General features: G+C 47.0%; 3 protein-coding genes across 12 annotated transcripts; all 3 read left to right on the forward strand.

The window, feature by feature from the left end:
- The first annotated feature begins 5,642 nt into the window (after positions 1-5,642).
- On the forward strand, positions 5,643-17,780 carry LOC123352228 (cathepsin K-like). 2 transcript variants are annotated; one of them, XM_044992076.1, is made up of 8 exons: positions 5,643-5,727; positions 6,597-6,731; positions 7,972-8,094; positions 8,724-8,882; positions 10,191-10,415; positions 12,446-12,611; positions 14,762-14,867; positions 16,097-17,780. In XM_044992076.1, the coding sequence occupies exons 2-8, from the start codon at positions 6,603-6,605 to the stop codon at positions 16,194-16,196; spliced, it is 1,008 nt and encodes a 335-aa protein (XP_044848011.1). In that variant the 5' UTR covers positions 5,643-5,727; positions 6,597-6,602; the 3' UTR covers positions 16,197-17,780. The 2 variants fall into 2 exon arrangements, with proteins under 2 accessions (XP_044848011.1, XP_044848012.1); XM_044992077.1 differs by lacking the exon at positions 5,643-5,727 and adding an exon at positions 6,378-6,394.
- Positions 17,781-19,420: 1,640 nt separating this feature from the next.
- HORMAD1 (HORMA domain containing 1) lies at positions 19,421-39,686 on the forward strand. Of its 8 annotated transcripts, none has more exons than XM_044992057.1 (15): positions 19,421-19,442; positions 21,204-21,255; positions 21,859-22,003; positions 22,193-22,256; positions 24,747-24,783; positions 25,288-25,308; positions 25,416-25,442; positions 26,754-26,821; positions 30,947-31,098; positions 31,841-32,097; positions 33,301-33,367; positions 34,896-34,972; positions 36,162-36,245; positions 37,399-37,497; positions 38,356-39,686. In XM_044992057.1, exons 2-15 carry the CDS (start codon positions 21,223-21,225, stop codon positions 38,434-38,436), a joined length of 1,212 nt encoding a protein of 403 aa, XP_044847992.1. In that variant the 5' UTR covers positions 19,421-19,442; positions 21,204-21,222; the 3' UTR covers positions 38,437-39,686. The 8 variants fall into 8 exon arrangements, with proteins under 8 accessions (XP_044847992.1, XP_044847991.1, XP_044847993.1 ...); XM_044992056.1 differs by lacking the exon at positions 19,421-19,442 and adding an exon at positions 19,453-19,520; XM_044992050.1 differs by lacking the exon at positions 19,421-19,442 and adding an exon at positions 19,471-19,555.
- A 4,383-nt stretch (positions 39,687-44,069) lies between these two features.
- On the forward strand, positions 44,070-68,513 carry GOLPH3L (golgi phosphoprotein 3 like). Of its 2 annotated transcripts, none has more exons than XM_044991788.1 (5): positions 44,070-44,428; positions 45,556-45,817; positions 59,128-59,259; positions 61,498-61,612; positions 63,523-68,513. In XM_044991788.1, exons 2-5 carry the CDS (start codon positions 45,635-45,637, stop codon positions 63,948-63,950), a joined length of 858 nt encoding a protein of 285 aa, XP_044847723.1. In that variant the 5' UTR covers positions 44,070-44,428; positions 45,556-45,634; the 3' UTR covers positions 63,951-68,513. The 2 variants fall into 2 exon arrangements, with proteins under 2 accessions (XP_044847723.1, XP_044847722.1); XM_044991787.1 differs by having other exon boundaries at positions 45,616-45,817.
- The last annotated feature ends 46,913 nt before the right edge of the window (positions 68,514-115,426 follow it).

Here is a 115,426-nt window from a genome sequence, read left to right on the forward strand (position 1 = left end):
CACGGAGGGAGGGAGGGAGGTTGTGATTGACGGTTCAATGACGACACTTACCCAAAACCACCCTCGACACATTTCTCCCCCCAGCAGGCATTGGGGGCTCTACCCAGCATTCCAATGGGCAGCGGGGACTGCGGGAACTGTGGGATAGCTTCCCACAGTGCACCGCTTCCAAAGTCGACGCTGGCCCCGTGAATGTGGACTCAGAAATTCGAATTAGTGTATTTAGTATGGATACACAAATTCGACTTCATAAGGTCGAATCCACAAATTCGAACTAAGTTGATTCGAAATAGTCTTGTAGTGTAGACAAGGCCTTAGCCTCTAAGGATAGAACAAGTTTTCTTTCACCTCCTTATGACACCCTTTAGATACCCGAAAACTGCTATCATGTCCCCTCTCAGTCTTCTCTTTTCCAAACTAAACAAACCCAATTCTTTCAGCCTTCTTCATAGTTTCCTCATCTCTAAAATGATGACAATGCTATCAACTCAATTTTGTAAAGTGTTTTGAAGTATTTGGATGGATGGCACTATATAAATACTATGCATTATTAGTATACTACATATTATTACTATTGTACTGGGTATTATGACTTATTACTGAAGTTGGTAGGTAAGTGGCCTCATGCCTACTAGGCCTTTTCTGAGTAAAGTAATTGGGGAATACTAATAATTCCTAGCTCTCATTTATTGCTTTTCATCAGTAGATCTCAAAGCACTTTGCAAAGGTCAGTATCATTAACCCTATTTTATAGCTGGGGGAACTGAGGCACAGAACAGGGAAGTGACTTGCCCAGGCTCACCCAGCAGGCTACCGTCAGAGGTGGGAATAGAGCCCAAAGATCCTGACACCTACTTTGGCAGTCTATCCGCTACAGAACCAGGTGAGGTAAGCCAAAGTCGGATAGTAGTGGGGCCATGACTGGAAAGTAATAAGCAAAATGCAAGTTTGGACAGAGCATTGTTTTGTCTTAATCATTGCTAAATCTGAAGGAAACAATATGCTTAAAAATAACTTACAGAGATGAGAACTGAAAAATTTAATAATCATGCTCTCATCTAGTTAAATTTACTGTAGCCTAGACCAAAATTATATGGAATAACAGAACTTCTTTCCTCTTGTCTGACAATGAAACAACAGTAGGGATGACAGGAATACATTTTGGGAAAGTTGGGGCCAATCTGAAAGTCATACGTGCTGAATTTTCATAATTATCCAATGGATAGGCCTTATTTTTGATGTGTCTGTTGCCGGCCCAAAGGGCCCGAGGAGGAGCAACAGCGGGGGTTCGTTGCCCGGTGTGCGTCGCACTAATTAACACACCAGGGTGGAGAAGCAAACCAAGTTTATTTGAGCTCAAAAAAGGTGCCAGGGAGAAAAAAGCATTCTCAAATCCTGCACACCCGTGCGCAGGCGGGGTCCCAGCATTTATACCCCCCTTGTTTTTCCCCCTTTTTCCCTCCCCCTTGCAACAGTTACACTTAACACTATAATGTAGCTTGTCAGAACTGTTCTCATTCGCATATTTATCTATGCCCTTCACAGCACAGACGCATGCAGATTTTCCTCCCCCTTCTCCCCCGCCTCCCCGCCGCTTTTTGCTGTTTCAAACTGTCCTGCAGCTGCAAGCTAAGAAAGCTGACATTTACAAATTTTGCTTGCTGTTTATTAGCATCTTAGGCTGGTTAAAGTTCACAGCATGGAAGAACTTTGGTTCACTCAGGCCCAAAGTCACAACTTTGGTTTACTTAGGCCTAGGGACACCAACAGGTCCTTATGATGCCCTGTCATTTGCAGGCAGTTTGAGTCACTAGTGTCCTTTTGGCATCATGATGTGATGTTATGCCATGAGACAGCAGCCACCCACCAGCTTGTGTGATTTCCATACAGGGTACCGAGGTGCCAAAATGCAACCCTCCATTGTGAAAGTGAAAATGCTGCAACATTTGGTGAAATCACATGAAGGCATCATCACAATGGGATTAGTTTGTGCCAAAATGCAACTCTCCATTACAACGCAACACCCCCACCAACCCATCAGTGCAACTGGGGAGTGAAAACGTTGCAACGTTCGGTGAAATCACATGAAGGCATCGTCACAATGGGATTAGTTTATCCTGCAGGACAGATAGGAAAATGTAGTACCCCTAAATCAGCGATAAAGTCAGTGGAGCAGGCAGACTTGGATAATAATGTCTGCACCTTCACCTGCTTGTGCTAGCAGAGAGTCGTGAGCAAGAGCTGAAGCAGTGCCGAAGGGTATGTCTACACTGTGATAAAAGACACACTGCACCGAGACTCAGAGCCTGGGCTCCAACCTGAGTCTGAATGTTACACTGCAATTTTATAGCCCCGCAGCCCAAGCCCCACGAGCCTGAGTCAGACAACTCAGGCCAGCCCTGGCCTCGCTGTGGGTCTTCTCTCAACTAAACAAACCCAGTTTTTCCAATCTTTCCTCATAGGCCATGTTTTCTAGATCTTTAATCATTTTTGTTGCTCGACTTTCTCCAATTTGCCCACATCTTTCCCAAAGTCTGGTGCCTAAAACTGTGCACAATCCTTCAGTTGAGGGTTTAGTGCTGAATAGAATGGAAGAATTACTTCTTGTGCTTTTGCTTACAACACTGCTGCTAATACGTCCCAGAATTATGCTTGCTTTTTTTGCAAGAGTGTTGCATTGTTGACTCATATTTAGTTTGTGATCCACGATAATGCCCAAATCCTTTTCTGCAGAACTCCTTCCTATGCATTCATTTCCCATTTTTATTTGTGCAATTGATTATTCCTTCCTAAGTATAGCACTTTGCATTTGTCCTTTTTGAATTTCATCCTATTTAGTTCAAACCATTTCTCCTGTTTGTCAAGAGCATTTTCTTTTATGATCAGACAACAAAAGACCATGGGTCTAATTCTCAGTTTTGCTAAGCCCCTTTTGCACCACTTTGGCAGCTGAAGGAAGGTTCACTGTAGATATAAATTACATTTGTACCCACTTTAAGGCACTTTAGGCTGCCAGAGCAACGTAAGTGAGCCTTAATGTAACTACAAAAAAGGCCCTAAAATCTCATTCAAGGTTGTGCTCTTCAGAGTAAGGACAGGTCTATGCTAAAAATGCTGCATCAGTGCACTGCTATAGTGCTTAAGTGAAGAGCTGTCTCCTGTTGGCATCGTTAATCCACCTCCATGAAAGGCGGTAGCTATGTTGACCAGAGAAGCTCTCCCACTGACATAGTGCTGTCTGCTTGGGGAGGTTAAGGTTGGTATAACTATGTTGCTCAGGGGGATGGATTTTTCACACCCTGAGCAATGTAGTTATACCAACGTAGGTCTGTGGTGTATACCTGGCCTCAGGGAGTACTGGCCTGCAAGAAATTTGAGATTGATTTTCTTTCACTGTGGAGGCCTATGTCGCGCAGTTAGCCTTCTTTGTGCCCATGCATAGCCTCCATTCAGACTTGCAGTGGAATATGACAACCTTGGTTGCAGGATTAAGGGCTTGAAGTGTGGCTGATAAGTCATGGTAAAAATGGCGTTGTGCCTCTCCATGTTAACTACAGAGCAAATCTGATCAGTTTACAAATAAACAGATTTTTTTTCCCCTAGCTACCACTGCACACTGGACTTGGGATCTGAAATTCAAGCTGGGTACTTCTTGATTGCATCATCACCAGGAATAAAGAACTTGTTCACCAAACTCTGCCCTTGCCCACACCTCTGCAACCTCATTGTCTTAAAATTATGCCCCAGCTACCCCAGTCTGACTCTGTGTCTCTGATGGAATTGCACAGACGTAACTTACCGTAGTTCCTGTGACTGGAACTTAGTTAACAGTTCTGTTGATACAAACCGGAACAGAATCCAGCTCACTTAGCTGTGTTTGATCTTCAGGGCCAATAGGAGCATAAAGCACTTTCATTTTGTCACTAAAATCAGCACATCTAACTCCGGATACTGACAGAAAGCAGATCCATTGACTCAAGGTGCCCTCACACACTAGTCATTACTGGTAATTTTTTCTGTATTCTCTTCTCTTTTTTTCTTTCTTTCTTTTTTAAGTAGACTTTGGAGGAAGTAGCTTCTATGATCATCAGACTCAAAATCTCTGACTCAGAAATGAATAACCTTAGTCCATTGATCTGAAGAAACTATTCAGTACCCAGCTTGGAACAAAAGAGGAAAGGTCATGTAACCAAAGTAAAATACATGCTGTGAATGCAAAGTTGGAAATTAAAGCAGGTGGAAAATAAAAACTGAAATGACCATGTTTACTGAGCTATGCAAATCTCCTACCCTTGTCCTTGCATTGTTAAGGATCGTCTGCCCACTCCAGTAAAAAGCTTGCAAATGGAAATCCATGAAATTATCATCTTATCTGCATTAATCACCTCAAAATATAGAGTAGTTGATTTCATTTAAAAATGCCTCTTCACCAGGAATTCTTTTATTTAATGTGTTTTTCAGCAAATCTAGTGATAATGTAGTTGAAAAGTGTCAGATGCATAACTTGGAGGGTGAAGTTCTTGGTTTAGTGCAGAAAAACTGAAGTATAGAATTAGAGAGACAAAGTGGGTGAGGTAGTATCTTTTATTGGACCAACTTCTGTTGGTGAGAGCGACAAAGCAGTGGCACTGTAAGCATCTCCCACTGTGGCCCCAAGCAAAGAGCTTCAATCCTGATGTGAGAGGTTGAGTTTAGTCCCCATGGCACATTATAGCTTTGGCTTCTTGAGGCTGCCAGGAAAGTTACAAATTTGCACCAAGCACAGACACAGTTTTGTGATGTGGACACAGGTCCATTAGGAAATACATGGAGACCGCCAAACTCAATTCACATCGAACACTGAATAGCCATTGCAAAGTAACGATTTCGCCATGGGCTGGATTTGAATGGTCACTGAGGCCTGGTCTACACTGGGGGGGGAGAGGGGGTTCGATCTAAGGTACGCAACTTCAGCTACGTGAATAGCATAGCTGAAGTCGAAGTACCTTAGTTCAAAGTACTTACCCGTCCTCACGGCGCGGGATCGAAGTCCGCGGCTCCCCCGTCGACTCCGCCACCGCCGTTTGCGGTGGTGGAGTTCCGGAGTCGACGGGAGCGCGTTCGGAGTTCGATATATCGCGTCTAGATGAGACGCGATATATCGAACTCTGAGAAATCGATTGCTACCCGCCGATATGGCGGGTAGTGAAGACATACCCTGAGAGTTGAAGGGCTTCAGATCCCATTTCCATTAAGCAGTCAGTCCTCTTGGAAACTTTGTTTTTAGGTTTATCTTTCAATTATATAGACTGAGAATATGTCCCGTTCATATAACTGCATGCGTCAAGCTAGCCAAATGTTACAAAACCTTTTTATGGAAGCAAGTTATACCATCTGACTAGTGCTTTCACCTATGTTGTATGCAAAAGATGCAACAAGATATTTGCCCTCAGTTCCAGAGTTCTGCTTTTGTTCCCTTCTGCTTGGGTTTTGTGCCTGCTTAATCATTACAAAACAAGTCTTGAGCAAGAAATAGTCTATTCTCATGATAGAAAGCATATTTTTTAAAAAATGAAACCTCTGCATAGGGAATTTCTCCAGCTGACTGCTGGATTCCTGACTTTATAAAGCACCCAGGAACCTTTGCTACATCCAGACTTGGTAAGCCTTGTCTGTGCTCTGTTGTCCTCAGCCTGTTCCTTAAGTGCAAAGAAGGAGTACTGTCTCAGGATCACAGCAATTTAACAGGTAAATTGCATATATGCTACGTGTATTGACTTATCATCTTACTTTCTCTGTTTTTCTCTATTTCTGCCCCCTCGTACATTTAGGACAGTGAAGGGTGCAGTGTCAACAGTCCCAAAAACAGAAGTGACATCTCCTGTCCATAACAAAATAGACACAATGGCTCAGTGAGCTTCCTTCATATTGCCCTGTTAAATGGGACTCCACGCTATCCCAGAGGGAGCACCTCATGGGATAAGCGGGAGGTTAAATTTCTATGGCTTATTCTGTTCTTGGTCCCAACCAATAAGGGGGTCCAGTGGTGAGTATGATAGCTGCTCTTCTCTTTTAAAGATCTAGGACTAAAAGTGGGAAATGATTGGAAAGCAGATTCACAAATACTGGGCAAACTTCACTGCTTTTCCTAGGGTAATATTATTTGTGACTATTTGGAGGAATATTTCAAATATTGATGAAAATATTTGTGTAGTGAGGCGGTGTAGCCTCCCTCCTGCTCAGCTGGGGCTGAGACACCAGAGGAGGCAGATGGACCCAGCTTGCTCCTGGCCACCGACCCTGCTGTTAAGCCCAGTGACGCCCTGCCCTCCAGGGAACTTACTACTGCCACGGACCTGCCAGGACTGCCGTGGGCCACTTATTCAGAGGAGGCAGACAACACCCGCTACTCTAGGTACACCCCAATGGGAGGAAGTGGACAGCCAACCTTAGTCTGGCTACAGCTCTACCTGAGGCACAGTCAGCGTGTTGCGGTTGGGATCCCCGCACCTGCTGTGTGTCTGTGCCATTCCCTTGAGCTCTTCAAAGATCCTGGACTGTGATGGGAAGGAATTAATACATTGTGTTATATAACATCCCTTTTACATCTTTTGCAGTTTAAGATGCTGACAGTGGGCAGCATTTTACTGCTTATGGTAGCAGCATCTGTTGCCAACATAGGCAAGGATCCTACCCTTGATTTAGATTGGGAACGCTGGAAGACAATCTACCAAAAGCAGTACAGCAGTGAGGTAATTATCTTTGCATTCTAAATATTTATTTTTATGGTGTATTGCACTAAACATTCATAGGCAGAACCATACCCACTACTACCTGGTTGATTCTTTTTACTGGTTAATCATTTAGTGGCCAAGACAAACAGAAGAACTGAATAGAGTTCTGGAGACTGAAATGTTCAACATCATGGTATATCTGGATTAAATATTATCATGAGCAGCACAACTATTTATTAGTGATATCTGAACTGTGGTAAGGGTCACTTACACTTCCAGCTGAAGGTTGCTTCAATGTGCCTATAAAGTGCAGCTCAAGAGTTTGTGTTTCTAATAAGCTAATTTACATTCTTGGACTATACCACAAGTGGAGAGAAACATTCTTAATATTTTTCATCCAAAGCAATTATGTTTTGATCTGGGGATTTCCTCAAATTCCTGAAAGGAAAAGAATAACTTTGCTCACTCTCAATCTGGTGTATATCTCTGACCCATGGAAATTACCAGAAAGAAGCAGAGTGCTCCTCAATATTTAAAAATTGTAATTACATTGTCCATGCTCGACAATTTAATGAGAACTGGTTGAAAAACCCATTTTTTGCCTCATGAAAATTTTTCATTAAAAATTATTCATTTGAAATTTTTCAATTTGTCACCTGAAAATTTTGAAACAAAAAATGTTCATTGTTTCAGATTCATTTTGAGATATTTGTTGTGGTTTTAAAAATATGAAAATTAGTTAAACTTTTTAAACGTCTGATTTTAGTTTTTTCCCTTTTCTCTCACTGGTTTTTTTGTTTTTGTTTTATAATGAGACATCTTTTTTCTTTCCACTTTTTACTCTTTCATTTTTTCCTTTCTCTACTCTGTAACTTGGCAAAACTTCTCCAACTTTGAAAAAGCTAGAGTGGCATATTTCATTTTTCCTTTTGCCATTATGTAAGTCTTGCAAAATGGAAGATGTTTAAAAAGTTAGAGTAGAAAAGGGAAAAAGAAAAAAAAATGAAAATTTGGGAGTCCTCTTCCCCCCAAACTATATATTATTCATCTTATTATGGCAATAAGGGGAAAAAAGTGAAAATTTTAGAAAAAAAACAAAATTAAATTTCAATTTAAAATGAAACAAAAAAAGTAGTTTCATTGGGAAATTTCCCATTGGAAAATAATCACAAAAACCACCTTATCCCGCCCCAAAAAAAATTTTTTATTAACCCAATTTTTGTGGCCAAAAATGTTCTCATTTCTTTCATTATTTCAGGAGGAAGAGCTTTCCAGGCGCTTGATCTGGGAAAAAACCCTGAAAATCGTTACAGTTCATAACTTGGAAGAGTCAATGGGAAAGCATTCATACACAATGGCCATGAATGGCTTTGCAGACATGGTAAATTTCCTCATGCTACTTTGTTTTCAAATTATGTAGTGACATTTTAAAATAGGCATTATTGTTTCAAGCTCCTTTTTTTAAAAGAAGTAATAATAACTATAAAAAGATTTTCCCTCACCTTGGTCAGGATTGCTAGTGTAATTAATTACACTAACTAGTTACCTGTATTCCAATTACTTTTAAAAGTAAATGATCAAAAGTAATATGATCCTGAGGAGGTGCATGGGAGCAGAGGGTAGTTAACATAGTTCAAAGGCTAGGACACTGGATTGGGAATCAAGAGCTCTAGATTCTGTTAACAATCCTGCCACTGAATAGCTGTGTAGCCTTAGACATCTGTAAAATGAGGATAATACTTACATTCATTTGAACTGTGCTTTGAGATCCTCAAGTAAAAGGAGCAGAGAATTATTAAAGGAGTGGGCTTTGGATCAAGCCCCATTGAAGAAGGTGCCATTTTACACAGCCACTTTTTATAGTAAATCTACAGTTTAAATCTTAGCCATTTTCTGCCCTGTATTTGCCAACTGCTACAAAGTTGGCCAATTAGGGCACTTGCCTAACAGCAGTATGACCAGTTACTGATTTAATATACTCTATTCCTTTTTTAATTTTTATTTTAACAGACATCTGAGGAAGTAACGGCTACAATGACAGGGCTCAGGGTATCCGACTCAGAAATGGATAACCTTACAGTTGATTGGCCTCAAGAAAGTTTTCAGGATCAGGCCCTAGGCTGCATAGATTGGAGGAAGAGCGGTTATGTCACCAATGTAAAGAACCAGGTGCGAACTCAGAGGTGGAAATTACAGTAGGTGGAGAATGAATACTGCAAGCCACATACTTACAGAATAGTGCAAATCTCCCATCCCCTTCCTCACATTGCTGAGGAAGAACTGCATGGTCACACCAATACAATGTTTGTAAACGACATTCTATGAAAATATCTATATATCTGCATTATCCATGTCAACATGTAATTTATTTTATGCAAAAAACATGCCTCTTCCTTTGATGTTGTTCATTCAATTTAATTTATTTTTAAAACAATTTTAGCATTAATGTAGGTGAAAAGTGTCATTAACAAAAGCAGAGAATTAAATTCTTTGCTCTTATGCAGAGAAGGCAGAGTACTGCATAGGCAGTGGCAATGCAAGCTTCTCCCCCACTGACCTACTACCAACATGCATCAACCCTGATCTGAAAGGAGAGGGGATGGTTGATCTTAGTATCGAACATGGAAGTGTTTTTTGTGATGTGGATACCTATCAGCTAGGAACTGGACCAAGGACACTAAACTCAATGGCACCGATTTGCACTACACCCGAGCAGTGCTTGAATGTAATGAAGAGTGGTGGCTGCAGGGAGATAGTAGTGCCACCTTGAATCAGGACTGCCGGATCCTACTCTAATTTCTGTTGTGGTGTAAAGGATGGCACAGAAGGAATAGACCCTTTATGCTAGCATAGGATCGACAGTCATACTGGAGCTCAGCTCCACTACGCTGCCTCTTGCCACCTTTCATGGGGTTGGGAAGGCAGCTATACCATCTCCACCAGCTCTGCATCAGCAGACATTACTCCTACACAAGGAGAATTCTTTGTTGAAAATCTCTGGCTGATTTAAGGCCACTTTGTGCTGCAAAAGAACCCGGGGAATCTGGCCCAATTCACATAAGACACTCAATAGCCATTGCACAGATTTTAACTGTCATTGGATTTTAACTGTCACCGGAAAGACTGCATAACCCATTTTCAATTAAGACTTATTGTTCCACTACTTAATGTATCCAATTCATACAGCTTCATGGGTTGGGTTAGCAAAAATTGTTATCAAACTCATTTTATGGAAGCTATATGTCTCCAAGAATTGCAGGTAGACTAGCTATATTTACTTCTCGGATAGTTAAAGATACCTGTCTCACAACTGCATTGTGTCCCTCACTCTTCTCTCACTTATGCTGCTGTAAATCAGGAATAATGCCAGTGGCTTTACACTAGTGTTGCTATCTTAAATGTATAATTAAGCAATTAATGACACCTGCCATAACATCTCTCCTTTCTGTTGTTGTTGAACCTTGCAATGTGCCACAGGGATCTTGTGGTTCTTGTTGGGCTTTCAGTTCCGTGGGGGCCTTGGAAGGACAACTGAAGAAGAAAACAGGGCGTTTGGTGTCACTTAGTCCCCAGAACCTAGTAGACTGCTCCGGGAAATATGGCAACCATGGTTGCAATGGAGGCTCTATGACTAGCGCTTTCAGATATGTTATAAACAACCATGGCATTGACTCAGAAAAGTCGTACCCATATGAAGGTCGGGTGAGTATCACCTGGTCCAGAGGTATTTCTTTGGGGAGGAAAAACATTGGAAAAGTCTATATTTTACCACAAAGTGTTTTATCTAAAAGACAAATCAGGGGGAAGACTCAAACCTCTACTTTATACTATGGTTATATTAACATTTTAATAGATTTGGGGTTTTTTTCTTCTTGATTGCTGCATATTTTAACTCAAATCCTATATGTTTATGAAAACCTTCCAAACGTGACCCAAGTGTAATCCTAATACCATATTGTCTTCCTGAGTCTGCAGAGTGCCTGAAAGAACAGCTCTCAGAGAAGTGTGAACCACTCCATTCATAATTATGACAATTTAAATAAATATTAACTATTTCACTGTTGATTATTTTAGCAAACATATGTAGCTAATATGCTTTTCTCACAATCTTCAACTGCCTCCCACAACTTTTGGAGTGTCCAAAGACCCAAGATGTTCACTAGCCAGCTGCCAACACCTCCAGCTTCCTATTGACAACTTCTGCTGTGCAGTTGTGTTATTAATTAAAAAAAACAACTGTTGCACACTGAAAACTGAAAATGCAGTGGGGGAGCCAAATAAACTGAACCTCATTTTCCACTGCTTTGCACCTTGCGTAGTCATTGAACAGTTGCAAAAGTCAGTGCAAACTTGGTGTACAATGATGTGCTTTTGATCTGGTAGAATTTTATGCCAACTTAATACTGACTTTGCACAGGTATAGATGACTACAGAAGACAGGCATGATACTGCTCTATGTTGCCCTGGTGTAAATAAACAGTAAATTCACTGAAGTCAGGAAAGTTACTCTTGTTTAAAACTCATGTGAGAGCAGAAACAAGCTTGGTGCAAAGCACTGGAAAATCAGTAAGATTGAATTTGGTATTTAAAAAAACACCAGGGATATTGTACTATTGTATAGTATATTTTCATATTTAAAGGAGCACCATCTACTTGAATTCTATTCAATTTAATATGATAAGATCAGATAAGCTAGTTGCATGAGGCCACCTGTCAATTTTTGTGGTTTTGCAACCATTTTCTTATTTTTTAAAAATGCTTTTCTCAGTCTTGTTGCTCTATGAAAGATTCACTCAAACAACAGGAGTAACTGACTATACAGGGGAAACTGTGAAACAGATTATACATAAAGAGCTGACAAATGTGCAAAGCAAACAAACTGCAAAATAGAGAAAAATCTTTTTTCTTGCAATCTTTTTCAGTTATAGTAATTTTAGGTGTTACCTTCTGTAACAATAGGTTTAAAACAATTCAGACAAAAGAGTGATTGTTTTGAAGTTGACATTGTTCATTTAATTAAATTGAATCAAACCTCACATTTTGACTTTTATTTGTGGCAACATTTTCAGTGTAAGTGTCACAGAAAGTAGGAAACCATGCCACTGAATCAGAATTTATATCCATCTTGCTGTACATGGGGCCCTGAAAATAATGGTGCCATTTCATATACCAGCATACCACAGAGTCAGATAATACTGTACTATATTGGCTAATACATATATGGTATACTGTACTGGCATTTATTGGATGGAATGTGTCATGCTAGTACATGTGTATACAGTGAACAAGTTGTTTGCAGTGTTGTTGTAGCTGTGTTGGTCCCACAATAAATTGTTAATTGCCCACTTCATCTTCATGTGTTAACTCCCTATCCTTAACAATCTCTTGCACTGTGCATTTAGCTGTGATACTCTAATTACCTTTCCCAGACCTGGAGAAGAGCTCTGTGAGGCTCAAAAGTTTGTTTCTTTCACCAACAGAAGTTGGTCCAATAAAGGATATTATTACCTCACTCACCTTGTACAGTGAAAGAGTAAGTTCTATTTTCAGGGATGAGCTAAGTTACTGGAAAGGAACTAAAACACATAAACAGACCTGAATAAACCAGTATGTTATATACCTCTGGACTGTTACAGGATTCTGTTAATTAATTAAGATGATGAGAAAACTTAGCACTAACCTTCTTGCCATACTTATTGTGCCCTTATATCTCTGTCTGCCATCTTCTACAGGACAATAATTGCCGTTATAAAACTTCTGGACGGGCTGCCACCTGTGTCAGCTATAAACAAATACCTAAAGGAAGTGAAACTTATCTTGAAAGAGCAGTGGCTTCAGTGGGACCAATATCTATTGCTATAGATGCAAGTTTGAAATCCTTCCAACATTACCACCGTGGTAAGCAGTTTTTTGTTTCCCTGTATCTTCTGAGACCTAAATAGTTCTTAACAAAAGTAGAGACAAAGGCCCTGAATCAACAAAACACAAACCTGACTTCAAGCATGTGAGTAGCTCCACTGAAATCAACAGAACTACTTGTCACAATTCAGGGCAACTGCACCTGTATTTTTCCTCAATGGTCCAACAAGGGCACCGTTCTCAGGCTTCCAGCTTCCCAGCCATTGCCTCTCTTAGGTGCAGACACATGTCTCTCTCCCTTCTTACTGGGTTATTTCCAGGGTGCACAGTTCCCTGCCTTCACTTCATTATTCCCAGAAGAAATAGGCTCCCCAATCACACCTGCTTGCTTTCTCTTCAGAGACTGATAACAGAGTGATTGTCAAAAGTTATAAGTATCACACTGTCTTCTTATTTTATTCTTACAGCAAAAAGCATTACAAGAAAACATATAAAAACAATAAAAGAACCTACATGTATATTAATAAGCTCACCAGAATTCATCCCAACAATCCTAACATAGATTCTGACAGAAGCCGTCATTCAGATTCTGACCTAAGGGAATTCCTTCTGGTTACAAGTTCATCACAGCTTCAGCTCAGAACAAGCGCTCTCGTAATGTGTTTAGTCCACTTTTTATAAGGTGCAGCGTCCTTCATCTGGAGTTTCCAAGAGTAGGTAACTGGTCTCTCCCCAGGGTGTAGCTTCAATAGGCAAGCTCAGGAGGGGATACTTTGCATTTCCCTCCTCTCAAGTACTGTCTAGGAAATTCACTTTACAAGTAGTGTTCCATAAAGCATTTTGAAGTTCCATACAATCCCACAATAGTGCATACATATTTGCCTTTTTAATACAATGAACTCCAAAGATGTTAAACATAATTCAGTAAGGTTTAACTTAATTTGATAAAGTTTGTACATGTCAGTCTGTCACACTGCTCACATGCCTAAAGTGAAGTACATTCTAGTAAGTGGTTTGTTGATTCAGGATTGAAGAGTAGCCCTGGAAATTTTAAGGGATGAGTTGATTACATTCTGTAAATATCTACATGGGGAACAAACATTTAATAATGGGCTATTCAAACTAGCAGAAAAAAGATATAACAAGATCCAGTGGCTCGAAGATGAAGCTAGACAGATTCAAACTGGAAAGAAGACATGCGTTTTTAAGTGAGTGTAATTAACCATTGGAACAACTTACCAAGGGTCATGGTGGGTTCTCCATCATGGACCATTTTAAAATCAAGATTGGAATTTTTGTTTAAAAGATATGCCCTAGGAATTATTCTTAGGAAGTTCTATGGCCTGTGTTATACAAGAAGTCAGACTAGATGATCACAACGATTCCTTCTGGCATTGGAATCTATGACTCTATTAAATTATTGGGGGGGTAGAGAAACATCCTATTTAGAAATAATTCTGCTAATATACTAGGGCCTCTCTGACTTTAGGAAAAGATGGAAGGAAACCAATCGTCTTGCTGTGTGTGCTCCAAAAGTGAGAGAAGCTTGGGAACTTAAAAAAATTTATCTTAACATCTGGTCCTGCAAAGCTGATTTAGAAGTAGATCCATCAACTTCACATAAGAAAGGGCTACAGGGTCAGATTCCCAAATTGTTTTTGATTAGAGTAAGCGATGAGGCTACCTTCATTTACAGTACTGGCAAAACAGTATATCCTGTACCTGAGAGGTTCAGGTTTCCAAAACAACCCATTGACCTATCTGTTTTAGGAAAACGGTTTCAAAATCAAATGCAGATTTGCCAATTGTATCTTTATTCTGTGTTATATCATTTTTACATCTCTCTCTCTTTTAAATGATTTAGAAACCTTAAGTGGTATATATAGTTAACTATGCAACCATAGGTTTTTTTGTATTGTCACCCTTGTCCTCCCCTCCCCACTTCTGTCCTACAGTTATATACTCACTCATTAGCTCTTGTCTTAAATTAGGCCCCAGTCCTGCAATGAGCTCCACATGGGCATACCTTTGTATTTGTGTGGAACTCATTGCAGAATTGGGGCTTTAGACTGTAACTCTTTGGGATAGAGACTTTGTCTTAATACAATGCCTATCACAGGAGCACGATGCTCCTGATTGGGGCTTCTGGGCACTGTTGTTTCATAAATAAATAAATAAAACATTTTCAGGTGTGTACTATGACTCAAAATGCAGTTCTTCAAATATAAACCACGCTGTTCTTGTTGTGGGATATTGTGTGGACAAAGGTGTGCCATACTGGCTCGTCAAAAACAGGTAAGGATGAGTTTTCTTTAATTAAAATATCTTTCCTAAAAAATCTTTAAAATATAATTTCATCATAAAGAACTGGTTTAATACTTTACAAGGACAGCATCAAAATAAATAAAATATGTTTTAAAAGTCTTTAACTGTTCTGTTAGCCATATCTCTCTTAAAAATGAAAGAATATTTTAAAATATTCTAATTTACTTTTCACTATTAATTCTGTTTAGGTTTTGCACATGACAGGCAGCTAGACACAAACTAGTTTAGTTAATTTAATTTTCTTTTTCTAGCCAATTTTGCTTTCTGATTCTCATGGTCCTACACAAGGTTAAAGACTTTGAGTTTCAAAAACAGAGAGGAATAGTTCATTTCAGAAGACAAGTGTACACATTCATTTGAACCTGCAATTTCACTGAACTTTTTTCAATTACAGAAACATGTATTCATATGATTTACTATAGACCTAGATTTTGGCCCTGAACTCTGACGTGTTTTTAAATGATTTCCAATGTGTAATAATTTGATATCTAACTGGACTAGTGGCCTGCAAAGAGGAAATAAATACATTGTGTGTATCTGAAGTAAAATATTAGATTAATTCTCCAAAATTCTCAAATGCAAAACAAACAGATAATAAATATGAAACTCATGGGCATGCCCAGTACTCTCTTTTCAATAAGTTTGTAGACGTCTTTTTCCCCATTTTTAGCCTTTCTTTGATTGTGGATGTGAACTTATTACAATTACCCAACCAACTATTGAGCTTTAACAGGGTATCTGTGTTCTGACAAAGAAAACAATTATGTGTTTATTGATACATCCCTGTCTGCAAAGTGGAATTCTGGGTATGGTTATTTGTATTTATAATGCACTTCCAGTGTGCAATCGTTTCAGAGAAGTGCTGCATTCTGAGCTCTAGGAGCACACTTTTTTTTTTTTTTTTTGCTAAGGCTTATGCTTAATTTAAAATCTTGTTTTTCATGGAGACCTATCCTTTTATAAAACATTCAGACTCTGATCTGTAAAAGTGCTCTGCATCTCTACCTCCCAATTAGCCACAACTGAAAAGGAACTGTAACAATTAAATTTTGTGTCAGCCACATCAGTAACAAGTTTGGTCCTGCTAAGATTTTCATACTATAAAAAGTCGATAGCAACCCAGGGAACCTGCATTAAGATTTAACATTATATATATATTATATATAAAAACAAATATATTGTTTGTTTCTCTTCTGCAGCTGGGGAACCAGATGGGGTGATCACGGTTATATCCGGATGGCAAAAAACAGAGGCAACCTTTGTGGAATAGCTTCATTTGCCAGCTACCCACTGATGTGAAAAATCAACTTAATCCTGGTGGGCAGGAATGAAGAGTCAAACGTGCTTTAAATTAATTTTGTTCTGAGTTCCCCAAAAACCTGTAGCCTTCAATAAGTCCTGTCTTGAATCATACAAATTTGATGGACCCCAAGGATCTGTTAAATGCAAGAACAAAAAAACTACTGTAAGAATCACTGTTTGCTATAAAATTTCATGAGTGCTAGCCCTCTTGGCATATTGCTTTCATGTTCCCTAACCAGCCTGGAGCAGCATAAAGAAAATCATCTACACCAACTACTTCAACCAACTAGTCGCATGATATTGGTTCTCCTTGTTTCATTAAAAGAAGTTAAAAACATATTAGGAAAGCATCTAATATTACTTTCCTATGTGGGCAATTGCTATTAGTGTCACAAACAGGAGTGGAGGTGGTGCATGTGTTTACAAATTTAAGGAGATGTGTCCTCAAAACAATCTCTTTATGTTATGGTCCACTCTATGAATAGATGCTAATTTTTGTAATGATGGAGGCCATATAACTACCTAGATTGTTCAGAAAGTTTGAGAAGCTTTCTATAATCAAGTTTCTCAATGGTTTTGCAGGTGAAACCGTTGCTTTTTAATTTGCCAAAAATGGCCTTTTTTAATGCTCAGGTTTTTAAGAACCTCAAAACACATCTGAAAACAGTTGAACATCATGTATGATAAGTAGGGTTGGACGAATTCCTGGAGATTTCGCCACACGACATAATCTTTAATTAAAGATCAATCTTTAATTCCTGCAGACTCCAGTATAGTCCTGGAGGGTTGGCAATTCTAATGATACAATGTACTATGGCACCAAAGTCAATATTAAATGCAAGATTTACTGACAGTAAATCATCTCAAAATTTTATCCCACGTATCACAATAGTTGGTGTTTTTTCTCAAAGATCTTGGATTTTTGTGATTATGTGAGAATCTCAGCCTTTTTTTTATTTTTTAAAATGTGTTTCTAGTGATGGTTGTGGATAAAAGGTTAAAAATGTGATCCAAGTGAACCCTACAGGCTCAAAGACCAGAAGGCAAATAAAAAGCACCCTAAATGTATTTTTAATTTAATGATTATTAAACCACTCTCATGATTTTGGGGGCGAGGGGGCAGGACTCATAATTTTTTAATGCTTGGGGTTGGCAATACTCATGTTATAATGTATAATGTATTACAGAAAGCTGCATGCATGATAATTCAGAACCTATGTTAGCTGTTCTACTGCCCTTGTCCTGCTTCCTGGGTTTCTTGGTAATTAATGTCTTAGTATGCTAATTTCCCAATAATTGTACTGGGATAATAGCCAATATAATCTTTCAGTACGCAGTTTTTATTAATTTTAAATTATGTATTGTTAAATGACAATCAAAGATGTTTTCTCAAAACTTGCTGATTGTAAGATTTTGCATGCATTACTTCCCACAGAAGCTTTAGTATGTGGTGATCAGTGTCGGTACAGTATTTTGTAGATAGCACCAGGACAGTAAAGGACACTTAATTAGAGTGCTTATTAGCTGAAACGTTTGATATTCTTGTCCTTTTTATTAAATAAAAGCAAAACCTGAAAGATACAGCTTGATATTTGGCTAGTCTAATTTTTAACTTAGATGTTTTTAAATATTGCACAATACACCTTTTTCAAAATACAGTTAACAAAAATAGTTTTAAAACACCCAATTCCATTTCTGGCAAAGAAATGAAGAATGATGAAAAAGTAAGAGGGACTATATTTCTCTCTTAATACTTTCCCTCAGAAATTGCCATATATATTAGATTATATTTGTATCATGTATACGCCCTATTCCCCTCTATGAGATGGACTATCCAATATGAGTTAATGTTTTTATGATCCTCCTACAGTCTGTGACTATTACAGAATACGAGTCTAACACGGACACAACTGTGGGTGTTTCAAATGGCTCTGTGCTTTACACAAGTCCCCATGAGTGGGCTCAGAGTCCTCCTCTTCCAATGAACTGCAACCTCCGTTTTCCTTCCCCAGGTGAGCCCCTGTGACGTCTAGGCTAACAGCGGGCAGGGGAAAGGTGTGGAGTCTTTGGACATGGCCCTGGGAGCGGTGCGGGAGGCCATGAGTAGAGAGGGGGTAAGAGTGTTTGCAAGTGGCGCTGGGTGGGAGGCAATAGGGCATGAGGAAGAGCCATTGCATGTGGTGTGACGGGGCAGACGGAGGCGATAGTGGGAGAAGAAAAAGAATGAAGAGCCTTTGGCTCTGTCTACACCACTGCAGTGCCCCGGAGCGCCATAGCACTGGCACTTCCAACATGGGGGTGTTGGTGTCACTAGGCCTAAGTAAACCAAAGTTGTGACTGTAGGCCTAAGTGAACCAAAGTTCTTCCATGCTGTAAACTTTAACCAGCCTAAAATGCTAATAAACAGCAAGCAAAATGTGTAACTGTCAGCTTTCTTAGCTTGCAGCTGCAGAAAAGCTCAAAACAGCAAAAAGCGGCAGTAAAACAAACAAACAAAAAGTCTGCATGCGTCTGTGCTGTAAAGGCCCTAAATAAACATGCAAATAAAAACAGTTCTAACAAGCTACATTATAGGGTTAAGTGTAACTGTTGCAAGGAAAAAAGGGAAAAAAACAAGGGGGGGTATAAATGCTAAAACCCCGCCTGCATGCGGGTGTGCAGAATTTAAAATTGTAATTTCTCCCTTGCACCTTTTTTTAAGCTCAAATAAACTTGGTTTGCTTCTCCACCCTGGTGTGTTAATTAGTGCAACGCACACCGGGCAACAAACCCCCACTGTTGCTGTCCTCGGGCCCTCTGGGCCGGCAACAGGTGGAAGGGCTTCTCCCACTGCTGTGGTTAATCTGGCTGCACCAGAGAGTTAGGGCAACCTTATAGCAGAGCACAGGGTGCAAAATTTTTCACTGCCGGGAGCCATGCAGCTAGGGCAATCTAATTTTTCAGTGTAGACCAGGCCTTCGTAAGGGACTGGAGGGGGGAGGCAAAAGTGTGAGGGGAAGAAGGTGCGAAGGGCCTTTGCACGTGGCCCCACGCAAGGCGGAGGTGGAGGAACAAGGGTACCACAGGGAAAGGCAGCCTCGCCCCAGGGCGGGCTGCGAAGGAAGCCCTGGGAGAGGCTGTGGTAGGCAGCGCGGGCTCTTTGCACGCGGCCCTTCGTGGAGGGCTCAGCGGCGCTAACGTCAGTTGGGATGTAAGGCGAAAAGGCGGGAAAGCCTTTGCACACGGCCCCCTGATGGGAGCAAGGCAAGAGGGGGGAGAACGGCGGTTACGCTGCACACGGTCCCCGTTCCGGGGAAGGCGCGCACGTTAACAGCGCGAGAGGAAAGGGCGGGAAAGCTGTTGGCGCGCGGGCAAAGGGGAGGCGCCGGGCGGGGGATCGTTGCTGCGCGCGCGGCGCGAGGAGACCCGGGGAGCGGGGGGTGGCGGCGGCCGGCCAGCACTAGGGCGGGCCAGGCAAGCGGGGGGGCTTTTCCGTGGCCAGCGCACGCGGTGGGTTGCGCCCCGTGAGGCGACTGGGATTATCCCCCCTCCTCCAACGAGTTGCGACCCCTGTTTCTCCGGCCCCCCCTGCACCCATGGGTCTCAGTTTCCCCACTGGCCCCAACTCCCCTGGTTTCAGGCTCCCCACCCCAGCTGCTTGGGTGCCGCAGAGGCCCAGCTGGGGTGGTGGGGGGGAGGGAAGCTGTACTGCCTTTGCCCACTGAGTCTCTTGCCCAGCTGCACATCCCCTCTCCATTTTGTCTAGGGCAGCATCTGATGCCAAAGGAGCCCTTTAAAGCAGACTCCCAGGTCGGAAAGGCACATCCGCCCTAGGGCAGCACAGTCACGGGTAGCACCATAGTGTGGCCATGCCCTGTGTTTGGGAATGGGCTCTCTATCGGTGTGGGTAATCTACCTCCCTGAGGGGCGGTAACTAGGTCAGCGGAAGAATTCAGCCAACCGGCCCGGGGCTGGGCACGGATGGTTCTGTTGATCTAACTAGAGCGCTTCGGATGTGGAATGTTTCCCGGGCCTCAGCGACGTTGCTAGGCTGATCTAATTTTTAAGGGTAGACCAGACCTAAGTCCACAACTACACTAGGAGCCTGGTTATTGGCTTACTATGCTGGCAAAGCAATTCTAGGGCTGGGCCACACTTGAAACATTACAGCGTAGATCAGTGGTTCTCAACCTGTTTATCGTTGTGGGCCATATATGCAGCTGTCTGTGTGTTATATGGGTTGCATCCACACTATATACTACCTGTGTGGCCCTGAGGATGTCGCATGGTCCGCAGGTTTGTGCTGATTGGGCTGCAAGCAAGATATGGGTTGAGAAACACTGGCATAGATGCTACTTATGCTGATGGATGGGGTTCTCCTGTTGGCATAGGTAATGTGCCCCTCTGAGAAACAATAGCTAAGTCCACTGAAGAATTCTTCCATCAAGCTAGTACTATCTACACAGAGACCTAGATTGGGTTAATTATATCGCTCAGGTATGGATTTTTCAAACTCCAGAGTGATGTAGCTGAGTTGATCTAATTTTGTAGTGTAGACAGCACCTGGTGTGGATGCAGCTATACTGGCACAGCTGTGTTTTGTACCGTTAGTAAAATCATCTCCCTTGAGCAAAACAAGCTATATTAGGAAAAGTGCGTTTTCCCAGTATAGCTGCATCTATGGTAGGGAATTCTGCCTGCATTCATTGCACTCCTGGCTGACGTAGTTGTGTCAGCAGAATTGTGTACTGTAAACCAGGCTAAAGACTGTAGATCTTTACTCCCATGAGTGATCCTCATTCACATAGGTAGTCACACGGGATTACATACGTGAATAAAAATTGTTCATGTGAGTAAAGGTTTGCATTTAGGTTTCTGACTTGCATTGGTTTCCATAGAACCTAGGAGCCTAAATACCTTGGCAGATCTGGGCCTGTGTTCTGAAAACTGAATGGACAGGATCTACATGTGTATATTTCATCAGAGTGCAAACTAAGCATGCTAACATCCCAATTTTATTAACAGATAGGAAAAGACTGACAATATGGCAACTGCCCAGATGCAAAGAAATTCTATGGTATGGTTCCATTTATTTCAGTGTATTTTTGGCACACTTGATTGCAGCAGTCAGGTGTACAAAGTAATTATTTTTAGGACTGTTTTATTGCCCAAAATTACCCCTGCAGCTAATTACACTTGAAAAGAGTATTTCAAATTCATATAATTTGTTCCTGTATAAACAGAAGATGTTACTCAGGAGTTCTTATTGCCATAAGTAGTCTCATTGAACTATGCACAGTTGTAAAAGATCACAGGGTTCAGTTAAACAGTAAGGTCCTGATACTGCAAAGAGTTAAGCATGTGCTTTATGCACAGTAAATCTTCACATTCAAGTCAGTAGAATTATTTACAGTGCAAAAAGTTAGTGTTACTGTTTACATGATTGGAGGCTATCATAACATGATAGTGATGATCTTCAACAAGAGAAGGATGGAGATTATTTGTTGAAAAATGCTTCGTTAGTTCCTTTAACATTAAAATAAAATTGGTAGACCTGTGTACATTTGGCTAGTAAGATGAGGCATTTTATTTGTTTTCAGTATTTGAAAGGCAAGTGAATGAAAATAAACCCCCCTGTATACTGGAGATTAATTTCTCTCTCTTTCTCTTTTAATTTTAGAGTGCAGTAATATTTCCTAATAAAATATGTACTGAACAGCAGTCTTTGATATTGGTGAAGAGACTCCTAGCAGTATCAGTATCCTGCATTACTTACCTAAGAGGAATTTTTCCAGAATGTGCCTATGGAACAAGATATCTAGATGGTAACATGCTGTTTCTGAGATTCCTTTGATATAAAATATTTCTCTGTTCTCGTGACAAAGAATTTTAGAGAGTTTATTTGAGTTAACTTAATTTAGTGTTGTATCTGTACTTTAGTGTTGTAATTTAGTAATTTGTAATTTAGTATTGTAGCTGTACTTTTCTAACTAAAATGTATTTGTTTGTTTCAGACCTCTGTGTCAAAATTTTGAGGGAAGACAAAAACTGTCCTGGGTCCACTCAGTTGGTGAAATGGTATGTTGATTCTATAGCATTCATAACATTATTATAACATGTCAAGTCTGAAAATTAGCTATCTAGAAAAAGAAAAATTGTTCACTCACTGTTAGTGTGTACTGGTCATTTGATGTATTTAATGCTTAGTATTTACTGTTTTGGTATACAGACTTTGCACATTGAAAAATCAGAATTTATACATTTCAGTACCATGTGATGGGCTTAACTTTCACATTTGGTTTTATGGAAAGATTTATGATCTTGGGACTCATATTAGCAAGGTATTTAAGCATGTTTGTGACCTGAAACATGTGAGTAGTCTTTTTGAAGCCAATGGGATGACTAACATTTTAAGTTATGCACATCCTGACTCATCCTGCTGAACTGGGGTAAAACAAATTGTTGCAAAAATTATTTTCATGCCAAGAATGTGTGTCCCTATATCCACAGTTGCCTGTTCTCACGGTTCTCTCAGGACCTGATTCTTTGTTGCTCTGTGTTGTAGTCATTTTCGCCAGTACAATGTGGATGTAAAATGCTACCAAATCAGAATAGTAGTGCTTTATGCTCACTCTTCACTGTTATAAATGACTGCCCAAAGTGTCCTCATTCTTTCGTGGTCGAGATTGGGACACAATATTTTCATTAACATTACATCTGTTGTATTTCTGTAACTTTTAAACTTGAGGATTATGTTCTCAAGCTTGTCAAAAAAGAAGAGTTTAGTTTTTAAAAATCTGTAGCTGAATATGTATTAGTAAGTATCTTGTATATATTGCGTAAGACTGGTTCTTAGTCTTTTTTTCTAATGTTCCATTGGGTTATGGTAAATTGTTGATGAGTTCTTGGCTAATTATATATTTTGGTATCTCTTTTTTGCATATTTTTTACGTAAAATGCAATTAAAGCTTTTAAATAACCATACCAAGACTAAAAATTATATTGTTTTTTGTTCTTAAAAGATGCATAGACTTAAGTGAAATAGTTAAACTCATCAACTGATCTATGAAAACATGTTAGAAAGTGTTTGATAATGGCAGGCATACAATTTAATTAAATTTGTACTTGTTCTGTAAAGAGCCTGCTATGTTTTTGGATGTTGCAAACATTATAGTTAATTGTGTCTATTAATATAAATAAAAAGACAAAACTAATGGAATAAGCATTGTTTATTACTTCTGTATTTCGTTATATAAAATTGTATAAAATTAAGAAGTATAAACACAAGAATTTCATTTTCATAGAATCATAGAGAGGTCATCTAGTCCAGTCCCGTGCACTCATGGCAGGACTAATTATCTAGACCATCCCTGACAGGTGTCAGGGATGGTCTAGATACCTGCTTTTAAAAATCTCCAATGACAGAGATTCCACAACCTCCCTAGGCAATTTATTCCAGTGTTTAACCACCCTTCCATTTAGGAAGTTTTTCCTAATGTCCAACCTAAACCTCCTTTGCTGCAATTTAAGCCCATTGTTTCATGTCCTATCCTCAGAGGTTAAGAAAAACAATTTTTCTTCCTCTTCCTTGTAACAACTTGTTTTTTACATACTTGAAAACTGTAATCATGTCCCCTCTCAGTCTTCTCTTTTCCAGACTAAACAAACCCAATTTTTTCAATCTTCCCTCATAGCTCATGCAATGACCTTTAATCATTTTTGTTGCTCTTCTCTGGACTCTCTCCAATTTGCCCACATCCTTCCTGAAATGTGGTGCCCAGAACTGGACACAGTACTCCAGTTGAGGCCTAATCAGAGCGGAGTAGAGCAGAAGAATTACTTCTCGTGTCTTGCTTACAACACTACTGCTAATACATCCCAGAGTGATGTTCACTTTTTTTGCAACAGCGTTACACTGTTGACCCATATTTAGTTTGTGATCCATTATGACCCCCAGATCCCTTTCTGCATTATTCCTTCCGAGGCAGTCATTTCCCATTTTGTATGTGTGCAACTGTTTGTTCCTTCTAAGTGGAGTACTTTGCATTTGTCCTTATTGAATTTCGTCCTATTTACTTCAGACCATTTCTCCAGTTTGTCCAGATCATTTTGAATTTTAAGCCTATCCTCCAAAGCACTTGCAACCCCTCTCAGCTTGGTATCGTCCACAAACTTTGTAAGTGTACTTTGTATGCCATTATCTAAATCATTGATGTAGATATTGAACAGAACTGGACCCAAACTGATCCCTGTGAGACCCCACTCGTTATGGCCTTCCAGCCTGACTGTGAACCACTGATAACTACTCTCTGGGAACAGTTTTCCAACCAGTTTTTCACCCACCATATAGTACCTCCATCTAGGTTGTATTTCCCTAGTTTATGAGAAGGTCAAGATATACCACGTCCGCTGCTTTCCCTCATTCACAAGGCTTATTACCCTGTCAGAGAAAGCTACCAGGTTGGTTTGACATGATTTTTTTTTGTTTTGTTTTGTAGGAATTTTTATGTAATCAGAAGCAAATCAAAATGGTAATTAGTAATAAACAATATTATTTTATTTTTACAGGATGATAGGATGCTATGATGCTTTGCAGAAAAAATATGTAAGTCTTCCAGCATAATTGTTATATTTTAATATACTGTAACATTGTGCATTTGTATACTGCTGATAGCTGCCTCTTGTGGTTTTGGGGCTACTGTTTCCAAAATAATTGCAGTTTAGCCAGATGTGAAAATTAATGGCAATTCCAGGTGCTCAGCATCTCACAGAATATGCCACATAAGTCTTGATGGTAAAGACTTCTGCCCTGTTTATACCATCTGAGGATTTGGCACTAGATGTCTGAGATATGACTTTGGAAAAATTCCTGATGCCCTGATTCAGCAAAGCACTGAAATCAATGGTACTTTAAGCATTTGCTTAAAGTTAAGCACATGCATATATCCTTTGTTACATAGAGATGGATGTAAACATGCTTTCCTAAACCAGGGCCCTAATTTCCACTTGTTTTGTTTTTTTGAATCTGCACTTTAAATTGGTATGCAGGATTATTTTATAGGTTACATTTAATTTATTGTTTTTTTTTCCTTAATTACATTTTAAACAGCTAAGAATGGTTGTCCTAGCAGTAAGTATCTTTAAAATGTTTACACAGCTTTCAAAATAAATACAGTGTATATAAATACACTTATTTTATTTATTCTCATATTTATATTATTTATTTTTAAAATATAGGTGTACACTCATGCAGAAGACCCCCAGGTAAATTTAATATATTATTTAAGGTTGACTGCTGATAGTAATATTCACATTGAAATTTGCATATACAGGCATATAGAATATTTCAGATTTGGTCCAAATTCACACTATTATTTATCTAAATAAGTTATATCGTAACACAAGAATTGCCATACCTGGTATTTAGTCCAGTATCTTGTCTCTGACAGTAACCAGCACCAGACACTTCAAAGGAAAGTGCAAAAAATCTCATAGGGAACAAATTATGTAATTAACTGCCCATAAGAGGAGTTTCTTTCTAATTCTATATAGTAAATTCCATGAATTCTTTCAAGCCAAACATAATTTTACTAGCCACTAGGTGTCACCCTAGCTCTGTATGCTGTATATGAATTTTTTGGACCATGACTAATTTGAACTGAAAATTTTCTTTAAAAAACTTCAACTCAGACTTGTGTTTTTTCTTATAATATATGGCGGCTGGAAGAGACTACTGACTTTGATTTTATTTGGTGGCGGCAACAATTGTATAAATAAGCCGTACATAAAAAAAAGTCAGAATGAATCATTATGACATTAGAAAGCTATAATCCAGTGGTATTCAACCTGTGTGCTGCATGTGGCCCTGTTAGCACACAGCTGTGGCCCAGCTGTGTGCTAAAGGCTGCTTGGCCTGTGGTGTCGGGGGTGCAGGCTGCCCCATTGCCTGGTGCTGTGGGGTACAGGGCCAAGGCTGCCCGGCCAAGCCTGGGGTCCCGGCCCCCCTGCCTGGGGGGCCTGGCTGCTCTGCCCTGCATAGTGGGGTCCAGGGTTGGGGCTGCCTTGCCTCCCATAGCTGGGTCCGGTTTCAGAGCTGGCCCGCCCTGCTGCCCGGCCCCGTGTGGCAGGATTCAGGCTTGGAGCTGTCCTGCTGCCCAGCAGGGTCTGGGCTCCGGGCTGCCGGGTGGTGGTGTTGGGGAGTAGGGACTGGGGTCTGCTGGGGTCTGCCTGGGGTCTGCTGCTGGTCCCATTCTGTAGAGGGGTCTGTAGGCAGGCCGGAGTGTTGAGTATAGGGGTCTGCTGGGTGGGTTTGGAGGGGAGGGGGGCCTGTGGTTCTCAACCTGTGGCCCAGGTAACACTGCGGCCCACAATGATAAATAAATTGAGAACCACTGCTATAATCCATGGAAATGTCATTGTAATGATGGACCATAACTTTGTCTTGACATGTAGACATCAGTTTAAAAAGCATGCAAGGCTAGTATATTTCCGAAAATAGGAAACAATATCGTATTTCACTTGTTAACAATTGATACTGTATGTGTTAGATCCATAATTACTGTGTTTTGTGTTTAGACAGTTACAGAATGTTATCAGTTCAAATTCAAATACACCAACAATGGGCCGGTAATGGATTTCACCAGGTATTGTCCTCCTGGTTTCTCTCTGCTATGCAATTAAGAATATCTTTCTATAATAGGTTGAGCTAACATATTGGTGTAATTTCTTATCTGTTGTTTGATTTTGGAAGCTGAATCTTAAGATGAAGTTCAGTAAGGAAACATACTTTCCAGCTGTACCAATCTTGAAGGTACATTATCATTTTAGCAGGATATATTACTTAGTACTCTAGTTAATGTACAGATTTCACAGTGCCCTCTGCCCTTTCTGGTTTCCCCTGCACAAGTATGCACACACAGAGATGGTTTGGGATTAGTACTTTTTAAAAAGTGCTATCTAGATTTAGGAATTTGCATATATTAAGACAAATAATTAAAAATGTAGAAAGTAGGGCTGTCAATTGCAGTTAACTCCAAAAAATTAATTGCGATTTAAAAAAAAATTAATCGCGATTAATCGCAGTTTTAATCACACTATTAAACAATAGAATACCAATTTAAATTTATTAAATGTTTTGGATGTTTTTCTACATTTTCATATATATTGTATTCTGTGTTGTAACTGAAATCAAAAAGTGTACAAAAACAAAACAATGTAAAACGTCAGAGCCTACAGGTCCACTCAGTCCTCCTCCTTGTTCAGCCAATCGCTAAGATAAATAAGTTTGTTTACATTTACAGGAGATAATGCTGCCTTCTTCTTAGAATCACAGAAGATTGGGGCTGGAAGAGATCTCAAGAGGTCATCTAGTCCAGCTCCCTGCTGAAAGCAGGACCAACCCCAACTAAATCATCCCAGCCAGGGCTTTGTCAAACCGGGCCTTAAACTTTTCTAGTAAAAAAGTTTTTCCTAATATCCAACCTAAACCTCCTCCACTGCAATTTGAGACCTTTGCTCCTTGTTCTGTCATCTGCCACCACTGAGAACACTCGAGCTCCATCCTCTTTGGAACCCCCACTTTAGGTAGCTGAAGGCTGCTATCAAATTCCCCCTCACTCTTCTCTTCTGAAGACTAAATAAGCCCAGTTCCTTCAGCCTCTCCTCATAAGTCATGTGCCCCAGGCCCCTAATAATTTTTGTTGCCCTCTGCTGGACTCTTCAATTTGTCCACATCCTTTCTGTAGTGGGGAGCCCAAAACTAGACACAATACTCCAGATGTGGCCTCACCAGTGCCCATATATTTCATGTTATAGCAGTCTTGGATGATGACCCAGCACATGTGGTTCATTTTAAGAACACTTTGACTGCAGATTTGACAAAACGCAAAGAAGGTACCAAAGTGATATCTAAAGATAGCTACAACACTCAACCTAAGATTTAAGAATTTCAAGTGCCTTCCAAAATCTGATTGGGACGGGTTGTGGAGCATGCTTTCAGAAGTTTTAAAACTTCAGGTAGAAACTACAGAACCCGAGCCACCAAAAAAAGAAATCAACCATCTGCTTGTGGCATCTGACTCAGATAATAAAAATGAACATGCGTCGGTCCACACTGCTTTGGATTGTTATTGAGTAGAACCCGTTGTCAGCATGGACGCATGTGCCCTGGAATGGTGGTTGAAGCATGAAGGGACATATGAATCTTTAGAACATCTGGCACATAAATATCTTGTGATGCCAGCTATGACAGTGCCATGAGAATGCCTGGTCTCACTTTCAGGTGACATTGTAAACAAGAAACGGGCAGCATTATCTCCTGCAAATGTAAACAAACTTGTTTGTCTGAGCGATTGGCTTACCAAGAAGTAGGACTGAATGGACTTTGTTTTATTTTTGAATGCAGTTTATTTTGTACATAATTTTACATATGTAAGTTCACGAGATTACACTACTTGTATTAGGTGAATTGCAAAATACTATTTCTTTTGTTTTTCACAGTGCAAATACTTGTAATCAGAGATAAATATTAAGTGAGCACTGTACACTTTGTATTCTGTTGTAATTGAAATCAAATATTTGAAAATGTAGAAAAAAATCCAAAAATATTTAAATGAATTGTATTCTATTATTGTTTAACAGTGTGATTAATCACGTGATTAATCACGATTAATTTTTTCAATCGCTTGACAGCCCTAGTCAGATATAGAGTGAGTGGACAGGGAACAGGGGTGGTTGGATGGGGCAGGAGTCCCGGGGGGGCAGATAGGAGGTGGGGGCTGGGCCATGATCCTCTCCCCTAATCAGCCCTCCATACAACTTACGAAACCTGATGCAGCCCTCAGGCAAAAAAATTTGCCCGCCCCTGGTTTAATGGATGGGTGGTGGTTTCTGGAGCTGTGGTGGAGTTTAAGCCATCTAACCAGAGGATGAAAATATCATTGATCCATCTTAGGTATATCATTGGTTTTGTGGTGCATCTGTCCAGAAATAATTCTTCAGGATGGCCCATGAAGAAACTGGAATTTTGAGAAGCCATCCTAGTACCCATGGTTGTGCCCAGTTTGAGGATGGTTTCTATGGGTCCCTGATATGGTCGGCCTGGAGTCCCTTGTGTGTGTATCTTGGGAAGCATGCAGAAGGTCCCTGGACTGGGTTTGTGGGGAATGAGTTTCTCATTTGATTCAATTATATCCTTAAGTTCCTGGGTAAATTGTAGTGTAAGGTCCTCTCTGATTTCTTCATAGTAGATGGTATTGGAGAGTTGTCGGCTGGCCTCGTTAATGTATTCATCATGGTTGAGGACTATGATGGGGGGGCCCCCTTTGTCTGTTGGCTTGATCAGTATCTGGTTGTTAGATTTCAGGGACTCTATAGTTGTCCTTTTGGCTGTGGAGAGATTGTGGTGGATGAGATATTTGTTAAAGATTGCATAGTCAATTTTTTTCCTAAAGTAATCAGTTTAATGATCAAGAGTGTGATTTCATCTGCTGTATCGTATCTAGTCATATGATTGATTGTCAGTGGGGGCATGGTAATTGTGACTGGTGTCATCACTGTTGTGAAAGAATTCTTTGAGACGATGGTGGAAGAATTCTTCTAGTTCTCCACATGTTAGTATTGTATCAGGTGCTATGGTGGGGCAGATGTTCAGTCCCCTGGAGAGTACAGCAAATTCAGCTCCAGTGAGGGGTGGTCTTGGTAAACTGATGAAGTCCAGGTGTTATGTAGTACTGTCCAGGTTTCTCCAGAGCTCTCTGTGGCTCGATGTCTCTTTCATCCACAGAAGTTGGTCCAATAAAAGATATTACCTCACCCATCTTATCACTCTCATAACCTGGGACCGACATGGCTACAATTACACTCATACTGTACTATACACATTATTTGAAAAACTCTTACCCCGTAATATTAAAGAGAAAGAAACTGGTACATTTCAAGATTCCATTCCTGCAGATATGTACACACGTACGGTACTTAACCTTATGCACTGTGAATAGTGCTAATGACTTGAATGGGACTACTCACAGTTCGTAAAGTTGAGCATATGTGAAGTCTTTGGAGGACCAGGGACCAAGTATGTTAAATGAGTGAGCAGCTTGTGTCCTGGGGGGAGAGCACTGGAAGATTTGTGTTAAATAAATGCTTTCTGACCTATCTGTCCTAATCCTCAAAGGAAACCTGCACAACTGTTTCAAAAGATGAGCCTGGGAGCTTAAATTCATAACTCTGCTGAAAATTATGGACTGAACAGACACACTGGATTTATGACTTATTACAACAGTCTGTAACCCACTTACATCTCCATTTTTGTCCTATGACTGTAGAGGTGTGAACAGGTCACTCCACTTTGGTCCCTTAGAATATGTGCTAACTACTCATGCTAAGCAATTTGTTCCACCTTGCATTTTGCTGTGACACTGATTCAGAGTACCTTTCCCTGAACTGAAGAAGAGCTCTGTGTGGCTCGAAAGCTTGTCTCTTCAACAGAAGTTGGTCCAATAAAAGATATTCTTTCACCTGCCTTTTCTCTCTAATAAAGCACAGTAGTTGGTTTCATAACTAGTTGAAGGCCCTGATTTAGGACTTGATCCTAAAATGTGCTGAGAATGCACAAGTCTAATTTACTTTACGAGGATTTACATAGCTAATAGTGTGATAGTCACTTGACTGAAATATTTATAGTAACTTATAAATATACCGTTAATTACTTATAACATTAGAAGCAATTTCGTTCCCATAAAAGAGCTGAATACTTTGTTCATCCCTAGTAAGAACAAAGGAAATGATTCCAACATCACATGTACAGACACCAAGAAAGCAAGTATCCTCCTCATTCGTAAGATTTATGTTCTGATGCAGAATCTGGGCCCGTTACCTAATGATATCTGCTTGACTATGAAGCTTTTTTATTATGATGAAGGTACTGTTTCCACATTATCTTGATTTATCTAGTGTATAAATACTTTTAAATGATTGAAACAGCATTTTATATAATTTTTATGAATGTTAAAGCTAAACAGATGTTAGCTTTCTGATGTGTGTTTACCTCTGCATAGTCCTGAATTTTCAGAGTTCTTGAGGTAAAATCCTGGCCATATTGAAATCATTGGGAGATTTGCCAATGACTTTAGTGGTGTCAAGATTTCACCTTAGATATTTAAAAGCTGCAACTCGGTATGTTCATTTGGAATTAAAACTGTGAGAAATTTGACTGCATGCAATTTTCAGAAGCATTCTGAACATGATGCATTTTTATTAAGGAAAATGCAGGAGTGTATTTCAAAGGATTAAACAAGGACCAAACTCTTGATGGGAAAGTTAGACCTAGTTTTGTATACCACTTAAATGGCTTTTGTAACTTAATTTTTAAAAAATATATCACAGTTTTCTACCAGTCATTTTTTCAAGGTTATATTTTTGTGCATATTAAATGTTCTAATCAGATTATGTTCTATTGTGTAGAAAAATAGGTTTTATTTAGTACAAACTGAATATGGAATATAAAAAATGGAACAAAAATAAATAAAAAGACTGTGGTTTGGACTGACACTTTGTTCAAAGGAAAAATATCTGTTTCATTCAGATACGTATAAAACTTTTTTCCCCCAAGAGTAAGAACACACAAACATATAACAGCATATTTCATGAATTATTTTTCGCAGTTACACCACCTGATTACCAGCCTCCTGGTTTTAAAGAGGGTGATTCTGACGCAATGATATTTGAGGGGGAGCCTATTTACCTAAATGTGGGTGAGGTGCCAACCCCTTTTCATATGCTGAAAGTTAAAGTGACAACTGAGAGAGAACGAATGGAAAATCTTGATAAAAACATGCTAAAACAAGGAGACTGTAAGGTGCCTACGCAATTAATCAGACTGGACAAAGATGATCCAGAAGAACAGGACCAGCAAATAAATGTAAGGGCTCAGATGTTGCTACATGCTATTTATATTCAAAATGTTTACAATTTGAACCTTCTTGAAAAGAGTCAGTAACCATTTATATTATCCACTACTGCAAAGTTTTAATAAAAAAGATATTCAAATAAAATTACATATAGTCATTTAGATCTTTTCTCTTCTCTTCTTAATTTTACTGCTCAAATTGGAGCAATCAGTTCATTTTTAGTTTCGTAACAGACATCTACATTGAACTAGTGAGACATGATGGTGCTGATGGGCTGCAGTATCTTTAGTATGAAATCCCATGCAGTGTTTCATAAAATGGAAGGGAGTACATGATAGTCATGGCGTCCTGAATAAATTCCAACTCAGTTATATTATGTCTATAACTCATCTCCCAGTTATTTTAATTGAACAGTTATTCTTCATTTTATATCCTAAACTGATATATAGTGTTAGTAACACTGGTAAATTTTGTGCAGCATCGTAGTAGTAGGTGGGAGATTAAGTGTCTAACTTTGGATTTCCTTGCTATATAGGGCATTCATCCTGCAAACTCTTATGCATATGATTAACATAAGTGAACTTAATAGAGTAGTCACATTAATAATGTTACTCGCATGCATAACCATTTGCAAGATTGGGGCCTAAATGTGAGGAATTATTATTTGTAATCCTGAGCACAGACTAAACTATTTTTTGTGGGAAAATAGTTGTGCCATATTTAAAGTTGCAGCAAAGTTTTTATTTGACACAATCTTGGCAAAAACCAAGGCAGATTAACTTCCCACAGACATGGAATGTATGACAGTCACATGTGCCCAACTGTTGATACTTGAGTGTAAGAGGTTGCCATTAAAGTTTTAAGCTGAGTACAGATTGGTATTTGGTATCAGTTGGAGATGAAAGTGAATATCTCATGGAGTGTTGGAGTGTGTTATTGGTAGTTTTGTAGGCAATATAAAAGTGGCAAGGAATATAAGAAAATGTCCCTTAACTTCCTATTTACATGTTTTTAAGATTTTGGGTGGATGGTGGGTGTCCTGATCACTAAGCTAAGGTTTAATAATTAATGCCATGATTGAAGACCTGGGCCCTCCTCCTAGCAGTTTAAACTGAACTAATTAGATTTGTCCCTAATGTTTTTATATGATTATTCCATTGAGAATACAATATAAAATTTAAAAGTATCATCTTTATTTTTCTTTTTTTATATAGGAAGATTTTGTGGCAGAAAATAAAATGGAAGTTCAGAAAAATGCAAATACATCTGTAAACGCTGGAGGTAATAAGTATACAGTTCAGGACAGCTCAGCTCTTGCCACCTGGTTCCCTATGCTGCTGAAATGAGAAGTAGACTATGTAACATATAGTACTATACTGTTTTACACACACTGTTATCCCTTTTGATCCACAGGATAGCCAAAGTTCAGAGCCCTATATGTTGTTTCCATTAGGAGAAGAAATTGATTATAGAGCTCCAGATTTTCTTGATACAATCTCGTTTATTTACAAACATTATACATAAAGTCCTGTTTCCCTGAACTCAGTAGGAATTAAACAGCAGGAGACAATTCCTTTGCTTTCTATTCAAAACTTGCCTTTCCAGCCAGCACTCTGTGCCAAAAGATTTTTCTCATAGCTTTCTCTTAGGGCCACATTACCAGCACTTCTGTACTGTCTGCTTGGCTTTCTTGCTACTTCTGGGTGTCTGTCTCAAGGAAAGACAGTTCCACCAATCAAAACCTGAGTCCTTACATTTGAAACTCCTTAGGCCACGAGATTCAGCTTCTACTCAATTTTTTTCCATTTGCCTGTGTTTTGGGTGCTACTGCTGTTGTTTCAGCCACCTGGATGAAAGTTGGTGGTTATGCCCTGATTATAAGAAGGTTTAGCTCAACCCACAACAATACTAGTAATATATTTGCTATGCCTTTCTTTTATGTCACTGGTTTATGTTACAAAGTTTTTGCATGCTGTTGTCAAATGCACTTTTCATTTTTCAGTTCTGAATTTTTGCAGGGCTCTATTTATATCTTATCAGTTAAAATAGGTTTAATATTTAGAATAGAAAAGTACTACATCACTTGAGAGTTTATCTAAAAAAATACTTTCCCCCCTGAAACATTACAGAAGTAAAACAGACAACTACCCGTTATTACAAATTTGTGGTGCAGAATTCTTGGCACAGAGCATAAGGGCCAAATCCTGCTTCCATTTCAGTCGATAGGAGCAAGGTTTAGCTCTAACATTTTAATCATAAAATCAGTTCAGCAGAAATTTGTCAGCTCTGGTCATGAGTTTTCAACAGTCTGACTGCAACAAGACCCAGGGCCTGATCTATAATGCATAATCTCTCAGTTAGTCCTTATTAATGTGAGTGAATTAATTGGGACTGTTAGTAAGGACTACTTACATGTTTGCAGAATCAAGCCCACAGATTCTAAGCACATTTTATATAAATCTGTGTTACATAGACATAAATATGTCTCTTTACTTTCCTGTTTGCAATAGGATATAGTGGGTCTGATTCTCATTTATACTAATGCCCCTTTACTGTCAGTGTAAAGGGGCTTTCATGTACATGAGAATGAGGCCCAGTGAGCTAAAGACAGAAGGCACAGGAATTTCCACTAATGTTAATAGTTATTTCCATGCACAGATGGGAGAACAGAGCCTTTTCCAAGTGTCTGGCTATCCTGTCTGTCTGGCTGTCACATTTATTAGATGCATATCACCCTGATGTCTGAAAATGAAAATGTAAAAATGCTGTTAATTTAATACCATAACTTGTTTTAACAAACCTTTCACAGAATTAAGTTTAACTTGTGAAGAAAATGAACTTATGAGGTCTGAAGAAAGCCAGAATAAACCTGTTTCTAATTCTCAGGTATAAAAGCTATATTCTCTTCCAGTCTTACTCTTAAAATACTTTTCCTAGGGGTTTGTGAAATTTATTTATTATTCAAACTAACATATTGAATGTTGAGACCTTTTGAGCAATTAATTAATGTACAAGGGACTCTATACATAAAGTTATTGTATGGTATAGCTATAATTATTAACAATAAAATGCATGTATATTTTGTCCTGAACAAGATGTTTAACAATAAAATGACTCAAATATTCAAAATTGTAAAAAAAAAAAAAAGCAATAGCAAACAGCTGTTTCTTCATTTTTAATATTTCTGACTGCATGGGCGATACGAGCAGAAAAGGAATAGAGTTCCATCGTCATAATGCATCATTAATAAAGACTCTTCCCTCTAGAAATGTCTTTTTTTTAAACACTGACAAACCTATGTACTGGTTACATTTGCAATAAAGAATTGCAGTAGTCAGATCTTTAAATATGAAAGTATTTGTGACTGATTTGAAGTCTCTCTTGCTAAGCAAAAGGTCCAGCCTGGCAACATTCCAAAGATGGTATAATATATTTTAATTATAAAACATATACAAATCGATTGATATTCTGCTATCAATATAACACCCTCCAACTCTTTATACTAGGAGATGGACTCAAGGAAACACTATCAAAAGGAACCACCAGGCTGGGAACTCCCATCAACAACCACTTAGAACCATCTGGCAAAATTTCCATTTTATTTGGCTTTAATTTAATAAAATTATGTGACATCCATTATAGTCATTTAGCTTTGGTAAAAATCTCTGCTTTTAAATGTTGATGGAAGCTTAAGGTAAATCTGGGTATTGTAATAATGACAATTCTTATTGTACTCTCTGAAAACGGCACTGAGAGAAGTAACATGTAAATACAGAACAGGAGTACGTCTATTACAGATCCTTGAGGCTCAAGTGCAAATCGACCCCTTGGTAATAGCCAGTGACTGACTATAACTGAAAACAATTGAAGCACTGATTCAGGCACTGGTACTTACTTACGCGCATGCCTTCAGTAGGACTACTTGTGCTTAAAGTTAAGCATGTGCTCAAGTACTGTGATGGATTGGGGCAAACAGGCACTTGGCATCTTGCAGGATTGAGCCCTTTGTGTCCTAATTTGCCTCTTAATCCTAAAAGAATTCTTATTTTGAAATAATGCTAATTTTCCATTTTAGGTTGATCAGTTAGCAATTAAGACATCTGAACTTGATGTGTCAGAGGGCAGGACAAGAAGTGGAAAAATATTTCAGATCAACAGAGTCAGTATCCTTTTTTTTAAAAAAACAAACAAAAAACCTCTCTATTCCAAATACAGAATGAAATCATATGCTTAAATACAATTTACAGTCCAGGATTGAAATTCTGGTCCCATTGACTTCTTTGGAACCAGGATTCACTTCAGAGTTTGTTTGGGTTTATTTAGCTCTTTTTATGTTAGGAATATGAACAACACTTTTGTATTCCTAATGGCAAAAAGTTAATGCCTATTTCTAAAAATTACTTCAGTGTTTGGTTTTTAATTGTATAGTTTCAGAGGGATTCGTGAGGATTTATTTGTATTCTTTGCTTGGCCATGTTCTCTGTCAGCCTAATTCCATGTACTGCGGTGGACCTATGGTAGACGAGAACTTAATCCAGTGTATTGTTTCATATCTCTTTTAAAATACTGGACCAGAATTCTAATCACAGATGTGTGATTTGTACATATCTTGAAAAATCCACTATTACTTGCTTATTCATGCTTATATTGGTAGCTAAATTTTTGAAATCTACTCTACCTACATGGCACCTGAGAATTTGGGCTTTACAGAAATGGAACAGGAGGAGTTTTGAGGGTGAAAACCTCAAGCCAGCCTCAGCCCAGGGCAGTACAGGCCTGCTCTGTAGTCCGTGTGCCCTTCTTCTCTCAGTGGCTATGAGCCTATGGGCTGAAATAGTATCCTTAGCCCCCTGCACCAGTTTGTAAAGTTTAGGGGGACACTTGATCCATGTAAACATGGATTCTTTGGCCCCTTTACTGGCCAGAGTCCCTTGCAGCCTTCTGCTCGGGCCTTATGGGGCTGGTATAGAAACGCTTTCCACAGTGGACGGGGTACATACATATGCCTGCATGGCCACTTCACCCTTGGTCCGCTGTATAGCTCTTGTATATGGATTACTTTTCCTCGTAAGAGTTCTGGGACAAATGCTGCCAGTCTCAGTAGATAAAGAAATAGCCTTCATCATTTACAGTCAAGAGAGGAAATTACATGTCAAGGCAAAGAAAAATTATGCCTTCCCTGTCCCAAGTCTGAAAAGCTCTTCATTAATTTTTAACACAGGTTAGGGAACAGCAATAGCATCCACAGTGTGCTGCTTTATAGCTGTCTGCAGTCTTCTTCTAACACTAATAGTTAATTTCTTTCTGTAAAGGTTGGTGAAAATCAGGCTCAGGAACATTGCAAAAATCGTTTAGTAGCTAAGTGTTCTAGAGAAACCCAGAAGAGAAATTGGTCTGAGTCTGAAAAACTTGTAAGTTTTAAAATTGCATGCAGAAAGCAAATGTATTTTGTACATTTGGTGACAAGCACTGAATATCTCTAAATGGAAAATAAAATACATAATATAAAACAAAAAGATCTGGTGATTTTTCAAGATGCTGTTTATCACTATACCAGTTTTAAATGAGCATTCTCTAATCCCACCCCAAAACCTCATTCAGTATTTTTGTTATTGGGTATACAGAATAATAAAGGGAAATAAGTACATAGTTACTACTTCTGTATTTGTCTGTGAAAATCTTTCATTATTGTTACTATTTAAGGTTAAAGATATACAAACATAATTACTTTAGATAAGAAAGAACACAACAAGTTAAATAAAGACTGAGGGCCAAATTCTGGTCTTATTTTATACTTCAATGGAGTTATTTCTTGTTTATTTAAGTCAGTGGAGTTAAATGAGTGAAAACTAATGTAAGTGTAATCAGAATCAAACCCTGTGTCTTGACAGGTTGATAATGTGCACTACCTACTTAACATTAGCTTTAGATGTTAAAGTGGAACTTCTGAGAAAATTTTACTTGCATTTGAAGCAGTGTCACAAAGGAGCCTTTGCCCTTAGATCATAAATAATTTTTAACTTCCTTTCAATAGTGCATGAGAAAGTTCTTGTATTTTAACTGATAACTATCAAAATATCTCAAGCTTTACAATTGTGAGCACAAATGTCATTGTAAGGATTGGATATTCTTTGCACCACTTTACGTTTCATATAGTTGATTCTTGTTATGAAGTTCTTTTTCCATGTTAAGATACCTAACACAACTGAAAGAGCCATGGTTTGTGAAATGCAGGGAACTGAAATGCAGTCTGTATTTTCTCTTGGTAGGTTCATCAGTACGAACTCTCCTCTAGTCAAGATGCACTGCCGAAAAGGAGAAAATTTAGTGAACCAAAGGAGCGGTTTTAGATATCACCTCCCTGCTGTTTATTTGTAGAATTCTTCTCAATATAGCTTTCATTTGGTGTTTAGTATGAATATTGTTAATATTAGAGATAATTTAAGGTTCTTTTTTTGTTTTTATATGCAATCAAACACAGAATATATGCACAGGAAAAATTCTGTCAAGATGCCCCAATTTTTGCAAATTGAAAGTTATTTTTTAAAGGGGGTTGTATTCCAGTCTAGAAGGATAGAGAGGGCATAACTATTCATCTGATCTGAGAAAAACTTTTTAAGCAAGATTTTTAGTGAAGCCTTCAGTAACACCTTTTCTTTAGAGATTTTGCTGAAATCCTATTGGTGTACAGTGTATACTCTTGGAAGTGAAACTATGCAAAGTTTCCACTGGTGTCTTTTCCTGGACCATACTCAGAAGCTTAAGAATTTTTTGTTAAGAACATGCCTTATGGACTGAACATGAAAACTAAAATCTTAACTGGAATTTTCAGCTTTGGTAGAATTACGTCAGGAAATTTTGTTAAGAAAATTGTGTAGTCATTCTATAATAATACTGTCGCTTCTCTTTTTTTATTATCTCTAAGAAGCAAACTTCAGGTGGCCTGATTGTGTTCATTTCTCCCATTGGTACCTCACCCAAGCTTAAAAAAGAAAAAACAGCATTCACATCTTTAGTTCCTAATTTTCAACTGAAATGTAAGAATCCATATGCAGCTCTGATGCCAGATATATATATAAAAAAAACAGCTAAGTGTTATCATATTGTGTGTGCTAGGCAGCTATGCCAACTACATTAGTACCAATTATAACAGGCTGTAACTAAATATCTGAAATATAGACAGCTCAGATTTTATGTATGTGAAATGATTAATTGCAGCTGTTAGAAACAGTGCCATTGCATGTTTTTTCAAAAAATAAATGTGGTTTGCTCTTTATAACTTTAAATCCACTGGAATAATGCTCTTTATAAATACAGGTAACAACTACTGCTGTATTTGGATTAGATATGAATAGCTAAACATTCCTGTCCTTGAATTTTAACTTTTAAACTAAGAATATCTTTTTATCCTATTTCCTAATTAAAACAATGTTATTTAATAATTTGTGACTATATTTGTTAAATATAATGACCCATACATTTGATTTGAGTAGATGATTGACTTTTTTAATGAAAAGTTCATAAAGGCTGAGGACTTTCACTTGGTGTGTCTTGCTTATTTTAGAGTCTGCCAGTTTTACAGCCCAAATAAAATATGTACTGTTGAAGAAAAATTGCCTCTCTACATAGTTCTGTTTGTTTTTATTTTAAGAGGAAAAATCACAGGATCTGAAGGTATTTGAGAACAATTTAACGGAGAACATTAGTAAAAATATTGTTTTATAGATTTTGCATAATAATGTGGAATGATGCAATATGATTCCTACAATTATTTGCATTCTGAAAAAACCAAAACCAAACAGGTGCACCCTGTCTCCTTTCCTATTCTCCCATTTCCCCCGTGTAATACTTCCTGGTTCAGACTTTACCTGTCACACCTCAGGAATTCTGCTGTCCTCCACTCTGGAGGTCAGACCTATGCTGCAGTTTTAAAGGAGAACTCCTGCTTACCCATCTTCAGTTTAGATTTGTGCTTTAATATTAGGGCATAACTAGTACCTGCTAAGCCTTGTTTGTTTCAACCAGAGTAATTTGTATGCACAGATGAACACACTCTATTCATAATATATCAGGAGTTGCAATAGAGTTCCTTGTTTAGGGTTGAATTAAGAAGGTTCCTAAATGCAAAATGCCATTTTGCATGCCATTTGTGTGCTGGATAGAGAGAGACAGGTTCATCTGTGCAGGTGATGGCTGGAGGCATTGTCTGTGAAAAGCCTGCACATGATCCTGGTTGCCATTGGGTGTATTCTGTGCTGTCTTCTCCCCCCAGCCTCTCAGTGGTGTCCACCGTGCAGAAGTTATGTGGCGGCAGCCAAAATCTGGAGCTCACATCAGGAAATTCAGACTTTCCAAGGCTCCTTTAGAGGGAATGGGAAAAGCTTCCCAGCCATAATCCTCAGGAGGAACAAAGAGTTCAAACTTCACAGCAAGTATCAAATTAATCCCCCTGCAATACGGAAACTAATTAACCTAAGTAACCTTGAACAGAGGAATAAAGTTAGCTGGAAGAGCTGACCATAATTCCTCCTAAGGTACAGAACAGACACCTCTAAAACTGTTTAATATAAAGTACATTGACAGTAACAAACCCGATCCTTTAGATCTGTTCTGTTTAATTCTGAAATGTAACTAACAGGCTCCTGACAGGTTGCAAAGATGTGTGGATACTGGTTCCATTTCCTATAGTGTTGATGACCTGTTGAATCTGCAACTTGCTTTGATTCCCAGGGCAGTCAGATGTTCACTACTTACTCCTGAGGGCATTCTGTACCGAAAAATTAAAAATTCTGTGCACAGTTTTTTAAAACTCTGCACATTTTATTTGTCAAATAAACGTGGAGGCTCCAGCATGGCACTGGGGAACACAGGCCACTGTGTTAGCCAAAACATACCCAATACCATGTGCTTCTTATAAGCATAACAACTGTGCAGCTCTCCCCCCCAACCCCCAGGTCACGGAGTCAGTGGTAAAGCTGAACCCAACCCATAAAGCCCAAGGACAGGGCCTGCCCCAGGAACACCCCAGGGCCTTGCCCCTCCATGCCAGGTGCGGGCAGGCAGGCTCAACAAGGCAGGATCCATTTGGGGGTTGAGAGGGTTCTGTGTGGGGCAATCTGGGTGTGGGTGGCTCAGTGGGGGATCCAGGTGTGGAAAGGATCTGGATGCACTGTTTGGGGGAATCTGGGTGCAACAGTAATGGCACTCTGCAGGGGGGTCCGGGTGAAGGTTGTGGGGCTCAGCAAGGGGGTCTGGGTAGGAGAGTGCTCAGGTGGGGGGGGGGGTCCAGATGCTGGGGAAGTGGGACTCAGTGGGATGGGGATCCAGGTGCAGCTGGTTGGGGCTCAGAACTGGGTGTGGGTGGCTCTTCAGGGTGGTCCAGGTGCAGGGGGAGTGGGGCTCATCGGGGAGATGGTCAGGGCATGAGGGGGTCTGGATGCATTGGGGTTGGGTAGATGGGGAAGCAGCTCCCTCTATAGGGATCCCTCCCACTGCAGCTGAGGAGCAATGGGTGCAGGATGGGGTGGGGAGGGAGTTTGCAGAGCTTCCTACAGCTGGAGGAGAAATCTGGGGGTGGGTCTGACCCTGCACTGGATTCCATGCAGGGGAAGAGACAGTCCCGTCCTCCCTAGCCTAGCTGGGACTAGCAGCTGAACCCAGCACAGGGTAGGAGCCACCAGCCAGGTCTTCCCCAGTCCTGCCCCCTGCCTCACAGTGATTTACCTCTCTGCCGGATGCCCTGGGCACCCAAAACATATTGCTGGGGAGAGGCGCATGACCACTCTTGTGGCTTCCCTTTGCTTCTCTGTCAGAAAGTCATTTTTCTGCGGGGAAGCAAAGAAATCTGCAGGGGACATAAATTCTGCACGTGTGCAGTGGTGCAGATTTCCCCCAGGAGTATTTACTGCAGGTAGACATCCAGCCAGCACTGCATGTATTATGGTAGCACCCAAGATCAGGATGCCACTCTGCTAGGCACCGTACAAACAGAGTAAGAGTCCATGCCCCAAAGAGCTTACCATCTAAACTGACAAGAGAGACAGAGGGTTGGGGGAATAGGACAATCTCATACAAGCAGAGTGAATAATGTGATGGTCACAAATGTGCCATAATTTTTTTGTTGGCTTCTCTTTTTTGAAAGGTGGAAGAGGGTTGTTGAGAGGGAATTAGAGAGGAAGAGGGGGGCAAGAGGGTGAGGGTCAAAGGAAAGGAAGGGGAGCAGGGGCAGTGAAACTGAAGTGCGGAGACCAAAGGGGTAGATAGGAGAGAGTGGGTCATTCCTAGGTACTGCTGGTCTCTGCTCCAGCCAGCTGAGCTTCTGGGTGGTCCCTCAGTTTCTTTTGTACCCAAGCGCATGCGGGGAAAGAGCTGATGCCCCTGAAACAGGACTCTTCCCTGCACACTTCTGTGTCTGGGGGTAACCCTAGTTGGGTCTCAGCTCCCCTCTACCCCCCTGTGGTATGCCATCACGGGGTTTCTTCACATGGTCCTATTCCCAAAGCTCTTCTGTGTTCAAGAATTAAAAGAGCGAGAGAGTGACAAGACAGTGCAACATTCAATCTTTAATCCTTCCTCCCCATATACTGTTCTCGGTCATCAAACAGGCCCTGAAAGTGGAGTTGTCCAAGTTCCTACACATAATCACACTTTAGTGCCCATATTTACGGTAACAAAAACTATTCCCAGGCCTCAAGGGAAAAACTATTCCCAGGCCTCAATTTTTCCGCTGCCTCCCACCAACTTTCTATCTGAGTGCCTTCCACATATAATTGATAGGAAGAGCGAAGTTCCTAGTGGACTTCATACAGCCTCTTGTGCTTCACTCAAACAATTTTTTCGCAAGAGTTCCTACAGAAGGGGGTTTTTCTTCTTCCCTCTGAATATGCTTATGAATAAGATATGGGATGAAAAAAGGAAAATACTTTAAAACACATTTTAAATAGCCAACATGTTGTAATTTACCATACAGCAGAACTTTGCTTCAATTTTCTATATTCCTGTGGACAGGGATTTGTCAATCGTTTGCAGAGGGATTTGTACATTTGTGACAGCACATTCATTCATAGTTCAGTGGAGCGAGCTAGATGACTGGGATTTAATTGACAAACAACTATTGTTGCATAACCTCAGACTTTGCTAATTTTGTAGACAGCTTTAACAAGATTTATCTCCCAAACATTTTTTACAGCCAAGACTCCCCTTTCTGTCTCTCCTTCTGCTGTCCACATGATCTCAAAACAGCAGCTTTCCATTGAATACTGCACGGCTGAAATGTAATGAAATGCAGATAAACGCTATAATCAAAATGCTGGATGACAAATGCAATACATCACTGCAGAGCATACTACATCTTGTTCAATATACAATATGCTTAAATATTGCACAGCATGCACTATGATACAGTATTGCACAGCTGCCTAGCAGATGCTGGCATGAGATACTGTGTAATATTGCATGGCTGTACGGTGACCACATGTCCCGATTTTATAGGAACAGTCCCATTTTGGGGGCTTTTTCTTATATAGGTACCTATTGCCCTCCACCCCGTCCCGATTTTTACACTTGCTGTCTGGTCACCCTACATGGCTGTGACATGATATGATGCAATACCATAGCACACCTACACAACAGAACTGTTACAAAATAATGCATGACTGCCTCGCTGGTATCTATACTGTCCAACACAATGCTACACTGCATGGCTGGGAAAACTATGTGATAACAATTCGGTGCTGCATAACTTGCACCCTGTAACGTTGCATGGCTGAACAACAGGCAAAGCTGCTGCATATCAGATACCATGCAAAATTCTTCTGTTGCACAGTACAGAATACGAGGCAATACTGCACCATTTCACCACACACGATGCCAGGTAACATAGCACAGGTGCCGTACACACAATACAACACAATCCTACCAAGCTTCACAACAATACACCTTTATGACTCCAGTCTTCAAGGTGGTGATTTCTGCATCTGCCATTGGTCGGTGGCGTTGGGGGCTGAACAAGCTACCCCCATCCTCCCATCTTCTTATTGGTTTCTTCAGCTGTCAACAAAGAAAAAGAAGCAAACCAGTGCCACCCTACAAGTTTGTCTGTACCAGCAGAGACCCACCCCTCTGCAATCCCTATTGGAGGGACAGCCTCTGAGTTGGGTATTAACAAACACTAGGATAGGTTACCCAGGGATACGGAAGCTGATGTGTTTCCCCCCCCTTGCTCCAGCTCAACCAGGAAGTAAAGTTTCTATTTTTCTCTGGGCTCAGAAGTTTAATACCAGGCAAAGCAGAGGGGAAGGGGGGGTGGACGAGGCCTCCCAGAAGAGGAGATCAGAGTCACAGGTAAGGCTGGGGAAAATCTCCAGCAAGGGTTAAATTCTTAGGCACTAACATTAAATAAATGGGAAGTCACTTGTAAATTTCACAGTTGTCTCGTTTAATTTGTAAATTTCAGCGGGGAGGATTTTCCCCCCCTCTTAAATTATTTTTTATTCCTGCTGGAATTTAAGTTTTCCTGGCAGAGGTAGTGGGAAGTATGGGGGGGGGGTGCCTGTGTCTCTTCCCTAGACCCCCCCAAGCATGGACAGTGTCTGCTGGGAACATCTCCTCCTTTGCCTCTTAGGTTCAGTGCCTGAGCCCAGTTCTATAGCTCCCTCCTACCCTAACTCGCCTATGAAACTGAGCCATACAATCCCATCAGCCATGGGAAGCAAAAGCCCCTTTTATGTGAAATGGAGGTGGGTGGGGGACAGAGTGAGCACGTTCCCTTGTGGCCCTAGAGCCTGTAGAGGTGAGAGCTGGGGTCTGGGGATACTTGCAGGATTAGGCCAGAGTGAGCAGCCCCTCTGCTGTACCTCCATTTTCCCTTCTCCTGCAGAGATTAGGGAAGGGATAAATGTAATGAGTAAAGAAGTGGGGGACTCCAGCGAAAGCCATAAGCAGCGAAGCCACAACAGCCTGGCTCCATGAGACTAGGAAGGATGAAAACCTATGTCTCCAGATGGGTCCAAGTTCTGTGCAGATACCAGGCCATTAGTGGGTGTAGAAGGGGGAGCCCCGAGCCTCTTCCCATTTGAGGTGGGACAGACCTTGTCTGCTTGCCAAATGTCCTGCTCCCTGCTCGGAGATTTTGTTCCTGCATAATCTGGGATGATCTGGCCTTTTAAACACACAGCACCAGTGCAATGCAGCCACTCCTATGTTGTAAATGCTGCCCAGCAGTGTTGGACTAAGAATATTTGCCTTCGGTTCCCTGTAATTTAGTGCCTTTAAGACAAGGGGGGAGGGATAGCTCAGTGGTTTGAGCATTGGCCTGCTAAACCCAGGGTTGTGAGTTCAATCCTTGAGGGGGCCACTTAGGGATCTGGGGCAAAAATTGGTCCTGCTAGTGAAGGCAGGGGGCTGGACTCGATGACCTTTCAAGGTCCCTTCCAGTTCTAGGAGATTGGTATATCTCCTATCTTACTTAGCTTACCATCCTTTCTGGAACCGGTGCACCCATCAATACTTCCTTTGGTCACCCTTGCTAGCTCCTAGTTGTGGGCGAGGATGACGACGCTCATTCACAGAGGGCGGCGTGCTGACGTGGGCAAGAACGCCGACAAGAGGCTGGAGGGCGAGGACGATGACTCGAAAGACAGAAACCTGGACGAGGAGGAGTCTGGTGACTCCAAAGATATCCGCCTGACCCTCATGGAGGAGGTGCTGCTCCTGGGACTGAAGGATAAGGAGGTAACGGGTCTTTGGCTGCCAGCATTGTTGTTACATGGGCAGTGCCATTGATGGAAGCGACCGCGCCTGGCTTTGCTTGTGGGAAAGTGCTGTAGGGGGCAATGCCTGCCCCCTCTGTAGATCCAGAGGCCCCTCTTGCAGCAGAACCAGTGCAGTTCCTCTGTGCATAAGCACCCTCTGAGTGGCATCAAGCCCAGCGCCACAACAAGGCACGGCTGTGCCAGGGGGTGTGGTGACGAGGCTGGTGGATCCCCAGCTTTTCCCTCCTGCCCCAGAGGCTGGATGGGTGATCTTCCACGGGGCAGGTCTGTTGCTGCTGCGGTACTGCCTGGCAGTGGGAGGATCTTGTGGCATTTTGCCATTGTGATTGGTTCTTTGCCTGCTTCCTGCCTGACCCTGTTGGATCGGGGCTCTGTTTAGGAAGTAAATGTGTTGTGGCATAAAGAAGCAAAGTGCCTCTCAGCCTTTTTTGCACAAGGCCCTTGTGACAGGGTCCATAGGCAAGAAAGCTGTGAGCCTTTTGGGAAGAGTGGGGCTGGGCCGTGCTCCCAGTACAGGGGGCGGATTCATCCACGGGCAGAGGAGAGGCCATTTACACCTCACCTATTAAGGGGCCCGTGAAGGCTAGGGCTGCCCTAAATGGCACACGGATTTGCCAACCTACCAGTCCACCCTAGCCAGGCCCCTTCCTTTCTCTGGTCCGCCCACACCCTACAGCAGAACAACCCGCCTTGTACGCTGGGCTGCTTCAGAGGCACATCTGGCTCTGTGCCAGGTGCAGCGGCTACCGGCACCAGGGTTGTTGGTTAATACCGGCTTTGCGGACCCTCTGTGCCAGTCTCGTTTGTACAAGGGGCCCTTGGGCAATAGGAAATTGGACCCAGAATTCTTGGCTTCCCCTAATGGTCTCTGAAAAGTGAATTCATTGCCCCAGTGCACAGGAGTTCTTCTTTCCACCTGCATTATAACGCCTCATATCTATGCCAAGCAGGATCCCAACAGCTGTTGAACACTCCATAGTACTTATAAAGAACAGACACGCGCGTCAGTTGTGACAGAAGCAAAATCGAATCTATATTGCAGGTGACAATGTGCAAATCTGCACAGTACAGGGTTTTCTTGGCCTGGGGGGCTATTTTCATTTAACAGGAAAGACTCCTTAAATATAGGACACTAACAAAGCCTGACCCTGATGGGAGAAAAGGTTGCAAGTTCTGGCCCTACAGCAGGATTAAAATGTCCATATAACTGCAGGAAATAAATATTTCCATTATCTGATCGAAAAGCCCCTTTGGGACGTAACTCAGTAGCTGTTTAGCAGCACACAGCAACCGTGGTCAGAGGTTGTTGGTGGTGTATTTTTAGCACATAAGTGAAGAAAAAAACCCAACAACTTTGAAACTGTGGGGGGGGGGAGGGTGCTGTTTGTTTGTGTGGAATCGGGTAGCTCTGTCTTCCTGAAAGTTTCCTTCCATCATTTTGTCTGTAATCTTTGCAATACCAGAGCAAAGTCAGAAAGGAAATTTGGTCTTGGGGTTAAGCCACTGGGCTGGGACTTGGGAGCTCTGGCTCTGCCACAGATTCCCTGTGTGACCTTGGGCAAATCACTTAATCTCTCTGTGCTGCAGTTTCCCATCTGTAAAATAGGGATAATAGCATTTTCTCCCACCCTTTGCCTGTCTTGTACACCAGGCTCTGGCCTCTAAGTGCTATCACATACAAATTATTAAATATTGTTAGATTATAAGCTTTTCTGGGGCAGGGACCGTCTCTCACTGTGATTCTGTACAGTGCCTGTGCAATGGGATGGTCTAGACAGTATTTGGTCCTGCCATGAGGCAGGGGACTGGACTCGATGTCCTCTCGAGGTCCCTTCCAGTCCTAGAATCTATGAATGAGGCCTCTAGCTGCTACTGTAATATAACCAAGGTCCTACTTAATTTGCGATATTGCAGATCCTGCCATATTAGACTTCCACAGCAGTTTTGATTTTAATTAGCTTACTTTGCAAAGTCCCACGAGTTTGCACACAGTTTGAGGTTTGCAACGCACTTTTTCCCCGCATTAGTACAGTAGAACGCCATGTATAGCGGCTGGGGCTCGGGCTGTCAGCCCCGCCCATTAATGACTGTAATATAGCTGCAGCAAAATGTCTGGTTAGCAGGCATAACATAATACTTGAGAGTTCATATTGTTCCAGCAAATTTTTCTTAAATAAATAGGGCTTCTCTGGTTTATCCAAATCTCCTCAATTAATAAAGGTCCATTATTACTTTCCCTGATTTTTTTCCATGTCTTGTCCGCAACTCCGCCACAATTATTTGACAATCATCCCGCGATTCAAGTAGGGCCTTAATATAACGAAATAATGACGATGAAAGCCCGCTGCTAGACCGCTTCCTCTCCGCTGTGAGATCTACTGGTCAGGGTGACCCTTGTGCACTCCTTAACCTGGATCCGTAGCGATTATAGCACAAGTACTTTAATAGTTGCTATTAGTTCATCTCACTGAAGCAACAGATCTCTTCTGTCTGCCTGCAGTCAGGTGCCATTTAAAAGAATTAGACTGTACCCTTTTTGTTCAGCGTAGCCGGGAGCGGCTTCTTGCTATGGAATGGGGCGGTGCAGTGTCTTTGTAAGGAATGCCTTGGCACCTCTGGCTGCAATGCTCCTGAGAAGGGCTGTCTGTGTTTGTGGCTGCTAACATGGTAACTAGATGTCTGAGATTGTTCAAACCAGCGACGGTGGTTGGCTCTCGGTTTGCACAGGGGATAGAGCAAGAGTGTGGGGGTCAGGACTCCTGGGTTCTGTATCCAGCTCTGCCAATCAAAATCAGGTCCCCGTTGTGCTTGATGCTGCACAGAATTCTAGTTAGATACAGTCCCCGCCCCGTGGGGCTTAGACTCTAAGGCCAAGATCCTGTACTTGTGCCTAAATTTGCATTTGAAATCAGTGGGATTGCTCGTGCGGGTAAGGTTGAGTATGTGCAATGTTGCCAGCCTTAAGTGTGCAAAAATCATGAGTCAGGCCCACCCAAAATCAAGATCGTCTTAAAAATCTTCCGGTGTAGCCTTTAGAAGGCACGTTTTCAGGCATCTCTCTGCAGCCCCAAGGGCTGGAAATATATTTTTCCCCATTACTTGAAAGGAAGCTTGAAAAAAAGCACCAGCTACATGAGACTCGTTATAAAATCACTGCTGAGTGAGATGCATGCATCTTTGCTCAATTTGAGACACAGGACTGGAAGGGACTTCCTAGTCATTGTCATCCCTTCTATCACAGGCAGCCACATCGTGTGTTCCCACTCATAAACCTATCAAGCTCCGTTAGGGTGACCAGATGAGAGACGTGAAATATCGGGAAGCGGGAGGGGGGTGCCAGTGGAGCAAAAAAAAAAACACCCCAAGAGCTGGTGGCAGAGGAAAAAACAAAAACAAAAGCAAAAAAAAAAAGCCGCCGGAGCATAGGAAAAATTGATGGGGGCTGAGCACCCACCGGCAGCTCCACACCCCCGCACCAGCTTGCCTCTGTTGCGCCTCCACCTCCCCTGAGTTGGCTGCCACGTCCTGCTTCTCCCCCCTCCCTCCAGCGCTTGCGCCGCCATACAGCTGATTAGCGCAAGCCTGGGAGGGAGGGGTGAGGAGGAGGAGGAATGCAGCGTGCTTGGGGCAGAGGCGGGGCCAGGGTGGGGATGTGGGGAGGGACCCAATGGGGCAGTGAGGGGCGGGGCAAGGGCGGGAATTTGGGGAGGGATCCAGTTGGGGAAGGAGAGGGTGGGGTTGGGCTCCAGATGGGTCCAATTTCTGTGCAGGTACCAGGCCATCAGTGGGTGTAGAAGGGCGAGCCCCGAGCCTCTTCCCATTCTGGGTAGGACAGACCTTGTTTGCTTGCCAAATGGCCTGTTCCCTGCTCGGAGATTTCGTTCCTCCGTAATCTGGGATGATCTGGCCTTTTCAACACACAGCACCATTCCCATTTGTCCTTGTGCCTGCGTTGTCCTGCCATAGTTTTCTCATTCCCCGAGTAAAACAGCCATGGATTCCTCTGCTGGACACGTGTCTCTCTGCTCACACGTGGTTAGTTGTGGCTGCATTTCAGGTGGGTTGTTCTGCTGGACTGGTGCGTCTGTCTTCAGTCTGCCGTCGCTCAGGCCTTTCGGCCCCTGTATTATTGGTTCCCCCAAGAGGTGAAAGGTGCCGATTTCACAGTCCTTCTCTTAGAAGAGTAAATGCAACGTGGACAACCAGCTTCCCTGCCTGTGTGTCCTGACCTTGATCTGCTGGGGAGTCGGTTCTTGGCCCCTCTGCGGAGATGGCTTTATGTGACGTGGACAACCGGGCCACCGGGGACTGGACTGAGACACAGCCAGCTCGGCTCCTGCTTAGCAGCTGGTAACTAGCTTTGCCATTTGATCCTCCCCAGAGTAAGCTGCTGACCTAGAAGCGAATGGTTGCAAACTCTGTTACTCTGAGTTGTCTGCTCCCTTGGATCGATTCTTCTTGATGTCTCAGGTACTCATCTGGCCCCATCGCCGTAATATCTGAGCAACTCACGATCTTTAATGTATTTATCATCACGCACCCCCTGCGAGGCAGGGCAGGGCTGTTATACTCATTGTACAGCGGGGGAAACTGAGGTACAGAGTGGCTAAGGGACTTGGCCGGAGTCACACAGGGAGTGTGTGGCAGAGCAGGAAATTGAAACCAGGTCTCCTGAATTCCAGGCTAGCGTCCTCACCGCTAGGCCATCCTTCCTCCTATCTATCCATCCATCCATCCTTCCTGAAGAGAGTATATTGTCAGAGTTTGTTGGGTGTAATGCATTACCTTCAGCACTGAAATAATAATAACCCCTAGCTCTTCCATAGTGCTTCTCATCCCCAGGTCAGGCTCATTCTCCCCATTGTATGGATGGGGAAACTGAGGCACAGAGAGGGAAGGTGACGTGGCAGAGCCAGGAACAAAATCCAGGTCTCCTGAGTCCTACTCCAGTCCTCTGTCCATGAGGTCATACTGCCTCCTGGGTCCTCCAAACTGAGCCCCTGTAAAACAAGGGAGCTGATTTTCAGAGGTGCTGAGCACCGGCAGTTCCCGGTAACTTCAGCAGCAGCCAGTGCCTCTGCAGGGCTTGGTTTGGCAATACCCCGGTTACACGTGGCTCGCTGACATGGGCCTCCTGCCTGTGCTGTGTACGTGAGCAGGCCGTGCTGGTATAAGGCGCTGCTCGATCAAACGGTGGCAGTGCCTCTGGTTCAAGAACACCAGTAAAATCTCAGGGTTGCTAATTTAAGTAGGACGGCCTAGGCAAGCAGGGGAATAAGCCGGATGCTGGGGATAACCTCAGAGAGCAAATATTTGAGAACCGCTCAGGTGCAAATGTAATTGGAGCAGGGCAGTGACCTTTCATTCCCTTTAACTCTTTTGGTGCCAAACCCTTTAGCTTCAGCCCGATGTAGGTTGCTTTAAACCAGGGTTCTGAACCGTTTTTCAATCATGAGCCCACAACCTCCCCCCCCCCTTTTTTTTTTTAACTTGGACTGCGCTTTCTCCCTCCCCCCCCTTGCAGAATGGCACTGTCCAGTGTAATCTAGCTGGACCTGGGGCCATTAAGAAAGGAGAATCTGCGTTAAATAAATCAGTCTCTGCACCCTGCTGTCTGTCAGTGCCTAGGCTGGGGAGTGTTGTCAAAGCAGATACCTTAACACCCCCAACGCTTGCCGGGCAGAATCTCTTGCAGCACTGATGAGTGTTCCTGGGCGTTGTGATCCCGGGCACCAGGTCGCAATGCCACTCGTTCAAATTTGGCCCAGCCGCCCCTCCATCTGGCATAGTGGAGGGGTGGCCAGGCCAAACCTGAATGGCATCGTATTCCTGACCCCATGCGCCAGGTCGCGACGTCCTCCTAGAAAGTTTGATTTCTCCCTCCTCCCCAGGGTTGAGAACTTCTTTCAACCATGTGTCCTTTGGACTATTGTAGGACCCAGGCACATACAGAAAGCAGACAGAGGTCTCTGCCATGGCAGTGGGTAGGGACAGAAAGTCAGAGGCTAATGTGATGGACGTGTAGGGGGGCCCACAGATTCGTTGCAATACTTCTTGCATGAGCTGCAGGAGTAGGCCTGTTTGGAACTTTGTGGTGACGGCGAAGATAGAACTGGGCGCCCGCTGATGTCAAAGCGCAGGCCCCTGACGCTTGGGGAGAATCTGTGTCCGCAGTGGAGGGGTTATGACTCACACGCTGTGCTCTGGAAGTGGCAAGTTCCAGGCTCGGATGAGCCAACAGTAGAAGCGAACTTCACAGCAGAGCATGCCTTGGTGAAAGTGCTCTGTGCCACCCTCTACTAGAGACTGATGGGAGAAGCAACCCCTACCATTGTCTCTTGTCTTAGACTTAAATTGCAAACGCTTTGGGGCAGGGATTGACTTTTTGTTCAGCCCCTAGCACCAGGGGTTCTTGGGCCATGACTGGGGCTCCTAAAATGCTATGATAATGCAAATAAATAATAATAATAATTAATAATACCCTCCAGCAGCTGCAATTGGTTATCTGGGGGTGGGGATCTTACAGAATCAGCTTCTAGACTAGTTAGAGCTCTGTAGAGATCAGCCAACATCTTGATTTGCAACTGGAAGCAAAATATCAACCAACGCAGAGAATTCCTGTCGTGTTTCTCTCCCTTATGCTTTAGCTGAAGCGTCCCATGGGCCCTCTAGTGCAGCCATGTAATTAAGCCTCACAGCTGCCCCTGCGAGAGAGAGAGCTTGAGAGGGGGGTTAATACATGGGGAAACTGAGGCACAGAGACGTGACACAACTTACCCATGGTCACAGAGCTTGCGACTAGAGTCCTGACTGTCTATTTCTTGCTCTTACCATGTGACCCCACTTCTCAGAGCTGGGTCTAGAATTCGGGAGTCCTGAGACTCCCAGTACTTCTGCTCTAACCCCTAGATGCTCACTGCCTGTGTCTCTTGGCTCGTTAGCCCATGTAGGCAATGGTTTGGCATTGGCCATGGAGGGGCAACTGTGGAGGATTTTCCCTAGGCAATCGGTGTGCGAAATGATGATTTCTCTCTGAAGAGAGGGTTGGCCTCTTGTCTCTGAGGCTGCTTAGGGTGGCCTCGAGGGAGGGATACGGTGATTACTGCCCAGGAAGGGGTGTGCTGTTCTGTTTGCGGAGATTGCAGCCGCACGTTCCTGCTGTGAGTCTGTCCACGCTACGGAGACTGTTGTACCGGCATAGCTCCATTGCCGTGGCTATGCCGGCATAAACCCTGTGGGGTAGATGCACTCTGCACCGGTGGAAGGAGTTTTCTGTCGGTTTAGGATCGTGCACACACGAATGACGGTTGTTACATCCACAGAGGCAGTCTCCTGTCAGCCTAGCTACCTCTACACTGGGGGTTAGGTAGGCATGGCTACGGAGCACAGGATTTTTCACATCCCCGACTGACGTAGAGCAGGCCTGCTCTACATGTCTGCACTTGGTGCTACAGCAGCAACGCTTCAGTGTAGACGCTCCAGCGACAGGAGGGTTTTTCCCACCGCTGTAGTTAATCCACCTCCCCAAGAGGCGTAGCTTGGTGGACAGAATTCTTCTTCCATGGGGACTTAAGCTGTCTTCACTGCATCGCTCAAGGGTGTGGGTTTTTCGCAGCCCCGAGCCCATTTCTGGGTTGAGCTCATTTTATAATGTAGACCAGCCCTAAGAAACTCTGTTATCCTCTCCTCCTGATGTCAGGGCTGAAAAATGTAGCCGTTCTTTCCTAATTAATGGCTGATTCAAACTGGTTCTTGCAACACTACTGTTCTGTAGGGATGTGGCATTGTCTCTTGAGTTAATGTTTTATCAAATGGCTGGAAGATGAATCGGAAAGATGCCAAGTCTAGGGAGCTAACAATGCCTGGTGTGTGGGTGGAGGGGGGGTTGGATATGGCCCCCATCTTGCTGTGACATTCTTCCTCCATCCTGTTTTTAAATTGAGAACCACGGGTACCAGCCAAACTCTTTTTTCTCACATCCACCCCACCCTACAAATATTCCTGGAACCCAGTTGCCTGTGGGGTGGGGTGTATTGTAGCTCCGATGCTGATAAGCTCGTGCGAGCAGTTTTCTGTAATGTGATGAAAAGGGGACCCACAGATCAAAAACCTGACGTCCTGTGTTTTGTATGTTGCTCCTCGATATTCTTCTCCTCGTTCTCAAAGAAAAGGCAGAAATCCAGTGCTCCAGCGGCCATGGCACCCAACTAAGAGTCATGAATTTAGGTTGGACATTAGGAAAAACTTCCTGACGGTCAGGGTGGTTAAGCACTGGAATAAATTGCCTGGGGAGGTTGTGGAATCTCCATCATTGGGGAATTTTTAAGAGCAGATTGGACAAACACCTGTCAGGGATGGTGACTCTAGAGAACACTTACCCCTGCCTTGAGTGTCGGGGACTGGACTAGAGACCTCTTGAGGCCCCTTCCAGTTCTATGATTCTGTGACACCAGTTTTCTATGCCCTGCTCTGCCACTAACTCGTTGTGTGGCATTGGGCAAGTCACTTCCCCACTGTGCGCCTCAGTTTCCCTATCCGTACAACGTGAAAAATAAAAATGTCCCGCTTTTGGTTAAAACGCTCCGAAATGAGCCCGTCGGGAACTTTTCAGCCAAATGGTTTTCGTCACAAAATGCCCATTTGTGAAAACCGAAACTAGACTGGCCCGTAGTCTGGAGGTTGGGGGACACGCTGGGGATGTGGAAGACGCAGGTTTAAATTCCTGCTCTGCTTGATTTGGACCAGAGACTTGAACCTGGGTCTCTCATATCCTAAGTGAGTGAGTGCCATAATCACTAGGCAGTTGGCTATTCTGTTGTCATTTCTCTCTCTCTCTGTTCTTCCCCTCCCCCAAAATCAAATTTGCAAGATCTTGGTTTTATTCCTCATCAGAATGGAAACAAATGTCAAAACCACAAAATATTTCCTGAAATGGAATTCTTGTTTTCTGGACAGCCCTTGTTTTGAGGTGTATTCAGCACACAGGATACTTCTGAACCATATCTTGTGTGTGTCTCATGCTAGGCTAGAGTATAGAGGGTCCACTTTGGCCGGAGTGAAAGAACCCAGCTTGACTCTCAGATCCCAGTTGAATCTGATGTGCCAGCAGGAAGAACAACCATCTCTCTGCCTGTAAACTGCTCCGGCTTCATATGGAGTCACTGATGGACGATAAAGATGCAGCCTAAAGTTTAGGGGAAAGTTTTGACCAAAAGAGGTGGAAGGGTGGTAGGAGAAACAAAATGTTGCCCGTTTTCTGTCTGGAAGCCCAATGATGCCATTTCATTTTCTTCCAGCTTCACTAGATCTCTTCGTCGTAGATCAATCCATCTGAGGGTAGGCAATCAGCCTGGCATTTATAATCTGAAACCAAATCTGGACAGAATTCCAAAGGTTGCAAATATCCTGCTTTAAAAAGAAAGGGTGAACTTGAAACCCTTTTCTGGAGAGCAAAAAAAAAAAATGGTTAAAAGGAGAGTTTCTTTTGTAGAAAGCACCCAGCAGATCCTCTGAACTCTTGATTCCTGCATTGCTTGATCACTTGCCGCAAGGAAATGAATAAAGCAAATAAAGGTTAGCTTTTTATTGTATCGTTTTAGTGTTCTGCCCTGCTAAACACACCCAGTGCATATTTCAAAGCTTGCTATATAAATAGATGTTTGGAGTTATGGATTAACCCTTTATAGGCTGCCGAATATTGCATTTTTAAAAAAAAATCTGTATACTTGTTAGAATTATTATTCCATTTCTAATCCTCAAAACTGGGCATCTGCAGAGCTTATTCGTCTTTCCCTAATGATCCTTTTGGAGCTCAGAGGCCTGAAAGCTGGTTAGATGCTGTTTCAGGCCTTACCCCTCCTGCCCCCGCTTCTGCAAATACTTTTTATATGCTTGTTCAGCTTTATGGACTGGTGCAATCTCTGCTGAAGTCTATAGCAAAGCTCCTGTTGACATCCGTGGTTAGGATCAGGCTCATTGACGCAAGTGAAGCGCGCACGCAGATATCTGCCAATGTTTAAATCGAGGTTGGATGTTTTTTCCAAAAGCTCTGCTCTGGGGATTATTTTGGGGCAGTTCTCTGGCCTGTGCCGTGCAGGAGCTCAGACTAGAGATCACAGCGGTGCCTTCTGGCCTTTGAACCTATGAATCCATCTGCAGGATCAGGGCCTTCGTGGGGACCGCAACCGAGGCACTTTGTGGGGTTTGAATGGGTCTCCCAGCAAACAGTGATCTGGCTGGTTTTAAAATATTTGATTTCCCCTCATTGTGCTCAGCTAGAGATAGTGAAAGAAAATTCCTCTTGATTTTTTGGACGCTTCTCCCTTGGTGACTTCTGCAAGCAGCGTCCAAATCCTTAGTCGCTTGCCTTCCAAAAGATAAGAGTTCAGGATGTCTTGTTCATGGGCCTTTTTCCTGTGCCTGTGTTATAGTGTGAATATGGTATATTGCATTTCTCATACTCCTCTGCTCAGCTGACATTGAACTCTTCAGTCTGGATCTGATCCGGAGTGATTTGGTGTAATGGTGTCGTCTAGTGGGCAGAACACTGGACTGGGAGCAGGGAGGCAAGGTCCCTCTCTGTGCCTCTTCCTGCCCCCTTTGAGCTGTTCCAGGCAAGGACTCTTCCGCAATAGGGCCATGATCTGGGTGGCGACTCTAGGTCCTACTCTAATTATGATGCTGAAGATAGGATGAGTGGCAGGTGTTTGACACTTCTCAGGATCGGGCCCTTTGCTATTAAATGGGGGGCGGGGCATTATTCAACACCCCTTGAGCTAGGCTTAATGGCTGAAATGTGCCCTGGCGTGGAGGCCTTTGTTTCACTTACGGGCCCTGTGTAGGGCTCTGGCGGGTGTATGGAACCTGGTGCTGAGAAGGGTGAATTTCGCGTGATCTGAGTGACTGTCTCTCATAGCTATAATGTATGAAGGGTTAGTAATGGAGTGCATTAGAAAACTGAGTGTGAGACTACAAACCGATACACAGAACCAGATCCTCAGCTGGTGCAAATCAGTGTGGCTCCACTGACTTCAACAGAGCTGCGTCAATTTACTTGAGCGGAGGATCTGGCCCGTTGATCGCGTCCCCTCCCGTGATTGAAATGCAGCCACTTCTAGGGTGGAAGGCGGCAGCTGTTTAACAGCACGCAGCCACGCTACCCAACAATTTCAGAGGTTCCCATCCCAAGCGAGCAAGTAATACCATCGCTAGCTGGAAATTGACTTGGTGGATTTAAGCAGGCAGAATGTAATTAGCCAGAGTGCAATCTGGACAGGACACTGGGGAGAGTGCGGTTATCTAGACCTTAATAGAAGTCTAGTCAAAGATGTACACCTTGGGCTTAAAGAGAAAGCTGCGGACAGCCGGGAGTGCTCCTACGACAGGGCTTACAAGCAATTTCTGATTACAGCTAATTGTTCAGTTGCATGTCTGAAGCTGTCAGGGCTTTAATGTTTTCCTGAGCGGCCTCGTTATTCAGAAATCTCGTAGGCTCTGGGAAAGCTGGTTTGATGGAAACCGGTTACTGCTCCTTGGTTAGTTCTCGTGCCAGCCGCTGACCCAGTTCTGGTTCATCGTAAAAAGGGTGCAATTCTGGCTTGCTTCCCCGTGGGTTTAATGCTGATGGGGAAGAATTGGCGGTGGGCAGGCAAACGAGACCAAGCAATGATACCATGACCGTCAAATACTCAATCTCTCACTTGTCGTCTTCTCCCTCCTCCCCCCACCATGCTGAAAGCAATGTCCCTTATGGGAAAAGGTCCTGTCGAATTTCCTATGGGTCCAAACTCTTTCAGTGCAGTTCTATAGGTTTGAGACTTGGGCTCTGTAGTGGGGGAAAAAAATCAAATAAACCCCTATTGTGAAGAATAAAATTCTCTATAGGGTCACATCCAGAGCCTATGCAGACCTTAACATCTGTCTCTCAGATCTTTTCCATGGTGGGGTGTTTGCTCACAAACCCCTCTCTCAAATGTTGACTAGTCCCAGAATTGTGAAACTTCTTATTTACGTCACAGTAGCTCCCGTGAGATCAAGGACCTGTATGCATAGTATGAGACCATCCTTGATACGTATAGACTAGGTGGGAAGGGGAACGGCGGCAAAGTGACTTGCCCAAGGTCATCTAACAGCTCAGTGGCGGAGCGGGAATAGAACCCGGGAGTCCTGAGACCTAGTCGAGCACTGCTGCAGGGCTCTGCTCTGAGCCGGTTTGGCAGGCCAGCGTGGGCTGCAGTCAGATTAGTTTTCAAAACTCTTACTCAACTCAGGGGCCGGGGCTGGCGCAAACTTCCCGTCCGCTCTGCAAACACCGAACACCTGGACGTGCTTGAAGAAACCTGCCTTGCAGCGGGCACGTTCTCTGCTAAGCAGGAAGTAGGTTCTGCTGTAACCCGAGCCAACTGGCGAAGGGCATGTGCTATGCTGCTCAGCGTTGATATTGGAAGGATTGGCTCCGTGAGGTGCTGGCCCAACCCTTTAACACTGTTCTGGTCAAGTCTCTTTCACTGGGCAGATCTGCCCTTTGCTAGGCGATGTACATGCTACAGCTTACGTCAGTGTAAGTGACGTTGCTCAGGGGTGTGAATAAGCTTGGATTTGCAGGTGCTCGGCATCTCTGAAAGTCGGGCCCCGTTGTCCATTTTGGGGGAGTGCCTAGTGTTGCTCTGGAGCCATCGTACGAAAAAAGCCGCTTTCAGGCAATTGCCCGTGTGGGGCCAATGGGCTTTTGCTGGGAGAGGGGCCCTGGTGTTTCAGAACCGCTGGTTCTTCTATGGCTCTTCTGTCTTTTTCCTCTCGACTCCGCGCGCTCCTGAGGGCAGTCGAAGCTGCACAACCTGGGGAACGCTGCAGTGGGTCTGACGCTGTAGGGGAAGCGGGGTTAGAAGGTGGCCCCTCCTGCTCCAAAGGGCAGGCCTTTGCCACTGGAGACTCCGTAGCTGGACTGGCTCTGCCTCTGGCCTGCTGGGTAACCTGCGGGCAAGGCGTTTCCCAGCTTTGTGCCTCAGTTTCCCCATCTGTAAAATGGGTGTGTGTGTGTGATCCTGACCCCCATGATAAAGGGCTCTGAGATCTGCTGATGGAAAGTGCTAGAGAAGGACTAGGTGGTCCCTAGCTGTTAGAAGTGAAGGGCCTTGAGCTGCCTTCAGTTCCTTGGAGGGGTGGTGGGCTACCAAGGAGCTGTAGTGATCTCCTGACGACTCCGTCCTGCGAGGGTTCCTCTCTCTCTCTAATGCTGGTGGCGTTCCTTCCCCTCCCTCCCCTCCCCAGGGCTATACGTCCTTCTGGAACGACTGCATCTCCTCGGGCCTGCGTGGCGGTATTCTCATCGAGCTGGCCCTGCGCGGACGCATCCAGCTGGAGCCGCTCACCATGAGGAAGAAGAGGCTGCTGGACAGAAAGGTACCCTGCCCTGGGGGTCGGTCTCTGTGCCTGTTGGGCCAACAAGGAGGACAAGGCCCTTAGGGGGAAGGGATCTCCCCGAGGCTACCTTTTCAGACCCATGGGGCCTGATTCCTCGCTGCCTTGCAGTTGTGTAGCCTGGTGTGACCTGGCTACAGAACGCCTCCATCCCGACCTGTGAGCGTTCTGCACAATGGAGAATCAAGCCCGTTTACACTGGTTCTGGTCAGCACCGCAGGGGTAAATCCGAAGTCGCTCCAAGGAAAGCGATGGAGTGACTCTAGATTTACAATGCGGGGGGGCACTGCGGGGATCGGGCCCCACGTCCGGTCTGCGGGCTTGGAGGAGGAACGCGACAGAGAGGCCGGGACGAGGAGGCCGCAAGGTAGGCGGTCAGGGTCAGATGTGGGGAGTGAGCCAGGCCTGTGGCTGTCTGGAGGGGGTGGGAAGGCATCTCTCTCTCCTTCTCATGCCTCTGGAATAATGATGGTTTGCATGGACAAAGGCAGCTTACGTCCAGATGGATGTCTCAGGCACCCCTGGGAGGCAGGGCAGGGCTGTCATCCCTAGTACAGAGATGGGGAAACTGAGGCACAGAGAGGCTAGGTGACTGGGCCAAGGAGTATGTGGTAGAGCAGCTGTGATGAGATCCCCGGGGTACAGCCTGGGACTATGGGACCGTTGTGCCCCCTTAACTTTCCAGCCTGAGCTGTCTCTCACAATGCCTTACTAGTGACAAGCAGCAAACCCCTCCAGGTGCTGTGATCACTCAGCACAACCCCACTCAGCTAGATTTCACAAATGCTCCCAGAACCATGCATGAATCACACAGAAAAAAGCACCAGCAAACCTCCCAGCTTTGTACCTCAGGAATATACCGTAATTTATTAAGTGGTTCACCACTTCATCCGTGGAAAGTGGATATACCCCAGCCTTTGTAAACCTGAGCAAACACCCTTACCAAACACACTGGCAAAGATAACAGTCAAACACATTTATTGACTACAAAGGATAGATTTTTAAGTGATAGGACACACACACACACACACACACACACACACACACACACACACACACACACACACACACGATATTGCAGTCCTTAATATACAGGTTTGTCCCTTTAAATCTGGGCCTCCTCCTTTGGAGTCTTCTGAGTGTCCTTGTTGCTTGCAGCTTAGGTGGGGGCAGGAGAAGGGCCAAGCATGGGGCCCCTGTGTTCTGTTTTATACCCTCAGTCCCATGTGCTTGGAGAACACAAGTCCAGGCATGTCCGGGGGGCATTGCTGAGTCCCCAGGCGAGGTTGAGCAATTCCCCTGGTGTGGCCTCATGCAGGTGAGTCATGGCGTTGTAGCTTTCTTGCTGGACAATGGCTGTTGATGGTTGTTTGACACCCCGCCTGGGTGTTTGGTTTCTTTCCTTCCTGTTGTCTCCCGGGAGCTCATATCTGGCCAATTCCCCAACTTACAGCACGTCTCCCTGACAACCATACAACACAACCTCGTAACTTCCTATGCACTAATGACATACGTATTTAGATAGAACAGTGACTTTCACCAGATCGTAACCTTTCCCCTGATACCTTACATGGCCTGCTATATATATGCACGATCACAATTATATATAACTGAGGGATTTGGGGGTTACAGGGCGCTCCCCCAAGGTATAGAATGTCACAGCAGGCAACTGTACTAGCTTTGGAGAGACGGGTTCTCTAACCATTGGGCCAGCCTTCCTTTCGGCGCATAGGCCTGATGTTCCTTTCACTCTCACGGTTGTAACTCCATTCGTCTGGCGTCACTCTGACGTCTGCTGGCTTTGAGCCCGTGCCTGTGTTCAGAGTTGCACGTGATTTAACTGAATCCGTACAAGGACATTACAGAGCCGAGAATAGAACCCAGGTGTCCTGATGCCCCGTCCTGTGCTCTGTGCACTGGACAATGCCTCATTGTTCAGTGGGTTTTGAGAGTCCCTTGTAGCGGCACATGGGCTGTAGCAGTGTCATATCCTCTGGATTGGGCCAAGCATGGGCCATGTAGCCCGTGCAGCACAGTGAGTTACACGTGCCGTGGCGTCTTACTGATCTTGGGCAAAGATGCTTCCTGGGCTTCTCCCGTTGGAACCAGTTTCAAAGCTCCCAGCCAAAGCAGGATCAAGCCATGTCGTCTCTGGGCTAGAGGGCCGGCAGCCAGTCCTGGATCCAGCCTCGAGCTGTGTGTCTGTCTTTGTCCTCCTAGGTGCTCTTAAAGTCAGACACCCCGACCGGCGACGTCCTACTAGACGAGACCCTCAAGCACATCAAAGCCACGGAGCCTGCAGAGACAGTCCAGTCGTGGATAGAGCTGCTCACAGGTACGACGGCTTGGCCTTGAACAGAGCCGCCTCTGCTTCCTGGTGCCTGCTGTGCCATGAGCCACTTGATGCTTGTTCTTGCAAGCATCGGGGGTTGCGCCGCACGGCTCCCAGAAGCAGTGGCATGTCCCTCTTTCCCCCCAGCTCCTACGCATAGGGGCAGCCAGGGGGCTCCGCTCCGCACACTGTCCCCGCCCCAAGTGCTGCCCCCACTGCTCCCATTGGTCGGGAACAGCAGCCAATAGGAGCTGAAGGGGCGGTGCCTGTGGACAGGGCAGCGCATAGAGCCCCCTGGCCACGCTTCCGCTTAGGAGCCAGAGAAGGGACATGCCGCTGCTTCCGGGAGCTGCTTGAGGTAAGTGCCACCTGGAGCCTGTACCCCTGAGCCTCTCCCTGTGTCCCAACCCCCTGCCCCAACCCTGATCCCCCTCCCACCCCCTCAGTCCCAGCCCGAGCACCCTCCTGCACCTCAAACCCCTCATCCACCACCCCAGAGCCCGAGCCAGAGCCTGCACCTCTTCCCAACCCCCTACCCCAGTCCTGATCCCCCTCTGAATCCTGCAATCCCAGCCCAGAGCACCCTCCTGCACCCCAAACTCCTCATCCTCCAGCCAGAGCCCACAGCCCAGAGCCCCCTCCCACACCCTGAACTCCTCATTTCTGGTCCCACCCCGGAGCCCGCACCCCCAACCGGAGCCCTCACCCCCCCCACACACCCCAACCCCAATTTTGGGAGCATTCATGGCCCGCTGTACAATTTCTATTCCCTGATGTGACCCTCGGGCCAAAAAGTTTTCCCACCCCAGCCTAAGGACTAAACCGGTCAGGGCGATGCAGCGTGCTGGAGAGGCCCAGGGCTCCGCCTCGCATGGGGCAGTGTCTCGCGGCACATTCAGACTTTTATCGCCTGGGGCTGATCTCGTCCCCGATTGGGCTGGAATCCAGGCTGGCAGGTTGCATGGGTAGGTTCGTGCTCATCTCTGGCCTGGACGGAGCAACGTTTGTGCTTTTTTCCCGTGCGGATCTGCTTCCGAAATACTCAGCCTCGCCTAGACTTGGGCCACATGTAAAAATTAGCTCGATTGAGCTCCATGGCTGCGGGAACCATTGTGCCTGGAGTGCTGTAGTTAAGTCGCCCTGGTTGACGGAAGGATCCTAGCCCCTCGGGGAGCCGGATTAACGACATGGACGGAGGTTCGGTAGCATCACAGCTGTGGCTGTAGTGTCCACGTGCCCTAAGGCCTTTAAGGGTTAGTCGACAGACACTGCAGCTGGGCTGAACCTCGCAGGACTCCAGCTAGTGCGTTAGTGAGTGGGTTATGGGTCGGTCCTGAGGAGCATCAGCTCAGCTGTGTGGAGCCTGGTCCGGGAATAGCACAGGGGCTTAGGCAGAGGCGACGTGTGTGTGCGCGTGGGGGTGCAAGGTCACGTGGCCCCCCCCCAGATTGCTCGGTTACCTGGTGCAGCCAGGCCCTTCCCTCCCTGTGGGGCAGCTGAGCCAGCGAGCGGCGCCAGGCAGAGAGAGAGGGAGAGGCAGGAGGAACAGCTAGGAGCTGCAGGGTGGGGCTGCTGCTTTCCGGGATGGGGGAGGTTGCCTGGGGGTGGGCATGACTGGTGCTGTTCCAGGGTGCTCCCCCTACAATCAGCAGGCACGTGTTGTGTCTGGGCTTCTGGATCAGATTGAAGGTGTCCTGGGGGAAATGGGCAGGGGTGCGAGACGGGAAGAGGATTGAGGAACGTGGGCAGGGCGGTGTGGAGGGTCCCAGGACTGGAATAGCATTGCAGGGGTGCCTGAGGTGCAGTATCAGAGCTCTCCCTGGGATGTCGTGGTGCAGGGCCGGGTGGGGGGATGCCCACTGTTGCCTTGATTTTTGCCGCTAAAAAGCAAACCTCGGCTCCCCGTCCCGCAGGCGAGACCTGGAACCCCTTCAAGCTGCAGTACCAGCTGCGCAACGTGCGGGAGCGCATCGCCAAGAACCTGGTGGAGAAGGGCATCTTGACCACGGAGAAGCAGAACTTCCTGCTCTTCGACATGACTACCCACCCGGTCACCAACACCACCGAGAAGCAGCGCCTGCTCAAGAAGCTGCAGGAGAGCGTCCTGGACCGGTGGGTGAACGACCCGCACCGCATGGACAGGAGGACCTTGGCCTTGCTGGTGCTGGCCCACTCCTCGGACGTACTGGAGAACGTTTTCACCCCGCTGGCGGACGACAAGTACGACACGGCCATGAACAGGTCAAAGGACCTCTTGGACTTGGACCCCGACGTAGAGGCCACCAAAGCCAGTGCCACGGAGATGATCTGGGCTGTCCTGGCGGCCTTTAACAAAGCCTAAATCCAGACCGCCTTGCCCGTTGGACGTAGCACGGGACCTTTGGGTGGGGAGCTGCCCTGGGCCGGGCCAGCGCAAACTCTGTTCTACATGGCACCTGGGTTTGACTGATGTCCACCCCTGCCCCAACCTACCTCTCTTGGTTGGGGATTGTTGCGCTGGTAGAGCGAGCGACTGTATGTTGTGTGTCCTCTTCTTGTAAACACTCGGCTAAATGAAGGTCTTTGTCTCCGGTGGGGAGGGGGTTGGCTTGCGGCTCAGTCGTCTCTCTTGTTTCACGTCACCTTTTGGTGAACGGAGACGTAGAATTGCCGTCGGGATGTATTCTGCTCTTCTTTACTCTCCATTGATTTTTATGTGGGGGGAGGGGTTAGCTTGCGTTGACGGGGCCTGCTCCATTCCTGCACCTGGGGGACTGACGAACGGGGTGGCTTGAAGCCATCTTTGCGCTCCCCGTGTTCTGAGGCTTCCCTGGCCCCCCCACAGTGTAAGTTAGAGCAGTCTGGAGGCTGCTCTACATTATGCTCTGCTCCCCCTGGTGACCAGTGGGCCCTAGGAAGCGGAGAATAGCTGTTACGCAGGGTACTCTGGACATGCTCCTGGTCTCCAGCGTAGGGGGCAAGGATATTGCAGAGCCCTGAGGTCGGCTCCACTGTAGCAGGGTGGGGGTGTTCCCCATTGTCGGGCCCACCTGTGCTGTCCGAGCACTGCGAGAGGGCCTGGGTGTCACCGAGAATCAGGCTGGTCTGGCACTCGCGCTGGTCTAATTCCGCTGACTGCAGGGGTGCAGCTCCTGGCACGTGCCGGAGTCCGAGAGGTCGGTATCACGGCCTCTGAAATCACGGGGATGTACCTGCCCCTTTAGCAGCGTGGCTAACTTCTTCACAACCTTTCCCGTTCAATTTCTGCTGGGACAGGGAGGGCCCGATTCACGGCCACGTGACTCCTGGCAGAACTCCACTGAGATCGGTACAGTCACCCTGCGGCAAAGCTTGTGGTGAATGGGGCAACTGGCTACCAACCTGCTGTGACCTTTCAGTGCAATGTGGGAGGGAGAGTGTTTGACTGGCTGAGCCATGTTGGAAAAGGCACAGAAATGATCTGTGCACAGAGCCCAATTCTCGCCGCCCTGCGTCCTGCATGGTCTTTCTGCACCAGTGCAAAGTGAGCGTGCGGGTTACTTTCGTGCTGCACTGGTGCACACGGCAGAGCAGTGGAGAAGTGGGCCAATAGGCTGCTTGAGCTGTTTAAAGGAGCCCACTCCTGCAGCTCTCCCTCGTGTGAATAGCCGCCCGTGGGGGATCTGCACTTGTGAGCGAAGACGACCAGGACTGAGCATTCAGCTCAGGCTTTCAGAGACCGCCCTGTGGAAGGGAGCCTGTACTGCTGGTAAAGCTGCTTACGGAAAATCAAAACAAAACTCATTTTCCATGGAATTTTTTTTTTTTAACTTTTCAGCAAAAGAATCAAAAAATTAAAATATATGGTGCCTCATGGGAGTTGTAGTTTGGTCCCCTCATGTGCCCTTCTACAGGCTCCCTAGTTGGACTACATCTCCCATGATGCACCGTGGTTTCATCTCTTGGTGAGGGGACGTTGTGTGTGATGAGAAGCGCTATGGCCAATTGGCTATGGTGCACGGTTGGAAAATTTTCAGCCGGCCTTAACAATGAGTGGGATTGACTCAGTCTTTGCAGTGGATCCGGAAAAGGCACAAAACGCCGCTGGTCTAAAAGCGGGAGGTTTTTGGTTTTTTTTAAGAACCTAAGTAGCTTTTAATGGCCTTGCATGAATTCTAGGTGGCCGTGTGAAGCCTCTGTGCCCAAGAGAAGGATATACATTTTCCCTGCAGAGAGGTGGATTTTAGAAATCTAGACTGGAGCTTTCAAAGTCATCCAAGGCACTGTGAATTTCAATGGGAATTGGGTGCCGGACTCCTTCGAACATCCCCAGAGCTAATAAATAATTGCAGTAGGATTTCTAGGCATCAGTGTTCTGCTTAGCCTGTATCTTACTTTCCCATCATCCTATGGTGCCATCCCCTGCTGTTGCATCTGTGTTTACTCTTGTAACTGAGTTTCCAGTGACATCTGTGAGTTTTCAGAGCTTGTTGGTGTCCGGAGTGGGATGCCACTGGCGAGTCGAAAAGACACTCATTCAGGAATCAGCCTCTTACGCGGATGGGGTTCTCTGCTAATGGAGTGGACGCTATCCTACCAGCCCATTGCATGCTGCACCAAGCCAGAATGTCCCCAGCTAAGCCAGGCTTTTGAGGTGAACAGCACAGGGGGGAGAGGGGAGGAGAACTGCACCTGACCTACGTGCATGACGTAACACTAATTGGAACCTGTGGTCCATTGTGGGGATACGTGGCGGTGGCACAGTGTGAAGCTGACTTGTATGAGACTCCAGGACTTGGTTTGCTCTCCATTGGTGTCAATGGGTCAGATTCTCAGCTGGGGCAAATCAGCATAGCCTAACTCCACTGACATCAGCAGTGGTTGATGCCAGCTAAGAATCTGGCCCCTTGGATTTACACAGGCATAACCGAAAGCAGAGCCTGTGCTGCTGGGGGGATGAAGTTTGCATCCAAGCGTGTGATGACTCGAACTTTGGCCTCAGAAGGGCAAAGAGTGTTTCTGCATTGGTGGGCTATCGGCGTTCCATCCCACAAGGAGATTCTGCAGGGCGAATTCACTAGAGGGAAGTTGGAATGGGGAAAGCACAGACAGGATCAGGTATCTTGAGCTTGCTGTTCAGACGTGGACTGGGGAGAGGAGGGCACGGGTCATGATTTTGGGTTACACTAGCAGTGTGGTCTAGTGGTTAGATTAGAGAGCGGGACCGGGGAGTTCAGATGCCTAGGTTCTAACCCTGTCTCTGCGACTTTGGTAAGTTGCTACGTAACCTCCATGGATTCAGTTTTCTTGAGTAGGAGCAGAGAGGTTATTTTACTTCTGCATTTGGCACTGGTGCAACGGCCGCTGGACTGTGGAGTCTAGTTCTGATGGGCACAGTTCAAGAAGGAAGTGGATGAATTCGAAAGGGTTCAGAGAAGAGCCACGAGAATGATTAAAGGATTAGAAAACCTGCCTCATCGTGACAGACTCCAGAGCTCAGTCTAGTCAGCAAAGAGGAAGGTAAGCGGTGACTTGATTACACTTCCTCAGCAGCTACATAGGGAACAAATATTTAACAATGGGCTCTTCCCGCCGTTAGATTGTGTTCAAGGGAGGTTGAAGCCACACAAATTCTGACTGGCAATAAGGTGGGAGGAATGAGCCATCGGAACAATTTTCTGAGGATTGGGGCGGATTCTCCATTGCTGACCATTTTTTTTTTTTAAATCAAAGTTGGATGTTTTTTTTTCAAGGGCTCTGCTCCAGGAATGACTTTGGGGCAGTTCTCTGACCTGTGTTGTACAGGAGGTCAGACTAGATGATCATAGTGGTTCCTTGTGTCCTTAGAATCTGTGACGCTCCCCTCTAATATAGGGATGATGATATTCACTGTACCAACCCTGTCGGGGAGCTGTGAAGCTGCATCTGTTGTCAGTGAAGTGCTTTGCTATTGTAATATCACGCCCCTGGGTGGATTGGCAGCAGTGGGAATGGAACCTCTGTGTCTAAAACCAGGAGCCTCGTACCCAGAGCTAGACACCCCTGTCCTATTAGCCAGCGGTGTAGCAGGCTCGTCAACTCTGTATGTGGCCTGTCCACCATTAGCAGGGAAGAGAGAACGCTACGCTGGGTGGGTGTGGCTTATGCTGTCTTGGACGGAAGGTTCTGTAGAATGGCTGCCTGTAATTGTCCTCTTAAGGTGCTAATTATATCCCTGATTGACCACAGCTCACTATATAGAGAGCAGGGGTCCCCAACGCGGTGCCCGCGGGCGCCATGGTGCCCACCGGGGCGTCTAAGTGCACCCGCGTACTGGCCGGCGGACGAGTGTCCGCCGAAATGCCACCAACAAGCTGTGTCATCCAGAGGCGTCGCCACGGAAATGCCCCCGATTTTTGGCAGTATTTCAGCGGCGTCACCTCTGGATGACGCAGCTTGTCGGCGGCATTTCGGTGGCGACGTCTACTGACGTTGCCGCTTGTCGGTGGAATTTCGGCGGATGCTCATCCGCTGCCACGGTCCTCCGTGGATCGCCAGGCGAAAAAGGTTGGGGACCACTGATTCAGAGGATAGATTCAGGTCTGTGCTCCCATCCCCTGGGCTCGGTCGTAGACCTGCAGAGCACATGCATAATCCACATGTATATATTTTTGTTTCTCCTTTTGAAATAGCCTCCTAAACTCTGCTTAGAATTTTACCCCCAGGTGTTTTTCCGTGCAGCCACACCTCTATGAACCTGAGCATCTTCCTCTGGGTTTATAGTGACCCCTGGGGATCCGGGTGTAATTCCTTAGGATAACTGCACACCAACCAGGGGATGTGCCCCTGCAGTTAAAGGTGATCTGCAAAGTTGGAGGGAGTTGGGATTGTGTCCTTTTTGGCTGTTTAGTGATGGATGAAGAAAGCCTGAATGCATCCTATTAAAATGATCCTTCCTTTAAAAGTTTTTGCTGTGGTGATGAAGGTCAGATAGGCAATGACTGACTGTGATTATGACATCGCAAGAGACTGAGGAATTGCAAGCAGAAAGATTTATTTTAGGCCATCTCTTTCAAGCAGTCTGGCTTTTGCTGACACCGGTTTAACACCAAAATCTAACAAAAACTGTGCCAGGATGTTAACAACGCGCGCGCACTCCAATGAAGGCGTGAGCACTGCCGCTGGGTCAGAAACTTTTCCACATCGCTCTTTTTTTTTTTTAATGCCAATTTTGTCACAACCAATTTTTTTCCCCCGGGAACCTTTCCAACTCAAAGATTTGGTGGGGGAGGGGGGGGGGTAGCAGCAATTTCTAAATGTTTTGGCATTTTCAGAACAAAAATAATTTTTTTTCTCCCCAACTTCCATTTTGAAATGCAAGCTGATTCTAATTTTTGGAAAAAATGTTTAAATTGGTCAAAATGGAAACGAAACCCTTGGACCCCAACCAAAATGTTTTTCAGAGTTTGCAAACGCTTTTTAAGATGTTTTGACTCTTTTTGTCCCTGTTTGGGATGGGGGGGCAGGGAGGGCGGGATTTTTGGATATGATCTTTTTCACCTGCTGGGGAAAGTGTTTCCTTCCCAGCTGCAGTGAGCATCCCCACCGTACGCCCCTGGAAAGGCCAGACCTGATGCGGGTGATATCGCTAAGGTAATAAAACAAGAAGCAGAGGAGACAGCTGTGCACCTTCTCTCGCTGATCCTAGATAAGGATTCCTCCACTGAGCCATCATAAAGAAACAAAAATCCAGCGTGACTCTAACACGGTGAAAGGTGCCTTACAGGGCCCCCGCCAGCCCTGGGAGAGGGAATTCGCTCCTTACGCAAGAAGGGCTCTTTCTTGGCTTGGCTTCCTCCTGGGCCCCGTGCCAGGTGCCAACCATGTAAATAGTCCTAGAGGAAACTGACTTGATCTGTGGTGACGGTGATCGTTTCTTCACACCCCTGGGAAAGGGAGGATCGGGGGGGAGAGGTCTGTGTTTGCTGCTCTGATTCTCGGGGCTGTTGTGTGAGCCGCACTCGCTTTTTGCTGGGTTTAATCCGTCGCCTGCAGTGCAGGAGGCTGGGGAATCAGTCGCCAAATGGTGTGTCTCCTCCCCAGAGGAAAGGAAACCCCCCAACCCCCGCCTTACTCTACCTCCTTGGGAAATAGCCCCCCGCCCCCAAAAGAGACAGCATCACTTTCCTGCCTGAAAACATGCTATCGTTAACCACCAAGCTAATCAAATTGTGAAAGTGGTTGCAGGAAGGGCAGGTTTCCAGTTTGTTTTACTCTCAGCAATTGGGTCCCTTGCTCCGTTTCTCTCCTGGGGTAGATTCATAGGTTCTAAAGCCAGAAGGCACCGCTGGGATCTCTAGTCTGACCTCCTGCATAGTACAGGCCACAGAACGGCCCCGAAATAATTTCCAGAGCAGATTTCTATTAGAAAAACATCCCATCAGGCCCTGATCCTGCAGGGAGCTCATGTGGCTCGACCCGGATCCATCCCCATAGGTCCAATTGCAGGAGCGGGGCCCTTGTTTTCCCCCTGTGGGACTCTTGCGCAGCAGAGACACAAAACCTTTGCAGAACAGCAGAGGGATTGTAAAACAACCCCAGTTTACACTAGGAGGGGGAAGGATCTGAAACAACTTAGTGTTTAGGCTGCGGGGTGTCTCTTCAGCAGGTGAGGGGATGGCCAATGCAGAGGAAGGACTGTCGAGTCCAGGCTGCCTTCATCAAAATGTGTAGTTGCAAAGGCCCCCAACCTGCAGTCGGATCCATACGGATGGAGCTTTGTGCCTCTTGAAGTCTGTGACCTAGTGGGTGGAGCACCAAATTGGGAGCTGGGCGACCGAGGTTCTATTCCTGGCTCTGCTTCTGGCCTGCTGGGTGACCTTAAGCGAGTCACGTGCTGTGCCTCAGTTTCCCCCCCTGTAAAGTGCTGTGAGATCTAGGCTGAAAAGCGCTAGATAAGAGGTAGGGATCGTGCCTAGGTAAGGGCTGCAGGCATGGACCAGGACCCCGTGTGCTAGGGGCTGTATAAACACGGAATGAAAAACTGGTCCATGCCCCCAAAGAGCCGATTGCAGGCTCTGGGCCTGAAGGTGAAATTTTCAGGGGTGACCGAACTTACGCTAACTCTGGGCTCTTTAACAATCCCAACCCCTAAACCTGTGAATATAGATTAGGCACAAAGTGGGTCTGATTGGCTTGCGTTTTAAAGTCACCCCGTCGCTAAATAACCTTTCCTCTTGGCTGAGAATTAACATAAGAAAGGCCGTACCAGGTCAGACCAAAGGTCCATCTAGCCCAGTATCTGTCTACCGACAGTGGCCAATGCCAGGTGCCCCTGAGGGAGTGAACCTAACAGGCAATGATCAAGTGATCTCTCTCCTGCCATCCATCTCCATCCTCTGACGAACAGAGGCTAGGGACACCATTCCTTACCCATCCTGGCTAATAGCCATTTATGGACTTAGCAACATTGTTATAGTCCTAGCCTTCACAACCTCCTCAGGTAAGGAGTTGCACAAGTTGACTGTGCGCTGCGTGAAGAAGAACTTCCTTTTATTTGTTTTAAACCTGCTGCCTATTAATTTCATTTGGTGACCCCTAGTTCTTGTATTATGGGAATAAGTAAATAACTTTTCCTTATCCACTTTCTCAACATCACTCATGATTTTATATACCTCTATCATGTCCCCCCTTAGTCTTCTCTTTTCCAAACTGAAGAGTCCTAGCCTCTTTAATCTTTCCTCATATGGGACCCTCTCTAAACCCCTAATCATTTTAGTTGCTCTTTTCTGAACCTTTTCTAGTGCTAGAATATCTTTTTTGAGGTGAGGAGACCACATCTGTACACAGTATTCGAGGTGTGGACGTACCATGGATATATATAAGGGCAATAATATATTCTCAGTCTTATTCTCTATCCCCTTTTTAATGATTCCTAACATCCTGTTTGCTTTTTTGACCGCCTCTGCACACTAAGTGGACATCTTCAGAGAACTATCCACGATAACTCCAAGATCTTTTTCCTGACTCGTTGTAGCTAAATTAGCCCCCATCATGTTGTATGTATAGTTGGGGTTATTTTTTCCAAGGTGCATTACTTTACATTTATCCACATTAAATTTCATTTGCCATTTTGTTGCCCAATCACTTAGTTTTGTGAGATCTTTTTGAAGTTCTTCACAATCTGTTTTGGTCTTAACTATCTTGAGTAGTTTAGTATCATCTGCAAACTTTGCCACCTCACTGTTTACCCCTCTCTCCAGATCATTTATGAATAAATTGAATAGGATTGGTCCGAGGACTGACCCTTGGGGAACACCACTAGTTACCCCTCTCCATTTGGAGAATTTACCATTTATTAATAAAAAAACACGGTAACTGTAGGTTCATTGCAATGGTAGGTTCCCAATTCTGCTCTACTGTAAAGGAGGCTTGATTTCAGTTTAACATCTACATCCACACCTTCTTGCTTTCTGGGGTGCATCTGGGCCCCCCATCTGGCCGGGGACTGGTCTGGGTGACCCCTAACCCCACACAGCCGCAATATTGTATTGTTCCGTATGTACTAGATTCACTCTGAAGGAGTAATAGTGACTCAAATTCTATGGGGGAAAAAAACCAAAGTTTAATGCTTCTCCCCGACCCCTTCTTTGTTGTTCCACTTTTATTTTGCGACTGTGAATAAGTTTCTTTGCAGCACCAAGAACCCGTAGGGGTAATTCCAACATAGCGTTTAGCTGCTGTGGATTAACCTGCTCTTGAATAATAAAAACCATTTACATTTTGGTGTCGTGCTGGTTGTTGGCCTTCACGCTTTTCACAGAGCAGGGCAGGGGCTTGCTCTGGTGGTGGTGATGTTTTGGTAGCATGTTGTGCAATGAGTTTGCTGGGTCTCAGCCTGGTTCCTGACATTCTGCTGCTGGTACAGCCAGGTAGGTTTCCAACTAGTCTTAGCGGAGAGGTCAAGGATGGGCCATGGAGAATGAACTGGTCTCCTCTTCAGGTTAAGCTTGCTACAAAGGCAAGGTGATGCTGCCTGTGCTTTGATGCTAGGCTGGGATGCAGGCCAGCAGAGCTGCCCTGCCTCTGTGTCACCGGAAGGAGGAACAGCAGCAATACACCAAATAGTATTTATTATTTTTGTATTATCGTAGCACCTAGGAGCACCAGCCGTGCACCAGGGTGCAAGGTGCTGTACAGACACAGCAAAATGATGATCTCTGCCCCAAAAAGGCACCTGATGCCAGATGGTTCTACCCAGTGATTCTAACCTGTTCTACGGGAGGTCCGACTGGATGATCAGATTCCCCTCTGACCGCAGAATCTGAGTCCTCATGCTGACGATCCGGGCTAGTGGTTTATGGGTTGACCTCGGCCACCCACAAATCCCATTGACCGTAGTGGGAATGGTGGGTGTTCAGCCCCATGTCCCATTTCCCACCCGCCTCCCTCTAAAATGGGGTTTGTGGAATTGAAAAAATTGGGTAAGATCCCTTTAAACCGTTTGGGAGCCCTCTAAAGGGTCTTGCTGTCTTCCATTGCTGGAGCTAGCAAACCCTGCCAGAGCAGCCACGTACCTAGGTACAATAATTAGGGGTTTGTCTACACATGACCAGCCAGGAAAATTAATCCGAATTAGCTAAAGGTGTGAATTTGGATTAGTTTAAATCACATAAAAACCCTGTGTGGATGCTGTTGTTCAGAATTAAAGCGGCCAGAATTTGGTTTCATTTAATTCACTTTGGAAGTGAATGAAGCTAAACCGAACCAAGGCCACTTAAATTGCTGTGTGTGACCACCCTCATTCCGAATTAAACTACTCCACTTCAGATTCACCCCTTTCATTAATTCGGGTTAGCTTTCCCAACTGGCCCCCTGGCGCCAGGCCCTGGGTCTGGTATATTTGCACATAGTTAATAAACATGGTTGTTTGGAGTCTAGCTCTGCTGGTGCGGCTTCCCCATGTTCCGACTGTGGGGTAAAGAGCCAGGACACAATAGGATTAATAGCTGCCTCACGTGTACATTGGGTCTTACTCTCCTCTCAGGCTGACTGCATTGACTTCAGTGGAGTCATTTCTGATTTACACCAGTGTGAATGAGATCAGAATCAGGCCTGAAAAGTGCTAGGTATTTAATAATAACCTCGTGCTCCTATCTAGTGCTTCTCATCCATAGATCTCAAAGGAGGTCAGTATCATTAGCTCCATTTTACAGGTGGGGAAACTGAGGCACCAAGGGGGGGACATGACTTGCCCAAGGTCATCCAGCAGGTTGGTGGCAGAGGTGGGACTAGATCTCCTGTCTCTCGAGACCCAGCTCAGTAAGTTGTGCTCCCTCTTTTAGGAGTTTAGGCCCAAGTTGTCCAGCTTGGGTGTCTACAACTACGTCGCCTGAATTTAGGAGCTTAAATATGCCTTTGGGGGCCTAATTCTCAGCACCTGATATTGACTCAATATTTAGTAACAGCTCCTCATTGCCACAAAACCCCCAGATCAGCTCCTCAGCGGCTGCCCACGGGTTCCACTCCGTGGCTGGCAGCGCTGCTTGGTGGACGTGCGGCAGCTGAGACTTTGCGCCTGTGTCTTTTAAATTACGATTTGTTCCCGCACGCTCAAGGCCGGAGCAGAACGAACGGCCTGCGGACACAGGGCTGGCAGGCTGCTACCTCTCAGCCTGCCACTGGGGGTCGCTAATGGCCTTTCAAAACCAGGCCAGAAGGAGACATTTCTGCTCCAGGACCCATTGATCCAGGGGGCTGTTTGGTGGGGAGAGAACTGGGCAGAGACAAAGTTGAATGAGGGTTTGGGTCTAATTGCTGGAGGTCTGGGAAAATATTCACATAAAATGAGGCACCTAACGAGGGTGATCAGAGGTGTCTGTTTTGTCAGTGGGAGCGGTGGGCTGTTTATGGAGAGGTCTGGCTCCAGGCCCCCAAGTTTTAATATCGGCCTAGGCCTCGTTCACCTATAGATCTCAAAGCACTTGTGAATCAACATCACAGGCCTGGGGCTACGGATGGCGAAAGTGAACTACGGGGCAACGAGGGCCCAGGGCTTAGGGTCTAATGACACGAACGCATGCGAGTGCGGTGCAGGCCAGACCGCCTGCTCGTTTGCCACCTCCGGGGTGAGACCTGTCCGAAGGAGTCGCTTGCTGCAGCGATGGAAAGAGCCATCGCTTGTGTGACAAAGACACGAGAAGCTGCGGTTAGGGTGCTCGGCTTGGGCTGGGGAGACCCCACTTCGGTTCCTTGCTCTGTCACGGGCTCCCTGTGTGATCGTGCGTAAATCACGCTGTCGCCCTGTGCCTCAGTTTCCCCATCTGTACAATGGGGATAATAGCCTTGCCCTGCCTGACGGGGCTGTTGTGAGGCTAAAATACATCAAAGACATTGAGGTTCTCAGAAGCTAAGGCGAGGAGGGCCAGATAAGTACCTTAGACAGAGGTGAAATGCGTTGCCCGTGGCAGGATAGAACCCAGGCGTCCTGATCCTAGTCTCAGGCTCAGATGACAGCACAGCAGATCCAGACTCAGCTAGTTGCATCTGCAGCTATAATCAGTGACTTATTGTGCAATGAATTTTTCCAGTCTCAGCCCAGAGCCTTATATCGTTGTCCTCCCCTGCCACGTAATACGTGCTGGTGACAAGCTAGTGGGGACGGAGGGGAGTTGAAAGCTGCAGTACTACACTGGTAACCTCTCGCTTTCAAGGACTGCTTGAAATGTTAATTCTTCTTCGAGTGATTGCTCCAATGCATTCCAGTTAGGTGTGCGCGCCGCGCGTGCACGGCTCTTCGGAAGATTTTTACCCTAGCAACTCCGGCGGGCCGGCTGGGCGCCCCCTGGAGTGGCGCCGCTATAGCGCTGAATATATACCCCAGCCGGCCCGTCCGCTCCTCAGTTCCTTCTTCCCGCCCGTGACGGCAGTCGGAACTGTGGAGTGCTCAGTAGTCCTCCACACCCCTAGCTCTCTCTACTGGTTTTGTATATAGTTTTTTACTGTTAGTATAGTTAGTTTTAATAGTTAGTTAGTTTAGATAAGGATAGGGGGAGTATTTTCTCCCTCCCCCTCCCCGGTGCGGGCTCATGCCCAAGGCACCGGGCTTTAAGCCCTGTTCAACGTGCCAGAGGCCTATGCCAGTGGGTGACCCTCACGGCTCCTGCCTCCGTTGCCTGGGCGAGGCACACCGTACAGATAAGTGTGCCATTTGTTCGGCTTTTAAGCCGCGGACGCGTAAGGACAGAGACAGTCGCCTCAAGCAGCTCCTTATGGAGGCGTCCCTCCAGCCCCCGGCACCGTCAGCGCCGGCACCAAGGGCTTCTTCGGTGCAGAGTGCACCCGCGGCACCGACCGGCGCCGGCACCGTGGCCACGGTACCTAAACCGCCGCCGAAGACGACCCGGCACCGCTCGCTCTCGCCTGCACGCAAGCAGAGACTGGCGAAGGCTGTGGCGAAGGCACGCACAGAGTCCACTACGAGAGTGGCTGCGGCAGTGCGTAAAACGGGCCCTGAGCCCTCGACTCCGGCTCCGCAAGCGCCGTCGAGTCCGGCACCGCCACGCTCCCCGGCACCGACCGAGGTGGAGCCAAGGCTGCCTTCAACGCCGGAGACATTCTCCTCGGCCAGAGACCTCATCAGGCTCATAGAGGCTCCGAGCCTCCGGCCCCCGGCACCGCCGGTGCGGGCTGTTGTCTCTCTCGGCAAGCCAGCCAGGATGACTAGACCGCCCTCAGTTGACGAGGGGCGCGGAAGACGGTCGAGGTCCCGGTCCCGGTCCCGGTCCCGGCGCAGGTCCCCGTCCCGCCGCTCGGAGTCTCGTCGCCGCTCCTCCTCGCGGCACCGAGCACCATCCCGACGCCGGTCTGAGTCCCGGTACCGTTCTCGATCTCGGTACCGGTCGCACTCCCGGCACCGATCCAGGTCACCGTACCGTCGGTACCGTCGGAGGTCGTCTCGGCACCGCGACTCCCGGAGTCACTCCCGGCACCGCGGATCCCGGTCCCGGTCGAGCTCCCGGCGCCGGTCGAGCTCCCGGCACCGTCGGAGTCCACGCTCACGGTCACCGTCCCGTCGGCGCTCGGCGTATCGACCCTCGGTGCCGTCGGTGCATGGCCTCCCGCCGTCAGCGGTTCAGTCCGTCGGCACTACAGCACCACCTTGGCCATCCCGCACGGCTTCCGTAGCCTCCGGTGCCGATGATACTACCCACCGGTGGCCTACCCCACAAGGACTTCCACATGAGCAGTGGGGCTACTGGGTCCCGTGGGGACAGCATGAAGGTCAAGGTATCCCGTTTCCCAGGAGGGATGTGACCACCAGCACCAGGGTCCCTGAAGCGACTATTAGTCGGCCGCCTCCCTCTCCTCCGCACGAGCCATCTGCTCACCCGGTCCGCCAATCGCCCACGCTTCACGGTTCGGAGGAGGCTCACCCACCGGACGTAGAGCCGGAGCCGGTTCTGCAGGGTGCATCTTCGTCATCCTCGCCGGACGAGGCGGTGGCAGGGGCTGCGACCAGCGAACCCCCGCCCATTGACCTCCGGGCCTTCCAAGACCTGCTTCGCAGGGTGGCGGCATCCATGAATCTTCCCGTAGAGGAGGTCCAGGAGGATGAGGACCCAATCACCAACGTGGTGGGTGCGGATGCGCCCGTCCGTGTGGCGTTGCCCTTCGTCCGGACCATTCAAAAGAACGCTACTACGCTATGGCAGACTCCCGCTTCTATTCCTCCCACAGCACGCGGGGTCGAGCGGAAGTACTCAGCCCCACCATCAGGCTATGAGTACCTTTACTCTCACCCAACCCCGGACTCCCTCGTGGTCCAATCTGTTAACGACCGGGAGAGGCGCGGCCAACCTGCCGCTGCGCCTAAATCCAAGGAAGCCAAGCGCATGGACTTGCTCGGCCGTAAGATTTACTCCGCCGGGGGTTTGCAGCTGAGGATCGCAAACATCATGGTCCTCCTCGCCAGGTACGTCTTTGACATTCTGACGTCCCTGGCGAAGTTCTCGGAGCTCCTGCCTTCCACATCACGCCAGGAGTTCTCCGCCTTGCTGGACGAGGGGAAGAAGTCCTCTCGGTCATCTATTACGGCCGCCCTCGACGCCGCGGACTCCGGGGCTCGGACCTTGGCATCCGGCGTGACAATGAGGCGCATCTCCTGGCTGCAGTCCTCCACCCTGCCGCCGGAGGTGCAACATACACTCCAGGACCTCCCCTTCGACACCCAGGGTCTGTTTTCCGAAAAGACGGATGCTCGGATCCAGACCCTGAAGGACGGGCGTGTTGCCATCCGCACGCTCGGAATGCACACGCCGGCGACGCAGCGCAGGCCCTTCCGGCCGCAGCCCTCCCGCTATCAACAGCGTTATCGCCCCTACACCAGCAGACGTCCGACCCAAAATCGCCGTCGTCCGTCCGGCAACCGCCGCAACCAGGGCCAGGCCGCTTCCAAGACCCCGCAGGGGGCTAAGCAGGCCTTTTGATGGGACGATCGAGGACGGCCCATCACTCTCCCTACCGGATCCTTCCCCTTTATTTTACAACCGCCTTTCCCATTTCTTTTCGGCGTGGTCCCGCTTAACATCGGACAACTGGGTGCTTCAAACAGTCCAGTCGGGATACCGCCTTCAATTTGTTTCGCCCCCGCCTTCCCACCCACCCTCCCTGTCCCTCTTCAGGGACCCCTCTCACGAGCAAGTCCTCTTGCAAGAGGTTCGGACTCTGTTGAGCGTGGGTGCCATAGAAGCAGTGCCTCAAGACAGGCGGGGCAGGGGATTCTACTCACGTTATTTTCTCATCCCCAAGGCGAAAGGCGGGCTACGTCCTATCCTGGACCTTCGCGAGCTGAACAAATATCTGCTCAAGCCCAAGTTTCGTATGGTCACCCTGGGGACCATTATTCCTTCCCTGGATCCGGGAGACTGGTTTGCCGCCCTCGACATGAAGGACGCCTACTTCCATGTCGCGATCTATCCTCCTCATCGGCGTTACCTTCGGTTTGTGGTCAACAGCGCCCACTACCAGTTCGCCGTGTTGCCATTCGGACTCTCCACGGCACCGAGGGTATTCACAAAATGCATGGCAGTCGTAGCAGCAGCCCTCCGCCGTCGTCAGATGCACGTCTACCCGTATCTCGACGACTGGCTGGTCCGAGCTCAGTCCCGTCAGCTCGTGATAGAACAGATGGCAGAAATTCTGTCTCTCTTTCAGCGGCTTGGTCTTCTCATCAACACCGAGAAGTCCACTTTGCTCCCAACGCAGCGGCTGGAGTTCATCGGAGCGGTTCTCGACTCCACGGTTGGCAGGGCCTCTCTTCCCCGCGCCCGGCACCAGACAATGACCTCCATAATCCGGAATCTCGTCGCCTTCCCGACCACAACCGTGCGCTCCTGCCTACGCCTTCTGGGTCACATGGCCTCCTGCACGTATGTCACCGCATATGCGCGACTCCATCTTCGCCCCTTCCAGTCCTGGCTCGCGACGGTGTACCGGCCTCATCGAGACCCCATCGACATGGTGGTCACGGTCAACAGGAAGGCCCTCGACTCCCTCCGCTGGTGGCTCACCCCGGAGGTCGTGTGTGCGGGGGTCCCGTTCCATCCTCCTCGCCCATCCGTTACGCTGACGACGGATGCCTCAGCGCTCGGTTGGGGGGCCCACCTGGGCGAGCTTCACACCCAAGGCCTTTGGTCGCCCCAGGAACTCGCGCTACACATCAATGTCCGCGAGCTCCGTGCCATCCGCCTCGCCTGCCGGACCTTCTGCTCCGACCTACAACGCCGTTGTGTAACAGTACTCACGGACAACACCGCTGCGATGTACTATGTGAACAAGCAGGGCGGAGCCCGCTCTTCTCCCCTCTGCGAGGAAGCGATCCTCCTGTGGGACTTCTGCGTGACCCACTCCATTCACCTAGAAGCGTCTTTTCTTCCGGGAGTGCAGAACACGCTGGCCGACCATCTCAGCAGGTCGTTTCTCTCCCACGAGTGGTCCCTTCGTCCCGACGTTGCACATGCGATTTTCCAGAGGTGGGGGTTTCCCCGGGTCGACCTCTTCGCCTCCAAGGCGAACAGGAAGTGTCTCCAGTTTTGCTCGTTCCGAGGTCACTCGCCGGGCTCTCTGTCGGACGCGTTCCTGTATCCCTGGCAGACTCACCTCCTCTATGCCTTCCCTCCCTTTCCTCTCGTGCACAGAGTGCTCCAGAAGCTGAGGAGGGATCGAGCCACCGTCATACTCGTGGCTCCGGCCTGGCCGAGACAGCATTGGTACACCCTGCTGCTCGAGCTCTCCGTTCGGGATCCCATCTCCCTCCCGTTATGGCCGGACCTCATCACGCAGGACTTCGGCAGACTCCACCATCCGAACCTGCAGTCCCTCCATCTTACAGCCTGGTTCCTGCGTGGTTGACCCACGCAGAAAGGGACTGTTCGGCGGCCGTGCAGCAAGTCCTGCTTGAGAGCAGAAAGCCTTCCACTCGCTCCACCTACCTGGCGAAATGGAAGAGGTTCGCGCTCTGGTGTGACCAACGAGGGCTCAACCCTTTCATCGTACCCGTCCCTACCATCTTGGACTACCTTTGGTACCTTAAGGAGCAAGGTCTAGCGGTCTCCTCATTGCGGGTACACCTGGCAGCGGTGTCCGCTTTTCGTCCTTCCCTGGAAGGTCGCTCCATCTTTTCCAATCCGATGGTCTCCCGCTTCCTGAAAGGCCTGGACCGATTGTACCCGCCGGTGCGGCGTCCGGCCCCAACCTGGGATTTGAACCTCGTCCTGTCCAGACTCATGGGTCCGCCATTCGAACCGATGGCCACGTGTTCTCTTCTTTACCTCTCCTGGAAGACGGCCTTCCTCGTCGCCATAACATCGGCCAGACGAGTCTCGGAGCTCCGGGCGCTGACGGTAGGTCCGCCATACACTGTCTTCCACACGGACAAGGTGCAGCTTCGTCCGCATCCGGCCTTCCTGCCAAAAGTGGTCTCGGCTTTCCACCTCAATCAGGACATCTTTCTCCCGGTCTTCTTCCCGAAGCCCCATGCCTCGCCTCGGGAACAACAGCTCCACACCCTCGACGTCCGTAGAGCGCTCGCTTTTTACATCGAGCGTACAAAACCTTTTCGGCGTTCTACACAACTCTTCATAGCAGTCGCCGACCGCATGAAAGGCGAGCCGGTCTCTTCCCAGCGCATCTCCTCCTGGGTAACTCAGTGCATCAGAGCATGCTACGAGCTGGCTCGCGTGCCCCCGGGCCGCTTCACCGCTCATTCCACGAGGGCACAAGCCTCGTCTGCCGCCTTCCTGAGCCAGGTCCCCATCCAGGACATATGTCGAGCGGCCACATGGTCTTCGGTCCACACCTTCGCCTCCCACTATGCGTTGGTGCAGCAGTCTCGAGACGACGCAGCCTTCGGCTCAGCAGTTTTACACTCTGCCACGTCTCACTCCGACCCCACCGCCTAGGTAAGGCTTGGGAATCACCTAACTGGAATGCATTGGAGCAATCACTCGAAGAAGAAAAGACGGTTACTCACCTGTAGTAACTGTTGTTCTTCGAGATGTGTTGCTCCAATCCATTCCAGACCCGCCCTCCTTCCCCACTGTCGGAGTAGCCGGCAAGAAGGAACTGAGGAGCGGACGGGCCGGCTGGGGTATATATTCAGCGCTATAGCGGCGCCACTCCAGGGGGCGCCCAGCCGGCCCGCCGGAGTTACTAGGGTAAAAATCTTCCGAAGAGCCGTGCACGCGCGGCGCGCACACCTAACTGGAATGGATTGGAGCAACACATCTCGAAGAACAACAGTTACTACAGGTGAGTAACCGTCTTTTCATGTAATGTCCCTGTTAACACTTAGGTCTGCTCAAGACAGCCATTAAAAATCTGTAACATTATGCACAGACTAGAGGAAGGGGGAAATCTCTGTGAATCCTGCTATTAAATTGGCATGCCAGATTTTTAATGCACGTCTTGAATAACATACCTGGTTGTCACTGACAGGAGCAGTGGATACAATCATGGGATTTGATTATGATGATGATGATTTTTAAAATCATGTTCATTTTCCCCCCAGACCCAGCCAGGGCAGAGTCTGATCCAAGCTGCGGTGGTGTAAAGCAGTGACTGGACTCCAGTGGTGCTATGCTGATTTACACCAGCTTAGGGATCTGGCCCATTGACTCCAATAGCGCTAGGGCCAGTTCACTCCAGCGGGGGAGATGACCCATTGAACTTGAAATCCACTGTAGCCCACGAAAGCTCGTGCTGAAATAAATGTTAGTCTCTAAGGTGCCACAAGTCCTCCTGTTCTTTTTGAGTTTCCCTGGCGTTAGCAAGAAGAAAACCTGGCCCTAGAATCAGAAACCGGAGCATGATCCCCTGTCACAGGTGCCTGGGCCAGAAACTGGCTTTTTCCACCTCCCTCTTGAACCAGAAACTAACCTGAGTCGGAATTTTCCCGCCCTGGGGCCTGCTGCTTCTTGCACTTACGCTTGGGAGCGGCTCCATAGGACGGAGTTTACCCCGCAGTGCGGATAGAAGCCAGGCTGAGCGTAGCTGGGTTCAGGCCTTGACAAATGACAGCAGCCAGTCAATTACCCGAGCTTCAGTCTACAGCCTGCCCTGCTCCGGCTACTCCAGTCAGCTGGCATCCCAGTGATGATGAATGGCCTAAACACTTCACAGCTGACCTATTTCCACTCGTTAATTGCATGCTCCTTCCAGCCTGGGATAGGAAACGGGGCTCTCACCCACCACAGGCTGTAGAGTTTGGCTGCCTCTCGGGGGACTGAAATATTTCAAGGATGCAAAGTAAGAAGAGGAGGCTGGGTTTGGCATGAAGAGGCAGATCCTCAGGTGGTGGCTATTGTAAATCCACAGCGTTTCTAGACAGCATTGTAACTGCACTGATTTATACCAGCTGGGGATCTGCCCCCCCTAGACGCCAATGGAGCTAGGCCGATTTACTCCAGCTGGCCCTTAATGTCCTTTTACACCCTGGGACACCTGTGTGAGGAGGGCAAACTCAGGGGCCGCGAGACTAAGGTTTCATCTCTGCACACCTTAGTGCAGGGGGCAAATCTGTCTGGGCAAATCTGGAGCTGACCCCACTGCAGTTACTCCACATTGACACCAGTGTAAATGAACAGGATCCAGCCCTGAGACTGAAGCACACAGGGGAAGATGGATGGGGAGAGTGCTCTTTGTTGCTTGAGCTCTTCTTCGGGGGAGGAATTTAACTATAGATGCATTTTTTGGTCTTGTTTTGAGCCAGCTGCCGCTGCTGAGAATCAGAGGAAAGCCACTGGCACTGTTGCTATGCAAACCCGGGAGCTCTGCTGGCAGGAAAGGAAAGGCTTCACCTGAAGATGATACCTGTAGCCTAAAACCTTCCCAACAAAACACTGAAAGGGGAGAATGCCTGGTTAATGTCTGGTGATCAGCATTAGTAGGGTTATTTCCAGGGCTAGAAATGCGGTTGGGTTCCCATCCCCTGTAGTGGCGTGTGGGTGCTCCTGGCTCTCAGGGTGAGGGGCTCCCTCAGGCAATCAGCTGGTTTCTGTCTCTCTCTTTCAGTTTGGATTCCTTAGCAAGCAGTGGAATCTCAGGTAGGGAGCATCCCCCCATAATGCATTGCAGAAGCCCCTGGTGTCTCCTGCTCCTCCTGTGGGGAGGTAGTGTGGCCTGGTGGATAGGGCCCTGGATTAGGAATTAGGAGACCTGGAGTCTATTCCAGGCTTTGCCCCTGACCTGCTGGGTGGCCTTGGTCAAGTCACTTCCCTTGGCTGCGGCTCATGCTAAAATTAGCTATGCAGAAAGTGCAGATTGGGCTCTGCAGCCTGAGGGGACGGGGGGGCTTCACAGCTTGAGCTCCAGCCGGAGCTGTGACTTCAAAGCGCTGTGTACACAGCTAGTTTGAGAGCCACAAGCCCCAGTCTGTCAGCCCAGGCTGGGAGGCTGGCGGGCTGTGTAGACGTACCCGATCTGTCTGTACAGCAGCTGGCTCCAATCTCAGTCGGGGCTGGTGCGTCAGCGAAGGGTCTGTTCAGCTTATTTCACCTTAATTTTTCCTGTCCGCCCTCAGCTATCAAGAGTCTCAGACTTCTCCAGTAGTCAGAATTATCCATCAGTTGACTGTGATGCATCTTAGGGTAGCATCTAAAAGGTAATAATTGGAGATATACCAATCTCCTAGAACTGGAAGGGACCTTGAAAGGTCATCAAGTCCAGCCCCCTGCCTTCACTAGCAGGACCAATTTTTGCCCCAGATCCCTAAGTGGCCTCCTCAAGGATTGAACTCACAACTCTGGGTTTAGCAGGCCAATGCTCAAACCACTGAGCTATCCCTTTCACCTGGAGGACCTAAACTGAGATCAGGGCCCATTGTGCCTGGTGCTGCACAGACACAGGTGAGAGACAGTCCGTGCCCCAAAAAGCTCTCAGTCTCAATAGACTGGAGGGGAAGCTGAGGCATGGAGCAAGGAAGTGACTTGCCCAAGGTCTCCTAGCAGGACAGTAGCAGAGAAGGGAATACAGGCCAGGTCTCCTGGGTCCTAATCCAGTGCCCAACCCAGCAGATCACACTGCCTGTCTTCCATAAGCACCTTCTCACATGCAGCTCAGTGGGGCTGTGAGATGCTACTGTAATGCTACTAATAGTGCACATGCCATAATGGGGCTCTGATCTCATCTGGGGGGGCTCTAGGTGCATGTGGATTGTTAGTAGTATTACAGTGGCACCTAAAGTCCCCAGCTGAGATCAAGACCCCATTTTGGCATGTACATTATTAGTAATATTAAGGTACCCACAGCGGGGTCCTGATCTCAGGTGGGGCCTATAGGTGATACCATAATACACATCATAACCCCCCCTCCTAAGGTGGATAAGTATCATCCCCATTTCACAGAAAGGCATGGCTAGGTGACATGCCCAAGGCCAGACAATCAGTGGCAGAGCTGGAATCACAGCTCCCAGCAAAGCGGATGAATACAAGCCATGAACAAATTCCCTCCCTGTCCTGTTTCCAGCTGCACGTGCCACTCACCCCCAATTGCAGGAGGAAGCTCTAATTGCAACTTAGTCCCAAGTTAAAAGGCTAGTGGGTGATGATTTCAGCTCATGCTGCTCCGGCCTGGGCCCTTCTGCTTTGATTAGTAGCATGAGGGCTGACAGCTCCTGTCAGCCAGGCGAGCGGGTGCAGCCACCTGCGTCAGTATCAGGAGCAGGGTGGGAGCTGAGTACGTCTGCCAAGATCAGACCAGACAAATGACAGCATCCCTTGTTACGGTAGCGGAGTCCCATGTGGGCGTGAGCTGCGCTCTGCTGCCCGCTGGGCCTGGGCTCCCTTCCTCTTCAGAGGCTCTGGGAGGTCAGAGGAGGACTCACTGCCTGCTGTACCCCCTACGTGCCCAGCAGCACAAGAACCAGCTGTTTCCTCCTCCAGAGACAGGCGGTACCCAGCTGAAATACAGATGAGCGTCTCTTCCCAGGACTGGGCCCTTCCCCGGATGCGTTAGTATGTGGCAGGAGTGCGGCCAAATGGTTATGGACCGGGCCTGGGAGTCAGCATGCTGGAGTTTAATTTTAGGTATGGAAGGGTAATTAGAACAGGGGGGCTGGCGAGTCAGGGTTTTGCATCCCTGCTGTAGGAGGGGAATGTGGTCTAGTGGTTAGATCGGTGGGGGGGGGAGGTGGCTAAGAATCAGAACTCCTGGGTTCTTTTCCCAGCTCTGGGAGGCGTGTGGGGGTTAGTGGTTGGAGCAGTGGAGCTGGCTATCAGGACTCAGGTGTGGGACGGGAATGTGGTCTAGTGGTTAGAGCAGTAGACTGGGCGTCAGGACTTCTGGGTTCCATTCTGTGTGTGACCCAGAGGAAGTCACTCCACTTCTCTGTTCTTCAGTTTCTGCACCTGTAAAGGGTGGGGGCTGGTTATACAGACATATCCCGGGGATGCTGGGCGGGGAAAGGCTGAAAGTTGGTAAAGTGCTCTGAGTGCCTCACCTGGAAGGGGCTCGAGCAGCGATCGGTGTCGTTACACACACCGAGCGTGAGGAGGCGGCGTTGCACCGGGGTCAGGCAAAGCAACTATTGAAACCAAGCTCGGGGGAGGTACAACCCTTCCCCGCTCTCCAGAGCTCAAACTGGGGGAGAACAGTGATACTCCGCCCCCAAACCATGCGCTCCCTTGTCCTGAGTCCCCGCTCCCAGTAGGTTGTGGAGAGCTTCTTAATTAGATCTTTCCTCCTCTTCAGTGCATGCTTTGATTGGCAGTGAAATCGTTACTAGTATAAACAAAGCAATTGTCACCATGGCACGGCAGAGTTTACACACCCCATGAGCTGAATGAGGCCATTCACTGGCCTCGAAGCTTTTGCTTCAGGCTCTCTGCAGACTCTGGCAGTCACATTGAGAAGGTTTCCTTTGGACTCAGGAGGGCTGGAAATATATATACATTTTTTTTTACGAATTGAAGCTGAAATTCAGGTGCAAAAGGCAAATCTCCTCCAGGGACCAGTCCTGGCTTGCTGACCTGCTAAGAAACAGCCCAGTTTGACCTCCATAATATGAAGGGTGAAGGGGGGAAGGACTCAGTGAGAGTGATGGGGGGGGGAGGGAGGTGATGGAGGTCGAGGCTGCAAAAATCCATAAACTAAAGAAAAAACACCCCTGTTTTCCCTGCCGTGATGGTTTGGATCAGGGCGACGTTGGCTCGGTTTTAAAACAACAGCCGTAATTGCAAAAGTCCAAACGGATGCTCGCAAGAGGGCATGACACACTGAGTGCTAGATTCCCAGCTGGAGTAAATCATTTACACTGCCTTCCAGCTGCTGAGGATCTGTCGCGCCAGCCAAGATCAGGGCTCCATCGTGCCAAGCGCTGCACGGACACAGGGTAACTGAGACATGGTGCCGGGTGCTGCACGTGCGCAGAATAACTGAGATTGGGGCCAGACAAGACCAGGTGCTGCACAGAGCCGGTCTCTGCCCCAGAGAGCTCACAAGATAACACAGATTTTATCATCATTTTACTGATGGGAAACTGAAAACCAGAGAGATGAAGTGACTCACCCGGGCTCACGCACGAGCTCTGTAGCAGAACAAGGAACCAACCCCTGTCTCGTAGCCCAGGGCCTCCCCCCATGGCCATTTTTCCTCGCCGGGCTCTGTCGCACAAAAGGTGCTTCATGAACATCTGGTCCTTTTTGTTTTATGGTGGGTTTTTTTTTTTCTTTTAACTTGTAAAATAAAATCAGCTGCTTTGGACAATGCGTCATTGATCCGTGTCCCTCAGCTAGGTCATGGCTGGCCATAACTTTCGAACTATTTCAGTGCCGAGGGAATTGGGGCAATATACGCCTTCCAGTGCCGCTCCGGGCATGTGGACCAGACACTGGCGCAGCCAAAAGGCCACTACCAGATTGTGCATCAGGAACCAGCAGCCATGGGGTTAAACACCCCCCCCCTTCTCTTTAGGGAACCTTTATTTTCAGATCTCCTGGGCGGGGCAGGGTAGAATTCGTAGCTTTCCACCCACCCATGCCAGCTATCCTCTGGCTCTGGCAGATGTCGGCAGATGGTGAGGAAAAGAAAGAAAACAGGAGGAGGTGGAGAAAAATAGAGAGGAGAAATTATGTAAGGAACGGAAAATGTAAGAAGCCCCAAAGCAAAGCATCTCCCATTACCCATGCAGGGGGAAGGCTGAAAATCCAGCCTGGTATTGATTGGTGTCTGTCAAGTACTGAAGAACAATGGCCCGGGCTTCATGTCCAGGCAGGCACTGCACCAAAGCACGGATCGATGAGGACGTCAATACAACAGGAATTGCTTTGCAGCCATGGCAACTGGGAAGACAGGAATTAAGAGCGGTTGCTAGATGGCTCCTAACTTCTCAGCTGCTACAACTTGCTGGATGGATTTCGGGGGGTAGCGAGAGAGAGAGAGAGAGATCTGGAACAAAGGAAAATTACCCTTTGGCAATGGGTCCCATTTATAGTTTTGGGGATGTTGGAGCAGAGGGGTCATTTAAATGAAGAGTTTTGGTCCCAAATGTTTGGCGTGAACTTGCTTTTTGTGGGTGGGGGGGAGCCGAACTCGGGCTCTGATTTCCAGCTGCCCTCTGCAAATCAAGCCCCTTTTTAAGGTGCCTGAAGTCGGATTCCCCAAAATGGAGGCCCCCCCGAAAGTCGCTAGGATTTAATTTCAAATGAGCCGTGGCTTTTTCTGCCTCCCTGCTCTCGAGGTTCAGTTCTAAAGAGGCGCCTTCGAGGAGCGGGGCCGGAGACATTCCAGGCTGCGAGCCGCTCGGGCAGGCCCAGACCCTCAAAGGGGTTTAGGAGCCTGGCGCCCATTGAGTTTGGTGGGAATTAGGAACCGAAGTATCTAGCACTGAGGATCTCGTAGTCATGGGAGTGTCAGTGGGCGGCTTGGGCCTGTTCAATTAGCCATAATTAGCAGCCGCCCAGCCTGCGGGGGTGGGTCAGATGGCAGCCTGAGGAACACCTGGGCCTTATAAAGGGGCCGAGGCAGCCAGAGGGAGGGAACAGCCTGGGTGTCTGTGAGGGCCTGAGCTGGGGCTGCAGGACTCTGTGAGAGGGACTCCAGGGACAGCAGCCGGGGGGGGTCAGCATGGAAAGATTAAAGGTAACCCGGGGGGTGAAGAGTATCCCCCGAGGGACAGACGAACCTGCTGTTTGTCTGGATGCTTGTTGCCCTGGAAATGGTTATGTTTGTTTAGTGGCTTGGCTGAGGGGGAGGAAACTGAGGCAGGGAGTGACTGCAGTGCCACGTTACACCAGAAGGGGGGGTAACGGAGTGGTCATGTGTGTGACAAGGGGCCCCAGAAGTACCTTAGATAGACCAGACCTGATCCTGAAACGTGTGGAGCAGCTCTAATTCATTACAAAGGGAAGGGGCTGTTCTGGGGCTTCTGACGGGGCAGGATCAGGCCCCCGGGGAGGGGGGGAGACCAGGAGTGGGCCCCACTCAGCTCCCTGGGAGGAGGAGGAGAGGCAAAGCGCCTGGCTGCAGCATGCTGAGCAACGTAGCTCATGCCACTAGTGTGTAGCGACTGCGCAAGGAGGTCATTGGCACCCAGTTTTAAAGTCTGTGAGGCGCAAGGGTTTTTCCGCTGTACAGCTGCCAGAGCTGGCTGGCTGGGAGGCGGCGAGGGTAACCAGATGTCCTGATTTTATAGGGACAGTCCCAATTTTTGGGTCCTTTTCTTATATAGGCTCCCATTACCCCCCACCCCGTCCTGATTTTTCACAATTGATGTCTGGTGACCCTAGAGGCAGCGCGGCCCAGGGGATAAAGCATTGGCTTGGACTCAGCAGACCTGACTTCTATTCCTGGCTCTGCCAGTGGTCTGCTGGGTGATCTTGGGCCAATCACTTCCCTTTCCTGTGCCTCAGTTTCCCCATCTGTGAAATGGGGATAATGCTGCTGCCCCGGTTTGTAATGCGTTTTGAGATCTCCCGATGAAAAGCCGATGATGTAGAAGAGCGAGGTATTAGCCCCCGATGTTAAGTTAGCGGCTGCACTGCTGCCTGGGTGTCGCTTTCGACATAACCAAAGTCGGCTCGCTCCTACCCTGGCACTGCATGGGCTAGATTGTGTGTGTGTGTGTGCGTGTGTGTGTGTGTGTGTGCGTGCACACGCCAGATGGGTGAATCTCCCGCAACGAGTATTGATTGGGGCTGCATTGATCCGTAGGAAGAAGTGGGGTGGGGGAAATTAATGACATTTGTTTCTCTGGGTCACACACAGGAGCTATTTTAATTTGGCAGCGGGGGTGTGTGGGGGAGGGCGGGGGGGCTGTGCTAGGTGTGGGCTTTCGTGAGCTGAGATGAAAAGGCTGCTTCTACTTGGGAATATCCTGTTTATATCCCGCCAAGCAATATTGTTCTCTGGCTCAGTCATCTGCATGTCATTGTCCCATCATCAGCCAGGCTAGCAGGCAGCAAGGACCTGGACTCCTAGCAGTACGGTGAGTGAGTTGTTTTGGAGGGCAAGCGGGGTGCACGGGGGAGGGAGGGGGCAGTCTGATGGGGGCTGGGGCGGCAAGGGCCACGATACACAAAGGAGAGCACCCTGAGCTTTGACATTCAGATTTCCCCCATGAAAACAGCTTCATCAGGGCCAGGCCAGCTGCTGGGCCCATGTGCTGCAGGGAGCTGTGTTGGTTGTTTCGGTAGAGGGTGCTCTTTGCTCTGAGATGGCACCTGGACCTATCGCCCTGCATGGTGCAAGGGGGCGCTGTGCTGCCGGAAGCGTCCTCGGTCAGAGGAGACTGAACTGCTTGTGCTGATTATAACCCCTGTCCTCCTCGTAGGAAAGGGGATTTGAGCCCAGTTGGGGGGTGGGGGAGTTCATTATATTCTGCATCCCCCTAATTCCCCCTGCCGTATCAATTGCCTGTGGTGTTCTGCTTAAACAGTTCTTGCTGTGTGGTTGTGAAGCACCTGTTGTTTTCCATCCCAGAGGTGGCTACATTTCAGGGCGGGGTGAATTTTCCCGTGTGGCATTGCTGTGCCCTGTACGGCAGCTGCCGCATTTCATCCCAGAGGTGGCTGCATTTCAGGGCTGGGCACATGCTCGCTGTTTCCCGTTGCTGTGCACTGTGAAGTTCCACGCCAGAGGTGGCCGCATCCCTGCAGAGGCCAAAGTGATCTCTGCATCCGCAGCGTTTGTGCGGTTCTAACACGTGGAAGCGTCGTTCCTCTTTATTCCTCGCCTCTGCTATGGAACCGCTCCCATCCTATTGGTACTGAGGTTCAACACAATCACACATCCCTGGTCTTTATCACCTTCCCCCCTTGCACAATGGCTTCTAGACAATGCAGATTTCCCATACGAGCGATAAGACAAGGCAGCTGGGATCCAGATAGTCACTTGAACTTTACCTTTGGTGTAGCCAATGCAGGAGAAAATCGGGAGGGGGCCAGTGGGGGAAGAATAATCATCCAGAATAAACAGGGTCTGATATTGATTTAGGCCTATGGTTAGAAAGAAGAATGTGCCAGCACAGCGGAACCCTGAGTGGACAGAATATGTTGGCTTGTCTGATCAATAGCCCAATACATCAGGAGTAACCATGGAAACACGTGGGCAGGAGAGGAAGGGGGGAAATCAGCCAATCTTTAAGAAACGTTGTTGGTTATCAGAGCTGTGTATTTCTAATGAAGCGCAGGCAGGTGACGGAGAGAGACAGGGTAGGCAGAAGATACACGAAACCTGTATGCTCATCCATCCCATCATCTCCTGGGGCCTGTGATATGTGCTTTACTCACGAGTGGCAAAGTCACAGGTGTTTTATTCACATCACCCTGTTTTGTGATACGTAGAATCCCAGATCTCCTTAACAGGAGGCACTTATTAAAGAAAAGACCTACAAAGGACAGGAGCACGCACACACAAAATACATAAAAATTCAGGTTTCTACCCAGCTTGCCTTCCAGCTCTGTTTCCTTTGTTTACCAGGAACTACACTCTACACAGCACATGGAGCCATCTAGTGACTGAATAATATACTGCATGTAAACAGACCATTACAATCCTGAGTCCACCCTGATAAAATTTTTAATCTGCCATCATGGATTTGCCATGGATTTTGCAGAACGGCGGTTAGAGATTTATTTTTTTTAAGTGGCTCTCAGCACTATTTTTTCCTCATCTTTGCAGCTGTAAAACCCAAGTTTCTTGAGCACTATGAGCCAAATATTGCTGGGCCTGTTGGAGCTTCCGCTGGGAAACTGGACCTTTCCCGATACTATAACGCTCGTATTTCTGTGCAATGCCTCACATATGTTAGAATCTGACCCGTCCGCAGCAGGATCATCTTGAGGAGAATTTCCACATTTTTGCGGGAAAAGGGAAATATTTTTTTCTGGCAGGTGACTTTTTAAATGGCTGCTCCGGAAGCTGCTGAGAGATTTGCAATGTGAAACGCGGGGCTGCGATAGCGGGCACGTGCGGGGCAAGGAGTTAAAGACGCACAATATATGAGTGCAGAGTCATGCGCTGGAAGTTATTGCACAGCTGTTACCCGCAACGATGCATCTAAACCACAGGAGCCAGAGCTGGGAAATGCCCTGTTAGATCGTCCAGTCCCATATCCCTGCTGGGATGTACTGAGCAGGTGCTCGGTCTGGCTTGACATCTGTGTAGCATGCACATGGGGGTGGGGGAACAGGACATGTCCTTGATACTTTGGTTGTTCGTGGCTTCTGCAGCGGCTTTTGCACAGTATGGACCAGATTTTTCCAAAGCGCTTCAGGGCAGATTTTTCAAAGGCTCGGCACCCACGATCAAGACCGGATTTTGCCAAACAGCTCCGTTCCCATTCAGGCATCTGAGCAGCAGTCAGATTCTCAGCAGCGACCGGTACCCAGTAGATGTTAGACCGTAAGCTCTGTGGGGGCAGAAGCCGTCTTTTGTTCTGTGTTTGTGCTGCACCTAGCTCCAGGGGGTCCTGGTTCGTCACTGAGGATCGGGGGGGCTATGATAATACAAATTAATAATTAGGACCAGATTCTCCGATGATCCAAACCCTCAACACGCTGGGAAGCGCAGGCCCTTCTGTGGATGCCCACTCTTGTGAAGATCTAGTATCCCATGAGATCTCCCTGGCTGCGTTCAGGGCCCCATTGAGCCAGGCTCTGCACAGAGGCCACGAGAGACAGTCCCTGCCCCAGAGAGCTCCCAGTCTAAATAGACCCGGCAGACACAGGGAGGGAGCAAAGAAGGATTGTGATCCTGGTTTCACAGGCAGGGGAAGAGCCCAGAAAGAAGTGTTGACTTTGAGCCCATTTTGCGTTTCTGGGGGGGAGTTTAACGCCCCCGTCTTGATTAAGTCTGAGATTAAGGCAGAAACTTCTCCAATAGGCAGGTCACTCCACCGTTTTCCATTACACCCAGCGCCGGCCACTGTCAGAGGCAGGATCTGGACTGGCTGGACCATTGAGCTGATCAGGGATGGCAATTCCCATGTTGTGATGCTACAGCTGACCCCAGGGTAGAAGGCCCATGGCCACCGTAGGCTCCCTTTTCCCAGGTTTCATGCCATCCTGCCTAGGGAGGGCGGTTGCATGAAGGCCAGTACAAGCCCATGATGGGCCGGAAGCAGCTCATGAGAGCCCGGGAGCGCAATAAGCCCTTCCCTGCTATCCCTGCCGTAGGTGTGGTGCCTGGAGGGAGGGTTGAAAAGGGCGGAACCAGGCTCAGATGGGGAGAGACAGCTGCGAGCTGGAGCCAGCGAGCCTGCACGAGGCAGCCCAAGGGAGGCGGCTGGGCTTTCAGGGAGCAGGAAGGGTCCTGCTGGGTCAGCGACTGCCCTGTCCGGGGAGTGGTGCGAACTCCTGCAGCAGAACCCGCCGGGGGAGAGTGAGCAGGGCAGAGCCATCGAGAGAGGGAAACTGAGGCACGGCAAGATTGGGGAGCGGCGCCGTGACGGTTTGGGGAGGCACGTAACAAGTCACCTGCATGCCTCAGGCAGTCCCACGCCGTGCGGAGGAGGCTGTTCTGTTCTACTCACTGGCGCCCACCGTGGGAGGCCGGATGGAGAGGGAGGGCCTGGGTTCCCCTACCGGCCACTGAGGACGGTGGAAACCTCCTGCCAAGTGGTCAGGAATATTGAAGCCCCTATTGGTATCAGGGCTAAGGGAGTCTGGAGTCAGACCACGGGCCCAATGTGAGGTTGACGAACGATTGTTTGCTGGATGACCCTGGAGGGGCTGAGTCCTCGTGCGATCCAAGATGCAAGAAGCAGACGACTGCAGGGTCGGTGCAGCTGTTAGCTGGGAATGCCCCAGGAGCAAAGCCTGCTCCGCCTCACCCAGCCACAAAGGGGCGTGCCGGCCCCCGCGTCACACTCTCACGCTTGACTTTCTCCGGAGAGTTTGCAACGAGTTTGCCGGAAACGCCGCGCATCCCTGGCAGAGTCCGGTGGAGAAGTCGAGCCGTTAAACGCGTTGCGTTACAGCTTTGTCACCTCCCAGTGCAGATCTTAGTGGATGGAAAGGACTGGCGCTTAGCAAAGCACATGGCTGCTACAGCCCGACTGCAACACGCCTTGACTCCTCCGGGGGAATGGGAGCTCTGAAAGCGACCTCCATTTTTGCCATCACACAAGGATGGCTCCGGGGTCCTGACCCTTCGAGGTGGGATGGCAGGTCATTCATTTAAGCCAAGAACGATATGTGAGTTAGCACAATATAGGTGCCCGTCTGCTCTGTCTTCCATCTCCTCAGCCTCCATCCATCCCTCTTGTCTAGGAGGGCCTGAGCATTTCTGGATTCTTCTCTGTCCTCCCCTTTCAGCAGAGGGATCGGAAGGAAATATCGGTGCTGCTTATTTACCCCTTGCCACCTTTCCCCCTGCTCATTTAGCAACAAACAGCAGCTCTGGGTCGGACGTGAGCGCCGGTTCGTGAGCCCCCTTGTTCAGTTAATACGACCCATAGACCTGATGTCTAAAGAACGTCAGTGTGGAAAGGGACAGGTCCGGAGGAGCCAGAAGGGACTGGCTAGTAGCCGGCCCTGTGCCAGGCTGTTTTGGAAACAGCACTGGGTGCACCTGAAATAGAAAGGAAGTGACTAAAGCACTGGAATAGGAGCACGGAGACTGGGGTTCTGTTCCCCTCTCTGCCCCCAGCCTGTTGGATGACTTTGGGCAAGTCACTTCCCTCTCCGTGCCTCAGTTTCCCTTCCCACGCTATAGATTGTGAGCCCCTCAGCATAGGGACACTCTCTCTCCCTTTGCGTCTGTGCAGCGCTAGCACAATAGGGGCCTGATCTCATTTTGGAGACTCTAGCTCCTCCTGGCATCTAAAGACAGTCGCCTGATGTGCCTCCGGGGCTGGATTTTCACCTTCTGCACCCCTATGCACAGCATCTTCAGCCCCCACCCGCCTACAGATGACCTTCATGTTGCACACACTTTTAGAGAGGTAAACACTGAGAATACGGTGCCAATTGGAAATCCGGCCCTGCACAAGCCGGAGAATTCCTCCTGAAGTTGACAGATCCTCCTCAGAAACGCAGAGGAGAGAGGGACTAGGTGAGCAAGTTTCCAGGGATCTATTCCCAGCTCTCTGGGTGACCTGGGCAGGTCCCGTCCACGCTCTGCACCCCCCGGGCTCCCCATCTATAGCAGGGTCACAATGACATTGTACCACCCGGGCAGGGGGCCGTTGAGGCTTAGCCCATTGGGATGCTTGGCTAGAAGAGGCAAAGTAATGGTGTAGAAAAGTGGTCTGAGTAACCTGGTTACTCAGAGTATTATGGGTTGGAGCCATGTTCCGCCCCTGCCTTACTTCCTGCTCAGTGAATGGGAGTCTTCGCCCCCGCGACCCCCACCCTCCCCTCTGTTGTGATGCAGTTAAATACAACGGCAGGTTCCCAGCCTGCAGTCCGGAGGACAGACCTGGTTTTGTGGCAATGAGCCCTCCTCCGCGCACAAGTTGCTGTCTTGTGTATTTGGACCACGACGTCTTCAGGGCCGGGAATGTCTCAGCATCTGTGCAGTGCCTGGCCCAGTGGCGCCCTGATCTTGGGCACGGGGACAAGTTGCTACCACAATCCACCCCAGAATAATAATCTGCGCAGAGACGGGTGACACAGGCAAGACTGGCAGCGATATCCTGGCTCCATCGTAGCCCATGGGAGTTTTGCCACAGGGCCAGGAATTCTACCAAACGTGATCCTAACGCTGCACACTTCTCGCTCAGGCCAGCCTGGCCTAAGCGCATCTGATATCCCCCCCGGACCAGATTTCCAACCCCCACAGCCGGGGCCAGATGCCCAGGGATGTTCTGGGAGCGGAGAACTTCAGGAAGTCCCACGTTGCGGGTGCCGAGTGCTTGAAAAACCTCGGCGTCCCTCGCTAGCACGTGCTGGGGGGCATCTCAGTTGGTTCCCTCTGCTGGTAGGATTGGGGGTAACCTCCCCATCAGCGCTGACCTCCCCCCGCCCCCACCAATAACAGGACGGGCAAGCGCACACACATGGTGTCTCTACTCTAGGAGAGCATCTCTAAGGGGGGTGTGTGTGTGTGTGTGTGTGTTTTCATTGTACCCCCATTTCCCCCCACACCCTCAAGTCTCCCTCCCCATTGTCCTCTATGGTGTTTCCCCGTCTCATCCACACAAGCCCAGGCAGCCTCCCGCTTTGGCCTGGAGGGGAGCAGAAGGGATTGCTGACCTTTAACCCCTGTGGTTTGACAGAGGTCGCTGGCCCCGGCTGCAAATCGATACCAGGGCTAGCACGTCGAGGGGCTCCTTAAAGGGGCCCGGTCCCCGTTCAGCAGCAGCAACGGCACAACCCCACCCGGTGTTGTGTTTGTGTGTTGTGTTATCACCCTTAGTTCTGCCTGGTTAGCCGGGGGTTGTGCCCACTGGTGAGGCCTCCATCAGAGGGACTGTCAGGGATACAAGGAGGATGCATGCACAGTTCACAGTCTTGGGCCTCTGAGGCAGCCGCGTCGGCTCTCAGGTAGGAAAGGGAAGCTGGGTGACGGGCGAGCTGACCTGTCTCATTCGAGGCTGTTTTTGTTTAGACGCTCTCATCAAGTCCCTTTTGTCCAGCCGTTCGGCTTGTAAACACAGCCCTGATCTGCAGCCACTGGTGGGTTTAAACGCCCAGCACTACAGCAATGGTTGCTGCGGGCGCCTGGCTGCCGTTCGGGTTGGACAAATCAGCTGGGGCCTGGTGTTCTTTTCAATAGCTGCTTTGGAGAAGGCTAATGTCAAGCACTCGGAGGAGACTGGGAGGCAGGACGCCTGGGTTCTACTCCTGGCTCTGGGAGTGCATGTTCTCTACTGGTTAAGGCCAGGACTCCTGGATTCTTCCATTCCTGACTTTGCTGTGTGACCTTTGTCAAGTCACTTCTCCACTCCATAGCTTCTTCCCGGCCACAAAAGAGGATTAATAGCGCTTGTCTTTGTTTCTTAAAGATGCAAAGTGCATTGAGATCCTTGGCTGAAAAGTTCCTAGAGAAGGCTGAGTTTTGTAATGAATTTTTACTAGCTAGATGTATGGTTGCACCACTGCCCTCTGCTGGAGGAAATCAGAGATCTTCCACTATGTGTCATTGGCCCTCTCCTGCTCACAAAGACTCTTCTGTAGCTTCAGGGCTTGGGCTTTGGGAGCAGGAAAATCTGAGTTCTAATCCCTCCGCCCCGATGCCCCCACGTTCCCAGGTGTGGAGTAGCAACAGCAAGGGAATGTCTTGGGAGGGTTCCCATTGTTTCACTAGGATCTCAAGAGGATGTTAAACAGCGGCTACTAAAGTTAGACATTTTGAAATCAGCAAGTCTGGATAATTTGCATCCAAGAGTTTCAAAAGAGCTGGCTGAGGGGCTTGCTGGACTGTTAATGTTGATTTTCAATAAGTCTTGGGACATGGGGAAATTTCCAGAAGCCTGGAAGAAAGCTAATGATGTGCCAATATTTAAAAAGGGTAAACAGGATGACTCGGATAATTATAGGCCTGTCAGGGTGACATTGTTCCAGGGCAAGATAATGGCGCTGCTGAGATGGAACTTGATTAGTAATGAGGGTAATATAATTAATGCCAATTTTTTGGTGAGATTACAAGTTTGAGTGATGAAGGTAATAATGTTCATGTCATAGACTTAGACATTTGACTTGTACTACATGACATTTTGATTAAAAAAATTTGAATGATATCAAATGAACATGGCACACATTAAAGGAATTAAAAGCTGGCTAACTGATAAGTCTCAGTATGAAACTGTAAACAGGGAATCATTATCGACTGAGTGCAATGTGAGGGGGGCCCCACAGGGATCAGTTCTTGGCCCTACACTGTTTAACATTTTGATTAATGGCCTGGAAGAAAACACGAAATCATCACTGCTGAAGTTTGCAGATGAAAAATTGGGCGAGGTGAAGAGAAATAATGAAGAGAACAGCTCGCTGATACAGAGCGATTTGAATCTCTTGGTGAGCTGTGTACAAGCAAACATACATTTTAGTATTGCTAAATGTAAATGTATACATCGAGGAACAAAGAATGCAGCCATGCTTACACGATGGGGGACTCTATCCACCACAACACCCTAATCTTTTTGAGAGTGTCTGCTTCCCAGGATAATCAGCTGAACATTAGCTCCCAGGACAACTCTGTGGCCAAAGGACTAATGCAATCCTGGGATGTGTAAACAGGGGAATCTTGAGTAGGAGCAGAGAGGTTATTTTACTGCTGTATTGGGCACTGGTGCAACTGCTGCTGGGATCCTGCATCCAGTTCTGGTGCCCACAATTAAAGAAGGAGGGTGATAAATTGGGGAGGAGTCAAAGAAGATTCACGAGAATGATTTAAAGGACTAGAAAATCTGCCTTATAGTGAGAGACTCAAGGAGCTAACTCTATTTAGTTTAACAAAGAGAAGGTAAAGGGATGATTTGATCACAGTCTATAAGTACCTACGTGGGGAACAAATATTTTATAATGGGCTCTTTGATCCAGTAGAGAAAGATCTAACATTGAACCAATGACATGGAAGTTGAAGCTGGACAAATAAGGAGTAACTTTTTAACAACAAAGGGACCTAACCATTGGAACAACTTACTAAGGGTCGTGGTGGATTCTCCATCAGTGACCATTTTAAAATCAAGATTGGATGTTTTTCTTGAAGATCTGCTCTGGGAATTATCTGAGGGCAGGTCTCTGGCCTGGGCCATGCAGGGGGGACAGCTGAGGTGATCACAGTGGTCTCACTTTGGTCCCGACGAGTCCTGCAAGGGGTGGGGGTCTCAATGGGAGTTGGTGGAGGCTGGGAGGATCACGCCCTAGGTTGGGAGCAAAGAGAGACGGCGAGAGAGGCAGGCAGGCCTGGCTGCTGTTGCCTGCGAAAGGCACTTCAGCAGAGAGGGCGTCGATTCCTGAGTGAAAAGCTCCTTGTGCTGCTCCTGTTTCTTCCTCGCCTGCCCATCTCCCCCAGGCGAAGGCTGGAGTGTTTCTGAAGTGCCCTCAGAGGCGGATCTGTGTCATCTCTGTGCCTTTTATCAGAAGCCCTCCAAAGCGGGCTCTGCGCAGCGCTAGAGCCGGAGTGGCCATTAGCCCGGCTAACCGGGGCCCTCTCTTTAATCTTGATAGCAGCGTTACTGAACTGAACTCTGCCGATTCGCTCCTAATGATGTGCTCTTCCCTGCTGCCCGCGAGTGCGGCTGGGCTCAAATGGCTGGCCCGGTGAGCTCCATCAGTGACCCAGGCCAGCGCTTAAGTGCTTAACAGCAGGTCCGTAATGGATCTCGCCAGCAGCGCAGCCGCCCCTTTCATCAGGTGCGAGCCGCGCCGTAGAGACCTGGGTGACAGCTCTGGCTTGGAGCCTTTGCCTGTGTGTGTGTGTTTCAGTGACGTCGCCAGGAAACAGTTGTTTGTACATGTGTTTATATATGCAGAATGTGTGAGAGAGCTCATATGTGTGTGTGAGAGTGAGAGATTATACGTGTGTGTATATGTAGTGAGTGTGTGTGAGATCATACGTGTGTGTGAGAGAGAGCATATGTGTGTGTGTGAGAGAGATTATATGTGTGTCTCTGTGTGTGTGTGAGAGAGAGAGATCGTGTGTGTGTGTGAGAGAGATCATATGTGTGAGAGAGAGACATACGTGTGTGTATATGGAGTGTGTGTGTGTGTGTGTGTGAAATCATACATGTGTGTATGTGATATGTGGGTCTGTGACACCGTGCGTGTGTGAGAGATCAAGACTGTGTGTGTGTTTGTATATCTGCATATATGCAGTGAGTGTGAAGGTACAACTGTGTATGCAGAGTGAATGTATGAACTGAACTATGGCGTTATCACACATTTAAGGTTGTAGCAGTTTCTTTTTAAGAGCTGATTTTTTTTAAAACATGCTGTAAAAGGCACATGGATGGGCAAATTGCCTTGAAAATTTGTTTGCCACATCAAGGGTTGGGGTAGAGTAAATGAGGAAAATTTGGGATCATTTGACTAAGGGGTTCCCTAGATTCAGTGTTTTTTAAAATGCCTGGTGCTTAACCCTTTTTACCTGCTGTTTCATACTCTGCAGTAGTGTGTATGGTGTGTGTGTGTATTAACGAGGCAGAGCTACAAACTCCATCACTGAGGCCATGTTAAGGTTTCCACTTAGGCCCCGATTCAGCGAGGCACTTAAGCATGTGCCTGACTTGAAGCCCATGAGCCATCCTATGGGCTTTAGGTGCTAAAATTTGATTAAGTGCCTTTGGATTTGTTAAAGCAGCAAAGAGTCCTGTGGCACCATATAGACTAACAGATGTACTGGAGCATGAGCTTTCGTGGGTGAATACCACGGATTTGTTGCACACGTTACTGCTCAGGGACAGAAGCCTAAGGGAGCAAGATGCTCAAATTTCCCCTCGTTCCCCGAACCTCCTTCGACCACCCCAGCTTTAATCTTCCAAGGGGCAGCAGGGGATCCGCTGACACAGAGCAGTTTGCCGGACTGGGACCTAAATCTGGAAATTTCACCCCATCGGGTTTTCGTCTCGCCTGATTCCTGACACTTGCTGCAGGAAAATCCCCTGCAAACTGCTTCTCTGGTGGAGTGTTCTCAGCCCCTGTCCTTGCCCTGGCTCTAGCCAGCAGGCACAGAGGTGGCGGAGCAAATGGGCAGTACCCCAGCTTGTCTCTAGGATTATTTCCAGCCTCCTGGGATGTGTAGTGATCTCAGGTGGGTGAGGACCTTGGCCTGTGTTTTATTGACAGGCACCATGGTCCAGTGGGTGAGGCACTGGGAGTCAGGACACCTACATTCTTTTCCTGGCTCTGCCACTGAGCTGCTGTGTGACCATAGGCAAGTCACGCCCCTGCTCTGTGCCTCAGTTTCCCCTCCAACCTTTTGTCTGTTCAGCCCGTGAGCTCTTTGGGGCAGCGACTGTTTCTCACTCTCTGTGCAGCGCCTGATGCAATAAGCCCCTGATCTCAGCTGGGGCCCGTAGGCATTACTACAATACACAGAATAATACTCATCGGAAAGGCAGCGGTTCGTTTGCCCTCTGCCCGTGGCCTGTTCTGACCAGCTCACTGCAGTAACCCAACGTAGACAGCAGAGTGAGGGGCTGGCAGCCCTAGTGGCCGGATACACCCATGCCCTGTTTAATATTTCCATTCTCTCCCAGCCAACGGGGGTGGAAGAGCTGGCAGAGGTGAAGAGACCCACACCCCTGACTCCCCAGGGGGATGGAACGTTCTCCTGACGGCCCTGAACTCAGCAGTGATGGTAGGTCGATCTCGGAGCCATCCAAGTCTGTGTCAGAGGCCAGCATTGAGTAAGAGCTAGGCCCAGCTTTGTGGATAGACAAGAAGGGAGTAACCATGCGCCGGGGACCAGGCTGCGGTGGGGCCATGTGCTGGGGAACGTATCGCAGTGAGCTAGGAATCTAGCTTGCTTAGGTACGTTTAAAAATCCTATTAAGATGCAAATTGGTGCTAAGTCCCCTAATACCTGCAACATTCTGGTCCTAAGTGGCTTTTGAAAATGAGAGCGAGTCTCCTAAATCACTTAGGTGCTTTTGAACATTTGACCTTGAGCTCCTAAGTAACGTAGGGTGGTGGTGGTTTTGTTTTTTTTTAAATGTTACCCGCAAGTCTCATCTTTGATCAAATCAATGAATTTTGAGATGATCCTGGAGTGAAAAGTGGACAGGTTTTGTGCTGCTCTGAGTTTACCTATTCAGGACAATCTGGAAATATGAGCCAGACTGGTCCCAGGATGGGACCAGTAAAACACCCTGGCTCTTATTTTTTGCCTGGTTCAAGAGACCAACCTTTTCAAGTTCCACAGCCGGGGGAGGGCTTCCCGACCCTAGATGGCTCTTTATTCTAGCCGGCCAAGGCCCAATGAGCTTCCAAGGTTGGAAACTGAAGTTAGATGTATTCACATCAGAACTAAAGCACCGAATTTTAACATGGACGGTAACAGGCCGCCAGAACAACTTACTTAGGGTCAGGGTGAGTCCTCCATCCCCTGCAGACTTTAACTCAGGACTAGCTGCTTCTCTTAAAGATCCATTTTAGTTCAGCCCGAAGTGATGGGCTTGAGGTGGAAATTATCGGTGGCGCTCTCTGGCTGGTGCGATGCGATGGGTCAGATTACACGGGCGTAACGGCCCCTTCTGGCTTTAAAGTCTGTGAACTGCACTTTTAGGACCAGTTTTTCCAGCTCTGCTCCCTTTAGGCACCTAAATAATGGCCAGATTTCCCTGTGTGCTCAGCCCCCAGCAGGCCAGATTTTCAAAGGAGTTTAGCCACCCAAACGTGAGAGCTTTTCTGAACCTCTGCTGGCTCACTGGGAGCGCGGCTCTTCTGACAAGCTGCCCCCAATTTTGAGTGCTGAGCCCTTTTGAAAATCTGGGCCTCGGCCACCGAGTCACTTATGCTTATGTCTCCCGTCAGACAGCAGAGTTCTGCTCTGAGCATCCCCTGTATAAATCCGGAGTCCCCCTTTGCCCTCCAGTGTCATGGAGTTTCTGATCTGCCTCACACATTCCTGGTGTGCGTCGGTTAGGCGCTCTCATCTGTGTTCTCGCGGCCAAGCGAGACAAATTCGGGCTGGAAATACAGCGGAAATTCTTAACGGCCAGGGAAATTAACCTTTGGCGCCACTTCCCCAGGCTCGTGGTGGGAATCTTTAAAGCAAGGTTGGCTGTTTTTCCGACCTTGGTCTACACATGAATTATTTCAGGGAAGGTCTCCGGGCCGGCCCGCAGTATGTGACTAAAGGATTGCTGGGCCTTAGAATCTATGAATTTATGAAAGCGAGAGCATGCAAAGAAGGAGAGAGTGTTGATGACCCAAAGATCTCCCTGAATAAACATTCACGAGTTGCCTGCAAACTGCAGAAACAACAGAGCAGATCCTCAGCAGGTGTCAACCGGAGCCGATTGAGCTACGCTGGTTTGCACGGAGGAGCATCTGGGCCTGGCAGCATGGCGAACAAGGTGAAAAGACACTGTCGGAGGGAGTGGGTGACCTGACAGAAGCCAGGGAGAGCCCTCCGGAAGGCCTGGTTCCTAAAGGGTTAACCCACTTATCCCTCCAGCCGAGGTTCAGAGCAAGAATCTATCAAGGAACCACAAGGAAGAGTAAAAATGGATTGGGGATGGCGCATCGCTGCTGTCCATTTATTATCTACACAATCAATAGGCCACTTCTTGGAGACGCCGGGTCAGATACGGTTGCTAGGAGACCGCAGCATCGAAGATGGGGGCGAGTGTGTTGGGCAGGCAGCTGGGAGGGCAGAGGTCACTAGAGCTGGGGGTCGGGGAGGGGGTGAGGGAGGAGGGCTCTGTGGGCTCCGTGAGGTGGTACTAAGGGATATGGGGGGTCAGATTGGCCTGTCATCAGAGCCCAGGGCGGATACTGCCCCTAAGAGGGCAGGAGGGAGGTGGAGGCAGTGGCGGCGGCATATCCCCAACCCTGTTCCTAGCCCAGCCTGGGCTCCCAGTGCTACTAATGAAGCAATTCAGCTAGACCAGGGCTCTCAATTAATCCTCCATAGCACCCAACGGCCCCAGTCTACGTTGGGGATTAATAAGAGACCAAGAGAGTCGGCTCTCAGAGCATTGGCTCTAGCTTGGGGGAGAGATGGGAGCTGTGGTTAGGTGCCTCCGAAACCCCGGCTGCTTTGCACCCCTTCCTGTTCCACAGCTCCAGGCTTCAAAATTGGGTTACGGCCTGCGATGTGTGTCCAAAAGTGCCCCATTCACCCGGATGCAGTCTAAATCCTCCCCCAACAGAGCGCGCGTGTGCATGCGTGTGTTTCCCCAGTAAGGCAGAGGGCCGACCTGGGTCTCAGGACACCTGGTTTCTATTTCCCAAAGTTGCCACCAACTTACTGCATGATGTGAGGCAGGTCCCTGGCTGTCAGTTGCCCATACAAAAAAAGGGGCGTCATGATACTTAAGAGTGCCGTGAGCCCTCTGGAGGAGGAGGGCTGTTTAAACGCTAAGTGTTATGCCCCACTTACGCGCCATTCCATCCTGAGCTGTAGCTCTTCAACGCAAAGCATCGACTCAGCGCAATTCATTTCCAGCCAGGGTGTAAACCCCGGGAACCAGGGATCTCCAGTGGCGAGGCTGAGGGACCCTGACACTCAGGTTGAAAGCAGATGCTGCTAGAGATAAGTAGATACAGCATAAGCAACTCCACATGTTAAAAAAGTAGGTGGGTTATTAAGTTGGGTTGTTTCTATTTGCCGACTCGAGAGAGAGAGAGAGAGTGTGTGTGTGAGAGAGAGAAAGAGTGTGTGTGACTGCAGGAGCTAGGACTTGAAGTGATGCACCTTATTGCATGACATTCAAAACTGCAAGAGCTGGCACCAATGTGTACATATGTATCCATCACTTACCTAGTTCTTTCTCAAACTTTTCACCAGTTGAGCCCAGGCAGAGCTAAATTTTCCAGTCTTGTGCTGTGACTCTGCTAATGCTCTGAACGCTGGTTGGATGGGAGACCTCTAAGGAACATGGATGATGTCTGCTTCCTAAGTCACTACTGATCTAATGTCTTGGTGTATCTCTATGCTAAAAGCACCACAGGTGTACCACTGTAGCATAGACACATACTACAGTGACGTAAGTGTTTTTTTCGGTCACTTTAGCACTTCCACCCCCTCAAGAGGCAGCAGGAAGGTCAATGGAAGAGTTCTTCTGTCAACCTAGCTGTGTCTACAGTGGTATGGCTCTACCTGACTGTACCACACAGGGGGTGACATTTTTCACAGCCTTGAGCAATGTAGCTAGATCAAACTACATTTTAGGTGTAGACAAGGCCTTGGTGTGGCTTGCTGGGCTGTTGGAGGGACCACCTTCCAGCCGCTGATGGTCGTTAAAGAACCCCAGGGTGCTTTCCAGACACGCGTCCCACGTTCTAACTAAATGCCACTTGGGGATTTACCTCCTTCCTTGCTAAATTCCCAGAGCAGTTTCAACTGGAGAAAGGGTTGGGTTCTTCATTTCCCGTCCCAGACTGGATTGCCAGTCAGCTACTGGTCAGGCACTGTGACTGCATAGTGAAGTGTAGCTGAACTGCACTGGGGGCGAAATTCTGCCCTGGGCAGAGGATCGGGCTCAGGTTTATTCAGGTGAATTTCCCCTGGAAGAGTATTCGCTCCCTACTGGCAAAGGGAAAGTTTCACATTGACTTCAATTTAGGATCAGGCCCTAAACTCTCCCCCGGGGCCTGTTTGCAGCAGGCTAAGAGTAAAGCCCGGGATATATTCTCAAGGGCTTGGTCTCCAAGTTTTACAAAGTCCCAGCTCAGGAATCTGGACAGGAATAACCCAGCACAATGTATTTTATTTTCACAGCCGTCCGGCATCCAGGCAGGGGTCAGCTTGCGGGGGAAAGTGGTGGGATTTGTCCAAGCTCTGCCCATGTCATCTGCTGCTCCGAATAGATTGTGCAGAGATTTTAAATATGCTGCATGAGCACCATTGGGTGGTTAGAGCTTAGCATCCTGTAGGAGACCTCTGGTAGGGTCCTTCATCTCCATCTCTGGAGATATTTAAGAGTAGGTTAGATAAATGTCTATCAGGGATGGTCTAGACAGTGTTTGGTCCTGCCATGAGGGCAGGGGACTGGACTCGATGACCTCTCGAAGTCCCTTCCAGCCCTAGAATCTATGAATCTATGGATCCTCCTTGACTGAAAGCAAAAAGGGTGGTGTAGATCCTACACTACCTACAAGTTTGGCTTAGTTGGTAGTGTACTAAGGTAGGATTGGGGTTTTAGTCCTGGCTGTGTTTGCTGGCTGACTTTAGACAAGTTATAGCCCTGCTTTGTGCCTCACATTCTCAATTTGTTAAAGTGGGATAGTGCTTCTGGGCTCCTTTTATCAGAGGGGTAGCTGTGTTAGTCTGTATCCACAAAAACAATGAGGAGTCTGGTGGCACCTTAAAGATTAACAGATATATTTGGGCATAAGCTTTCGTGGGTAAAAAACCCACTTCTTCAGATGCATGGAGTGAAAATTACAGATACAGGCATAAATGTATATTGGCACATGAAGAGAAGGGAGTTACCTTACAAGTGGAGAACCAGTGTTGACGGCCATTTCAGTCAGGGTGGATGTGGTCTACTCCCAATAATTGATGAGGAGGCGTCAATACCAAGAGAGGGAAATTTGCTTTTGTAGTGAGCCACCCACCCACAGTCCCTGTACAAGCTCAAATTGGTGGTGTTAAGTTTGCAAATGAATTTTAGTTCTGCAGTTTCTCTTTGAAGACTGTTTTTGAAGTTTTTTGTTGAAGGATGGCTACTTTTAAATCTGTTATTGAGTGTCCAGGGAGATTGAAGTGTTCTCCTACTGGCTTTTGTATGTTACCATTCCTGATGTCTGAAGCCCATTTTGGGGGTTCCTTTGAGATCTCTGGATGAAAAGAGCTGGGGGTGGTGGTTGTTATTATGGTATCAAAAAGAGACATCACTCTCGGTAAACCGTGCAGCTCTGTCACACACACATGCCCCACCTCCGTTCTTACAATTTTATTTCTTGTTTAATTCTTATAACTGGGCATCTGAGTTAACCCCTCAGTGCAAGGGATGGGGCAGTTCACACCTCTTGGTGCTATTGTCCCAGGCTCTCTGCAGACTGGTTGACCCAGGTCACCTTGCATTGACCTATTTGTGCGTGTGTCTACGCTCAGATTGGTCTACAGCGACACAGTAAACCCACCTCCCTGGACAGCCCTGAGCCATGGTTGACCTGCGCAACTGCGTGACCTATGTTGACCCAAAAAGTCCTCCAGCAGCTGTCCCACAATGCCCTGTTCCCTGCAGCGGTGGCTGCACTGGTCACAATTGTGAACTCCACTGCCCAGGGGTCATGGAGACCAGAAATACCCCTCCCCACTTGAAAACACCCTGCGTATTTTTGAAATGCCTTTTCCTGACTGCCCAGTTTGGGGATCACAGCTAGCCGCTCTCCTTGTGTGCTACTGCCCAGCCAATCAGGCCGCTCCATACACTAGACACACACCTGCCTGGAGTAGACCCGGGGGGGACAGATCTCCTGGGACTGTAGACATCACATCTTTGCAACTGTAGTACCTAGGAACTTACTCTGTCTGTTAAAATGTAAAGGCAAAATGCTGGAGAGCAAGATAGTAGCTTCAGAGAGGTGCCAGGTATGGCATTTAGGTGCATATTAGCCATTTCCAGGCCCTGTCTTTGGGTTGTTTGGAAACCAATGTATTAAGAGCAAAGCATCCGTCTATTTGTGGTACCTTCAAGTGACTGTATTAAGGGAGCAGAACAGCCCTAGCAAAACTCTTGGAGGGGGAATGCAGCCTAGACCTGCCTTCCAATAACACAAACATGCAGTGGAAATGGCAGAGGCCTTTACAAAGATCCCTGCTGATTGTTCAGAAACCGCAAGCGTACGTGGGACCAGAAGTCACCAGCTCCCACTACTGCAAGTTAGACCCTGAGTTTTATTTCTGACAGCAAGTGCAAAGGGGTTTTAAAAGCTATCAAAAAGGCAACATATCAATGATCCTTTAATCAAGCAAACAGCCTAGCATGGAGGCTCCAGTGCTCCTCACTCAAGGAATCTGACCGATTTCAATGGGACTCTCAGAGAATGTGTTTGCAGGCTTGGAGCTGAGGGTGTGTCTACACTGCACACTAATCCCCAGTTTGCGGGACCCAGGGTTGTGGACTTGGTGTTTCCTAGTCTGTGTGTGAGCATCCACACTGCATTGTAAACCTGGATTACAATTGCTGGACCTGGGTCTCACAGCTGTGCCTCCATGTCCACATTGCACTAACCAGACCTTCTGACTCAGGTCTGCGGCTTGCCCTGCGTCCACACTGCACCATGACAGGGCTTGAACCCAAATCTCAGCAGGACTTGGGCTCTGACCCCTTCTCCCCGCCCCAGCAGGGTCTTACAAAGTGGGTTCTGAGTTCTTGCCGACCTAAGTCAGACTGATTTGTGTGTGGATGGAAGAGGGGTTGGCTCAGCCCTGAGGCTCAGTGTGCAGTGTGGACATACCCCGAGCCTCCCAGCCCAGGCACACAAACTTGTGCGAGCTCAGCTCTAGCTAGTGCGTGAAAAGCAGCAGAGTGGACACTGCAGCTCCTATAGCGAGACACGCGCCAGCCCCCCTAGCAGGCCTCTAGCAGCTGTCCCACAGCGCCGTATTCCCAGCAGCAGTGGGCTTGGGTGGGCTTGACACTCTGAGTTGGTGCCCGAGTGACAACATCCACACTGCTAGTGAGAGTCCCTGGCTGCAATCTGGGCATTCCAGTAGGGACAAGATTAGATCAGGGCCAGAATCCATCTAGCCCAGTGTCCTGTCGCTGACAGTGATGTGTCAGAGGACGGTGCCAGAACCCGACAGCAGGCAGATGTGAAACAATCCATACCTCCCGCCCAGTGAAGGTCTCATCCCGGTCTCTGATTGTCAGAGTTCAGCTTAAATCCTGAAGTTGAGTCTTACTGCTAGTTCTAGTGGATCAAACATTGGCCTAGCGCTCTGGAGACCTCTGCTGCTGGGTGACCGCAGTCAGATCATTTCCCCCCACCCCCTTCAGTGCCTCAGTTTCCCCAGCTGTAAAATGTGGATCATGAGACTCACCTCCTTTGTAAAGCCCTTGGAGGTCTACAGATGACGAGAGCTAGAGATTATTATTATTCAGGCAAAACTTCCATGAACATCACTGGGAGTAAGGAATGAAGTCCTGATTCAGCAAAGCTCTTCAACAGGCGCTTGACTTTAAACACAGGCTTAAATCGCATTGACGTGAATCATATACCTTACATTTAAGTGCTTTGCTGAATCAGGGCCTGCCTGAGTAAAGAGCAATGAATCGGACCCCATATATTTGCAGTGTTGTTGTTTGAACATGCTCTTAATGAGCTTTGGTTTTCCCAATAGCATCCTGCTTTTTTTTTTTTCTGGCAAACTTCCCCTCTCCTTGGTTGTGATTTGAGACTATGTGAAAAGGACTAATCCAGGCTGCAGCCCCTGTCCTGACAGTCTCTCACTCCTTGAGCAGTAGCTTCCACCTGATTATCAGTTCTCACACTGGGGATCCCTGTGACTGTTTCAATTAACAGAAATCAGGCCTCAGACCTGTATAACGGGAGGCGGGGAATCCTTCCTTAGGTTATTTTCAGTGCCTTGGATTATTAAAACAAATTTAAAATTCCCATTGACTTTTCCCCATCTACGCTGTTTGGATTTCACTCAGCTAGGAGGGTGACTCTTGCTCAGTCCATTTCAAGTCCCTGATTCTAGTCAGTTTCACTTTCTGGTTCTCATGGGACTTCTTCCAAAGCCCATTGAAGTCAATGGCCCAGTTCCCATTGACTTCAACGGGCCATTTAGCACAATGCTGTTTAGATGCTTTCCTTCTGTGACAGGTCGGCGCTGGGGAAAAAATAGAGGAGCTAGATAAATAGATAGCTGTGGGGTCCAGCAAGGCAGAGGCGTCTTTAAATAATAATTTAAACAAAACACTTTTTGCTGGTTTTTTAATTATTTCTGTTGTTAATCTGGGCAGTTAACAAAAAATCCCCATCCTGAATGTTGAGCCTCGACTAGTGTATCTGGCAAACATCCCTTTGAACTAACTTCTTTGCTGTTAGCATTCAGATCCCAAAAGAATGAGGTAGATGAGAGACGTGACACCCACTAGCTATGTGTGCTTTATATTACTATTTACTTGTATTCCAGTAGCCCTTATAAGCACCCGTTGAGATCAGGGCCCCCATTGTGCCAGGTGCTGTACAAATTTCTAGTAAGAGACAGTTCTTGCTCCAACCTAGGTCGAGAAGACAGGCAAATGGTGAGAGGGGAAACAGAATCAAAATGGCTTAAGTCACAGCAGGAATAAAACCCAGCTGCTCTGACTCACAGGTCAGTGCTCAATCCACTGGTCACTGCCTTAGCCCCACTCATCATTCCCATTAGAAATCCCTAATTCCTGGCTTTTATAACTGGACAGTGAAGTAATTTGTCCTTGGTTGCAATATCTCATAGAAAAGATGTAGCCCAGAAAATAATGTGCCAGCGTGTTCTACACAACAAATGGCCCTTTGACACGCACAGATACCCAATGGACAAGGTAATGCTACCTAAGTGGGAATTGATACCTTATCTTTAGTATTAACACCCATTCTCTTATTTTCTTCCCTATTAAGGCATAAAAGCTCTCTCCCCCTGTGGTTTATGGTCATTTCACTGGGGTTTATTTTTCATCCAGAGCGTTATCCAATTATTATACCCCATGAAAGAGTGCAGTTCATCCTCCCAACGTTTTTTTTTTCCATCCAGTTTTTCTTGGGGAAACAAATGTAAAGAAAGTCGCACAAGGATTCATTCTTAGTGATCATTTGTATTGCGGTGGCCCTGTACTGGGGACTATTGAAATGTGACACATAGTCCCTGCCTCAGAGATCTCACAATCTAGAGTTTATTTAACTTTCCATAACCCCCTTAAGGCGCCAGATCCTAACAGGGTGGAATGGATGGCTCCTTCTTAGCAGGAAATAGTAATACTAAAGCAGAGTTGATGTTCTCCCATTGTAGTTCATCTAACCATCACTGCATGGGTTTGCTTGTCTCTTTGTGTTTGTGGTTTTTTTAATCTCAGCCAATATTTCATAATTATTTTATTAGAAAAATCAGCATTTTCCATGTGACCTTTTCCCTCTAGGGACAAGGCGAGTAAACTCTGCCTAGCAAACTTATAAAAAAAAAACCAAATAGGGTTAATCAGAAACTTAATGCTATGTGGGTTTCAAAATGCCATTTGTAAGGATGCACTCACATACATCCGGAAATGTGTTAGGATGAGCTAGCAAAGACTAAATCCGGATTTTTCCACATGCTCTGTGGCTTTCAAGAAGGTGCTATGAAACTGACTAGATCCTTCAAACTCAGCTCTGAGAACACCCCTCCCCCCCCCCCCGCCAGCAAAATACTATCAAAGAAAAATCTTTCTAGTTCCAGCTCACCCGCTGGAAATGCTCATATCTGGTTTAGGAATAATTAAATTGCATTGTCAAATTATCCTCTAATGATTATTTGTTTTCATTAGCTGATAGGAGCTGTGTGCGCTGGGGGAGGGGGAGCTTTGGGAAGTGAAAGTATGATCAGTTCTGCTTTTCTGATTGAATCTATTGATTGGAATCTCTGTTCATTAACATCTTGATTAGCCAGGAACTGGATGGGTGGGAAGGGAAGAGATCCACACAAGACCAGGAAAGCTTTGGAAGCAAAAGGTGGATTCATTTTATTTTACTGGCATGGAAAAGCTGCAGGAGGATGAGGCCGGAGACAGAATATCCCAGGAGCAGGAGTTCCTGGGTCCCTTCATCAGAAAGCAGGAGCCGGGAGACCCAGCCAGGTGGCCATAGGAGAAGAATCACAGGGAGGCGAAGAAGCGGAGGTGAGATCGTGGGCATTTCTGAGGAGTATGTAGCGAGGAGACAGACAGCTGCAGCTTTCCGGCTCCCTATGAACCACTGGGGGAGAAAGGGGGCGGGTCCCAGACGGAAGCAGCAGGACCCTCGCCACAAACTCAGCGTTTGGTGGAGATTCTCGCCCCTTCCCCAGCTGATTCGAGCCAAGCCAAGTGGGAGGCGGTGGCAACTTTGGGAGCCCGCTTGGACTTGTGGTTTCTTCTCTGGGGGAGATGTGGGGCTGCCAGATAGGCACAGGGCTGGATTCCACCAGTGCTCCTAGGCAGTAGCTGTGCGTGGACTTGGAAATGAATGGCCCCGGTCGCTAATTGGGGGGCGGGGCGGAGGGGATTAATCAGGGAGCTGGGGATCAGGTGAAAGGTGTGGAGGGAGAGCAGAGGGTTTCTACTGCTTGCACATCACACGCAGGCAGCGAGCGTCTGCCCCCCCCTCCCCCGCCTCCAGTTTCCCTGGGCTGCAAAGTCCATACTCCAGCAATTAGCCTGTGTGTTCATTCCTGCTGCTCTCTAGAAACCCGGGTTTGGCTACTTTGATAGGACAAAGGCAAGGAATAGAGGAAGGTTGATCCCACTCCACCTTGCTTCGTCCTTACCTTCATGGGGAAAGGGCTTTTCAAAAAATTCCCTTCGGAGGTGGGGGTAAAAGAAACCCCACCATTGGTGCAACTCCTGAGCTCTTTATTCTGCAAGGAGGTGGAAATCTGATTCTTATAGAAAACACCCCCTTTTAAAAACTACACTCACACACACACACACGTGACCAGATAGCAAGTGTGAAAAATCGGGACAGGTGTTAGGGAGTAATAGGCACCTATATAAGAAAAAGCCCCAAATCTCAGGACTGTCCCTATAAAATCGGGACATCTGGTCACCCTAGCACACACACACACAGAGCAGACCGGTCAATATGCATCGGTGGCTGCATTTAATGGTGACGTGTATTTTCCCTGCAGGAAGCTGTACTGTAAAATCTGAGGGGTCATCGTCCCCCCCTTGTGTTTCTTTTAGCATGACCCTCTATGCAATGAACACCCCCCTCCCACGAAACAGAACGGCCGTGTTAATATCACACAGAGCATCTTGGGGTTAAAATCCCAACCTGTTCTGTCTCGGCCAGCTTTGCATTTCGCACTGGTGACGGAAGCTCTTCGATTTTATTGTTATGATCACGCCAGAATCTTTCCTGGTCTGACTCTGACACATTCACCTGTAAAAAAGATCGAGCAGCGTTTTGATGGACCAAACTGTAATTATTATTATTATTATTTTTGCTGGGGGGAGGGTGGAATGTGGAATACATCTAAAGAGACCTTAATTTAGCCGAATATCTGGTTTCCTGCAGAACCCAGAGTCTTGCATCCACAACATTAGAGAAATTAACCACAGAATGATCAATAAGCGAAACCAAACAAATGTGTGGCTCATTTAGGGACAATATATTTGATGCCTTGCCCCGAACAAAATCTCTGTGATTCTTACAAAATCTGCATTTTATTTTATTTTTCTGATTCAACTGGTAGGTTCGTGCGAACACAAACCCCCGTGATTTCATCAGACATTTTAGTGATTGGTGGGAGAGGAGAAACAACCCTTACTGTCAAATACATTTCTTCCCTACCCATAAAAGATGAAAGGGGGTGGGCGGGGAACCCAGGATCCAAACTTGATCCATTAAAGTTTCCTAGTTTGTGTTTGTTTTTAAGTGGCTTAGAGAAAACAATGAATTGGCTCCCGCTCTTAAAGATGGAAATGACCGAGCGTTTTTTAAAAAGTGTATGCGGTGCAATATTGTGTGGCAGATCAATAGACAGGATGGAAATCAATGGGGAGGAGGGGGGGGAAGCCGGTTAGAAATGAAAAAGAATCAAAGCAGCCCATCCCTTCACTCAGATCTCCTCTCTGCAGTTCCCTAGACTGATCAGTACACAAGCCCCTGAGATAGTAATGGACAGAACGCAGAACCCCACTGCGAGTTTTGCTAAGGTCTCCCATAACCTTCAGCTTCCCCTGCCTTCAACTCACAGCTGAAGCATAAGCCCCTTTTAGCTCCCCCTTCCACAAGCAAAAGGCACCATCTCCGTTTAGCAGCCAAATAAATAGTCTTTCTGAGGGATCTAGTGAAGACAACACCACAAAATCCCTATTGATCCCTTTAATGCCGCCCTGGTATTTCAAAGAGGAGAAAGTTTGCACCAAGTTGATTTAAAAACCATTAACTCTCTTCCTTGCAGTGTGGGGGGTGGGTGGGAGGAGGCTCCCAACAAATTATTGAATAAAAAGTATGGACAATACTAAAGATCTTTGGTTAAACCAAGAAGCAAACTCCCCAATGAACGCAGAACTTTTGTCATCTCTCGGCCCTTGTTAATTTCACGCTCATTAAGGGATACTTTATTACAATATTCTATTGATCAGATTTAAACAGCACTGAAGACCCATGGGCTCCTCCGTAATAGCGTCCAAATTAAAGCTTAACCCAATAGACGTAGTATTTATTAAGAAACATAAAATACTGTAAATGCAAAATGATTCATAGCTGGGGCAGAGACTTCACCTCCTTGCTGTCAGGAATTTGATCCATAGCATGGCAAATATAGGAATGTAATTCAATTTCCTTCCCTGCTATTTCCTTTATCTGTAAGGTAAACTACATTGGGGAATAGTCCAGGGAATAGTTTAAATAATGTTGATTACATTAAATCAAGTTAAATTCTCCTTTTTTTACTTACAGCCACTTTTATAGCCCTCTAAAGGTTAACAGCTTATCATATTTGTAAAAAAATTTCCCTGACTTCCAGATAATTCACTCTGCTTTTTATTAGGGACTTTAAATGGAGACGAAAGGAGCTGTACTAATTTTCTCTCTTTATTTATTTTTTTTTATTTGTGGATGTGTCGTGTTATAGTTACATTAGGTCTGAATGACCAACAGTCACTTTCCTCTCTTTGTACTGACAGATCTCTTCTTGGCTTATTTAAAAGCCTGTTTATGCCAAGTTAATATTTTTCTCCTCTCAAATAGTATCATTAATCATTTTTATTATTTATTATTTAAAATAGTCAATGTGTATCTATGTCTTCCTTATACATAGAATATTCTGTATAGCTTGAGTCTATAAAGAGCTGAATAATCAATATGTGTGTAATTATACATAATATATGTATAATTAAATTTTTCAGATCTCTATTGAATCAGATTCACAGAATATATGTGTAATTACAACCACTTTACATTTTTCAACTGATAATACCACTAGCCACGGATGATCAGATGGTGTTTCAGATTGTTCTTGTCTGTTATTTTAATTCCACATTTCAACTCCTGTAACTGCTCTGACGTCTCACTGTAAAATGGGTTGGACGGATTCTGATCTCGTTTACACAGATGTAGCTACACTGACTTTCCTGAAACGGGCTCAAAGTGTGGTGTGAATGGGATCAGAAAACCTTCCCTCCTCCCCAGGGCTGCTTTAAATATTGAGTCATGTTAATATTTGTTTACCAGGCGAGAGTGAATTTCTGAGTCTTTCTCTGGGTAGCTATTTAATGTTTATTTGTATGTTGGGGGGGGGCTGTCTCGCAATATTCTGCAGAACTTTGTGTTTTTTTTTATTGATAAACTTTTGATTTTTAAATTTCTCCTTGTAAATCCGTAGCCCTCCTATCAATTAACTCCCAACTTGCCAAGTGGTTTCATTGGGTCAGGTTGGATTTGTTTATTGATCGGGGCAGAGTTGTTGAGGGGAAAGTATTTTTTAAAGGCTTCCACATAATTCCCAAAGAGTTGGCATTTGTTGGAAGATTGCTTAAAATAAACACAAACAACTCAACGAGCTTGGAAAAGTGAATAGTATTTGATAGACAGTGAAATGATTTTTCCCCTCTCTTGAAATTGACATAAGACAATTCCAATGTCCCTGTGGGAGAATGAAATTTGATGTGTAGGTGCATGGGCATCCATATAGGTGCGTTTGTGCGTGTGTAGCTAGATATAGATATCACAACAGGCACAATCCAATTATCACAGGATGTTTTATCTTCTTAGATCACTGCCAGTTGGAAAATTTGAAGTGGTCCTGGTTAAACATCCATTCAGCTGATCTGGATGGACGTAGTAGTAAACCTCTGAACAAACGCATCTCTCATATGCACTGAGCATTTTAAACAATAAACACACGTACACGAAACAAATCTCGGACTCTCGTGGTTACAACAAGGACATGCCGAGTTCTGACACCTTTCTGCCTTTGCATCTAAACTGTTACACTCCTGGTGATTTTGAGCATTTAAAAATATTGCTGGTGATTATTTGCCCACGAAACGGTGCCTTTTAATTCCTTTAAAAATCTATTCTTGTTTCTAGGATGATTTGTTCATACTATTTTAGCTTTGAACATGCTTATTTTTTTAAAAATATTTGAAATAAA

This window comes from Mauremys mutica, chromosome 17 (assembly GCF_020497125.1).
Source record: "Mauremys mutica isolate MM-2020 ecotype Southern chromosome 17, ASM2049712v1, whole genome shotgun sequence".
NCBI lineage: Eukaryota > Metazoa > Chordata > Testudines > Geoemydidae > Mauremys > Mauremys mutica.

Excerpts from the sequence above, each read along its gene's own strand:
- LOC123352228 (XM_044992076.1), top strand. The coding sequence starts at position 6,603 with ATGCTGACAGTGGGCAGCATTTTACTGCTTATGGTAGCAGCATCTGTT. Across the intron at positions 12,612-14,761 it reads CTTCCAACATTACCACCGTG|GTGTGTACTATGACTCAAAA; the intron begins GTAAGCAGTTTT and ends AAACATTTTCAG. Across the intron at positions 14,868-16,096 it reads TACTGGCTCGTCAAAAACAG|CTGGGGAACCAGATGGGGTG; the intron begins GTAAGGATGAGT and ends TCTCTTCTGCAG.
- HORMAD1 (XM_044992057.1), top strand. The coding sequence starts at position 21,223 with ATGGCAACTGCCCAGATGCAAAGAAATTCTATG. Across the intron at positions 22,004-22,192 it reads TGGAACAAGATATCTAGATG|ACCTCTGTGTCAAAATTTTG; the intron begins GTAACATGCTGT and ends TGTTTGTTTCAG. Across the intron at positions 24,784-25,287 it reads ATGCTTTGCAGAAAAAATAT|CTAAGAATGGTTGTCCTAGC; the intron begins GTAAGTCTTCCA and ends CATTTTAAACAG.
- GOLPH3L (XM_044991788.1), top strand. The coding sequence starts at position 45,635 with ATGACGACGCTCATTCACAGAGGGCGGCGTGCTGACGTGGGCAAGAAC. Across the intron at positions 59,260-61,497 it reads AGAGGCTGCTGGACAGAAAG|GTGCTCTTAAAGTCAGACAC; the intron begins GTACCCTGCCCT and ends TTGTCCTCCTAG. Across the intron at positions 61,613-63,522 it reads GTGGATAGAGCTGCTCACAG|GCGAGACCTGGAACCCCTTC; the intron begins GTACGACGGCTT and ends CCCGTCCCGCAG.